Consider the following 109,535-nt stretch of genomic DNA (forward strand, 5'->3'; position numbering starts at 1 on the left):
ACACAGAAGTCTATTATTTATTATTCTGTGTGGTAAAGTGGTATTTTCTGTGGTACATTCAAAGCTCCAATATTCGCTTGCTGTGGCTAAGCTGTTGGCATGAATTTAAATATGTCTCTGATTAAGACCTTTCTCTGCTACAGGAAATCTAGAAAATTAAGTGCAATAGGGCAGTATACCACTGTGGAGTAAAAAACACGATGAAGTAGGTAGTAAAATATTTTAATTAAATATACAGTGGATCAGAAAGTACAAAATAGTTTGCCAGCTATGTGATTGGGAAAACTAATGGCACATGGTATCAAAAGCATCTCAAAGAAGTACAATTTGGAAACATAAAATACAAAACAGACAAACCGAGTGGGTATAATTGGCTCAGTAAGTGTAGTGTTTAAACCTAATAGTAAGGTCACTCAATATCCTTAAAAAAACTATGTAGTGTTACCAGCTCTGGTTTTACTACAGGTATGTACAAATACTTATTGTAATGACAAAAAGGCTGAAGATGGCCAGACAAAAGTGTACAATATTTACAACAAAGACTGCAAAAAAAAAAAAAAGAAAGAAAAGGAAAAGAAAGAAGAAAGATGCTATAACCTGGTAAACAGATTTCGAGAGCCCCAACAGCAGAAGTTGAACTTTGACCCCTCCACAGGGTTGGATGTGACACTCTTACACCGAGAGAGGTTCTTTAAGTGCTCCCGACAAACATTCTAATTATGGGGCCTAGAAACTCCCAGTGCTCATTACAGTTATAATGAACATTGTAAACTAGACCAGATGTGCCCAGGCTCAGGCCTTTGAACGTGCGGTCTAGTACAGTACTCAAAGCAGAGATCAGTCCTTCTCTACACAAGCGCACTGTACAGTAAAAAAAAAACATCAGGCCCAGTGACACAGGCCTCCCTCTTTGTGTTCATCAAGCCCAGTGTAACATATATTTTTGCTGAAAACATGTAATGCACGTTAATCACAAGGTTTTTTTTGAGATTAAAACAAACCTGAAATGTTTCTGCTTTAAATACAACTTGAAGGATCTTACTCTGCTTTTTTAAATACATCTAATCACCAAATGTACAAGGCACAAAACTTGCAAAATAGTAAATGGAACTCAACACGGTCTCCTATCTTCATATCTAATGGTTAATGGTTCATTTTGACTGAAGTATTCACATGAACTCCAAGAATAACAATGTTTTTTGAGTCATGTGCAACCACATCAAATGCAGTTCAAACCGGACAGACTGCAGCTTTGTTATGCTTATAAAACAGTTTATTACTCATTTAAAAAAATGTTACATAGCAACCTTGAGTGTTACTCCAAACATTTTTGGAGCGAATACATTTCTTCAACTCATATTTAGTCTTTACCACTGACACATTAAAAAAAAGACTGCTCCTGACTAGACTCTAGATTTCCATTCCTGTTGCCTTCCACAGTTGAACTTGCCACCCCCCCAACCCCAACCCTAACCCAAATCCTTTGTGCAAAAAATAATTACATAAGCCTTTATTTTTCACTGCTGTCTACTATTTTCCAAATTGCATTATACACCATTCCATCACAAACCCTTTTCATTGATTGCTGACATCGCTGCATCTTTTTTCCATTACAAACAAATTTTAGAGTAACCAGCCGTCTTTTGTCCTTGACAGTCAGAAAGGGGGGTCTGGTTTGTGTGCTTGACTACAGTTAAGTGCTCCCAAAAATAATCCTTGTCTTAACATTTTCCGGTGAAATCTTAAAACTGTGACATGGCTCCTGAATTTGTCTTCTGAGAAAAAGGATCAAAGGGGCATACATTTTGCAGAAAAAAAGCCACGTTCTCACTCCAGGAAGGTCCTGGGCATTGCACTTTTCTCACACAAGAACAAACCCCAACACTTTATCTGTAGTTCAGAGCGGTCAGAAATTACAGTAGCCAGTGAAATAGGATACAAAATGTTGTAATATTTTTTTTTTTAGTATGTACAAACTTCTTAGTTCTACATTTAACAAACGTAATTAACATCATCCTGGTAAACACAAAGTCAGCTACGTCATGTGACACAAGCTCGTAGGGAGCGCTGGGATGGGCGATTAAAAACAGCATGTGAATGCCACTTCACATTTTATCACTGAAGTTGAAGATTCCTTCAAGGAGACAGTTCTGCCTGTGTTTACATGAAAACGCTCTGTTGTACTGCAGTTTTCAGGTCCATGTTGGTTGCGTTCAACCTCATTTAGTCATTAATAATTACCCCTGTAGGCTTGAAATGAACTTGCAAACTACCACAGCACAGATCTACAATTAAATAAAAAAAGAAATGCACAATAAGGAATAAGATTAAAATGAAGACTGAACTTTTCCGCTAGTAAACCTTAATTAACGATTCCTTTAACAGTGTTCTGTAATGTTTCATCATAGTGTTTCAAAAGGAGAAAAACCCAGAATCTGTTGAAATTGCACCATGAATTGCATTGATTTGTCACACAACTTGTTTTATCCTTTGGATACCCAGCGGTACGATCGGAGCCCTCATCACACCCACCCCCCCACCCCACCCCCCCGGTGTTAATCTCCAGGGCCATGCTGCACATGTCACCTCCGTACTTTTTCGATCTAGACAGCAAGAGAAACGGTGATGTTTCCGAAATTGAGACGCAAGTCAGCCCAGTTGGCCCGTACTCAAAGAAATGTGCAAATTATAAACACGTTCAGTGGCAAAATCCGGTGCAGCAAAAAAGAAAAAAAAAATTTTTTTATTAAAAGACTGGATCGTTCCCAGATTCAAGCATCCTCTGTTGATCTTCTGCTATACGTATGGTCTATAGCTTTGCCATGCTTTGCTGGACCAGAAAACACTGTCTGTGGGAGAGGAACTGCTCTGCGCTGCTTTGCCAATGGGAATGTCAGGCTGGTTGGTCTATGAGAGTTTGGTGCTGGGGTGCACAGAGGGCAGCTGCGAGGGGCTGAAGGCAGGCTGCGGGTTCAGAGCAGACATGGGGTACAGGCCATGGTGCAGGAGGTCCCCGTAGGAGGCCCCCGCGGGGTGCCGGTAGAGGTGGGGTGGGCCCGCCGTGGAGGCCAGGAGCTGTCTCTGCATCATGAAGGAGTGGATGGCGAAGGGGGGCATGAGCGGGGAGATGACCGCTTGGTTTTTCAAGTACTGCAGGGGGTGGGTGTAGCCGGCTGGGAGGTGCGAGCCCAGGCTGTCGCACACGTCCTGCACCTGAGACACAAAGGCCCCCGGGTAGAGGCCCGGGAAGATGGGCGAGTGGAGCGGGAACTTGTGGCCCTCCGCGTAGCTGTTGATGTGCACGGCGTGCGCCGGCTCTGCCGGCTTCATCCCCTCGCCCTCGGCATCGGGCGTCCGGGCCCGCCCCGCCGCGTCCTTGGCGGAGTGCATGGGCGTCACCACCCGGACCTTCTTCTCCGGCGGCCCGCTCTCCAGCTCTTCCAGGTTCCTCTTGAGGGGCCGGGTGGCGCAGATGTTCTGAGGGCTGCTCTTGGCGCTGAGGATGGGCCGTGACATCTCCTCCACCTTGTACCCCATGATGTCCTCTCCGCGCCCGTTCTGGGCCTTGCCGCCGACTCTGGGCAGGGGGTCCATGGCTTTCTTCGGGTTTGTCATGGTCATGGGTGGGACGCGGCAGGCCCTGGGGTGGTAGTCCATGCTGGAGGTCTGGTTGTTGCCTGCCTGAAAGAGATGGGTAGCGTTCACGTCCTGCTGGAGCATGGAATGGGGCAGGCCGCACAGCGAGGGCTTGGAGCAGGGCAGTTTGTGAGGGGACGACTTTGGGAGGCTCAAGTCTGTCGGCTGGTCGTCCAGCGATCTTTCTCCCGGGGGCATCTTGTCTTTTTGACTCAGGTGAGTGCCGTAACTCAGAACGTGGTTCTCGGGATGTTTGCCGGGTGGGAAACCCTGAACGCTGTCGCAGTCTCTGGAAAACGGCACTTCTCTGCCTAAGTATTTGGTCAGCTGCTCTTTGCCCAGGTGGTGCTCCGTCTGCCGGTAGAGGCTGTGGAGGTGGGGGGAGGAGTAGAAGTCGCACAGGAAGCTAGGAGGTTGGGAAGGGCAAAGCTTCTTCTCCACTGCCTTCTCCATGGTGTCATGGGGGTCGGCCCTCAGCATGTAGGCGTCGCCGGCCGGGCTGGGCTGGGGCTGGGGGAGGTCGCACCCGAAATGCTCCGGCTTCACGCACACGTCGTTCAAGGTCTTCCTCTCCTCCGCGCTTCGGGGTTTGAAGCTCTGAGCGTGCTGGATCACAGACGGCCTGTTGACCACCATGGTGTCTGCGGCGGACGCCTGCGGCCCCTGCAAGCCGGCCAGCTCCTCTGCGCCGCTGCTCGTGCTTTTCTTATTGATTAACGGCGGAGGCGGACCGAATGAGTAATTGTTAGGCAAGGCGGTGCCGCTGACCTGGGACAACAGCTTCTTCTTGGCTAGGGGAGACATGATGCCTGGGTTGCCCCTGGGGTACAGCACTGGTGCATAGCTGAAACAGGACTCTTCCTTGCCAATGGCCTCTTCCTTTTCTGGAAGGACCTCTCGGGCCGAGAGGGCCGGCGGGGGTTTCTGTTTCAGAGTGGGCAGCACCATGCCCACCTGGTTCTGGGGGTCCTTGAGTGAGGGTGGCTCCGCCATTCCCGTGGCGCATGGCACGCCGTGTTCCACCTTACAGTCCCGCCTCTGGTCCTGGGCATGGCAGTGGCGGAGCGGTTTGGGGGCGGAGACTGGGAACCCGTTGGCGGCTTCCTCCTGGAGCTTGGTGGCAAGGTTGTCCAGGAGCTCGGGGGGCTCCGGGGGCGGCTGCAGCCGGGTGTCCCCAGCGACCCGCTCGGACTGGCCGTTCTCCCAGGGGAGGCCGCGGTGCAGTGCTTTCTCTTGGGCGCCGGCGCCCAGGGCCTCCTCTTTCACAGTGAGCTGCAGCTCCTCTTCCTCCTCCTCGCCGCCGCTCTTCCTCTCCTCCTTCGGGAGCAGCTGCTGGGCCGGCTGAGCTTCCTGCTTCGGCTCGACAGCCTCCCCGCTCATGTCCTTCTCATCGGACACCTGCAACCAGATGCAGAACAGTTACTGTTAAAGGCTGCCGCACGACCAAGTAGAGCATGCAGACTACATTATTGGCATTTAGCAGACACTCTTATCCAGAGCGACTTACATAGGTTACAGTTTTTTGGCATGTTATCTATTTATACAGCTGGGTACAGCAGCAGTGCTCGAACCAGCAACCTTTCGGTTACAAGCCTTGCTCCTTACCCACTATGCTACAATGCTGCTCACTGCCAAATAAAGCCAAAGCCACGCAAGGCAAATGATCCAATAATCAAACCATTCAAGATGACTGAAGCTAAGCTAAAACTCGACTACCTGAGCAGAACCCTCGGCTGAGAAATGGTACTGGGAGCCTTATTTACCAATGGCTGACATCAAATTGTCGAAGCGTGTAGACCCTTTCCGAAACACAAAGCGATTGATAAATGGACAGCTGGAGTGCTAAGTACACCAGCACTAAGCGGAGCGCTTGACCTTGCCCATACAGCAGTTGAAACACAAGCCCACAGTTTATTTCCTATAAGCAGAAAACAAGTGGTTGCGCAACTCCTGCTGGACCAGTTCTTGCATTGTGTGGCTGAACGAATCAATCACCGCGGAGTGCGTTCAGGTTGTTTTCTTCACACGGCAAACACAAAGACATACGCGAGATGGCACAGTGTACCATCTCCTCTGGCCTTTGAGATACTTAGCATTGTGTTACACTTTATGCTGAATTAAGACATCAGATGTCTGCAATGAAAACAAGACACTTCAAGGCATTTTATTCATGTTCAGAAGAAGGCAACCCCTTTTCATTTTCATTCATAATCACTGTCAGCGGGGACCTGCAGATGTTTAACAGTTCACCTCTTATGTAACACTGGCTCATTTTGTTAGTGCATTGTCACCTCCAGAGAGGATTTCTTGAAAGCGCCCCCCCCTTATTTTTTTTAAGGACCCACAAATACATTAATGCACATACAAGGGTCACGCATAGAGTTCCCTTTTCCCTTCTACATCTTCCACTTGTAAGTGTTAAAAATCGGTCTGTGCTGAACGCTCCGGTGCAGATTTCCTGCGACTCCTCCAATTGTGCAGCTGCCGACCCCTGACCCTGAGGTCACGGCTGAGCTTGGCTTACGGCACAGTGGAGTGACAGGCCCTTTCAGGTTTGTTGACACTCTCTTGCGTCTTGCAGGGCCACATTGTCTGGTGACTTTTGGTCCCCAGTCATTAGCAGTCCGTACTATACGGCCCTCATGGGGTGTGACTGGCTGCTGGCAATGTGGGCATAACTCAAGGGCCACAACTGTCCCGCGATCTCCACCTAATGAGTGAACTCACTTCACTTATGTGCTGTTGTTCTTCCCAGAAAACACACTCCCGAGGCTCGTGTGAACTGTGGAGACTGATTCATGATTTCTTGGAATTTCTGCTTTCATCTGAAGCACAGAATGCCGGTTCAGTGTTTTTTTTTCTTTACCTCCACTTAATACACTGCTCTCCTTTCTCAAACAGAAATCCATTTTCATTTTGCTCCTTACAATGTACAATCAATTATCTCGCGAGTCTTTCAAATTAGAACATACCAGACAGATGAGCTCCGGCGTGCCACTGGAAAACTCGTCAAACCCTTACAACAGGGCTCTTTGTTTCCACACCCAAGCCTGTTATTCATTTCATGCATTGCAGAAATTAATATATGCTATGTAGCTGTTCTTAAAATGTGTCTAAATTTGACACTTTGAGAGAACATTGAAAAGGCCTTTTCATCTCCTCTGTAATCATTTGGTTATTCATGGGAAAATAATAACTCAATTTTCATTCCCCTTCTAGTGCTGTGTTCTTTTTTTTCTATTTATGCTTAACTAGAGACATTTGCAAATCACCATGGATTTATTGGCTTTTGAGGATAAAAATAGCCTGTGATTTATGTAAGAGCAAAATATGGCATCGCTTTGGTTTCCGCATAATAGGCGATCGGATTTGATATGCAGCATTTCCACGGAAACCACAAGTTTGTCCTGTTCTGCAAAAAAACAAATATTGTTATTAATAATAAATCTGCCCCCATATTCTGGCCTGATTGGAGGGAAGGTTACTTGGAAGGCACCCCCAGAGCACAACTCTGGGTTTTAAGAGGAAGATGTAGCTAAAACAAACCAACAGTAAAAATCTCATGCAGTTGCCGAAGCGGAAAAAACAACATCATATTTACCATGCTTTAGCATAGTGGTTACGGCCTCTGTTCAAGCTAAAATAATTATGTTTAAACCAGCTGTTCTTGACAGCACTATTCGGGAAGAGACTTTGACAGCTTATTTGTTAAATAAAAAAGCAGGCCCTCTAAAGTAGGCTGTCATGTTTTTTTTTTCCTTGTCTGTGTGGGTTGGGGGTTGGGGGGGGGGGGGGGGGGGGTTGTATTTTCTTTGAGAGCAGAGGGTGTTTCTTGGCTGCACTGAGGTAAATGAGAGCATCAGCGACTGACCGGCGAGAGTTCCAGGCCTTTCACAGCGGCGTCCTTTTCATTCTTGGGCTTCTGGTTTTGTTCCTCTTTGGGGCGCTTCACCGCAGTCACCTTTGTCTTACTACCCCCCTCCTGGGAGCCGGCCTCCTGTTTTCGAGGTTTGAGAGGGGGAAGGGGTTTGTCCTCCTCTCCTTTAGTATATCTCTCATATGGGAGGATGAGCCTGAGGAAAGGAGGGAGAGAAACAGGTGAATTCTTTGGCCTCAGTTTCAATCCCCCACCAAACCCTACAACAGTCTTTATCTACCTCCAGGAAATACAGTCATTCCTGGGCAAGGCATCACAGACCACTTATTGTCTGGAGACATCTTAACTCAAACGGGTTTACATTATAGGGGTAGACGAAAATATTTTTTCTGTTTAGTTGGGCTCCCAAAATGTACACAGTCTGATTACAAGCAATAAAATAAACAATTTATAGGATTTCTCCATAAAAGGAGAGATGATAAGAGAATAATCTGGTGTGGGTTCACACACACACGCGCACACACACACACACACACACACACACACACACACACACACACACACACACACACACACGCACACACACACACACACACACACACACACACACACACATATACGCATGCCTCTTTAGCACTGAAGCATGCACAGATGGGCGATAGTGCACTTGATCCTAATTAAAAGCATTTCTGATCCTAGCAGCTGATCACGTAAGGCTGCTTCCCCCCTGTGTACCCCACACTAACAACATCTAAATCTATTCTCTCAGATATAAGTGTCTTCTGGGGACTGATCACTAAGTCACTGCAACTGAAGGACACTGGAAAAAGAGGGCAAGATACATTTCAAACATTATGTCATTTTGTGTTTTTTTTTTCTTTCTCAATTTGTTTGAACCTAGCTAAACACATGGAGATATTTCTGCTCTAATCTGTTTTGTTCCACATTCCTGATAGGGACCCCTGATACAAAGATGGTAATTGGAAGGGATATATTGGGCTGTAATCGCACTTTCTGCTCCAACGGTTTGAAGTTTTTATAATGTGTTTTGTGTGATTAATGAGTCACGGTGGGAATCATTTGAGGCATGCAGAATTATAAATATTAACTCTGCTATAGCAGACAGAGTCAAAACATTTCACAGATCACAATTTGGGAATGCAAGCAAAGCAGAAATAACAGAGGACGAGCTTTACACAGGGATACACAAAACAAGACAGCTGTATTTAATTACCCAGAATTTTCATTCGTCCGTCCACCCCCCCCCACACACACCCCCCAATAGCCGTCCCCTCCTTCCCCTCTCCCCTCTGTTTTCTTTCAAAGACGTCGGGGAATCTTGAGAGCAGCTAATTTCCTCTATTTTCAATATGTTTACTCGACAACGGAGATCACAACCCCTCTGCCTTGAACACAGCCAGAGCAAACAGCCCGCACTGAGCATGCTCGGGCAGGGTAATGTGCAGGGAAGCATGAGCAAAACTATGCCGGCCGGGCTCTGGCTGCCAGCCAACAGTGAAGCTAAGCAGCAGCCCAGAGGGAACATTCATCTTCAGATCCCATTACCAAAAGAGTTTAAACATGTTACAGCTGCTAAAACTGGAAAACGCTCGCTCTACGAAGTCAAATCAAAATAGCGTGCAGCTGCCAAATACCTGATTCCCACTGTAATGTTTCAGTTCATGTTTATATAATGAAAGCATAATAATGCACACAATAGCTTATCTTGTTGAGAACTAATCCTTTGCAATCTTAAAGTCTGGAGCTAAAGCGTGTGTTTTTCGAACCCCCTCACCTTGCCTCTTCGTGTTTACGCTGGTTTTACGATTGCCCTTGTTTAGTTATGTGGAATGGCAAACATAACTTTTCGACCTTCCATTTTCTTGTTTTGATGTTTTAGGCAGTAATTGACATCAGATGTAGTTTAATTTGTGCTTGTGTGTGTGTGTGTGTGTGTGTGTGTGTGTGTGTGTGTGTGTGTGTGTGTGTGCGCGTGTGTGTGTACGCCTTTATTTTACTGAGTGCCGAAATAAAAGTGGAAACAGGCTTTACAGCAAGGTGACAAGTCAGAGAACAGGCAAAAAGCCTACATCATTCTTTCCACATTCCCATGTATGGACATAACAAGTAACCTCTCCCTTTCCTCTTTAACTTAAAAAAAACCTTGGCAGATATAATTCATCTCTTTGCAAATTAAGTAGAGTGGCATATTTCCTTTCCGAGAAAAAATGCTTTTAAGAGTTCAAGAGGGTCTGCGAGATTTTAATTTTTGTTATTTTTCATTGAGCTCAGCAGCTGGCATATAGACAGCAGTATAACTACATTTCATACAGCTGGTTAGAGGCCCAGAGCCAAAAGCAGGAAATCTGCAATTAAATGTTCCTTTATGAGACAGAGAGAGGGAGAGAGAGAGAGAGAGAGACTGATCAAGAGAAAGAGAGAATGAGAGACAAAGAAACAACAAGAAAAGGAAAAGGGAGTGGGTGTGGGCAGAGAAGTGCAAGCCCATTAAACCATGTTCCACTTCATTTTCTTGAAATAAATAAATAAATACACAAATACATAAACGTGTTTCTTGATTTTTTCAGGAAAAGTGCACCTTTGGCACAAAGGATAGGATGTATTTCACCAGGAAATGGACCAAAGAAAACAAGATGATAGTCTTAATGTGAGCTCGCTCTGGGGTACAAAAAAAAAAAAACAACAAAAACTGTAAGTGCCCGCACTGTGCTACCATTTACTCTGTTTCTCCAAACCAAGGTTCAGTGCAGTTACCCACAGGAAGTGACTTTTTCCACCCATTCAACAGTTGACACCATCTCCGAAGTGACTGATTATATCTGTAAACGCAAGTGAAACCTAACGTTCACACAAAGCCATAAACTACGAGCCACGATGAGCTGACATGCCAAGTAACTGTGTCACATCAGACTATACTTGTCATTATGCAGCAGTCACAAAACTGCTCAGAAAAAAAAAGTCTCAATGATCGGTTACATTTCACCAGTCTCGCTTGAGCTATGGGGATGTGCTAAAATATTATGGCCTTGGCTTTTTTCTTTTTAAAGAAACTATGTTATTTATGTTCTCTTTCAAACAGAACAGGCAATAAAGCTCAACAAGGCAGCTAAAGAATTCTTGGTAAATTGAGCCCTTAATATGAAATTCCTGCTTTCCAAATAGCCAGGCCACAGCTGAGAAACTGTCTGTAATCAAAAACTTGGAAAGTTATTTAAAGTCCTCTATTTCAGCGCACTGACAACACGGGGTTCATTTTTAGGCCAGAAAAACACGTTGCTCGGCCCTGGCAGCAGGCTCGCATGTTTAAACACAGAACAGACCCACCACTGGTAGAGTACTCCGCAGCAGGATATGCACCGCTTATTTAAAGAAGTCCCTGTTTCTCTCAACGCTGTGTCTGCAAGCAAAGCTGCACCTGTGCGCTCAAACTACGCTGCTCTCAGCACCACCGAAACCAGAACAGGAACACACACACAAACGCCCCATACAGTAGCTGGATGATAAGCGCGGAAACTACCACGCGTGCACCGCGCAATCATCCGGCGAGTCGTGGCACCAGACGCGGGCGTAACTGAAAACAGACCCCCAGAAAGGGCAGAAGGAACGGACTGAGGGAACGTCAGTTCAGATGAAGTCAGCGCAACGCCTGCTTATGCGACATCCGCTGGGGCGCAGACGAAGGTCAGGGCGAGCAGGGCCCTTCGGTCAGAGATCATCACTGACCATCTGATCAGAACAAAGCATTACTTACACCCATTCACTTCTCTCCTCTGGGTGATAAATCTGCTTTTTATTTTTTTTAAGCGAGGCGCAATATTGTAATACATCTTTATTTTCAAAGTCATACATTTCATTTCAAGAAAAAAAAAATGCTCTGCCTAAAATTAATATATTACAAAGGAGAAAAAAAAGTATCAAAGCACAGGTGTGAAAAATGAAAGGCAACCCATCATTAATTCAGACTTGGAATGGCTGTGCGGGATGGAGCCATGAATAATGAACTGTTCTTAACAGATAGGGGCGTTACTACAGAGATGGCGGTACTGGAAAAAAAAAATGAAGGTGAAGCGAGTGCCTGTGTACAGTGCCTTTATCTGGGCGAAGGCTGCGGCTCACGTCTCCGCTGGGAGTGCCGCTGAGTGGGTAATAATATTCCGCTGCAGCTTCTGCTTCCTCGGAGCTTCTAATCCGCATCTTATATAACGTTCATTTCCATAATAAGCGCTCAGAACACAGGCTCTTTATATAATCTCACTTAAAGAACACAATAATTATACAAAGTGCAGCATTTATTCAGAGCCCAGGTACTGTTTATGGGGAAATGTTCTTGCCCAGGGAGAGGAAGAAAAAAAACCCCTCCAAACAGAAATGCCATGGCAACACAAAGACGGTTTCCTTGTAAAATGAGTAGGGAATAAATGCAGGTATATGTGTTGCCCACGGTTTATCACCTAATACATAAAGGGGGGGGGGGGGGGATAAGACTGCTGTAAAAAGCCATTTCCTGTACAAGGAGGTGTGCTCAGCAAAGGCTGATATAAAAGCTGCATTGAAGGAGTTGTTGATGAATGTAGCATTCTGCAACATCCTGTTAAACCTCCACTGCTACTGTATACAGGAATCTGACTCTTGCAAGGGTAGATGGGAGTTTCTGGGTACAAGGGCCACTTACTGGAGAAGAGGACTGACACACCTCTACTCTTTGTTTTTTTTTTTTTTTTTGCTCATCAGCATCTCTTGACCACAGCTGCACCTACCAAAACGAAATTGGAGACATTAAATGTGTGGCGGGGTGCAGCCAAAAGGCTGTCGGCTCACGAACACTGACCGTTTGCTTCTTGCCGAGAGAATCGTGGTGGAACAGTTACATTAGTGCAACAGAGCCGGGGCAGGGGGTAGGTGACTTTTTTTTTTCCCCCGTGTTTCTCCAGTCTGCTGCCAGATTTCCACAAGGTTCAGTGTCCTTTCAACGGATGACACACTAACTTTAAAAGGCGGGAAAGAATCGATGCCACTGTTAGCACAAGTCCTCTATCAGCGCGTTTCTGCTTGCACCCGTCCCTGAGAGGCTGCGCACAAACACCCATGCATATTTATATAACCCATTACATAATCTGATAAGCTTGCATTTGAGGAACACTGTTTGCACAGTTTAAAACATTCACCGTCTCACTACACTGAAAAACATACATCCTAACTACAGTAAGTCACACAAGCCAACAGCTGTGAGCAACAAACAAATTTAAGATCACTGATTTTGGAAGCATCCGCACAATGTAAACAATTGGTAAAAAAAATTTCCAGTACACAAACTGACAACTATATGTATATAAATAAGTAACATCGAAAGGATTATTATTTATATTATTAATTACTGCTGTTATTACTGTTATAATAATAATCATTGTTATTACTGCTACTACTGCTGCAATATTACTACTGATACTATTATATAAATGCTGTAATTCCCTTCTTTGGTCACAAGATGGCACACTGCCCACTAGCAGAAAAGTAAATAAATGAGGAAAATGCAGGTAAATACTGTAGTGATAATCTGTGGTGGGGACCATAAATAGTCTCCACACAATAAAACTGTTCTGAAGCATGTTAAGCTCTTTTCCTTCTTTGTACATGTAGAGAGGAAACAAACATTTTAACAGCTGCTAGTAAAAATGCGGTCTAACGCTGTACAAGAACACCATTTGTAGATCTCTCTCTCTCTCTCTGTAAAGTAATTACGTTTGTAGCATGTGTGTTTGTGTTGTTGCTATCATCATAACATTCTTACCTTAACACACATCTCCCTGAGTAAACCCTTCATCAAAGGAGATTCAAGCTTTATTCCATAAGATATGCGGGTATGGAACATAATTGCAAATGAAGTAAGTAATTTGACAGAGACAAAGTAGTTTTGGAATGGCTTTTCAGAGCTGCCTCTAATGACTGGTTGGTGAAACGCCGCTCTCTGACTGTAAATTACCGCCGAGCCACAGCAAAAGGGAGGCACGGCTAGATGGCAGTTGAGCAGGTTTCTGATGCTAAATGAATGTTAAACAAACAACTGGATCCCTGTTATTGAACATAATGGAGTCTGCAGCTGAGCACAGGCCCGGGGGCTACCTGCTCCGGCTCACGGAGAAAAACCAAAACAAGATCTTAATTATCACTTCTGGAACATTGTGATTTAACCTGGGTGGTTATAATTAAAATGATTCTGAGCACTTGAGAAGCAGGACTGTCTGTGGGTAAGGCAAATTCTGATCTAATAAAAGCAAAGAGAGAAAGAAAAAGAGAGAGAGAGAAAGGGAGGGGGGTTGAAAACAGACATTGTTCCTTCGGCTTTGGTGGTTGCCTCAAAGGTTCTGTCGAGAAGTCGACCCTTGAACTAATCCTGATTCACAGTTAAACAGGGCTGTAAGGGAATGCCAAGCTACGCCTTTTGTCATGCCTGGCTTTTAGACCTAAAATTACCTCATCCATTCCCAAAGGCTAAAACCCATTAACTTTGAACAGCAAACTTTAATTATTAAAAGTGTTGAATAATATGCGACGGGTGCTGTGTTCTTGTGTATATATTATGTCCTGTTTAATTCTCTGCTCACACTTTTATTGGAAGAATTCCCTTTCTGAATCTCCATTAGGCCCAATTTTTTTCAATGTTTGAAAGACATAAAATCAAAGGCTTCTACTTTCCCGCCAAGCTCCTTGGAACATTTTTTTTTCTTTCTGTGCAATACAAACACAGGCCCCTTTTTCTTCTCAGGTCACTCTAAAGCCATAAAGCACAAATAAGCCTTCTGTGAATATGAAACTACATCAATACTGTGGTTGCTAACAGCAGAAAAAGCTCTGTTCCAAAACCAGAGTCCTAGATTTACATTTACATTTACATGAGTGAGACAGGGGAAAAAAACCTGTTAATCTGCAAATTAGGAAAAGACAGGAATCTGAACATAAAGCATTTTGGAACCCTACCCAAGAAAGCAAAGTCTAACCTTTGTAAATGTTTAATACAGGTCAGTTACACATCATTGGTTGACGAATGAAAAATCTATTGCCACACTAGAGCAGGACTGATTTAACATATTGATGTAACCAAGGACTACGGCTACATGCGCTCTGCCTTTCAGAATGACTGACAAGGCGCTCTTGGGGGATACTGAGTGAACACACCTAAGAGCACTTTTATAATTGGGTAGCATCTACACCTCCACACAATTAATCATCTGCAGCCCAAGCTATCAGAGGAGTGCTTTTGTCTTGCCAAAGAACAAATGTGATGGCATCTTAACAGCACAAACGAGGCTGTGCATTTAAATGCAAATTAAGATGATAAACTAATTAGATCAATCAGAGACCGAATTAAGATTTTGTCATCTCTGAAAACACACGCAAAAATGGCAGCAGCTCTTCCGACTTCCATCTGACAATTTCACAATTAGTAGAATAATATCACTGTTAAATTATTAACATATACCGTACCAGCAGAATGCATGGCACCTATACAACAGAAACGTATGCAAAATGTAACAGCAGATAAGCCGAATGGGTTTTAACATGTCGTGTCTGCTAAACAAATAGCTTTTCACCTTCTATTTACTGCAGAGAGCAATCTCAAATAAAGCCCTAATCTCTCAGGGGGAAAAAACAGCTGATGTAATGCTCAGCGGAGAAGCATTGGTTCGGAGCTAGATCATTAAAATATACTTAAAAGCCCTGCATTTAAATCTGTCATACTCACTATAGGTTCAAGGATGTGTTCTCTGAAGCATGGCTTGTCTGAATTTAGAGCAAACATTAATTCCAAGGGGAATACAAAAATCAATAAAGCGCTGGGAGGAATTGATGTTTTTATTTATTTATTTATTTATTTATTTATATTTATTTATTTATTTGGTAGTTGCTCTCTATATAAATGCAACACTTGCATTTGTAACTCTCAGGCTTGACAGTCTTTTCAGCTGACATATTTCACATGTGGCTAAATACAGTAATTATATATTATGGGATATATTACAATACACACACTTCAAACTGAATTTTTCATTCCTGGCACCGGGGTGTGGGAGATTTATTGGCTGGTGTGACATTTTGTGGAACGATATGCGCAGCACTGAGAAAAAAAAAAAAAACCTTCCAAGACTCAAATAGTAAATTACTATAAATGACACTGTTGCCATGGATCCTTTTTATTTTATGGGATACAGATACATTTCTAAGACTGATACAAAGTACATGATGAGGTGTGGAAACTGCTGCTATCTGTACAGCAGCATTCAACCGAGCAAACAATTCTGAACCAGAAAGCTCTCTCTAGCAACTGGGAGACTAAATAAATAACAGGGTTCTGACTGATCAATGCCATTGACCTATATAATTAAAAAAGCAGCTTGAACAGAAAGGAAAGAATGTTGCCGTCTGTTTCAAGGTTATTAACGTAATTTTTCATGGCCTAATTTGTAATCCAAGTGTCGCACGGCTGATAGCTAATCTTAGGAGCCACTTAAATAAATATCATTAAATGTATTTGTGGAGTGAAGGTAGGACCTTAGTTGGAGGTTAAATATTGATTTTCATCCTCTGCGAGAGAAATAGTCACACAACATAAACTGAAGACTATTAATGATGTTAGCTCATACAACTTTCGCTTTAGCAATGTAGTTCTGTTCCCAAGAGCCATCTTTGTAAGATTAAGAATATTTTTCAATGGCCACTTTCTGAATTAATTTCATTATGCTGATAATTAACCATAGATGTTAGCAGAAATGTTCTTCTTTTGGGAAAACAGCAGGACCATATACTCTCTGCATAATACATCAAAAAAAGGGGAAGAGGGTGTCCTTACAAAATGAGTTTGTACTTTACAGAAACACAATGCTAAATGACTGGTTTAGAAGTAAAAAAAAACAAAACAAAATAAAAACACAATAAAAGAAGCACTCAGCTTGTCTCACTGGAACGAGAGCCTCATAAAAACCAGAAACGAGCACATTCCCACCCATCACTGGGCCTTCTTGGCAAGGCCAAGCAAATAGAGCCATGAAAGGCCACTACAGTTCAAATCCAAAACCTCTCAGCACTCTACTGAACAATAACACCACTGCACATCCTGGGAAGATGCGACTGGGATATATTATATTATATTATTATACTATATTATACACACTGTATTACCATAGGCAGACTCATCTTTCATCCGTGACCGAAGGAGGGAATAACTTCATTTACCTGAGCAAATTAATTCAATTAATTGCCCTCACAGCTGCACTCGGAGGGTGCATCAGCAAATCTCATCTTTTTGGTCAAGGATATTCCGCTCCCTTTTGGCAGTGTGTTATTCACCGTGCCAAGATATTATTGGTTTGTATCGATTCAGCACAAAGTATGGACCTGCTGTTGCTGCTGGAGCCCAGCCAACCAAAAGCCCACTTTCAGATACGCTCCCTCGCCCTCACCTACCCCCCCCCTCCAGCTCACCAGGGTGACCCTCTCATTCAACATTTGGGTAAAGTATCTGAGAAATCTTTAAAAATCACGCTGGACTGTTTTTTTTCAAATATAGAGTGGAACAAAGGCCTTTATTTGCACTATGAAGCTTATAAGTCACTTAACTTGACCCATGTGAGCACGAACCTCAAACACAGTACTGCGATACTGATGCATGTGCAATGCGCGCACACAAGCACACGCTCACCCATAAACAGAAATGAATGCTCTGGTTGTGCAACACACAAATATTTTCCAAATGACATGAATTCAAAATAACTATGTGGCTCAACCAGTAAAGCAAAAAACAAGCGCCCGGATAAGCCACTGTGTCACACATCAAGGACTAATGAGGCAATGCTTTCAGCACAGGGCTGTGACCTCAAATATATAATATATTTGCTCGCACCCAATCAGATGAAGGAATGAACTGGAAGAGTATGTTAAATACCTAAGATAATGTGAAGTGCTTTCATCTTAAACAAAGAGGCAACTGTCAGTTCAGGCAAACATGCCTTCAGGCCCTCTGTGAACACACAGTTAAGTTACTGCGGCAATCGGGGGACCCTCTCAGACGACCCTCACAAAGAACCACAGACAGCACTGCAAGTCTGGGCTTCCTTTCCTTCACCTGCCATCTGACTCACATGTATCAATGCCCTTCCTCTTCAATGATGTCACCCTCCTACAAGACGGCATTCCACTCCACAAGCACTCACCAGCACACTGGATCGGCTGGTAGCGTTCAGAACTAATAGTATTTTACAGTATGGTAAAGGGCATCTAGGGATCTCCTGCAAAATAATTACGTGTAGTTTACCTTACATCACCTTACTTTTTTTTTTATGGGGGGAAAAAACGGTCAGTAAGTATTTGAAAACAAACCCAGGGGAAAACGTTTAGTTGGATGTGCTGAACACACACACCAACTCAATGTCCCTAAAGCGCTCCAAAGGCTCGCTACATCCAGTCAAACACTTTCCCTGGGGTAAACTCTCCTCACAGAATCATACCATATGCCCATTAAAAAGAGAGGCCGATGAAGATATGCCTTTTATAGTAATTTACAAATTAAAATGGGGGCAATAAATGACACAGAAGGACACTGCACACTACAGGACTAAAATAAATGGAGATAGACAGTACCGGTCAAACGTTTTGACACACTTTTCTTTCTTCATTTTTACTATTTACATTTTAGAGTAATAGTAAAGACATCAAAACTATTAAATAACACAAACAGAATTACACAGTGACCAAAAAAGTGTTATAAACAAATCAAAACGATCTTATATGTCATATTCTTCAAACCGCCAAAAACTATTTGGAAAAAAAATTCATACACAGGCATCAACTTCACTATTTATTTATAATTTCAAGCATTTAAGCATAAGTCTTCAGATAAAAATGTCTTTGAATGCATGTTTCCCCATTATCTTAATCAGATGTGTCCAAACTTTTGACTGGTACTGTATCGTGACGTGTGCTGATTGGGCCTACTCTGAAAAAGCAGGAGAGGCAGAGAACAGCAGAGCGTGCTGGCAGTGAGACTCCCCAGGAGGGAACGCGCCGGGGCCTCACCTTTCGTAATGCCTGCGCGTGCATGTGGCGGCGCTAGTGCTCCCGGGATTGCCGCCCAGCTCATCGTATACATTTTTCCACTGACGGCGGGCTGTGATCTGTGAAGAGGAAGGGGAAATCTTTTGCTGGGTGTGAAGGGGCAAAAACGCATCACACAGCAGATCATTAAGAATTCCGGCCCTCTTTTTTTTTTTTCCGTGCAGAGCACGCATCTCGCATCTCACGGCGTGGTCACCGTCACTTCAACAGGCACACCTGGCTGTTTCCATGTCAGACATCATAATCAAGACACTGTGGCAGACCACAGAAGTAACAGGTTGTTCCTGAATACAACGGCAATGCTGAACAGCGCATTTCAGGTTCAACTGCTGAAAAAGTGCAAGGTTTGCAGCGGCTATGGTACACGATGAATCCAAAAACTGCCTTTCTTCTTTTTCCTGGCTGCAATTCATTTTGTTCAGCTGAGGGTTTTTGAAGCATTCAGCAAACATAGAGTTAAAGCTGTGTGAAATACACTCCTCCAGGCAATCACAATTAATTTGCTGATGGCTTCTGTTCATTACGTGAAGTCACCTCTAAAGCGCATACTAATGTAACATACCAGTCTCAGAACGAGCAGAATAATAATTATATACTTCCACAAATATAGATCTACATGCACCACATAATTAATTCAGAAAACAACAAATAATGTATGCCTGATGTACGTTTATTTGGCCTTGGAAGAATCCTTCAGAAATCAATATGCATCACTTGTTCTACCAAAACATTAATGTGAAGGCAGTAAAAAAAATCAAAGCAGCCTCTCTAGAGTACTTTTCATCAGGCAGTGATCAGAGCACCATGACAAACACCTCAAGATAATCTTGTGTAAAAAAGTCAATTTCAACTTTCACAAACAGTTGCTGGAAATTGCTTGATACCTTGTTTATACAGCAACATGTCACATCCTCACAGACGTTAAGGATGTGAGGCTGACAGCATGTGAACTATACATTTTCTCAGGCTTTTACAACGTGCTGTGAAATACCTCCGCTTTAATATTTCTTGACTGCCGTTTGTTTTCACATAGCTATTATCAGAGAGACGGGTTTTGAGTTCACTTTTGGCAAGAAAATAAAATTCTGCCTGACTGAGTACAACACTAGCTACAGAGCTTAATCTGATCATTGTGTGTAATGTAAATATTTCCAATGACATCATTTTCCTCTGCAAACTGATTTTTATTACAGATGTCAGCTGCTTCAGACTGATTCTGCAGTGGCTAGAGCCAGCCAGGAATAATTTCGATAGTAAAACGCAACTCATAACGGTATTGTGAATAATTTAATTACAGTACATATGCAAACCACTGTGCTTCCTGTACACGGAGCAGGCTAAACTACCGATAAACCAGAAGATAGAAGGCTTGAAAGAAACCTTTGAAATCACATGAATAACTTCCTGTTTGCTCAGAACATAAACAATTTGGCTGCCTCTCTCTTTTTCACTGCTGATAAACAAATACAGAGTCATTTACAGTATTTGAATAACCTTAACTGATTAAATTGAAAAGATTTAAATGTTTTTCCCATATTAGAACAGAACAGATGTCAGATTAGCTGCCAAGTGAAATCTCTTTATTGTACTGTTGGCTTGTTGCACAATAATGGTCCCTTCAGAGTCTCAACATGGGTACAGTACAGACGCTACCAATTTCCTTGACAGAAAAAGAGTTACATATGTTTTCCACTTGTACATTTTACAACAACTGCATCATTCAGCCAAATGTGGATCTAAGCAGGGCTTTCTTCCAAGCTCAGTCCGGTAAACACACATCATACAGCGGGCCTAAAATCGGAAAATGATTCTGCTTGTTTTTCAGCAAACTCAGAGCCTGAGGAAAAGTATGGAGCTACTCTGAGCGAGAGAGAGAGAGAGAGGCAGGGAATTTCAGTTGGAATTATGTAAACACTACTCACCAGCTCATATCCTCCTAGTTTCTGAGCAGCTTGAAACATAGTCCAAAGGTTTACTGTTAGAAGGATAATAAGCATTATAATCAATAACTCACTGTAAAAGTCACAGACACAAACACAAAAATACAATCCTTCCTTCATTTCATTTGATTCAGAATTTATGTATTTATATGCATATATGTGTATATCTGCTTGTATATCTGTTTGTATATCTGTATATATGTGTGTGTGTGTGTGTGTATGTTATGTATATGCATGTTATTTTCATTACTTCACTCCTGCTGTTTCATTTTGTGACTTGAATGTTAACACTGTCATTTAGAGATTATGTACCAAATAAATTACTGTCTATTTAATGATGTGTAAATGTTTTGTGTCTTTTCAAACGGCAGCAAATAAATTGCGGGACTTCACGAGGAGGAATCAATCAAAATTCAATCACCATGCACACAAAGCCTTGTATTTGTCAGAATGGTGTTTTCCTATCCCCAGATCTGGCGCTATTGATTTTTCTTCCCCCTCACGGCGGTTATAAATGCACAACAGGGATGACGAAAGGGAGTTCTTCTGTACCCGGGCGAAATGACATTGGCTTTTCAGTCGAAAGCCTCGTGATCCATCTCTAAGGTTGTTATGCATCAACAATAATTACTGTAGTAGTTGCAGTGACATTATAAAAACACACCTCCTCTGGTTTTTATGTCCCTGGCTCGGGTATTATCTCAGAGATGCACACATCTGATCCGCACATATCCAACGAGACCAATTAAACTTTTCTTGATAGGTGCCTCTGAGAAGCCGGCCTGGGAGAGTGGTTCTCCTATTCCCAAGGACACCACTGAAAATGTGCCACTGGCTATGGGAATTACTGTTTATCTAAGTGAATGAGAAATAATGAATCCCTTTCTTGTGTCATTTTTTTTTTACATTTATATTCTTTATTATATGGCATACAGCTGAGGTACAGACCTAATTAGACAGTGCCTAATGCTACTGCATTGGGGAGAAAGACAGTCCAGGTTCCCTAATAGGTGTCAGGATTCATGTCTCTCTTAGCCGTTTATCTAGATTTGGTTTGTGTGTCAGAGGCTGCGAGTCTATGCTGCAGCTTTTTCCACAGCTTGAGGCAGGAAATAAAATGTAACTGAATGGACACAGTGCCTGTCACAATAGCAGCGGAAAGCACTACCGGCTGAGCTGACAGCCATATTTGTCTGAGCGGTAATACGAAACCATGGATCACTTAATTATGGATCACGTATAAAAATATACAAGGGACGTATTCCACATTCCATTTGACGATTTTAGTTTTCGTTTTTCATATTCACAGATGCCTTTACAAGTGGAAATTAAGCACAAAGAGATATCTGGGACTGATCTTTAAAATATTTTACACGCTCTCCTTTTTTTGGTATTTGGCAGGAGAAGAACGGTTTGAAGTTGCTCCGATGAAGAGAATCATCCCGTGCTGCCTAATCTGTTATTCAAGCCATGCGCATAAAAGCAGTTGGCTACAGCAAATTAGTGCTATAGAGTTGACAGAGTGTAATTGTCTCTTTCATTTTCTTAAGTTACAATGACCTACTTTGCAACCCTGCAGCGGAGATTACGATCTTTTTTTAAAGAATACCCAAACCCTCAGTGGGGGTAAGGCTACAGCTCTCGCACTGTTTAAGTGTAACGTGAAATAACGATAATGGTTCTTTCCTTACTCAAAGGATCAAAATGGGAAATCTGATTTCGCTGAAAGCCGAAACCCCCCAAACCGCCGTGCTTTACAATTTGCTATCGATTGAACTTCCGACAAAAAAAAAAAAAAAAAAAATGCGGGCGCCCTGCGCGAGCTTGAATGCCGCGCCGGCCTGGGTTACCGAGCACCAGAGAGTCAACCACCCCGGGAACTGAAAAGACACCTGAAATCTCCACACAGTTGGCTGGTGTGTGATGCGGTGAAGTGTTGTGAGGGAGGCACTTCTACTTACTCTGCTTGAACCCAAGGTACGGGATCCTCTCAATGGGTGTTTTCCTTTCTTTCATGTATTTGTACAGAGCTACCAGGAAGGCCTGCTCATCAGCCGGGCACTCCTCACCCGCCCCCACCTTAGGCTTCTCCTCAGCGGACGCCTTTTTACAGCTACCGCTACTTTTGGGTTTGGTCACCACCGCCTTAGAGTCGGCTTTTACCTGGAACCAGAGGAACCGTTTCGGGGGGGTGAGAGCAGGACACAGGGAAAGGGGTGGCCAGACACAGCAGGTATAGTGAGTAAAACGGGCGCGTTGGAAGCAATGAGGTGCCGTCCGTACATGGGCCCCGCTGACAGTACATAGGCCCCCCGGAGCCGCGAGAAGAGCCGGAGCTCTGTTAGAGTGATGCTGTCACACAACAGTCATTGCTGGCCCACACACGTCTGTTTATCCATCTGTTACAGATAATCAAGCGCATTTATTTTCTGAAAAGGAGCTATCAAGGCCGGTAGGATATGCGAAGGCAAACAAAGAGAACGTTGGTTCTGATTTCAACCAAACTAAACAAATCCACTAACTTTTACCACATCCAGGCAATACTGTCATTTAAAATGTTTTTAATGCATGCACTTCCATTTTAATAGCCAGTACCAAATTTTTAACAGGACACAGTATAATTTGTTTAATACTGTGGAGTACATATAAAAACAAGATTTAACTATAAATTTTACTTGACGGCAGGATTTTTAATAGAACCAAGATTCCAGTTTCAGAATAACAGGAGAGGACTTCATTTTTCCCATACCTCAGCTCCAGTCACACCTCAACAACAAGGACAATCTCAGTTCCGCCTGACTACAGCTCAGTGGAAAACTGGCATGCACAAACTGCAAGGCTAAGAAAGTCTAAACTGTATAACTGGAAAGGAACCCAAAACATTATACACTTCCCCGAAGCTGGTAATGGATAGATAACACATTATGGGGGACAAAGGTCATTAAAATAAGAGGAAAAACAACTGCGAGCAAGGGCTATAAATACCTGATACCCCAACATTAATTAAACATTATTGGTGCCCAAGGAAAACTGGACCTCCATGCCAAAATGTGAAAGAGTATACGCCTGGAGAGCGGCCACTCCGAAATGGGTTTTGAAAAGGCGTGCAGGGGAAATGTAATGCTAATGAGAGGTACCTTGGCAGGGGCCTTGCCCTCAGAACTGCTGGCCTCCTTGGCTGAGCTCTGGCCCTGGGAGTCACGCCGCTGGGAGATGGAGGGCTTCTTCTTCCGGGGTCGGCCCTTCAGATTGGGCGCTGGGGAGACAAGAGTGCAGCGGCCAATCAGACGCGAGGCCTGGCAGGGGAAAGGTGGCCTCGGGATTTGATTCTCCCCAAAGGACCTGCCACATACACTATGCGATAGGCTATACACTGTGCTGATACATTAAATGTACAATTCACCCAAAGGCACCATGAAAAAACTGTTTTGTGCTGGTTTGAAGCCAATAACAACAAGGTGTAAGCTTAGCTGACACATGCGTACACACAAGAAATGCAATACCTGTTTCTTGGATGGAAAATTCAAGAACCATCCATTGTCAATAGTTTGTACGACAATACAAGCACACATTAGCACACGTAACCTCATGTCATAATGCCTTCTTGTCGTGTGTTGATACGATCTTAAAGTTACTTTTTATTAAAAATGATAAGCTTTGTTAACCAAGTGGAAACTTTTAGTCAAAGGAGAAAGGCAGGGCATCTTCCTCATGTCACTTATCGCATTTCTCACACAGTGTGGTAATCTCCCTGTGAAGTCCTTTTGTTCCCTGTGTATCTTTACAAATCAAGTCAAAAATGACAGTTGCTAACAACTGTTCAAACAGAATCGCCATTGAGAAAGTCAGACAGGCCTTTGACTCAGAAACAGTGGTGGCACTCAGATGAACTGAGTTCAATGGGGGTGACTCAAAGCAACATTCCATGTGTGATGATAATTAAATCATATCCAAGGTCACGGGGAGCCCAAGGCTAACACCTTTTTTGGCCAAATCATATTTCCATTGTAGTTTAAACTTTAAAGCAAAACAACAAAACATCTTAAAATAAAGCAACGTTACCCAAAAAGCAATTACTGGAGGTGAAATCTACTGTGACTGGATGACATTTTCCTTCACAGTCTTTCAGCCGGCAGCACAAAACAGCAAATGAAATTAAACCATTTTACCACAAAAACACTTATGTACTACATTTTTATCACCTAGGCAACAGCCAGGTTATTTCATACATCTCTCAGACAAACAGGCTTGTTCAGGCCTCAGAATGAGACAACAAAGTCATTTTAAAACAGGGACATTTTCGCAACAAAAAGCTTCTTTCTCAAATATAACTTGTCTTTGTGCAAAAGATTAATGCACTCTCTCTCTCTGTTTTTTTTCCTATACCGCAAGTCTTACAACAATCTGAATTCCAGGCCTATGAGTAATGAATTAGTCATGATTACTGAAATATATTAGCTCACATTCAATAAGATTGTTTTTATTAGTGTGCCGTCAGAGTGAGCACATTCCCACATTTTAAACATACAGCACATATTTCAAAGTAACCAGATGCATTTAGCTTCATATCAGCATTACAATAAAGCCGCAAACATCACAAATCATGCTTGAAAAAAAGAAAAGGGACATGCCTTTGTCAGGAAGAGCCACGCACCATGTGAAATTATACTTTGAAATGACAGAATAATAAAAAACATAGACAGAAAAAACTTATTAAAAAAAAAAGAGAAAACATTACCCATTATGTCCCTGCATGAGCTGCCCGGTTGCGTTTTCAAGGGCGAGCTCTCGCCACTCGGCATGTGATGCGCGTCCAGTGCTCCCAAAGCACCCAGCGATTCAAACGGAGTGAACATTTTGGCTTTTGGCTCTCAGGATTTCTATTGGCCCCATCTCCAGCACTCCATTACCCACACATAAACAGATTAGGGTCTGGCCAAGAAGCAGCGGGACGGAGGAGGGGGCATTGGACGGGAGGCAGCCGAAAGCGTCCAGAGGCGCAGCCAATGGAGCCGCTGCCCCACTTCTTCCCTCTATTGACTTTCCCCAGGACCCATATACATGCGCTCTCTCCAGATAAGAGGAAGGGGGGAGGGGGAGGGGGGGGGTTAAAGTTTGGCAAACACAACCGCACGGTGCAGAACTGTGTCACTGTACCGCAGCAAGAGCACCAAGAACAAAGGGCGAACTGCTGCTCTTACTGAGAAAAGAACTTTACTGTCGCTCCCAGGAATGCGGTGGCCTCACGCTAACGTTTCCAGGTAAAATAAGCAGCAATGTAACAATTCTTGTTCTGTATAGCCCCTGCCTAGCTGAGGAATGATTTAGTTTTTTTGTTTTTGTTTTTTGTTTTTTTTTTCTTCTCCCAGCCTCTCATCCTCCTCAGATCTTCTCGTTGTAATTCATTGCTTTGGCTTTCCAAAACCAGCATTTAAATGACTTCATTGGGCTTGAGGTCGGAATGATGCACCGCTTTGCTCATCAAAGCCCTCTATGACTTTACAGAGGAAAATTAGTGCATTGCCGAGGCCCTGAGCGCACATAATATCCTTCCAACTTCTTCTCCCGCTCCCTTTCACAAAACACGTTTACGGTAGATCTCAAGACACCCTGATGGAAGAATCTATAAAGCTAGAGGAAGTCTTTCAGGAAATCAAATTGAATGAACAAGCCTCACTTTGGACAGGCACAGTATGTGAAGAATGCCATAACTGTTATCTTGTACTTCGATGCTGCCGTCATATTTCTTGTGATTTAGACCTGTGGCCTTTTCCAGGGAGCACAAACAAACCATGATAGTGGAACGTGCCTATTTTGAGTGCAACCTGCAATCACAGCAATGACACATCTTAAACAACCAGCTATACAAATATAAATAAGAAAATATTCAGACAAATCTGGCAGAACAAACTGCTCCCACCCACTAACAGATACATAACATCAAAATGAAAGTATATTTTGGCATGTAAGAAGCTGGTACCATTCATTGCTTTGGTTATGCAAACATAAATATTAAAATGTTCAGACAATTCTGGTGGAACAGGTTGTTCCCACCCATTATCAAATACATGCATCAAGAATACTGTATATTTTTGTATGTAACAAGTTAGTACCATTTGTTACTTTAGCAATACAAACATAAAAAAGTAAATGTTCAGACAATTCTGGTGAAACTGCTCCCATCCACTATCAAATACATACATCAAGATATATTTTGGTATGTAAGAAGCTGGTGCCATCTCTTCTAATTGGCTCTCTGTCACTCTTCTACTGGAAGTGAGTTCCAGCTAATTGCATACAAGCCACAACAAATGCAGCCCACTTGTACAACTTCATTTATAATACAGTGGAACACTGCACTCCTGCCTGACAATGCTTTGTCTAATTTACCAATTTCATTATTACCAATTTGTCCACATTATTCAGCAGTCAAATTAATCAAAAGAAAGAAAACCAAATACCTCTTAGCAATTCTAAGATGTTTCATCTAAATAGCGTGGTCATGTCAAATTACAATTACAGCACTGATTACTCCGGGGGGGGGATGGGGGGGGGGGGGGGAGAGAAACTAATGCTGGAGGATGTAGGCCTTTTATCTTTAATGTATTGATTTCAGGAAGAAGAATACTCAAATGACCTGTCTCCACTCTAGGCCATACCACAAGCATAGCTGTTCTAAAACTCCTTTATTTAATTACCCACAGTGGCGAATACCACCCCCCACCCCCCAAAACCATGATCATTATCACTGCTGTTGTGTTTAATTTCACAAATGCAAAATATAGATCTTTCAATAAAAAAAGGCAAATGAGAGCACTGACAGAAATATTCATATCAGTTTACTAGAGTAGGGAAAAAAATGTTCTGTCACTTCAGATCTGTCTACACAGAATACAGCCTACCGTCTGTAAGAAAAAGGGAAAAATCAATCCCCCTGAACTCACTCTCTCTCTCTCGCTCTCCCTCTCTCTCTGTCTCTCTGATTTAATACCACTCTATACAGCAGATGGCACTGCCAAGCACAGAAGGAGAAAAACACACATGATGAATAAATGATACCTTCCTCGCTAAATAATGCTGTGTGCTCCCCCAATTCCCATCTGAAACAGGAATTGATCTATTTTTTAATCATATGTAGTTAGGAGCCCTGCTCAATACAACAATCCGAGACCTTTACTGTAAGTCGTTTTCATTTTCTTTTTTTCCCTAATTTGAATATGAGGCCCAGACATTGTTCCACTCCTCTGAATTTACTGTCTTTAAAAAAAAAAAAAAAACTGGTTAAACACAATCTGATGCCGCTGGTGTGTCCCCACTGCAGGAATGTGACACAGTGCATGCAAAGAGATGAGGAGGGGACAAGAAATGCAGCCACTGTACTGCTCGCGCACACACACACACACACACACACACACACACACACACACACACACACACACACACGCACACACACCTAAGTGAATCTGTGACCGCCTCATCAGCGCCTGTGCTTGGGCAGTGCTGTTGTACAGCACGTGTAACTGCACCGTCACTCCCCCCCCGCCATTTATTTCTGTGTTCGCTGCATCAGCTGAAAACCTGCGTGCTAAATATTTCATTTACGAATTTCCTTAAATCATTCACAGCTCATACCTTGTTATTCCATGGTTATGGAACTGTGGCACCCCTGCCTTTTGTAATATTCATCCAGACTTGTCTGCCCAACATCCCTTTGTTGTCCCTTGTTGGACACACACGCACCGCAGATAGGAACTTTTCTGAGCGCAGGGCTGTCTCTCTGGAATATTGATTATGAAGATAAAATGCATTGTCTGCCATGCACAGTGCGGTTTCAGTTATACTGCCCCGTGTCATCCGGTATCACCTGCAAAAAATAACTGAAAGGAACTTAAAAGCGAACCGCAGTAAAGGGGGGGAAATGGCAGCTGAACAAACTGCAATTTTTTGCATAAATGGAGAGCAAATCTGACTCCTCTAATTATACATGTGTTTTAATCCAAGCTATGTTTTTTTTCCACGGAAGTGTTCTGTACCACATGGTGAACAGCATTTTTGATTCCATCAGCCAGCTCTATAAACTCATGACCAACTGTTATTTGATCATTATCTAATGTAAAACATTCTCTCGCTCTCTCCCTCTCTGTCTGTTTCTCTCTCTCTCTCTCCTCTCCCCCCTTTAAAGCAGACACTCTCTCTCTGGCTTGGAAGCTCACCATTTCAGGCTACTTGCATGAAAATATTGTTCTAATTTCACTAGCCTGGGGCTATAGCTATTATTATAAGAAATAGAAAATATGACAAGAAAATGAATACTGGCTAGCCAGAGAACTACTTTGAATTATTTATATCCCTCATGTTAGCGAGCTGCACATTGACAAGTAGTTGCCCTCTAGTGTCACTGTGAGGTATTACTCTGCATTTAAGCAATAATGACCTCACATAACCAAGGCACATTTATAAAGACAGAATCATACATGGATGATTAAAAAACATGAAAGAATCATTTAACCACTTCAGTGCTGGACTAAATAGTATCCCCACAGCTTTAAATCCATACTTAAGAGGAATTTATTTAAAATCTTCAGCACAGGAAATCGGTATCCACAACTTTCTTTAAAATATTCCTACATTGTGACATCCTTTGTACTTTTATTGTGCATTTCTAGCACATTTGAAGTATCCATAATAACAGCAGCGAGAGTGTCCACCTTACTCTTCTCGTACTGACCACAGAAATATATTAGCACAAAACATTCTTCTTCACTGCCATTACCTTACAACTCAAACGCCATTTGCTGTTGATAATAAAAAGCAGACAGAGCAAGAAATGGGACAAAGGCACAGCACAATTACAAAGAGGAATACTCCCGGCAACATGTTGCCACCAGCTTTTAACATCACCACAAAGAGCAACAACTGCCCCCCCCCCCCCCAAAAAAAAAAAAAAGTACCCTAGAAAACTAATGGGACTAAACCTCCTCTAAAGACTCTATTAATCCCTCTGTTTCAGCTTACGGCACAGACACTTTCGCAGGCACCAGGCATGCACGTTCTGAAAGGGGCTTGGCAAAGGGTCAGCCTTGGCTGGAGCAAGGTCCAGTAACCCTGGAACAGGACACTACAAGCAGGGATTTATAGACATACAAATTAACAGGCCCCCGCTGAACAACAGATGCGCTGTAACACAATCCCGGCGCTCAGCGTTTACTTAGTATATCTTCCATACGCTGCATTTCACCCTCATTTAGAAACGTCACACAGTGGGGATGACAGAGGAGGCCCCGGCTGCAAGTTTATCTGCTCCTACCCTCTCTGGCATGCGCAACACCCGGCCGTCCCATTTCCCATAAATCCCGTTTTACAGCCTTTTTTTTTTCCTTCCCCCTCTCCCGGTCTTCCTCTGCCCTTCCGAATGAAGACACCCGTACGCACTGCGGTTTCACAGGGATCCTGCCATCCGTATTGACATTTAACGGATGGGGCAATTAACGCTTGCATTCTGACTTACAGACAGCTATTTTTTTTTTTTACGACCAGGTTTTTTCTGACCAGGGAGAGAGTCTATGTAGAGTGTGCAGGCATTTTTATTTTCTAAAATATTTGCGTTAAATTATACATTTGATCATAAATAAGAAAATGCAAGCGCACATTCAGATCTATGCAAACATAATATGAGGATATGTATAATTCATAATACATACTGATAAATGCAACATTACACTCCCTCACAATAAATATTTCATATCGAGGGGGAGAGGGAAAAAAAAAGATCAGTGGTTTCCAATTTTAAAACTACTAGCAATAATCTAGAAGAGGGTAATCATACAGACCGTGGTACATTTTTCAATATAAATTGCCCGATATTCACTGGGCGAAGACATACACTGGAAAATTAGCATCAGAATAGCTGATGCAACTGCATTACTGCCAGCGCGGCGCAAGTGCAATTAGGCTGACAGATGCAATGTTAAGAGGCAAAGCATGCGCTGCAGACAGCTATCAAAACTATGTGCTTGTATCCCTCCTAATGCATGTGCTCCACGGGATTATATAACAGCTCGCTGTGCATCTCTCCGGCCCTCTCTTCCATCTTAACTGCACGGCTCTGACAAACTTGCTTAAGGACAAGTCTAGGGCAGTCAGGCGGAGCAGAGATTTTAGAGATGACACCACACTTGATACCGCGGTATCACTTGTACCTTATTTACTTATTTATTTAGGCGCAAACACAAATGGCACAAATAACCAATTAGAAAACCTCCCCCTGTCTGAGCTCGCCTGCCGTTATTGCCTTTTAAATGGGAGGGACACAAAAGAATTAAATAAAAGCGCTGTAACAAAATAAAAGTGTTGTAACAATGGCAGTCGCTGTGGAAGCCATGTTCAATATGCAGTTGTTGAGTAAACATTTCTGAATTTAGGATATGTTGCATTATTTAGGGATTGTATTTGCTTTCTGTGTAGAAAAACAAGAGTGCCCTTCATTATTCTTTCCTCCTTCAGGAAAAGCTAGACTAACTGAGGGGGGGGGGAGAGCGAGGGAAAGATGGATAACATCTTGAAAAAGTCTCATATAAATACAAGAATTGCAGTTTATTAAGCTGAAGGCAGTTGCAATAGATGGAAAAAACTCAAGCCTAGAAAATTCTAGTATGATGGCACCTGAACCACTGATATACAATGACTTTCCCTTTGAAGATATTAACAGTTCTCTTAGAATGCCTTAAATTTGAGTTGTCGTTTTGAAATGAAATGTCAGAGGAGAAACGCATGTATTCTTTTCGCCCAGCAATTAGGAGGAATTTTGGCTGTCTAGCCATTATAACCGTACGTAGATGTGCATCTGCGATGATGCGAATTCCATAGTGGATGACTTTACCATGGGAGATGTGGCAGCTGATAACAGAGTTTCAGACTGGCTCCCAAACTTTGATTTTTAGTGCATATAATTACCTGGAGAGACATGTACCTTTAATCACACTCAGGGCAAGCCCATATCATGTCCTCTTTATAATTTCACCACTAATTATATTCAGGATAGGGAAAGGTTGAAGGGCTGCACAGATACATATGTGTATTTAAGCGTTTATGCTCCAACTAGAATTGGCATGTGTGCGACACACACACTGACATGGCCTACAGACAATGAATGGTGAACTTTAAAACCTATTATAACTTCAAAGAATTTGTGAGCTGAATGGTGGAAGGTCTGTAATAGGATGAAGCCGTTGTTATCTGCATGTATGATTTCTCAAGCGGTGGCCCAAGGCCAGGCACTAATCATCATTACACAGCAAACAGCGGGGCTTGTAACACGGGGTCCCCATGACAACGGGCAACCGGGGCCACATGTATATTTACAAGAAACTTAATATAACTTTGAAGTTGGTGTTCCACCCCCCCAAGGTGGGCTGGATGCATTGACTTGACGGATTTATTCCACACTTTACAGACACACACACACACTGACATCAAGGGGACATTCACACCTCCTATTATTTTTAGTGGTGTTAAAACTACAAAGATAAAACTGGGGCCTACAGGCCTAAGATAAAACAACCCTCCCAAAGCTAGTCTCAGAATTGATGACATCATCTAGCCATCTGATTACACTCTGATATCAGTGTCTTGCTGCATTGACGGTTAAGATTTAGAAAAAAAAGGAGAAGGGCCCTGCTTTCCTCATCTGTCTTTTAAATGCTCCTCTTTCTTCTCTCATTTGACAGGCCTCTCAGGGGAAAAATGGAAGTGTTTGCAAGTTTTTACCATGCCGAGCATTCACAAGATAGACCGGAGTCCCTTGTTATCAACCATTCTAGATATATTGAAATATTATCAAGGTGGTTTGTGATGCACATTTGCTCAAAAAATGCAGTATGAAAGTAAACTTTTTCCCCCTTCAATCATCAAGCAACATCTGTATCTAAATTTGATTTCTTGAGACTGGAAACTTTCCCATGTTTATCTGAAATTGTCTAGAGTTTAGTGAGGTGCTCGGGGCCCCTGTGGCTAGTGGTGTCTGCTTTGTCTGTCAGGGGAGCCCACCTTAGCTGACACCAGTATAGAGGGACAAATGCCCACAAATGACACGCCAGTTCCCATCTCAAACCCATCTCCCGGGAAATCTGATAACAACCAAGCTGTTCTACTTGCCAGCTCCCCCACCCCACCCCGCCTCCTCCCACATGATTCAAGGATCCCCCCCCCCACCACCACCACCCTCCCCCTCCCAAATCCTTCAGCCTCACAGCTTCCACCACTCACAATAAACACATTTGCATATCATTGGTAAAACCTGAATCTGCAAGTTCTCCTCTCCTGGCAAGATGGGTCAACAAAGTTAACCTGCAGGGACCCCGCTGTTTGGAATGGCCTTCCACGATGAACGCAAATGACAGCCTCCATTTGTCTTTCAGGCAGAGCGTACAGAAATGAACCTGCCTCTCTGGCTGCTATCTGGGAGTGTTTGCATATCTTCAAATAAAACAAGGCAATGGGTCGTCCATACCCCTGGCATGATAATGGGTCAGAATATTTCTTTTCTTTAAACCCCTCCTTTGCTCTGAGTATATTATGAATAATAATTACAATTAATGAAATATTGAGAGAAATTAGTAATAAAACCTTTTTTTACTCATTAATCCTCCTCTTAATGCAATTGTATTTATGAAATGTGCAGGCTTAAAAAACAAAAAAAAAACAACACTCAGTGATTCCAGGAACAGGCAATTATACTGTTCGAAGAACTTAATTGTTGGCATTTTGAATTCAGTTGTGCCAGAGAGGAAAAGCTTTTAACGCCCAGAAAAACAGGTTCCAATGAGCCCTGTTAAACTGCTTTGTTATTAAACTGATGATATATATATGCTAATATGCTCTCGCTGGGTTTTCAGTATCACACAGTCCTCAATGAGCACACAGAGAGCCGTGAACTAGTTTCTCATCATGGCACAGTCATTCGTGACCACGCTTACAGTATGTGGTGACAGAAGTGGGATGAACTCAGAGCTCTGCACTTATAAGGTCTGAAGACAGGGCTGAACTGTCCACAAGAATTTTCACTGTGGAATTTCTGAATGGACAGTGCATTCAGAATCTGAATTCAAGCAGGCTGAGTGAAATCATTTGTTTTTGATAAATGTAATGCACTGAACTGTAATGCAGTTAAACTGCTGTAATAAACCTCCTGGCCCCCTGTGTAAAATGTATTCTCGCAGAACCTCTAGTGCTGAGTGAAAATGTCACAAGGCCTTCCAGATGACCTTTAAAATGAGCAAAGTATGCTGAGCTGTAGCAAAAAAAAAAAAAAGAAAAAGAAAAAAATCGTTTGTTACGCAGACATAACACATTGGTTTTCACGGTGTGCAAGCACTGCGAAAGAGTTAAGTCACTGCCTGAGCAAATGGGCAGAGCCACAACAGTACTGTCACCAACTGGAACTATGCTGGTGGAAAAAGGAATGAGAAAGCTTTACTGGGGGAAATACAAGTAAGTACCAATGAAAGCTAGCCAGCATATTACTATGTAACACAAGGGCAATTAGCTATTGGAGTTACTCAGCATTTGTGTGTGTGTGTGTGTGTGTGTGTGTGTGTGTGTGTGTGTGTGTGTGTGCCTGTGAATGTGTGTGCGTGTGCCTGTGCAAGTGTGTGCATGTATATGTATACGGATTTTGATCTGAAACCTTTGAAGTAAATTATTATATTTAAGTAAATTTACAATATACTCCAACATGTTTCCTCTGCAGATTGCAAAAAGTGATTTCTGAAGAAAAAAAAAACAGAGTGTCAGCTCAAAAAAGGAAAGAGAAGAAACAGCTCAAACATGAACCATTAGTCACAGCAACACCATCGTCTAATTTGGAGCACTAGGCTTTTGAAAGACACAGCCCATGTTGTAATTACTCCTTATCGCACGCTTTCAAATGGCCTTGTTGATATAGTGTGTCTCGTACACTCGCGTTCGCATTCCCATAATGATACATGATTTGGCTTAGTATTTCAGTGCTTACAATGACTGGGGGAAAGCAAAGGCACCAACTAATTGTTAAACTGAACTGGAGGGCTATTAAGACCCCAATTGTACAGCTCTTCAAAATGGTAGTCTATTATTTCTGCATGAATGGCCCTGCGCTATGCAAACTTATAACAGACTGCAACTCCCCAGTCAAATGAAAGCCTTTCGCTAAAATTGTTTTTATAGTAAATATGAAACATATACAATAAAATAAATATTTACAGATTTTTTTAGCCAAACAGCGGTCACCGTGTTATTTGGGGCTGATTCCTTTTTTGTTTCTGATGCAGTCCAAACCACTCAACCTAATGACAGTTAATTACAGTGAAACGTAAAATGAAGCAAATTCAACCTCTGTATCATTGCTGCCGGTATGGTATGCAAAACATAACGTATTCACACCATAAAACCTCAAAGGGAAGAAAAGAAATAAAGGCTTGCGCAACCAAAACTTAACATTCAAATGACATAACCAAAGCGTTGTCTGTAATAACCGTTTCACTGTTTATCATTTTGCTTCTGGGAATGTTGCTGACTCCTGTGTTCTGTGCTATAGACATGAAAGTGCCTTCTTGGTGTACTTTAGTCTTTTTGGCCTGATTTGTTTTGAGCAAGGTTTTGCTTAAAAATTCACTTCAAAATGATGCCATCTCACGCCTGACGTTATGTCACAAGTCACCTTCGGCACACTATTTTTCACACGCATTACATCACCGACTCTCACTTGAAGTTGCAAAAATATGCCACGCAAGTTTGAAAATTACAACCTTGCCCTATTTAAATGGCCTCCATTCCTCACACGGTACATTAACGTCATTCAGACGCGGGGATGAGCTGTCCTCTGTTGTGCTGGCACCGCGCATGAAATGAATAGGAATGGGAGAGTACGTGTGCAGTGTCCATCTGCAGGGAGTCTGCAGCGCTACCTGGAAATGGCTCAGTGGGTGGTGTTTTGAAGGGGGGGGGGGGTTGCTCAGCCATTACAATAAAACTCTCAGATCCACATATATAACTCCTTGTGTGAGGCGGTTTGGGAATCATTTGCGCTGCATTCAAAGGCCGAAATATGAATCATCTGCATCTGAGCTGGGAAAACAAATAAACAGATCTAAAGGAAAGGATTCTGCACTGTGTTTAGTCATCTATCAGCGTGACAGATGGCGTGGTCAGTGACACTCACAGGAAATAAAATCTGAGGTCAAAACGATAGAGGCGGTGGATAAGGGTGTTTGTTCCCCCGGCCCCAGGATTGCACTGATCTCAGGTCAGCTCATGTCCCCCTCCACAGATCCACACATCGCCACTGCTATTTTCACATTTCACTATACAGCAGTTTCCAAATAATATCAAACGACAATGAAAAAATTCTCCAAATCCCAGATAAGCCTTTTCAAAACCTACATTCACTTAAACATGTTTTCGCAGTGACTGTCATTGTTAGGTTGTCTAATTTTAAGTACACACCAGTCTGGAATAATAAAGGCTTTGCTCTGGCCTTGTGACCTACTTTTCTAGCAACACAAAAAAAATGAAAGAAAAAGAAAAAAGTAGTAAAAACAAGTCAATTTCAAAATCAGAACCATTTAACTTAATGACCATATTAACATGAACATAAACGACTTGGGAGACTACGAAATCATTTTGATGATTGTGCGTTTGGGAACACTAATGCCTTTTTGTTGGTTAAGATGCATGGCTGCCCATGTGATGCACTCATGATCCCTCTTATGTGTCACAACTACTCATTAATGCACATCACAGTCGCAGAGTCAATGCTGGGAGCTTTGAACCACTGCCAGAACGAGAAGTTCTGCTAATAGAACTTTGACCTCTAAACTTATAACTTCAACCTTCATTTAAATCTAGAATCCCATTGTGTGTATGTGTGTGTGTGTGTGTGTTTTAACATGCCTTCCCCCTGCCCCCACCCCCTGTGCTAAATGCTGCACAACGCCACTGTTGAAAGGGAAGAGAAAAAAAAGATTAATCAGTATCTTGCTCTAAAAATACCCAACTGAGCAGTTCACATGCTGTTGAAGTTCCTCTTAAAGCAGATTTGCTATAGCTGCTGTGCTTATTGGCTATTGTTTAGACTGAAAAAAAATCCCCTTTCAAGGATTATTAATAATGTGATGTTAAAAGCACAAGGCTGCGCTAAATACAGTACTCCGTGTGCCATTTAAGAACATTACGTAATACAGGAACTCAAATATGCTAACCTTCAAACATTCATATTTAATTTTACAGACAGCATTAAATGAAACTAAATGGGCCGGGCTTTCAAATGCAAACAATCTGCTTAGCATAAGAACCAAGTGGAAGAACACTGAGCCGTACGTTATTAATTACTGGAAAAATACCGCGCGCTGTCTTCACCTCACCGCCACGTCTGTAAACTGGAATAAACGTCTTTTGCGCAAAACGTTCTCCAAATGTCCTCCTAAAATCTGAAACGTATTTTGCTGGGGAACAAGGACCGGAGTGGGGACAGTACGCGGCCCTCTGTTCAATAACAGTGACCTCCGTGTACTTTCACATTCGGGTCCGCGACTATGGGCTACAAGAAAAATGACTTATAGCTCCAGTTACGGAAACAGCATGCGGACCTTAAACAAATAACAGCGCGAAAGAGATTCGGACAGAACCGTGTGCCAAATGAGGAGGAAGAACGAACGGTTTACAAAAGGTTAGATTAAATTGCAATTCCAAGCCGTGTCACGCGGCCAGCGACGGGGGGGCCCCCGGTATAATAACATCTTTAAACGTGACACCGTCTATCAACATCCATCTCAATATTCCGTTCAGGCAAGAAGCTTCTTCTGGGGGCCAGCATGGAGGGCCTGTGCCCCACTCCACCACTCTCACATTCCTAAAAGCCTCGCTGAGACGGAATAATGACTAACTGTGTACTAAGGAGGGGAGGGGGGGGGGGACACACATAAATAAATAAATAATGAAAACAAAGGAATTCAGCCTGTAATAGGGAAGTAATGTTTTCCCGATGGCGCACAAAGAAGTCCTTGAAACACTATTTGCTTTAAACCTATTATCAGATATTTTTGTGTGTTCTTTCAGATCCATGTACTCAGACTCATTAAATGTTTATGGGGAAAGGCGCACGGACGTCAGCCTGGTAATAAATCATCGACGCTCCAAAGTCGCTCGCATGCGGCAAACAACCCCGGCAAATCAGCCGGCATGTAACCTTACAAAGAGTTAGATGAGAATCGAAAATAATAATTAAATGCTGCATCAGGCTTTAAGTGACATTTTATTTCAGACTCAAGTATATGAAGCGGATTTTTTATTGCTGGTAAAAAAAAAATAAAAAATAAAAAAGAGATTCTGAGCCCTGAAAGGAAGGTTCCATTTTTTTGGCATGAATTATTTATTTTCCTTGTAAGTAGTCTACTGGGGATACAGGAGACTAAAAATCAAGCTCAATATTTTCTTTCTGGGTGCAGTATTCCAAATCAATGCACATCATAGGAGCATTTCTTAAGTTACTTAATAACAACAGAAAAAAAGCTATTCAAGTGTTGACATGTAGTGTTCTTTCTTGAAAGCAAAGCAATACTTTTGAACAAGAAGCGTCGGCTCTCCATCTCCCGAGGATTTATTGCCAAGAATGAGCTCTTTGACTAAAGAGAGCCAGGAGCATAATTAGTCCAAATCACAGAGGAGCACACTAAAAATAACAGCACAACCTCAAATGTCAAACCTAACAGATAATCCATTCCTGCAAAGCAAATGTGAGTTATTGTTATTTCATAAAAAGACATAAGCACACATGCATTCACATGCATACTCTCTCTCTCTCTCTCTCACACACACACACAGACACACAAATATGGCTTAGTGTGACATTATAAAAACAGTGACATTATATGATATCCTTACGTATCTGACAGGATCAACAGAGAGGCTCCAGAGAGTTCCCATGTTCACACAGAGGTTGAATTCAATTAAGTTTCGCAATCCAAGAGAGATTGCTTTCACCGCTGCTTCGTTCACAGACAATTGTTGGGTTATGCTGATTACATCATCCCTTACTCTGAACTTAACAATGCTCGGTCTCCTACACAGCAGGTTCTGAGCACTTTAATAATGTATTTCATATAACTCATAGCTGTCAGAGGGCTCAACGGCAGAGGCCCCAAGCAGCATTAGGGGAAATAATAGCAATTTGGTTTTAATTTGACAGAATGCATTACAAACAGTTACTGGAAATTTTACACAGCCACCTCCTCTCAGAAGTCCTCTCAGCTGGGAAATTGTCAGCCTGAATTTCACACACAGCACATATTCATAGCAACGGCATGACACAAATAAAAGAACACCTAGGGGATTGTGGGAAGGTCAATGTTCAACAATGATGGATTTTTAAACTCCTTTCAAGGAAAAAAACCTGGTGCCGGTTGTCCAAAATGACTCAGAAATCAGAAAAACTTTAATTGAAACGTAAAAGGCTCCCGTAAATCAGATCGCTGTGTAGACAAATAACTGTATTTTTTCAGTCTCTTGCTACACGGATTGTCCTTCATGCAGGGACCTGGAAAACAATGCTTTGAATGTCACCCCTGTTGGCCTTCAGAACGTACTCCCAACAACTGGAAATCATCACACAGGGGGAACGAGTACCTTGAAATGATTTGGCATTTAAGAAATTTAAGCTAAGCGTTGTAGAATTAATTTGAAGTGATAAAAACACACCCTGCAGACATATTGGACTAGCCACAAATAACATGTGCACACTTTTATTTGAAACCTCTCTACACTCACTGAGAGCTGTTTCTCATGGCTGCCCGCAGACGGGGGACTGTAATAACATGCATCTGGATGCTCTGCATGTTATTCATTAATAAATAAGGGATTAGTACACCTCTCTGTCGTAATCATACAAATACCACTCAGGAGGAACACATTTGCGGATTTTAAAATGTTTCGCCTTGAGAAAAATAGTTAACTGTATGGAAGAGCTGTGCCCTTAAAAAAATAAATAAATAAATAAATATTTCACCTTCAATATATTCAGCATATATTTCAGCTTTGCGATTTCTCTTTGAATTCTTAATCTGCTGCATGGATGAGGCATCTGGCTATCAGAATACAAAGAAAAAACTCTGTAGTAGTAGTAGTAATGCGATCCAGACTGAGAGATGAGTGAAAAAGTGAGTATCACAAATCATTAGATGTAACATAGCAAAGGGTAAATGAAAAGATACAGCATGAGCTAAATCTTGGGCAAGCGTTTCACAAAGACAGCAGCAAAAGCCAAGATTTAATGCCATGTCTCATTTTCGGAATACTGCAAATGATCAGAACACGCAATTTCTTAGCAGCTCTAATTATGTGGTGCACACACAGAAAACAGTGTTTATTATATATTCGGTTTTCTTAAGTGTTCATACAATCTCTGCTAGAGTATATTAGATGATTATACTGTATCATTTATATTCAGGAATGTCCATCCTTCCACAGCACTGCAGAAATAGATCTGTTTGGAACATCTGGATATCATTAATAACCTGCATTAAATCCACCCAAGCCAAATACAAGAAAGGTCTCTAGTGGAATTCTGAAAATGTTCCCACTTTAGCAAATGCTTATGTTTTGTGAAATGCAAACAGCACCATTTCAAACAAACAAACCACCAGCATTTAATTTTTTTTCCAAGGGGAAACTAGGACAATTTCATATCCTATGCGGTCAACAGAAACACATGCTATAAATAGAAAAAAAGGATTTGCTGCAAACGTGTAGCAACTCCAAAATTATTAAATCAGATTTTAAAATACTTTGTTTATTTCAGTGACAATGCTTGGCAAACGTACAAACCTGCAAGCGCAACTGGAGAAAAGGTAATTCTCTCTCACGTTGCTTAATTCACTGTGAGGGAATAATAGCTTACAGAGTACTGCCTGATGTTTCCCAATATTCTAAATGCTAACCTTCCACACACCAAATGATAAATCTTTTCCCAGTATCTAATTATTCAACTGTTCCATGAGACACATGTTCTCACCAGAGAGGCTCGCCCACTTCCTTGTAGGTTCCCAGAGCCTTGCTGTTCTCTAGAAGGCACTGCATATTTTTGACGTTGCCTGGAAATACCAATATTATGCTGAATAATTCCCTTCAGACGAGAGCTCGATCCTCAGAATATTTTAATAAGCATACACCGTTCCTTTCTGCCTCTTAAAACACAGCCTCTGCAATTACGGCAGAGGCACACAGATAGAATTGCTGAGATCCGCAACAGAAATAACAGAGTGTTGCTTTTCATGGGGAAAGAAATGACCCATTTTCATTGCAATGTTTGTGGTAAACATACCTACAGAACAGAATGAGACAAGAAATAAAATCAGAATGTGGGCCGCACTCTGAAAGCTAAGGCCGGTCGGGGCACGAGAGTAAATGTAATATTGCAATAATGTGATTTATGGAGGGGCAAATTATCAGCACTCCTCAGAATAAAAGCTTGAACAGAAGGCCTCTTGATAGTTAATAACAAAGCCTTCCTTTGTCTTGTGGATCTTTTCCATTAGCCAACCGGACAACATTAATTCACCCTCCATTGTTATGCACAAATCACACTAAGATAAAACACAACACCATTCTCATCGTGGGAGCCTGCTCTGGAGAGAGTCTTAACTGTTTAAGTTACCAAGTAAACAAGCTGTGCTAATCAAATAAGTTTGTTCCTAATCATTTCTGTGTACATTAAACTCACACGCAGACATTTCTTCAAATATGGAGCGAACTCAAGATGAAGTGTGAGAAAACATCACAAATAACACTGACTACTGAAAACAAGGCTCAGGAATACTTGAACTGACTGCCCCCAGTATACAACTTGATTACTGTAATTATAAATGATAAGCAACAGCTTAATAACAAACTACTTTTCTCACTCAAAGTAATGAGACATGTCAGTAGTTTACTTTCATCTAATTTTACAGATTACATGAAAATCTGAATGTAAAAAAATGAAAAGCCTTGGCTTTGAATTCTGTCCTTAAATGGAAAAGAAACAGGAAATGATTCAGGGATTGAAAAATGGCAGAGCAATTACATGCATCAGCTTGGAAATTCTGTTCAATAATTCACCAGTCCCTCCATTACACTTATAAACAGTTTCTTCATTCCCTGGAATTGACTCATCATCCTACAGTATAGCTGGACTCTGTCAGACTCAGAGCGGGAAGTTACTGCTGTCTGGAGCGGGAACCCAACTCTCACCAGTGTTTCTTCCCTGCTAGGTGTAAATATGGAGAGGATGTACTTGAAATTTGTGGAGGCTGACGATGAGGAATGCACCGCCAATAGTGTCGAAAAGCTGTTGTAAGGAGCTCTGTGAATTCCAAAGGTCAGGGTCAGCTCCTCCAAACAGCGTAAACACAGGGCTCTCCTGCCAGTTATTGAGCGAGATTACCGCTCCTCACCCACCTGGCACGGTGCCCAATAAAGCATGGATTAGGCTTCAGTGAATTTACAACCCGCTCATTTCCTTAAGAGAAAAATGGAAGGGGGTGGGGAGAAAAAAGCACATGTGTTCAAAGAGGCTACAACTGTACTCTCCCCATGGCACTTCCCTTTAGAAAAGTGATGGGAGTGAAAAAGAAAACCTGCTTGACTCTGAGGAGCAGTCCTTGGATTACAAGAAACATGTAAGAATGCAAGGCTGCAAGCTGCTATTCATACCATACTTCCTTAGTACAAGGCAATGGCGCTCTTTCTTGTCTTTCTAAAATTCTATAATGTGCTGGCTCGCTCTCTCTCAAAATCTTTGGACTTCATTTCGCCATTGCTATGTTATACGGTTCAAAAAGCAGGATGTTGGAGCTCTCTAAAAGCAGGGGATTTTTTCCGCCAAGTAACCGTCATTCCAAGCATAAAAAAGAGCTTCAAGTATTTTTTTTTTTTTTTTTTTGGTCTCGGTTGTGTTTCACATCCAAAATAAAATCAGTCCCTATGTAATAAATACAACATATGGTAACTCTTGCAAGAACGGTGACTTCATACCTTGAGACCAAGCCCTAATAAATAATCCAGTCTACTGTAGTAACTGAAGTACTGTTATTGTACTGGAATCCCTTTTCACTTGTTGGAGCACTTTATAAAACTCGGTTGAGGCATAAAAGCTGAAATGCATCTATATCAATCAATGTAACTGGCTCACATCCAGTGAGTCCTAGCATTTTGCTACATTTTAATTTGCATATCAAAGGCTTCCCTGTATTGGTAGAACATTTGAAGATAATTAACAATTTCAGCAATGGTGTTGCAATGACTAAGCCCTGCTGTTCACCTCAGTTTCCTTCCTGTCCATATTTGGGTTTGTCAGACATTCTCTGTTTGCCGCTTAAAACTGCTGTTCCCTGTCCACTGAGTGTGCCTGCTTGTCTAAGCTGGTTCTCCTCTAGTGGTCATTCACTGCTCACATTAGGGGGGGGGTGATATTCCTTTAACACAGTAAAACCCAGCTAGTAAAACCAACATTAATTAGATGTTTGTTGTAATCCTTCTAAGAGAACCCTGAGCTAAAGCACAGAATCCTCCTGTTGTGTGTCAGCGGCACTCCTTTTTTTCCAAGTGTTTGAGGGGTCAAAGATCACTGGCTACAAGATGTAATTATACCAGTGATGTGATGTTCTCTAATGAACAAGCCTCCACGTAGATAGCGGTGTCCTCTTTTAAAAAGTTATGAAGATACCCCATGGGATTCCTGCGGTCAGCACCATCATGACTTGATGCCAGTGAGCGACTTTTTTCCCCCTGATCTGCTGACCGCAGTGACGTGGCCAAAAACGCTTTCATCGGCCAAATTTCCGTTACTCCTAAGAAATTACGGCTCAGAGCTAACAGTCTTGTACGTGATTCCCAAACACACACACTGACATCCGCTTCAATGATCCAACCTTTGGCTCTTCCTCAAACACCACTGTACTCTAGGGCTTCCATCAAGACCGAGTTCCCCTGCCGTTGGTCTAATTCAACAATTCCCACAGTCGGGGTGTCTTTCAACAGTCCTGCCTGTAACATTTCAACTTTTAATTTAATGGGATGCCAACCCCACTACTGGGGTCCTGGGTTCCCAAGTAGCATTCTAGGGCTCTTACCGAATTCATCACAGATGCTCTCGTTCTCGATGAGGGTAGGATGGTCGAAGGTGTCCCGGCAATACAGGATCTGGGTGTTGTTGCTGAGAGCGGCGATGCCGCCCAGTGCCAGCACCACGTGGTCCGTGAGCAGGGAGGAGGGCCGTTCCCGCAGCCGGGCGATGACGGAACGGTACCGACAGTACTGTGGGTAGCTAAGAACCAGCACTTTCCGTTCCTCACCGTCGTCTCCTGCAGGGGGGGGGGGGACACAGGGACGGCAGTTAAAAAAAAATCGTTTCTCATGGAACAGGGCCATCTCGTCGCTTTCAAACTGCCAATTTGCCGTATGTTTTAAACAAACGATCAACTGAGGGCCGAGCCGTGTACAATATGCAGCGTGGACCTGGGGGATATTACCTATTACCTGCCACCAGACAGCTGTTTGGACATGATGGCTCTCCGCAAGGACTGGCAGTGTAAAAATATCTGGGAAGCAAGCCATGTCATTCAGCGCAGACAGATCAGAGCATAGCACATGGGTCCTTCTGTCCTGCACTGAGTCACAAAAATCCTTCTGCTTAACCACGATCATCACACCCAAACCTAAATTAAGTCAGCTAATAAATCATCATACACGATCACATGACACACTGCGCAGTTTTAGATGTCCTAGTGCTGTTCCCTCTACATTTTTTTAACTGCCATTCCTCTGCAATTGTTTGGCCGCTTCAGCCTGTATAAAGCCAGAGCCGAGAAATCATAAAACACAATCCACTCCACACAGTCAAAAGTGAGTTCACATCTGTCACTGCGGTCAGAATCTATCCTTGTCAAGAGCTGTCGGCCAGAGAGCTATGTAAAAGCTGACAAACAGCATGCCACTCAGGGAAACAGAATGCTGAAAATTGCCTTGTTTCGGGGGGAAGGGAACATCAAATCACTGAAGACTTTGTAACACCAAGGCACTTGTCACTGGTGATCTCCATCGTGCTCCCCGGCCTACCAAACTCAGAGGTGCAGAGGGCGATTTTCAAAATCTTCCTCAAATTACCTTCATTACATTTTCTGCGAGGCAAGACATAAAACACCCGGGTTGCATAACACAGGCCATTATGTATTTTGGTGTATGGCTGTTGCAACATAGATCATTTTCAAATGAACTTCCTGCACTCCATTCAGACTGACAGGCCAATAAAATGCCAGAGATGAACAAACAGGGCTTAAACCTCATATAGAGCTTTTACAGCATATATCATAACTGCATCAATGCCACACATCTGTGCGTGCACACTCGCAGACAAACGCACACACCGTTATATGAGGCGCCTGGCTCATCTCAGACTTTGTCAATGTTATGACTCTATTCTAATATTCTTTTCAGAAATGATAACCAGCGGTGTCTGTATCATGCCGAATAAACTCCCAGTTAATGCCCAGTGGATTCACAGCTCCTGTGCTTCCCATATGTGGAAAGGAATGCAGCATCACATTGTTTTCCACTGTAGGTCTTACAGCCGCATTAGTAAGGACTAATCTTGTATGGTCTGTCTTGCCGGCCTTGTTGAAACGCCAGTGTTAAATATACCATCTGTCCAAATGCGGAGGATGCATCATTTCGCTTTCACATGATAAAATGAAATATTTTAGCAAAGACCAAGTTTGGTACTGTCCTATATACACAGATTGTGAGGGCCATGTGCTGTGTGTGTGTGTGTTTATGTGTATACTCCCTTTTTCTTTCTATATTTATATATACACAAAATAAATATACTATTTATATATATATATATATATATATATATATATATATATATATATACATATACTATATGCATATATACTATACTATAAAATATACTATACGCACACACACACACACACACACACACACACACACACACACACAAATGCAGATAAAAGTCCATCCCATTTTGTCATGCCATTGATCAACTTTTCAGTTTTTCAACATTTGCCTATTCATTTAAGATTCCTCGGGGCGCTGTGGTTTCCAATGGCACAATTTCTCCTTCACGTTTCACTGACTCATTCTTCAACGAAATGGAACCTCTCTGGGCTCCTCTGAAAAAAATCCCTGACAACAAACACACCTTCTCCCCTCACAGGCGATTGGTGCATCTGAAGTCGGTTTCAGAATGCCCGGGATTTTATGAGCTACAATAGTCCTGCTAATCTTACCAGGAGCCTTCATCCATTATACTGATTGCATTTGCTTTGGGCAAAGATGAGACCAGAGAGGAGGGCAGTAACCAAAGCCCGCTCTGCTTCATAGCCATTTTGTTAATAAAATCTACCCTTTTTAAATAAAGGAATCCTTATCTCAGCAATTTAATTGGTTGGGGCCGCACTATCATTAGAGAGCAGAGAAAATCACATTAGGCAATTTTCCTTTAATACTCTTGACAAGCGGCCTTTGTCGAGAAAACAGGTATGCACTGATTGGTTGCAAAATCAACCTTTCAAATCTGCTTGACTAAGCTTCACGATGTCTTATCAGATCAGGATGAATGAACTCCCCAATTCAGAACCATGTCAATATTCTCCTGGTTTAAGGTTCAGACCTTCCAGCAGAATGTCTAGACAACTGTGGGAATATTTATACAGTGAATTTCAGCCAGCACCTGGTTTTATCAGGCAGCATGATCCAATAATAAAAAAACAAGACATCATAAGACAATCATCAATCATCATTTTACAGTTTAAAAATAAAATGTGAAAATATTACATCACTTTACTCCATATACCAATGACAGACTTGCATCAGTAACGCAAAGGTTAAAACAAGGACAAAGATATTGTTGTTGATTTTCAAGTATTCAAAATGAGAGTAAAAAGGCATATTGATCCCTATCTCTCCCTGTGGCATTGAATGTCATGTTACATCATGGGAGCTGGGGGGGCGGAAGGGGGAAGGGCGTTAAGCGGGGAAAACAAACACAAATCTACTAATTGCCCAACTCTGTATCAGGAACCTTCACACACTACAGATATAATGTGCAAAAAACACTGCTGGGCCTAAACTGTTACATACTGTAATAACACTGAAACACAAAGGAACACACCTCCCCAAACAAAACCAAAAAATAATTGTGATTTATGACTGTAAGGCACACTGCTTCTAAGTACCAGCAGTGGTTACCAGGAAGACCTTATCACTATGCTCACAGTTGAAAACAAAAATGGAAAAATATAAACACAGATGCAACCCTGTTCTTTTTGTGGCACTCGGTACAGTTGGCAACTACAAGTTTTGACCATAAGGACTTCTCCAGGCAAATAATGGCATCAGCTTTGATACAGGAGATTTAAAGGAGCTACACCACTCACAATCCTCCAACTCAAGTTATTTCTCTTGTTTTGTTTTCAAAATTATTATCACTTCCTGTCATAAACGCAACCTCACCTAAAGGAGCACGAAAGTGACTCATGGCAGGTTTGGTTAGCACACAAGTAAATGAATTCACACACAATCTCAACAATCCAGATAACGTTCGATTACATCAAAAGATCCTTTGATTATCTTACTTGTTCCATATCAGCCCTGAAACATTTTTCAGATGCCAGAGCAGAGTGACTGCGCTCCTACACAAACAATTGGTCGTGTGTTCTCTCTTAATGTTACTGCGGATTTTGCATAACTTTTGAAAGTCTCACCAAATCATACACACAGGTTCCCATGAAAGACAAACACTACTGAAGGCTACTGAAATGCATTCCTCTGCCCCACCCCAACACATGGGCACTACTCAATCTCTTTTGCTTTCAGTGACTCAGTCTCAACAAACAGCATTTAATAACAACACTTTTTCCTTAAATCCTAATGGGCACATACATATTTAAGCATGTGGGCCAAAAAAAAAACTATCTTAGAAACCTGAAACATGCAAATGGAACCCACCATTTGCTACAACCTCTCGAATTACAATGAGGCATTATGTTTATGTAGAAATATATGGCCTTCAAATTAATAGTATAGTCCTCCTAATGGGCATGTTCTTTTCACTGTTGCCCTTTTAATATGATCTTAAATATCCCAGCATATTCCTATACCTGATATGGCAATATAATGCTTTACATTTGAATGTACATTGTAAAACAGACCTCAACCTCTTTTCCTCTCTCTTTGGGGGGTGGAACACTCAGCAGAACCGTGATAAAAGGGGATAAAAAAACCAACCACTATTCATGCTTTGTGAAACACAAGGAACCTTGAGATCTGAGCAGATTATGTTCAAACAAGCACAACATTTTTTCAACATGTGTAACCCAAGCTTGTGATGACTAAAGGCACGACCATTTTATTTTTGACACTGGTTTAAAAAAAGGATTTTTTTTCCCCAAAGTGATCTCTCTTTTACCCACTATCATGGATGTTAACAAGCATGAATGCACACAGGATTACTTAAGTCACAGTGATTCTAGCTTTGGTACAGTGAAATAAACATGCAACATAAAATGTACAAAGTAAAAAGAAAATTAACCAGACGAGTGCTGTTTTGAATTCAGCGAGTGGTTCTATTTGCTGTTCTGCTGTTATTGATTTCAGGGTTGCACTGTTTTCATTTCAGCAGACCCCGTTCATGCGTATAACACAGCTCCTAATAACACAAATGCATCACCCTCTTTCTGCAACATCGACAGTTTTTAACAAAAGATGTGACACAGTTAGCAGCAGGCCAACAGCTTCTCAAGCTGTTTGTCTTTATTGCACAAAAAATAGGAGCTGTCAGTAAAATATGTGAGAAGAATGTAAGGACATGCAATCTTCAGCATGTTTTGCATGGCCACTAAGGACATAAAAAATCTTTTCATATTTAAATGAATATAATAAGCTTCCACAGCTTGCATTCTTCATGCACGATGTCTGGAGCCTTGCACTTGCCCTATATTAAGACCACAAGAAAGTTCTTCTTCTGTTCAGATCTGTTCATTAGAAACCATTACGACTCCAACTAGCTTCTCTTTCACAGCATGTCTGAAACTCTTCAAAGCGTATCACATTTTTTTGCAAAGGTTACAAGAAGCCAGAGGAAACCTTCTATTGAAACTATGCGCCTGAAAACCTACTGCTCAGGTTTGTTCCTGCATTTAATTACCCAAACAGTCAAATGTGCCATTCTTCGCCCGCCTGTTACATTTGTGTGACCGCTTATTTAGAATGCCAAAAGAAACATTTTCAGGATTTAAGCGTAATGTGCTACAATTTACTGAAAACAGACGTGGGCAGAATGGCATACTCTGTTTCTCCCCAGACCACAATAACTTTACTCTTTATTTGAATCAATTTTTGTTGAAATCTAAATTGCCTTTAGCCACATTTTCCAAAATACAACCCAAATGTCAATGTAAAACACTCCCTTGATGATTTATTTTACCTCATGTTATTTTATTGCATTAGACATTCCATTCTCTAAGCCCTGTGCTTTCAGTGGGCTCCCTAGCAACCAGCCAAAGCACTGATTTTTGTATAGCTGGCACCGTTCCAGTCTTAACTGTCTGTGTTATTGATTGCTAGATTGCAAAGTTTGCGATTAATAGCTTCTGTACAACATGACAGAATTATGCAAAATTTGTCATGCCAAATTGTTCCTTTGCCTGAAGAGATTGCTGTTCAAAACAAAAATAATATATCAGACTCTGGTAGACTAAGCATATTTAGCTTGAAATACAAGAAAACCCCCCACCATACAACCACCACCACCGAATGAGCTGATAAATATCTGTAACACAAAACTGCTATTGTTTCAAACAAATGCAACGGCCAGTAAAACTGGGAGAAAAATTAGTTAATGAAGTGCTGTCAAGGTCAGCTAAGATGTGTTTTCTGTATGTATGTGTATATATAAACAGAGTTTCCATACCATGGCTTTCTACTATCTGAGCTAAAACAAATAGCATTGTTTCTCTTTTACAAATGGAAAAGGACAAAGTGCTACTCAATAATCACCACTAGAATGTACTGAGAAATGGGCTTGCCTAAAGGTGCATACTGCCAGGATAGTTGGTCAAAGAGCAGTTTTAGAACAGGATTATCCAGTTAATCTTTAACAATAAAACTTGAGCTCACTACTTCAAACACAATTCACTGAAAAAATATTTTGCACCAGCCTGTCTTAGCAAATACTGTATAGCTATAGTCTACAATAACGGCATGACACTGATAATATTGTAGGGCTCCCGTTAAGGACAGGAATAAGGAAGCAAACATAAATTTTATCTTTTGGAAGTTTTATTACTTCCATCTTATTCAAATCTAAGGCCTCATTCACGCTTTCATTTTTATTGGACTGAACACAGCATTTCACACCACTTTAGATCTTAATATACCACTACACACACTCACTGCAATATCTCAACCAGCAGAAGTCACTCTTGTTTAAACAAAGTATCAAATATGGATGGCTCTGAATACACCTCAGTTTTTTACCTAGTTTAGACTGTATACAGGTATACAAGTATTCATTGCTGAATATGTACAATTCAGGAAATAGCTAAGCTTATATTCACTAGCTCAGCTTATATTATGTTTTTCTTCATATCAGCACTAATGGAAGACCTAAGTGACATTTGATCACAAGTTTACTTTTGAAAGTAGCACATTTTATGCTGATCCAGATTGGGATTGTTTTGCTTTAGAGTGGTACGTGTTAGAGAAAATATATACACTATTGCTGACAACTACTTGTAAGGAGATGGTCCCTTTATCCAACGGCCCAATCCCCAACCATTCACCAACTCTGCCCAGTCTGTCTCTAAAAACTAAAAGGTGAACCTGAATTGAAACGCTTGCAGTGTTATCCTTGGGATTGACTTGAATTTTATCTTGCTAACCTGAAAACCAAAATATATATGCTTCTATCATCGGAAAACTGTGTATTATTCCTGAAACTATTAGCCGCAACTAGTTACACGGTCATTGACAGTTAACTATATATCCATATATTTGTAACACAAGGAGTCAATCTTTCTTTCTGAACGTCCTGAGCTAGTTCTCTCTCTGATTGCTTAAAATACACCAAAACGGTGACAATGTTCTATCACATTATCACACTCTCCATATTTTATCAGAGAGCTTTGTCTGGAGAAAGAACAAGTTGTTCAGGTTTCAAACAGAAAGAGCAATAGATCTGGATCAGTGATGTCACTTGGCTGCAAGCCGCTGTTACAGCTGTTGAATACACTCTGTTTTTCTGGCAACCAAGGAATGACTTCATATATATCCACATATATCATTAATCACATCAAAGTACAGATTTTGACCGGAGCTCCTCTTTAAGCTTGAATGTTGGAGTCTTAAAATTGTTGCAGCATTCTCATGAAGGAATCCTATTCAGCACAAGCTCAGTTTAGTCACTATGATCAGAATGTTGTTAGTCTGCTGCATTTTAGACACTGTCAGAAACGAGTGACTTCCCTATAGATTTATTTTTCATGAGACACTAAATGCATATTTTAGCTGAGCCCCACTGCAGGATGAGACAATAACAGTTCAGAGAATACAGTCCTCAGTATTTCTGATTAACCTTGCCCACAGAAATCTGCAACAAACCCTTAAAAATGGTTAACAACATCATGCGCAACATAATTTAATACTCCCGTTATGCGCCTACACAAAGCAAAGGGAGAAAATGTTATTTGAGAGGAATCAATTTCCCGCAGGCAGTAAAAATGTAAATTATAATAAGAAGTTATCATTCAGTGGGTTCCATTGTCCATTCTTGTCCACCATCACCTGATCTGCTGAAAAGCTTAAAATAAACAACAATGCAATATTCAATTTTATATGATGTACGTCAAAACAGGGGAAAAAAAAAACTATATTCATAGGCCACATTAAGGCTGAAAATACACACTTGCTGTCATTACAGATGGAAAAAAAAACACAACCAAGATGAAAGACATTTTGTGTAAGTAGAACATATGTCTCTGTGTTTTATCTCTACTCCATAGTAGATATATACTGTTTTAATGCTTGAGGTATTATTATATGCCATGGAAGGTTCTCATTATTCCAAATGTGTACTCTTGTACTATGCATATCATATAGTTCAGACACAAAAGAGCACAGCCACAGACTTCACTGATAAGACACTGAGGGGAGGCAGAACTCGCATGCAAATTGGCAGTTCTGCCAACTACTATTTAAACTCCTTATGTGCAACAAACAATTTTTTTTCTCTCCCTTCTTGTAATAAGCAATTTAAATATGCATTAACTTGGATGCAGGTGTCAAACAGATGACGAACAAATGCCAATGTCAAAGCGATTAACTTCAGCTTGTTTTGTAAAATGAAAATGAAATTCTAACAAGCCATTCTAAACAATGGATACTCTCTTTTTTTAGCATATGAGTGGGTGAAATGATTACAATTTCCAGAGAACAGGAAGAATGGCAGAGAATAATGGCATTACTCAATGAAACCAATTAAAGAGCATTTAGAATCTGACACAAAGGAGGGATTAGATGACGGCCGGGATAACAAGATGGTATATTATCAAGGCACTATTGTGCTGATTTCTTTATTTGTAGTCACTTCAAGAAGGGCCTTTTCAATTACTGTCCAAAGAATAAATCATTCATAATTCTATGGCCTGTCTAAAAGAGCATGCATATTAAACAATTTTATCAATTTTACAAGCAAGCTGGATCTTTCTTATTGTGTACAAAAATCGGTAATAAAAATCTCCAGCTGTAGATTTCATTTATCCTGTTTAGGATGGATTAAAGCAATGAGAAAATGATCTTCATGCATTTAAATGTAAACCGCTAAATGAAAATTTTGCTCACAGGCACGTACTACATGGGACAAGAATGACAGAGAGAGAGAGAGAGAGAGAGAGGGAGAAAGAGAGAGACATAGTGTGACTATGGCCCTCACCTGCATAATTAACACACCATATGTTTGATGAAGCTCTGGCATCATATCATAACTACAGTAATGAAGCTAGTGTCAATACAAAAATGGCTGAAGTAACTAATGTTGATCAGCAGTGGCTCTCCTTCACTGTGGTTCATCACTCAGGTGTAGAGGTCACAATGACAACAGCTCACAGGAGCACGGGATGAGCTGTTCGTCCCGATTGGCTGAAGGACGTCAGGGGCTGCACTCTCCTGCCACTGCCTAGGAAGAGGCGGAGCTCCAGGAAACACAGGGGCTGGGGACTAACTTACCGCCGACATGAAAATACAAGGGCTGTTAAGATGATGTCACGTCAGGTGACAAGGAGCAGAGCAGAAAATTTGTAGCAGCTCCACAGCGCACCTCCGCGCTGCCATGTTTGCAAGATCTGCAAAAACCTGCCTAATGTCTAACGGACAGACTCATCTTTATCAATGCAGCTTCAACAGAATACCACATCCTCTTAAAGACTTTTGAAGAAATATGTAGTTATGCTATCCAAAAAAAGAAGAAAAAACATCACGGCCAGCTCCTTCCCCAAGCAGTCAACTGAATAATGTAAAACCACTTCTTTTGGATATTGAGATAAGACTGCAGCTGAGATGAATCTGATTAGTGAATAATTAAATACTCATGCACACAATATTCTTCCAGCAAGCAGTTTCCTATGACTAAATAAAATGGATTAGCACACAGAATGTCATTAAAGTGCTGGTGCCAAATAAGAGATTAATTAGCCCCAGAGATGGTACTATGTTTAAGTTCCAAGATGTTTAATATTTAAGGAAGGCCTCTCAGTTTTGCAACAACCCCCCAATCTTGATGCAAAATGATTGGCTGGTGATAATAGCAGATTAGTCATCCTGACTAGATGAGGCCTGGCACAACAAACCATAAAAAGCCACATTGTATTTTTCCAAACAGGGAGAGTGCCCTCAGGTTAAAATTAACAATGCTAGTATGGCTGCCTGGAGGGGGCGGGTTACTCCATGAAGGACACTACACAACATTAACATTTAATTGAATTTCCCTTTCAAAAAAGATCTGTTTAAAAAACTGGGGAAAATCTAATAAAGCAAATAGATAAATGGAAATATTTCAGTGGAAAACTCGAGTCTTTTTTTTTCACTTTGCTGTTGGCTGTTTGGGGTCTTTTATGTTATAGGAGAAGTCACGTTAATAACTTCTCTGTTGTTTCAGACCCAGTAATGGACAGACAATAAAACTATTCATTTCCTCAAAGGTCACCCCTTGGAGACATGCACATTGTTTAACTGTCTACCAGCCCGGTTATTATTCCACAACACATTGTGCAGGGAAGAAATGCAAGCAGCTGGAAATTGCAGAAACAAAATGTAACAAAAACAAAATAAAAGTTTGCATTTGGAATCAAAAGATGATTACAACATACGTTTTCTTTTTCCTCTTTTTTTCTTCTTCGCTAAAAAGCATTCCAACATTCTTAGCAGCTAACAGAGACTTTTCCACTCCAGCTCATAATACACACACATTTAGAATTCTTGGCAGCTGTTCAGGCTTCAGTCATAAGGGAACTAATGATATGAGCAGATCAGCATGTTATAATGGACAAAAAGTCCACGTGAATGTCCAACGGGTCTGCAAATAATCATGACATGATGACTGTAAAAAAGGCGGTCTAAAAACTTGCAGCGAACACTACACCACCATACTGGTGGAGGGAGTGTAATGTGGACAAGGCAGTCGTTTAATTACTTCAGAATGTTTAGGCTTCTAGATGAGCTTAAAGGAAGTGCATTCCAGAAATACATAGTTTCTCTTTCTCTCGTATATTTTGAACAGCCGTGATAACCACAATACAGACAACTTCTGCAATCTATTATAGAAACCAGAACAAGTAACTATTTCCATCAGATCATCAATGGAAGTGTGTGTATAGACACACAAATATATATATCTACATATATATATCCATATGTGTGCGTGTGTGGGTGTGTTTGTATTTTCTTTAAGAATCTGTATTACAATATCAGACATTTCCTACACAAAATCATGCTACTGCAAAATAAAATCATCCATACTTAGAGCAGAATGTACTACCTGAGCTGCGGGTCCTACTATGTCATCTGTTTTTACTTTCCTATTACCCTACGTGCCTGTGTCAGCACAAAACACTTGGTGGAAGCCACATTCGGGCCACAGGAAAAAGCCAACACGCCAGTGAAATCCCATTGATCTCAGTTCCAAATCTGCAATATCAATGGCATTTCTGTAGCATGATGTCATCCGATCAGAGGGGTCAGCAAGCGCAGCCGGTACACATAAACGCAGTTCCTTTTGGAATGCAGAGATGCATAAGTGCTCAGTGCCAAAGACAGTTATAACTGATAAATCGCTGTTCCTTTTTTTTTTTTTTGCTTGACAGCAAGCTTGCTCGCAAATGGGACAGCCGCGACAAATCGCATCAGTCACATGGAACGGGACGGGAGAAAACACCAGTATTGCGAGATGAGCTAACACCACAGCATAAACAGCCTAAAGATGGGTCCAATATGGTTAGGAATGCGAGCACCCGGCCAAGCAAGGCTACCAACAGCCCTGCCAACGGCCGTGACTCGTGTCCACTATTTAGTAACATTATGCCGCCACTTTAGCTAACCATCATTGCTCTTCTCCTGTGGTGAGCACCGAGGCGTACGAGAGCCGGTTAAAAGCATGTTGTTTTACACCTGTTGTATTTTGCATAGGCATACTTTTGCCATGGCTACTGAGAAAAAACAGACTTCCTTTTATATTTTCGGTTTTGTTGAGCAAAATGTTTCCTCATGCGCTTAATGCACTATACACAGAAGCATTAAAAGATCCTTCTTGCTCTTCCATCTTTTTTGTTCTCTTTGGATTTACTGATGGGATTGCTAAGTGAGCATGTTATATGGAGAAAATACATTGGCAACAGCACATTCCCCAAACCTTTCATTCTCACTGCAAAACAAAATAAGTGAATGCTATCATAAACAAACAACAGAGATTGTAGACTAGCTAGAATAAGCCTTGACTGCTTCCTGGATCCTGCCTTTGCATTCTAGAGACGATGTTGTTTTCTTTTTCCCACAGTACACATGAGTATTAAAGCTGTCATGACATGCTGGTTACAAACCCATTGTGTAGATTCAGATGCTGTTATTGTGCATGTACCAAACACTCTCTGACCATGGAGGCACAGTAACTGTTGTGATTACATTACTGTCCTCCTGTTGATGTAGAACAGGGGGCTGCTCAGTTGCACGGTGGTGCAATACATTTGCTTTGGGTTGTTTTGCGCAATGTTTTTTAGTTAATTTCAGTGACCACCAAGCCTGTGATGTGCAAAAACAGCAACAACAAAAATGTCACACTTGCTTAAATTTTTAACTCAAAGTCAAGGGAAGGTGCCATGGTGGTTAGAATGAATGCCCCTGGGGTGGAATTCAGTCCCTCTGTTTTGCACAAGCTGATGGAGAGCACAGTCGGCTCTTTTGCATACAGTACAAAAAGCTTTGCAGAAAGAATTAATAGGGCCCTTAATTTTGTTTAATCACCTCAGTGCATCAATTTGAGGCAACAAATGTTTGCCTTTGGGACACGATAAGAACGGCCATTTTCATTGAACACATTGTACTGCATTTTAACTTGCTCATTTTTATCAATCACAATTTAATAAGACTTCTCTTGTGAAAAAAGTAGGACACAACTGTCCTCCTCACCTTTCAGGAAAAGCTGAGCACCTCATATGAAAGGGGATATTACCTCCAAGGTTCTACCAGGAGTACCTATGTCTCTCTTGCGATAAGCAATATTTTAGGAAATGCATGAAACATCTTGTTCCAACATGCAATTCAGCTCTCTGACCAATTATTATTTTAATTTGTATCATTTTTCGTTTGCCGAGAATAAAAGCAGAACCGCATACAAGAACTCTTACTAATTGCATACAGATTGATTTCACATTTCTCAAAATAAGGTTTTGGAATTCACATCTCAGAGCTGTAGAACATTCACAGGGATACTGGTTTTCACATAACACCATGCTTTTCTTATATTTCCCTGGGTTCAGCAACATGTTATTTAGTTTCACAGATCCAGAACAACACCAAACTTCTACTGCAAGGATCAGAACAGCTTGCTATTCACAATGGGGAGGTATTATAAACCTTCCAACAGCACTTGCTGAATTGGCATTACTTCAAATGACAGCCCAGATAAGTGTAATATTACTATTAGCCCTCCCTCTCCATGGTGACCTGAGTCTTCTGGGGGAGAATCTTTATAGCAGCACTGTCTCCCCTGAGATGGGGCTTAAATTATAACACCATTTCTTTGCTTTGCAGTAAAACCCACAATCGTACAGTGCTAGGTAGGCCAATCTCAAACACATTACTGTACCAAGGCCCACTATTAGAATAAGAACACCCAAGGACGGTGTTCGGATTTCAGGAAAACCAACAGATGAGTGCACAGAAACATCAAGTCAAGTTGTGCACCCCTGGTATTTGCCATCATCTATACTGTGACACAAGGCCACTGCTCTAGTCCCCTTCTGAGCTAGATTGCTCTTAGTGTTCACTGCTCTACAGGGTACTTAATTAGTCTCAAGCTTTATTTTAATTAAGAATAATGTTATGGTCAATGGGCAATCTCACCAACCTGGAGAAAACATTTTTATGGTCATCAAAGCTAGCCACTGCATTTTGCTTCTCTTTGTCTTTTTCTGGTTATTCATCGAAAACCTTTCCCTTAAACAACTAAACTACACTTTGATCAGGTGAGCAACTGCTGTTTCATAAACTGCTTTAATTATACCAGCATGTGTTTTACATCAAAATGAGAATTCTGATACTTCAATTAAGACTGAACCAATTTCTCCAAGCAAGCCTGGATGGCCCATTTTTATTTCAAAGTAAAATAGTACATTTTATGTGTTGAGACAAGAAATCTGGAAAAGATTCACTTGTTCCCATAAATATCGAAAACTCATTTTATGGTTTAAGATGTCACATTAAGGAACAAATTAGTTTATTCTGCATCACTGGAAAATATTATAATTTATTACATCTCTTAATAATGAATTGAATTTTACAGAAATACAAGCAGACCAACCTCAGGAAAAAAAATAGTGAGCGTGGCTATTTCATGTGGCCGTTCAATTAATGATTTATTTCCATCAGCAAAGCTGCTTTTTAAAGTCTGCTTTCTGCTGAATGATCCTTTTCTTTCTCTGGGTAACAAAGAAGAGCAAATTTAAGCTAGAGACGGCCTCTGGTACTCTGCCAGAATATTTAGCTTACCAAGCGAATTCAGAGGCGTTTTGAGTAACTGCATTTAGTGTCCTGACAACACAAACAGGCTAACATAGTCATTAAAGCACAACTTATTAACATTACAAAAACCTATACACACAAATAATAAGGTTACAAGTGGGACAGCAAATAAATCCATTAACACATTTTTCTGCCCACTATTGATTCGCATACGCAGCTGTAGCTCTATGCGCGCCTAAGTGACAAAGCATCCATTATTGATTCTTCCGTCTAATCTCTATAAGAATCTAATACAACAGCCGATTCAAGGGCAATTTAACATTTGGTTCCATGGACTGAAACAAAGCAGTATGCAAATTCCAGTAACTGGCTGAGTCAAATAAAAGCTCCATCTATTACTGTGCAGTAATAAAAGCATAAAAGCACCCACTAGATATCATGTGATGCATGCATCTAATGAGCTTGGGTTTCACTTCTAACGTGTGTGTGTGTGTGTGTGTGTGTGTGTGTGTGCGGTATATGTATGTATGTGTGTGTGTATGTGTGGCAGTACAAACCATTACAGAGACAATAAAAGAATGCAGATATTGCAGTGCTGCATGCTGGCGCAACAACAAAGCTGATTTTGTTTTGCTGACAGAATTTGCAGGATGCCAGTTCAAAGACACTAAGTATACATGCATGGAGGACAAGCTTCCCTGGCTTCAACCAGGTATCTGCTATACAGAAATGCAGCCAAAAATGACATATTTATAAGCCCATAAAGCTTACACTGCAGCTTTTACACCAAGCTGCAAAGGACTCTGCAAGAACTGAGGCATGTTAGAGATGTATAAATACATATTATATAGCTTTAAACAGCACCCTCAACTGCAGTAAAATAAATATAACCATAACCTTTCACAGTGAAATGTATTTTTGGCCTCTTCGTAACTAATCTGAGTTAAAAACCAGGATCTTCATTTTGCTGGATGTCTTCCGTCCTCTACAATATGAGCACCGTGTTGCTGAAATAGAATCTGGAAGTAACAATGAGGGTAAAAATAAAAAAGGCGGGGGCATTACTCACACTGTCTTAAGCATCTGCTGAGGTTTCAGCTTGTTTTATCTATCATTAATAAGTGTTCGTTCACTGTGTAAAATGCCCTGCTCACTCTGGCATGCATTCTGGTTCCATCTAGATCCACACACACAAAGTAAGGTACGCATTTCTGCGCGAGATTAAGGCACTATAATGGTCAGTTTGTGGTCTTGGAAAATTAATTTAGGGAGCTTTTTCCAGATGTCCACCGAGCACAAATGTCCATGCAGGGCTCAGATAATGTTTTCCGTGACACACTAACAACACAGGAGGTAAGCAGTAAGATAAAAAGAAAAGACAGTTACCCAGTTCCGCCTTCTCCTTTAAGACATCCTTGAAGTTGAGACCGCTGTTGAGAGTTGACTCCCTGTACTTCTGGAGGGCCTCCCTCTGCCCATTCTTCCCCAGATCCCTGAGCGCGGCGGGCTTGAGGGGAACGGCTCTCAGGCCACACTTCCACTGGGAGAAATCCGACACTGTCCATTTCACAAGGTCTTCTAATTTCACTATGACTTTCTCTGAGACAGCGATGAGCTCGTCCTGAAAAAAATAAAAGAGACATAATGTTAGACAGGTGGCAGGTGGCAGGTTGGCGGGGGGTGGGGGGGGGGGGTGTTGTGGTGAGACTAATGAAGCTGCCATACACACTAAGTTCCATGGCCTTGGTTTCCTGGCCAGTGGTGTATAACGATGTCAAGTGCTAGCATGATGACGCAACTGCACCAGAACTTAGGGTCGGCATTGTCGTTTTTCAGAATATTCTTATGAGCACACGCTCATCTATGGTTGGCCAAACTCAACCTAAAAACAACTCCAGTCACATTTTTCCTCACCATATCCTCTGTTTGATATGCAAACGAGGTGCGCTAAATTGTCTGAGGTGCAGAGAACTCTGGCGATTTCTACTGGCGAAACGTGCGCAATGACACATCCCCTCTCCATAAAATGAGAAGGAAGTGAATCCATGGTTTCAGACTCCCTGCAGCAAAGTCAGCATTTTTTATGATCCCAATGAGCACTCAAGGCATGTTTAGCTACCTAACGTGAACCAATTAATCCGTTTACGTTTCTTATGGGGATGTTGTTATTTCATAAGATTTCAGATGAAACAGACAGTAATCCCTTCAACACGACTGCTCTCTGCCTCCAGTCCCCAGCAGGCATAGCGAGGTAGCACCTCTTCTCTCTGCTGGAATGCAAAATGCATTGTGGGGTCTGTAAGAGACTTTCATTACCACAGAGCTAGTCATGAAACCACAAAGAGAATTTAAATTTAGCTTGTTTTATTGCTTCATCAAAAAAAGGCCCATGGGTCTGGATTCCTACTATTGTAGAGGTGAGGAACATGACACACATCTATAAAATTGTGGTTGAATTCTGCTCTAAGAACGTCCAAACAGAGAGAAATGGGAGATGGTTATCGTCTTGCATTGCTCTATTGAATTTCAGTTGCTCTGCGAAAAAAAGGTCGTTATTTCAAAATGTACTCCCATTTTATAGAACAATCATAAAGATCTGCTTGTTATCTGGAGAAGAATGGCAGGAGGGTCTTGGGTAGCTTAGGAATCTGGAGAACAGATGTGTTGGTATGCGAGAGTCCTTTTACCATACGTTTTCCAGTTTTTTTAACTGCCTTCCCAATGCTGCAGCAAACCCGCTCCCCAGACGGATGCTATCACCTTGTTTGGGCCTGGTACCTGAGGATGACCTAATATAGAGCAAAGTCTGATTGCAGGGAATACCTGCTCCACAAGAATTTGCTCACAGATGCTTCAGACGCTCTAGGCTATGTTTCTGTGTATTGCAGGCTGGAGCTTGTGCTGATTGTACTGGTTTTATATCATTTTAATGAGCCTTCTTTGGTGTTGAAGGCTACTCCAAAGAGCACACAGTTGAAATAACTGCTGTGTTAACTATGTATCTACATACCGTAGACCAGTTTTTTTTGATCTTTGAAAAATGCATGCTTCCTGTTTTGCAAATCAACATCAAACCAGCAGTAATTTGAAACCTCATTAACTGTGCTCATATTCTGCAGTACAATAGCCTTTAAATGAAAGATGAACATTAGAAACGAAACAGCACTCTCATTATGATGAACAGAAATCTGAATTTTGCACAAATATATGGCCAAATCAAACTTACATTACACTTTTTTCAGTGTTACCATAATGTGATTTACTTTTATGATACACTGTTAAAAAAGCATAAAACTACCATTTCTGAAAGGCCTTAGATAAATTGGTGCAAACAGTCTTCAAGGCAGATCCCTTCTCCCTCCAGTCTTAAAATGACAGAAGCACTATAAGGACACATCTATGAGAGCTATAACATCTGCTATCAGTTTCGTCAAAAAAAAAACACAACTGTTTCACGCCTCCATCTATTGACGGAAAATGACATCACTGCTACTGTCAAAAAAATTACAGTGCAGTTAAAAACTAAGTTTCATTATCATTCTCAATATTCAGCAAAACTATTCAAAATAAATGCATCCCACAAGGCTTAAAACTGGAAGAATGCAACTCAATGAAAATACTGTTTACTTTGCAGTCTAAACAATATTGTTTTTTTTTTTCTTAGTGAGGACAATGCATGCACAGATATACTCTCATCAGTTCTCTCTAAGTCCCTGGAGATTTTAGGCCTTAAAGTATAGCTGCATAGCTACCAGTCTAGGCCTCTGCATAATAACCAGTGCAGCAGAGAGGCATCTGTTTTCATGTTCCTATAAAACTAAGTGGGTCAAATGCTGTAAATCCTAATGGCGACACAGCAAACTTTACCAAGAGATCACGTGCTATCACCCTCCGCTTTGAAGACTTGACACGTGGTTGATTGAAATATCACTCAGACGTCTTCTTTAATTAGTTTGTTAATTTGGTTGGAAAAAAAATATAATATATATAAAATATAAATACAGTAACCACTGGTTTTTTTGTTTACCTTCAGGTGTAACTGGCATCCTCAAAAGAACTGATTCCATTCACCGAAGGTTTCCATGTTTTGAATTTGAGTGGTAAGCAACAATCAGGTCCTTGTTATTACACATTAGGGGGAACGGAGCCATTAGCTGCCCAAAGCTGTGCAGTAAAGGAAAGCAGTGAGCCCACTAAGAGTGTCACGCTGAGACTGTCTCACCCCACTGATTCCGGGGGTCAGGGCAAGAATTCCCCAGGTCAGAGCAGATTTGTACACCTGCTTGCATGCCTATTGAATTATTGACCTAGTAACATGAACAACGTGCCAAGCAGATCCCGGGAAAGTCTGTGGGTAAAGTTTTACAGCCAGATAAGTCCATTTCTTCTTCCAATAACTGACCTCTCCCATGGTCTGAGTTAATTACTTATTCATATTGGGTGCATAAACATTCACCAAGTTAAAAATAAACCCAATACACTAGAGAGCAATCATGTTTGAATGTGAAGCAGATCTGCACTATCTAGGTGTATTTGAGCTCAAGCCATTACTACTGTCTTTAACATTGTCTCTAGAGTATGATGAAAGGATAGAATGTCTCTGCATTTTTATCTAATTTAGCACAAGGCCTTCAGTAAAGTTGGCTACATTGTCATTGAGCTTAATTGCAGTCATGGGAGAATGATTGCAACAAAATGATAACACCAGCACTACCATTTATTATTACACGTTACACAACAACATTCAAGTGTTGTCTATAAAGTCTAAAAGAAACACCCAGTTTTAACCTATCTAATTTGCTGCTATAGTACTGATTAATAAACAAGTACAGAGACGTCTGAAATGTTCACAACGCAATAAACAAACACAAGAACATGCAGATACTTTGCATTCATTCAAACAACCCAGTCAGTTGTTCAGGGTAATCTTCACACTAATTTGTTTATTTGAGGAACAGTTAGGTCTGCCCTGCCCCCACAAATTCCTGCATTGTTTGAGTCATGTAGCATATGTGTAACACATATGAAACAGATAAGGCCACATGTGTCACTTGAGTGCCAACTTTAGGAACAGTGTTTTTCAAGAAGCATGTTCCAGCTCAACCCATAAATATCACATTAAAGAATGTTACCTTTGAGAAAAAAAAACAGATGATCTAATTTAAACTATAAATATATTCTGGGCATTCAAACACAAACATGGACTTTTGCCAGGCAGCAAAGATGTCTCTGGACTCACGCCACACACTTCCTCTGCAATAGACACAAATCTCAGGCAATACTGCTTTGTAATTCCCAACAATAGCGGAGTGAGAGAAAACTAATTAAACACAGGCCTAACTACTGTATTTTTTGTTCTCGGCCCACCTTGTGTTGGGATTAGAGGACAGTGAATAGACAATCTACAGTTCTATTCAGTCCTTCTAGGGCCTTAGTGGGTGTCAGATACTGATGTTATTGGCAGCTATGCAATCTAAAAAAATAAACTACAGTAAGAAGCTACACTGTGGTTGACGGAATCTGACACAGAATCTATTTATAATACAACAACCTGCTTTAGTTCTCACCTTGTGACACTTGAGCATTATTCAAGACAACTACCTAGCCCTACACAGTTGTACTAAAGCCTGTATGGTAGTACACAAACAGTACAGCAACGTTTTACAACCGGGTCTCAGAGATAGCACATTTTCATATGATGTGTAAAGGGTTTACAATCCTTGATGACAGTTTAGGTCAATTCAATGCCTACATGAATCATGTTATTGTTGTTAATAATAATAAAGAGGAAGGGGGAAAGATCAAATACCATAAAATAACAACATAAAGAGGTGCAAATAAAACTGTGTACGTGTGTGTGTGTGTGTGTGTGTGTGTGTGGGGGGGGGGGGGGGGGGGGGGCATGTGTAATAGGCTACTTTCCTAGTAAGTAGTTTAGTGCCTGAGCACTCTTGGCAGCCCTGACCTGTTAAGAAGAAGACACAGTCATTTCAACAAAGTAAAAACAGCACATGGCTGAACAGGAGCGTAATGTTGCCCTCTCTAGGTTCAAGCTCTAAGTGTTAAATTCTATAGGCTGGCTGCCAGGGCAAGATCACTGCAAGCTTGTTGCTGTTTCTGCCACTGCTATTCTGCTAATGAATGACTAACTCGAGCCAGAGGGGAAATTACATCACCTGGTTGTACATACAAAAGGCATCTGGAAATATACTACCAGCTTTTATCACAGCGACCCTGCCTATGTGTTGCAAACACTAAATATCAGCACATGGCCATAATAACCAATTCAATGCCTGTTAGGTTTGCTTGACTTACTAACTCTGTGTGCAGATAGGGTTTCAATAAAATACAGGGACATTCAGTCTCTAGACAAGGACCAGTGGGATTGAGTGGACTCAGCAGTAATAATAACAGATTGTTACCTTTCAAGACACGTTCACAAATGTTTTCAAAAAACCTTGATATAGATTTCTTTAGCTCCAGATGACAGCATGACAACATGACCCACACAAAGATATTAATCACAGAACAGAAGACAAACAAACCATTTGGAAATAAACATTTTACACAAACATCATGGCTGCTTTTTCATTGCCCACATTTAAGCAATTGTATCCATTTTGATTATTCAGTGCAAAATGGAAATGTCATTTAATTGGTGAATTTGCTGACTGCATTTTCCATGAAGTGGCGGTCACATTCTGGGTTTTGGATTACCGCAGGTGGCAGGTTGAGACACAATCACATTGTTATTCAGATTTCACATATGTCATTCATTTCCCAACATCAGCTCATTTAAGCTCTGACCAACACGGCTCAGGTCAACAAACTGACCCTGAGCCAAACAATATGAAAAATATCTGAAAAGTAACCAAGCACTAAATCCTGCATATATTGTTATGCTTCCTTGTAAGAGACCATAAACCATTCACAGTGGGCAAAAAATAAAAATATGATTCATTGTAACCACTTGCAAGTGATCAATAAAAAAAAATCCTGTACCAATTTCCATCCCTCTGTTATGTTTAGCATATATATAGGCAGGCATTGTCCTTGGAGAAGTAATTCTATCTCTCCTCCAGTTTCCAGATCACCAATCATGTAACGTAATAAATTTGAAAAGCAAATAATTCGCATTGCTGGTGCGCGGGGGGAGGGAGGGGCGGGGGTGGAAGATGACGAGTTAGAGAATGAACAGGGTCGGATCAACTGTGTAAGTATGGGGTTAAGTCGAATGTTTTCCCCAATTCCACCCCGTTACATTGTGTACATACCGATGCGCACAAGGTCGATTTAACAGACCGATAATATGCACTCAATACTCAAACTTATTTTTGCAGTGAAACCTTGACATTTCAATAAGGCAGGCCAACCATAAAACCTGTTGCTTATTATGAAAAGGAAATTTGATACCCAAACTCCTCAGGGGAAAAGTACAATAAAAGTTCAGCAGAGAAGAGCTGTTTTCTTTGTAATCTGCCAGAGTGATTACGCTGGCTAGTACAAGATAAAACAGGTTTACCTCCCTCATTACATTACCCATGTGTAACCAGCAGCTGCGTTTCTGTGTAATCGCCATATTCAATATTGCAACACGGAATTATAAATAATGTAGCTAAATAATAGGCAAACAACTGATTAATGTTGGCACTCTGCGAGTTAAACCCTCACGGAAAACACGCATCTCTTTTTTTTCTTTTGAGAGAAATTACACGAGCATACGTATCCGTAATAAAAATGAAACTGCAGCACTTTGACATAATAACCTTCATAAATGTCACTCGCTCCCTTTAAGGCATCGCATCTGCCTGCCTTATCAGCTTGCCATTATTAATCAATTGCTACTGACCGAAAGCATTTGAACGCGTATGGGAGAAAATGTCCGCTTATAATACCTCTTGTCTGAGCCTACGTAGCTAGCTAATATCTGTCCTAATGCACAGGAAGGCATTCGGGACAGTAAATTAAACCTGACAGATGATATTTTATGGAGAAAGCGCGATTGTTTCGTTCGCCGCGTTAACATGTTTGCGATAGCTAGCCCAGAAGTCTATTTAAATATACGGCGCTGAAAATCAAGCATTTCAATTTATTATTGTAATACTATCTGTCATTAATCACCTTATTCAACACAATCCTGCCAGCACGAGGCTTTTGATCTCTCTCTTTATCTCCATATCGTAATTTCCGCCCTATTTTACACAGCCGAGATACGGACCATGAAAAAGACAAACACAATAACTTTACAGTACACCAAGTCATGTCGGTAAACCAATCAAGGGGCTATTCTCAATGTTTCGCTTAAAACAAACTCATATGACAGACCAAACGTACTCGTCGTTTCAATCAAGGAAATAAATAATGAAATGAAAGTACGCTGGAATTCAAATGACCTAATCCACCTTAGGTTTTAAGACGTATATATTAACCGATCACAGCTCTTAAATGAGGGGAAAATATGCTACGTGCTATCAGGCTTTGCGTCATTGCAAATAGACAGCAGAATGGATACATATAGCTACTGTAGCTAGCTAGGTCATATTTCACCAATGCTTCGGTTAAAATTGGATGAAATGCTGTTCTAAGCAATATGTAAAACACGCATTAGGGGAAGAAATGGAAATATTTGTAATTACCTCTCCGTGACTGACAGTTCTTCCCTGGGGAGTATCTTCTGGGAGAAAATAAAGTTTGGAGCTGGATAAAAGTTGCTTGGTCGTCCTTTCTTCCCACAACAGCTGGAGTTCTGCTATGCAAATCGGATCCTCTGGCTTACATCTTACAAAGAAAAAGTCGCCAAGGGACAGAATTCTTGGTTTGCCTTCAAGATGAAATCTAAATGCCTTGTAGAAAATGTAAGGTCCGTGCAAACCACAAGGTGAGCCTACCCACTGCGGAAATAGTAATGAGCAATTAGTACACGGTCTTTAAATTCAATAAATGAACAACACAAAGAGACATACAGATCAATTGAATTAATACATGTATACGAGACGACAACAGAATAGTCGACTGACACCACTGCTATTAACGTCAATTTTTGGAAGCAAATTAGCTAGCTAGCGATATAATTTAATGCTTGTTAACATATAAAGTTGTTTTAAAAGTTTATAGTGTCGATTTTGACGCTACGCGAATCGCATATATGTATCCGTAAACACGGGCTTAACAACTATGCCATACAAATAATTCTAAAATGAAACATAAGCACAGTAGATAATACCTTGAGTGAGTTGGGCTCCATCTCGACGTTCTGAATTGATTTAACTCAACATTCTCTCCAAACTTGTTGGCTTGAATGGATTGTTAACGGTCCTGGAAGGGCACAATATTTTCACGTACAATATCCTTCCAGCTGTCAATATGAAACCCGCACAGAACAAATGCAACGTATAAAAAATGTTTGAAATTGCGATCCAATATTTATCTAGGGCATAAAATTTTAAGTACCATGATTTTCGCCTAATTTATGTGACAAAATACTCATATTGAATTCAAAATGGCGAAGCGACATACGTGTCTAGCGGTTATTTACTCCAAGCTATACGGTTTTTAAAATATAAGATGTATTTGTTTTCACATTATTAAAGATAAGTATAAATGTACCTAACTTTTGATGTTGTTATGGGCAAGTGCCTATTAATTGGCATTATTTTCGTCCTCTATTGTTCAAATTTGTGTGATTAACGGAATATGCTTCTAACAGGACCTGCGGCGAGGACGTATGTGTAATAGAAAGAACATTTCCTGCAGACCTGCAGAGATTCAGGGGCGCTCTTCTTATTTCTCGAGTGCGTGTACAGTATTTGATTGGAGTCAGACTTTTGTAACATTTTTAAATCTACAACGCGTCTTGTAAAAGAGTCTGCTTGTGGTGACATAAAATTCACGAACTGCAACATTGTTTTATAAACGACAACTTACTAGCTCGGCAATATAAATATTGTTAGCCGGATTTATAGTGCTAGCTACAGCGGTTCGGGCGGGGGAGACTGCAATAAATATACAGGCAGGCATCACGAGATATGGAAACAACTGACAACGCTGAATTGCTGCCATTGTTTTTTTTCTTGAACAGGAACATTTAACAACCGTAACTGACCAACGAGTCTCCATATAGGTTTAACTGTCTTTGCGATATATACATCGCACTGTAGCCTACTTCCGTAAAATTTAGTTTTAAAAACGATTACATTTATCGTCGCCACAAGGGTAGCAACGCAAAACTGCTGCTGCTTTCTAATGTTTTCTGTTTGATCGTTATCCTTGAAAGAACGCGCGTGTTCTTTTTGGCTATAGCTAGCTACAATACACGTATAACTTGCTCAACCAAAGTGAAGTTTATTAAAATACAGAGATAATAACGCAATCTAAATGCAGGTTTATTGTTCCTACGCCGTGAGCATTTTACGGTTTGGCAGGCAAAATTATGCAAACATCTAGAAACTGAACCACAGGAGAATAAGGAAGCAAGCAGCAAACCGCTATGAAACAGAAATCTAGATTAAAGAGGTAAACAATATCCAGACGGGTTACGAATAAATACGTGATAAAAGTCGGTATGAGATGGTGTATTTTACGACTCTGTAACTTTAGCCGACGTCCTGCGGCTGTTTTTTTCCTCTATACATAATTGAATGGGGCTGTAATGATGTTTTTACAATATGAAAGTTGGAACATGCTTATTAAATGACAGGATGCAGCGTTTACGCCGGCTATTTTTATACCTTATGCAATGTTTTATCTGAAGTCACGAGGGGTGCTGTATAATGATCTCAATTAAATAAGTGCATTTCGTTTGAAATTGATGAAAGGGGAAATGATTTTGCACAGCGGTGCTATTCCTTTCTAGCATAAAATCGGCGATACAGCCATATGATATCTGAAAAATGTCTTGCGCTCAAAAGAGAATTCCATTAATTATATGTAGATTAAGGGGATTTCAGATGGGGGTGGGGGCCCGACAAGACGAAGCATGCTCGGCATAGAATGTGACTAAAATGTTATAATTAAGTTGACTAGGCGTAACGAGGAAATGAAAGCGTTTAGACAAAGAAATAACTGAGCTCTTAGTCTTCCGAAAATATGAAGTCATATCGATTCAAAACATCAGATGACCATTATGTTGCGTCTTCTGCTAATGCATTACATAAAACGGGGTTGAATTTCTGTTACATTATTCAAGTGGATAGGAAGTGGCATAGCTTTGCTGTTAGACTCATTATGGGGATTGGTGTAATTAAAACAGTTTCTAAAAAGAATAAATTAATATTTTATTGTTTGTTTATTAACCCCTTTTATGAGTAATACTGGAAAAGAGCGGTGGAAGCTCGCATCCAGCGAAACTAGTTCCTTGTGGTTTCGTGTTCGCCATTGCAGCCTCGACCTAAATTTTGATCTACATCAAATCACGTCTTCTTACCAAAGGTACAAAACCGGAGCACGGTGTTGTCACGTGTTACAGTTTTGTCTTGCTTGTCAATTTTCCACACTGACACATGTGTCTGAGCACATGCAAACATTGAAAGGTTCAATGAAATGGCCCCCAGACACTCGTATAGACAGTTAAGTTTAGCCTCATCATAACTTCTTCCTTATGAGTGTACGCGAATAGATTTATACTAATATTTATCTATAATAAAATATTGTAATATTTATGTCACGGCAGATCCTACCACCACAGAACTGTCAACTAATTCACAAATCATTGACTAAAACGATACGGCTAAAACAAATTTGAGAACTGTTGATACTGTTTGTGGCGGGGTTGCGCGATGGGGGCATTAATTATTTTTCCTTTCATTCTGTGGCAGTAAATATACTTCAGAGCACCTAAGTAATGCAGTGATTAAGCTGCTTTATTTCTGACAGCACGAGGGAAATGGCAAGTGTATTCAAGGCACCATCAATCACCCAGCTGATGTAAGACATCAAACAATGACACGCTGACACTGTGGGGATGAAAAGGCAGCCCCTGCAGTGCCACATAACTGGTATTATCAAATAAATACTTTACATCCAAAATGTGTGTGAGAATAAAGACATTGGTTTATTTAATCATCCAATAAACAATGTGTGACTTAATATGTCTTAATTGTTTTTTCCCTCTTCCCAGTAATATATTACATATACCTACAGTCTCTCTCTCTCCCTCTCTCTCTGTCCCCCCCCCCACACACACACACACACCCCACCCCCCAACACACACACACAGGCATGTGTATTAAAAGAATGTTGTCTTGACAAAACAACAGAAAGGATAGCTCTACACGCATTGCTCAGATATCGCTACACCTCCTGACTGGAGAAAATGTCCGAGTAAAAATAAATGATGATAACATTGCTGAGAATAATTTAGTTTACAGATTGTATGTTTCAGTATCTACTGTGCAGCATGGATTTCTCGTTGTTGGTGACAATACGAGTATAGCAGATTGATAGCCTAATCTTTCTCTCTTTCTGAGCTGCTGGCAACATTTGCAGTTGGAAGGCTTGTGAAAAAATTGAATTCTGTGTGTGTGTGTTGGTGGTGGTGGTGGTTGGGGCGGGGGGGGGGGGGGGTTGAATTCTCTGTGGGCATATGTGTGTGCTCACATCTGTGTGATTACTCAGTGCATATCCATACAATTGTATACATGCTATTGCAGTGAACAAGAGAATGATGATTTGATGTGCATTGTAAAATACTATCTGATTAATTCAAATCTGAATTCTTTCCATTTAAGTAATGTGGCTCATAAACACTTTTTATTTTTAATTTGGATCAGATAAATCTGAACATGAATGATAGATTTGGTAATTTGCATCTTTGCCCTGCAATTCTATTAGTATTCAACATATGTAGAAATTGCACATAGTCTTGCGAGGTTTAAGAACCTGTTTTGAATTCAAATAGTGCTGTTTTAAATGATTGCTCCTAGGGATTCAGATGCTATTCATCATAGTGTAAGTAATTCATAGAGCAGGAGCACAAAAACAGTGTCAGCATTTTTCTCCCTTTGGAGATGATATATAAATTAATGACAAGCCATTATGAACTCTACACTGCTGCTGGTGGAGGGAAATGTGTATTACACACCTAGACATTCAAATGATTTTACACTTGTGGGTACACCTTCAGTTGCCTGTCAAGTACAAAGGCAAACAGAGATAACGCTGAATGTATTCTTAGAAAATGGTGCCTTTTCCTGGAAAATGAAGTGGTTTGCAACAAGGTGCTTCTGTGTTGTGCTGCTGAAACTGCCGTTTATTTTGACTACTGCACAGGGTAGTGCACGTGTGGTTATGCTTGCAGAGAGTGCAGTAGAAAGAAGATCAGTGGAGATTGTCCTTGCATGGTCATATATCTAAACTGGTGCCAGAAAACTTTTGTTTGTCAGTAAGTCTGATTGTACAGACATAAAGACATCTGAGTCACATGGCTTCAATGGATTGTCAAAGTGAGGATAGTAATGGTGTGTAAGTAATGGTATATAATATGGTACACACATACACACACACACACACACATATATTCCCTGGCTGTCTTAATCATTGTATGTAGCCTGTAGACTTTTGTCAATGACATGTGAAAACTGGCTGAAGTAGAGCAAAGTACAAAGTAATTTCTCCAGAGTAATAAAATAAAACATTTACTCTGGAGCCCTTTGTCCTCAAAAGAATATTCACATTCTATATTGGAAGCGGGCATTATATAGGGCATGTAGAACAAAATTGTTCTGCCACATTTCATGAAGGCTAGTTGAAATATGGCCCCAACACAGGCAAGACAAATCACCTTTGACACCATAAAATCCTTAAATGAAAAAAGTATTGTGGGCGAAAGACTGAAAGGAGAACAGCAGGCGAGTCCCAGTCCTCCCAGAAAAATTCCTGAAAGACATGGGAAATTCAGGGTATGTGATAATAAGTACCAATGACATTAGCAAAACAAAACAAGCACACATTGAATGACATGTGGTCTGTGCACACTTGTTAAAAAAAAAAAAAAACAACCATTTGCTGATGGAAAACCACTGTTACAGTTCTATGGAATTATAATTGCAATGCCCGAGGCCTAAGAATAATAATTCGGTATTTGTAAGTAGTTCTTTTTTGTAATTGAAAAACGAAGCACATGCACGCAGAGTCTCAACTACCTTTGTAAAAACTGAATTTGTCAGCAATTACATTATGCTTTATGATTCAATATATAACTGAATGTTCCTTCAGCCCAAGAGTACTTAGTTGGTTTCATTATATTTCACGTCATCTGAAATAGTCATATTAGTTCCAATAATTAGTTATCGATCCACCACTTGTTCAATTATTTGCTTCCCTGATATCTGACATCATTTTTTTTTCAGAGACAGTTTTTTCATAAACACAACAAGAGGTGCAATGTGATGACTGTAGAGGGGTGGTTTTCACCCCCATGTACCCCTGCACAAGGAATTCTAACAACGAACTGCTCTTCTCATCTTCTGGTAATAAGTGGGCGAATTCAAGAGTTGAAATACCGGTCCTGCTTGGCCGCCTATTTTGAAGCGCATTTGCCTTCTCTGACCACCTTACTCTCTTCCACCATGCTTTGTTTGCTTGTCTGACTTGTAAAATTAGAAATAAAGTTTACTCACCCTATTGCCAGGCGTAAGTTATCAATAATTTATGATAAAATGCTTCTGCCAAGGGACTGAGCAGGTGGCTTAAATGGGGGTTGGGGATGCCAGCCATATCTGTAAAACAATCTACTTGTACGTGTAAACAAAACAGCGAGGAAGGAATAGCTTTTCTTCTCTCAAAGGGCCTTCTCCGCAAGCATGGTAAATTACCACACGGCCTGCAAAACCTAAACACGCGGGGTTGTATAAAATTCGCTGAGGTGTGGCCTCCATCATTACCATCTGTAGTCAGTATAGAAAGAACATAGATTTGTTAAAATAACATTCTTTTAGGGTGATTGATAATGACTGGAGTTACTTATTCAGGCACACAATCATGTTAATTTCTGGGGCATCGCATGATTTATGCTATCAAAGCATACACAACACAAGGAAAATTACAAAAAGTGACACAGATGCATACCCTTCTGATGTTGACATGACCGGTGGTGATCACAACGAGAGCGGGCGGGAGTAATCTTGTCTTGCTGTTTATATGCATGGTTCAAAAGACCATCAAATGAATTTTGCAATATAATCCTCCTGTGTGTCAATTCACAGAAAGTAAGTAATGCGAGTACAAAGTGTTTCATCAATCAGGCATGTAGGTGCCATCTGTTTATATGTTGTTGGACGTGCATATAATGATGGAATTGCATATGAAATGCTGTATGATAATAAAAATATCCAAGGTACCTTTTAAACCCTTGAAAAGAAGATTTGTTACTCAAACAAAAGCAACACCTCATTAAGTTCCGCTGAAATTGTGAACTATCAACCCACCATAAACATAATTTATTGCAAATGGGTTGTGTTTTTGGATATAAATATGATCACGGAACCGCAGTAACCTTTCTCATGGTGCTTAAGTTAATTAACTAGCCATGAATCCTTCATAAAGGCACAATGTACATTTAGTCGGTCGGGATGTATTCTGCTGTTGTTTCAAAGGGGTATATGCTGGAATGATCCAACACTTACTGAAATGGTTTCTTCATTGAGAAGTAACTCAGTTTCAAGCCATACAAAAAAATAATCAATTGCAAAACTACACAGTTTGAGAAAACTGCATTATTTCACACCTAGAAAACATAACTACAGAAGATCTTTTATGCAGCACATTCCTACTCAATTCAACATTCTCTCAACTGCAGTTCTGCAAAGCTCACTGGAGACTGCTTCCTGGATTTCAAATGATTCAGTATTAATGTTCTTAAAATTACTGCTGGCTGAACAGTTCCCCCTTTCCCCCTTTTAAATGGCTAAAACACTAGTCACTAATATAAATGCATAATTACATTACAAGTGCTGGTGGTAATGGCTTCTATCGCCTGTGCTTTTAGCAATAGACAATGGTGAAACCAGAACCTGAGCAATAATGACTATTAACACCTAAATGACAGTAGTAAATGATAGGTTAAATAGGACAATCCCATCAACGTAAAAAGGAAAATATTCCCAACAGGGTTTAATCTATAAAAACAAAAGTGTGGGGGGGAGGAGCCTCTGCACTGACCAGCCTCTGAAGTTATAGATTTTTGTTTGGTTATTTCTAAAAACAGACATTGATGTTGTGTTTCCTGCCAGCACTCCACTCCCTATTATTTTTCAGTTGCTATTGTTTCAGTCCATATTACAGTGTATTCTAGAGTATGCTGACACCAGCCTGGGGGTTGGCACACACAAATTGCAACAATTCAACAGGCGATGGATTGTAATTATATAATAATAGCATCTCTACATGACCCATTGGGCAAGTGTGCATTTGTAGTATACATTGTTCAAAACAGAAAAAAAGCACAATTCTTCAGACCTGATAATGTCGTCGCAAAAAATACACAGAGCGATTTGACAATGTATTGTCAATATTCACTGACAATGAATACACAGGTGTATTGTTTGTCAGATGTGTCTGTATACATAACAATACAAATGATCGAAGGACATTGATTCCCCCGGGGAAAAAAACCCATAGATCTTGTCTTACTACAAATCCCAGCAGAAGTCATTTTATTTTTGCTTAAAGAAGAGCAGATAATTGGAGACATGGCTTGACACAACAGACCTGTGATTGAGTCCTCTTGTAATCCACGGACTTTGAAATATTGGCTGCACGTTAACAGTGCACCTATTAGGTAAAAACCCATTACAATATCTCTAACACTACTGCTGTTGCATTATTTAAACCTCCTGCTCACACAAAAAAAAATGCAATTCATTACAGTAGAAGCCTGCTTTAAGGATTGTTATTAAAAATGCATCATTCACGTTGTTATACAACATAAGTTTCAGCTGTCACCTAGGCACATAACTGCTTTTAAATTATGTAAGCATTAACATTATTATACACAATAAGGGGTTAAGCAGAACATGGAACAAGAAAAAAAAAAGACCAAAGGCAGAGCACCCACTGTAACGTCAGAGCTTGTTACTCAAGGTGGTTTAAAATTTCGGATTCAATTATATTACACAGCTATCATGTGTCCAGCCATTCCTTTTGAAGTCCAGGCCTTCTGAGATGTTGCCATTGCCACATTGAATTGAAAGCAAATATTTCTTGTCACAACAGAGCCTTGCTTTGTAACATGAACCAACACACACACACACACACACACACACACACACACACGTATGTACATATACAAAGTTTAATGAAGCCGTGCAACATATTTTGTTGTGATGTAATGTGCTTGTGTGTTGTATGTTGACTGCTGGCTTACAGGGCCTCTTGTCTCCCAGTGCTTTAGTCACATGCTTCCACCCAAGTGTAATGCCTTAAACAAAGTCACCAGCTGAAGCTTATACGCAAGGGACAGGTTCAGCACACTTTCCACACGTCTGACCAGATGACATTCGATTCAGTTGTCAAGACAACTACCTAAATATATGAAACTGAAACTAAATAAATCTCATAAATGCACGACTGTTCCTTAAACACTTCCCAGGTCCTGGTTACCTGGCACAGTCTTTTTAAAACATTTTTTCTTGGTGCCAAGTCAAACCAAGAACCCACGTCTACAAAACTACAACAATACTCCCTCTTCAAGCTACAGTTTGAATTTAAACCCAGCCTAATATAAGGAAACCTATATCCAACCGTTTGGTGGCTGCAGACCATGTGCCAACCTCAAAAGGATTGTCTGAACTAATGTTAGCCTACTGCCTATTAATACATGGACTAAAAATAGTACAGTAATCACTACCCCTCTCAATTTAACCTTAGCACAAAATATGAGAACAATGGGGCTCCTTTTTCAGTTTCTCTTTACTATACCCAACTAGATAACACCCCTTTCAGATGTTACGAGGGCAAACGTGCATTTGTAGTAATCATCCGTCAGTTGATCAATAATTCTCACTCATTTTATCTACTGAGTATATTTACACCATTGAATATATGTGTATGTTACGCAAGGCCATTGTGTCACAACAGACTCTCATGACTAAGTTCTGGTCCTGCCCCAGACCTTGAAAACCTGTGACCTAGAAAGGCAAGCATCAATTAACGCGTCGCATTATGAGGCCAGTGCTGTTAATTTGCACAAGATAAACTCCCTCGTAAAATGATTTCACATTTCAAGTACAGTCCATGCCAAAATATCACAGCATACATTGCATAGCTTTATTCTTGTGAAGCTTTATCTTCTGCAAAGTGCTGGTATGTCAATAAAATTGAACTTTGCCACTGCTTTTAGTTTTACAACACTGGAGAAGTAAATTCAAGAGCATATCTCTTCAGATAAGATAGGCTTTAAAACATTTAGGCCCAGGGAAATTATTGTAATGAAAAAAACATGGAAGGTGTATCGAGAAGTGGATTTACTGCAGCTTGTACAGCAAGGAATTAATGATTTATACAACAAACCCTTAAGACTCAATGAATACCATTATATAAGTGACATTAATGGCTTCTACCAGGAATTGAAATGAATATAAACACTAGTGGATAGTAATGGGTTCAACCATGGGCTGTCTTTTTACTGAACTCAGCTAAAACATGTTTTTGTTGAAAAGGTGTCCAGTTTCAATGTCTGAGCAATGTCTGAGTCAATGTGACTTTAGAAAGCGGCTAAAATTGCCTGAGCACGACGTAAACAAGATGAGGTGATCTTTGTCATTCTGCCTAAATCTGAGGGAAAAAAAAACTATGTCCTGTTTGAGTAAGTTATCACAAGTTTAAAACAACAAAGGGTTATGACAAAGCTGTTTTTCTTTTCTTTTTTACCTCTTTCATCATTTCTTTTTTGGAATGATTAGGTTTTATTAAACAATGCAAACATTATTTTTGTGTTCTATAATATGACTGTAACCACACCGAACAGAACGGGGCATTCCAGTATTTTGCAATGAAAACAAGGTTTTAAATTACATGGTAATTTAGGAATGTGTGGAAAGCCAAGAGGCTGTTATAACAGTCAAGAGTTTTGGATAACCCTCATAACTTTCCTGCTTAAAAGAAAAGTCAAACATCTGGCTTTATGACTAGGCCAAACCAAGTGTTTATATCCTTAAATAATTTTAAACATAAATTATACTTTTCAGATGACATAGGATTTTTTCCCCTTGTTTTTTAAAGTGTAACATGAGCTTATCTTCCATCAGACTGTGATAACATTGTTTAATATTTAATGTTAAGTTATATTCGGCTTGTATATTGATTCACAGTGGTATGTACATGACTAATCAAAGCCAGGTGGCTCTAGTATTTGCTTCATTTTCCATGTATGAAATCCGGCAGGCTTTGTTCAGTTCTCTGGCCCTCGTGAATTTATTGAGTCAATAATAAAATAAGAAAAAGACAAATACCGACTGTGCCATTCAGGAATTTGTTTGTTTGAAATTGCCACATGTCTGTAGTTAGCTCGTGATGGTTATTTTCCACTGATATGCATTGTGCTAGCTTAGATTGGCTGAGGACATCAGAGAGGGTGTTACAACTTTCCTCCAAATGAAGTCAATGCAGTAAAATAAATAAGTCTGTTTATGCAGAACATGCAATAATAATAAGTTCTACTCAGTGAAATTGTGTTTGACTAACTATTACGCATTGTCAAAGGCAGGAGATTTTGGCCAAGTTTCTGAGCATTTGTGTCAAACACTGAACTGATCTAGAACTGACTATAAGTCCCAGGTTGGCTCTGAGGGTCTGGTAATGTTAATCATACGAAAAATTAAAACAGTAATAATAAAAATAACGTTTCACAGAGCACAATTCACCTCTACAAAGCTACATTACTACACAGAAAATGTAAGCAGCAGCATTTGATTTTAATTAAATATCACCCCCTAAGAAAAAAAAAAACAATGATAGAGGATTACAGTCCAAACATGGAGGTTAAAACCTCTCTCATTCAATTTAAAAAGCAGAGCGTTACATAAACTAAGAAAGGGCATTCAATGTAACCTCGGTGGTGCTTTGTCTTTAATTTTGAGTAAGGACTTTAGCAGCAGTTAAATCAAATGCCCCCCTACATAACTAAATACCAGTAGGTTCTAAGCACAATAGAAACTGAGTTCGTAATTTTCTATGCACTTGAAACTAAGGACCTAGGCAGGGCATGCTAGTACTTGTATTGGGAACAATAAGGCCTCAGGTCTTGTTTAAAAAAATTGAAGACAAGGGTAGTCATTGACAAAACAAGTATTTCAATGGTTTAGAAAATGTTTAATATTAACATCTATACTGAGAACAACCTTTCACAATAACCCCAGGAAATAAAATGCGACTTCCTTTTAAAGGTGTGATGGATGGTGTGATAGACATAGAGTACATTTCAAATGGTGCGCAAGATTAAGGTGTTACGAAATGCAAAGGAAACTAGAACAATGATAAGAACTAAAAGAAATTAACTTCACTTTATTTAAGTTGACAAAGCAGACCAATGCTTACCTTACACAATACTAATATATTGTGTGAAATCATGCTGCAATTAGGTGATTATAGGAGTTACGAGATTAAGAGTTTAATATGCTGTCCTGTGACATGTTTTTGTAGTCATGGGTTCTACAGAGAGGATGGAAAACAAATGAATAATGGCACCATATCAACATTATTGTCAAAAAATGCATGTTTTGTACAGTCCAAATATTAAAGATGGGTTTTTTTAACATTCTAAATTCTCTGATGTTCCTGATAAAGGCCAAGATTCAATCTAAGTACAGTTTTCTTCACTCTTCAAGTGACAAACTACAGCAAGGAGAGATTGGTGGACTCCATAATAAACCAAAAACATTAACACCTAATTTACTGTGCAGTGTAATTAGAATTAACCTGGGCCAGCACATATCTCATGTTTCTTATTATTCATGTGCTGTTTGTCTGGATGAGTTCACCCATCTGTGAAGTGATGACACATTTCAAGTGCACCAGTCTGTCCAGCAGAGGGAGCTATAGAACACAGAAGAGGGACTTCCCAGAGCTCCTCCCTCCCAGCCAAACACCAAACCAGGTCAGTCCACACTTGGCTCTGGCGTAACACTATCAATCAGTTTTGGGGGAAGAAAAAAAACCTTCCAAGTAACAAGTTGTGCGTACATGTTCTCAAGGAATCTGGGCAAAGTTTCTCAGCCTACCTCCTGGGGCTGTGTTCTTATTATAAAATCTGAGATAAGTATGGCATAAATGTAGGAATAAAACACAACAGACTACAGCAATTTCAAGCAATGAGGAAAAATGTACCATCATTTGCGGTTGCGTTTACTGGAATGTAATTAAAAGCTGTATGATTAATAGGAACTCATATAAACAAACGCTAAATGATATATATTTATATATAGTCCCCTTGGGAGCACAAAGGGAATGAGGCGTCGACTAACTTTTTTTAATATCCTATTCTCACAATGCAAATGAACTGCTGGGGCCTACAAGACAAAAGAGAAGACAGTAGCATTTTATCAGTTTCTTTCTTATCTGCCCTGGAGTGCATTTGCAGTGTTTGCAGTCCTTTTAAGTGGCATTGTTCAAATACTGAGCTAAAGCAACTATTCAGCTTTAATAATACACCACTTCATGTGGCGACTCAGCTATTTAGCCTTGTGAGTTGCACTAGGTTGCCATAGTGCTGGAGTATTTCAGGACAGTTAATGACTTATGAGAAACGCTCCCTGCAAAACATTACACAAGCATCTTAATTGGATGTGTGGTTTGCTTACTGACTGGAAAGACTTGCTTTGCTTTAGTATGTCACTTATTTAGATTGATAAATTAATAAATATCCAGCTGTATAAATGGATAACATTGTAAAAAAGAACTGTAACCTATGTAAGTCGCTTTGGATAAAAGCGTCTGCTAAATGAATAAATGTAAATGTAAATGTAAATAAAGATGCAAAACATTTGCAAACCATTTGTAGCATGTGATCAAATATCTTCTTCCTTGAAAAGATGGCAATTTTAAATAAAAAATTATAATCTCTTGATAAACATGTTTATAGCTCATTTTATTATACTTCATCTTCCTGCCATAGTGGGTTTTCCTACCTCCAGTATTCAAACCAAATACTAAATCACAAAATCACAAAGGCACATTTAGTGGTTTAGTACAGTTTTCCCTTTTGCCATCCAAAAAGCAGGACTGCTAAAGGTATTGGATTTGTCCTTTTTTTAATGGCCAGTGATTCACTGTTTGGTTTGAATACTTGGGATCACCATAAATCTTCATTTCTTTTAAACAACAGCAATAACGTAATTTACATTCAGAAATTTAGCGATAAGGAATATGGTTCCTTTTAAAAGTGACAACAACAAAATGGCTGTTAAATAGGTCATGATTTTGTAACAGCTCAGAAAGTTTACAGATGCATTCTGACCCTGAATTTAAGAGGTGCTACTCAGATTGAGTGTTGTTTTAACTCAGTCTGTTCCAGCAGAGGCCGCCTGCTCCTGGACTCCCGACTCCTCACTGATGTCCGCCTGTGGAAACACAGAGAGACACAAGCACAGGGATGTACCTCTTAATAGATGCTACAAGGAGTGGAGCTGCTGTCTCGATCGACTAACAAGAGTCAGGAGTCAGCACCCTTTCCAGTCTGAACGACCCCTGATGGTCTGCTGGCATAATGGCTGGCTTCTGTGTTTGAGGTCAGTGTAAAAGCAGCGCTGGTGAAAAGCAGGAATGTTAACTGCCACACCAAAGCCTTGCGTTTCCAAGCACAGGGATGGACTGCTTTCAGACAAATGCTTTTCAAAACAAACAGTATGACACACCACAGAGGAAATCACCAAAACTTACCTTATTGGTCTTGCTGATCTTATCTTTGACCAATGTCTTTCACAACTGAAGTTCTAACTTACATTTATTTAAATAACAGTCAAACACATAATACATGTTTAAGTGTAAGGAATGTTCGGTTTGATTTCCTCCTGCATCTTGAAGTTATCCTCTCTGACAGAAGACTGAAGTTATATTAAAATGTTGTCATTTTTCACCATAGCCAAACAAGCTCTTCTCATTTCAAAACGTTACATCTGCAACCACTAAAGATGCTACCCCCCTGCCCCCCCCCCCCCCCCCCCCCCCCCGCCCCCCCTTTGCCAACACATTTCCTACAGTACAAATACCACCCTTAACTTTGTTTAAAGTTTGATACCCTGAGCTAATTTAGTTTGAAACACTACATTTTTGGCAAAATGTCACAACTAATGTCAAAATACTTGCCAAATAACAGTTTTCATTCATCACGCCAAAGTTCTTATTAAAACCCTGTGTAGCGCTTGCGCGTACCTGCATGTGAGGGACCTTTTTGGATTCCGTGTTTGATAGCTTTTCGCCGCCCAAATCCACTTAACGAAAGTCAACAACACGGCAGGAAATACAAGAAATTTAAGCAAAGCCACTGCTTGATTTGTCTTGATCTAAGAACTTGCCATATAAGGAAGCAGCTGATGAGCTCCACATGAGTTATTACACCTCTGGGAACATTTCGAACCAAAATATCCTTCAGAAAAATGGATGTCGTTATTGAATACTGCTCTTATGGGAGAAAAACAGCTTGGACTGGCACAACTGGTCCACATCAAATTTACATAAAGACAGAAAAACCTTCACAGTGAAAGGCAAGATTGAGGTCTAAAACACTAATGTTAAAAGCATGCAAATACAGGTTTGTTCCCTGTACTGGGCTTTGCACTGAGATTATCAAGAACAAAAAAACAGTTTCATGCATGATCTACTTTAGGTTCTGAATACTTTTTTTAAATGAACATGGTACCCTTGCAGGGGAGTCTAATTTTAAACTTAGTAAAAAAGTAATTGACCTTGCACAAACATTAAAATGTGAAGTAAAACCCTTGTGAATTCATGGAAATAGCTTCAGTCATACAGTGGGCAGAGCAAAAGTGGAATGTACATACAGTATCTATACACTAGGTCTCAAATTACAGTGTGCACACCTAATAAATTAACGGGTCGACACTGCAGCTGTTCAGCTATTCATCAAGCAGACGGTGAAACTACAAATGACTGAGGAAAATTATTTAATCCAATTACAACTACAGTGCCCATGCAATCTGTACAGTGTAATCTGAAGAGACTGTTTTTTTCATGATGCTTGTCAGAACAGCCCGAACCAGCTTTTTTTTTAAATGAGAAAACTTGCAGAAGATGGAGAAACGGAATACAACAGCACTTTCTAAAGCAGAAAACAGGGTCGTTTTCTGCAACCACAGCAATCGCACATAATTGCATTCAGTTTACAACCCCACAAGAAAATTGAATTGAATAATATCTGCTGAGAACTGCCTCATGTACTTAATGTTATACTGGAAATATTAATTATATTAAGCTTGCGTGACATTACTGCAGGTTTTAATATTGTTCAGAAATGATAATCAAGTCACACAGAGGCAATAGCATCATTATACTGTATAAGAAGGCTTGCAGTAAATACCAGCAGTTTTGCAAAACAAGGAGGCGTATTGAGTAAATTGATTCAAGTGAATGGTCTTGTGCTTTCGATTTGGATTTCTCTAGGACTCCCATTGTTCCAGTCCAAACTCTCTTTGATCAAGGGCACTGACATCTCTAAAGTTTGCACTGAAATGTCAAATGTCCAAAAAAGACAGCACTTCCTAATTTAATCTGTCCATTAGTGTATTTAATGCTGACCTTTCTGTGGGCTGGTCACTAATGCAGTAACACTTCAGCTAACAAATAAAACTCTTTAACACAGAGCTGTTGTGCCTTTCAACTTGGCATCTTAGTGTTCTTAAAATGATCTACAGTACTTCTGTGAGAAAATAAAACCAAGGGAAAGTGCTTGGTTGGACCACATCCTGTCACTACTTGTCTGTCTCCTCTGCCTGTCTATCCTTGTGTTTTCACCTCGTTTACCTCTGTTTTCTACTTTCCTTGACTTATTTAGCTGAGTTTAGTTGTTTAAGTTGCTCTTAAAGCTTATTCCAAGGTCTCCTACACTACCGTAACTTGCTTGCTGTTCCTCACTTGTAAGTCGCTTTGGATAAAAGCGTCTGCCAAATGGCCTAAATGTAAATGTAAATGGATTAAATAAGCATTTTAAGGGTCATTTCAGCATGTGTGCATGGTCTGTCCACATGGAACAGTTTCTTTGGGGTTCATGTTCAAATACAAATAATAATGTTACTCTATGGAAATGGTCCTCAGCATAATGTATCCATGGGCATATATTTGATGTCATTAGAGCACAGTAGGTAATGAACTGCTGCTTATTAAAAGTCTAATTCTAATTGGTGGACCTCCTCTGTACACTTTCACTTCAAACTTTCAAACTCTCATTCCTGCATATGTTCTGTGACTGTCTGACCAACACGTTCACAAAATGTTAAAATATTACAGTAATGTAGGTTAAAAGAGAAGTTTATCAGCTATCACATCTCATTGCGCAACTCTAGCATAGCACTCTGTTTTAGAATATGTTTCACAGGCACAACAGACACCTCTCACAGGCACAAAAACATCCACAGGCATGTCTTTAAGGACCATTACTCAAGGGTAATAATGGTCAGAGAATATGTCTCAGGAGTTAAATGGTATAGGTAAGGTCTGCACAGATTTTGGGTCAGTAGTGCCTTGGAAACATTCATGAAGATTTTAAATCATGTCTCTGGTCAACTGGCCCAGAACCCCTCATGCATTTTTATGGCGTACCTGTGGCAGAGCTGAAGTGACTAGCTCGTGTGAGCCCTGCGTAAAAGCCTTAGGTAGGGGGTAGCAGGTAGCCGAGCGGTTGTAGCGGTTACGTCACTCCCTGAGACCTGGTTAACTAGCGTTGTTACCGACAGGCTAGGGGAAATTTGCCTTTAGCTCAACTGGCAACGACGCTGGCCGTAAGGGTTTGGCAATGAGCAGTGAGAACCCTGGTCTGAAACTCGCTTGCTCGCTGACCCACACTCGTTACATATCCTTCAAATGGGTCCTTGTGAGTCAGTTTTACACTATTCCTCTCCATATTCCTCCCGATGTTCTTTAATCAGTTGGGCAATTCAAATAAATGATAACCAGAGCAATCTTTTTCCAAAATATGTGGCCACAATTGTGCCTATTTATATTAAAAAGAAGATCCTGTCACAATGGAATGCTCGGAACTCTGTGTTAGCAGAGCTGTCCTAGACAGAAACTGGAGCTCAAGGTGAATGGGAGAGCTATGGTTTTACAGCCCAGCTGCCTTCAGTCTGGTTACTAAAGAAACTGAAACTCAAGCTCTTCAATTAGGGGGCTACAACACAGCCAGAGCACAGAGCCAGCTATTTATACCAGAACACGATTCTTTACAAGGTTTTGCGTGACGCTTTATTGACCGTGTTTTATAAACTTTCACAATGACAGGGAGAAAATATGACACTGTGAGGACTAATTTACTAACTGCACAAAAGGAAGTGGCTCAGGGACAGGTCTTTGTTTGCTGCAGGTTGTGTGCTACAGATGGAGGAGTAAAGATAATAATTACTCTGCCGTAATATATTTTAGGGGCTGACAGGCATGTTCGGGCTTTCGGGCACGAGTGAGAGAGAAGCTAGAGGCTAAAGCTCAGTGTGTAATGACAATAACACATTGTTAGAAACGCCTGCAGAAATGAGCCAGTCTCTTGTCACAGGAACACCCAGATGAAGTGCACAGCTGCACCGCACAGCAGCGGGACAGCACCTGCCTGTGGCCGTCTGAGGAAGAGCAGCACAAGGACAGTGCTGCTGACGGCAGAGCTCCACCTGGTGGCGTGGGCATGTATTGCAACTCCACTGCACTGCATGGTGGATGACGGAGTGGTCTGGACCTGCACAAAGCGGTCACCTTTCACTGACATTGTAGATGTCTTGTGTTTTGTGCCTGTACCCTTCCTGGAAGCCACAATGTTAGAAAGTTACCAGTATTTCAGTATGTCTTAGCTTCAAAGGGGACTATTTTTGTCCTTTGTTAATCAGTGAAAAACAGTTTTTTTCTTAGATGAAAAAAGATCATCACTTTATATTCTTCTTACAGATTCCAGATTTATTTCTGTTCATGAAAACAAAGCTATCAAATTCATACCACATACGTTTTGGATAGAATTTATGTAAATACAATCTATCTCGGGGAAAAAAAGCAAGCTGTTTAAAAAATGATTAGCATAACTAGAATGGACTACATCTTCCCCTTACATCACAGCAGATGATATGAATTATTATTTAGCTGTCGTGGTTCCTTTGAAGTACAAAAATATTTATTCTTGGTTCATTGCCAGATGAATGAGTATGTTTCTTCTTAAAGTGAAGTTAATATGAAACAAACCACACTGTGGGAAAGCTCTCAGCTTAACATTTCCTTGTAAGTGTTTCACTTCTGACTGTGTCTGCCACGGTCCCTATTACTGACTTACAAATGCATGCATTTTCCTTCAATTAACACAGTGGTGGTTTCAGATATTAGCCACAGTTACTCTACCCTAAAAGGCGGTAAATAAAAACCCAAGCTGGTGGTTGTATGGTACCTCTCCAGGCTGTTCTACAGGGGCAGGGGCCATGTATCGGAAGAAGACATCAGTCGGCATTCCCTCCTCCAGCGGTGCAGCGAAATCCCCAGGGCTGATCACCTCAATAGTTTCCTGAAACAACAAGGCAATTATTGGCCATCACTGTCACCCATTGCTTGCGACTCACAGACAATCTTACGTGAAAAAGCTGAAAGCGGTCCATCTATTTGCCGCATCTGTTTATCTGTCTTTTCCAAGGACCATTTGCTTCTAATAATGCGATCACAGCATGTTTTCTCTGAATGAACAGATTTCATCGCTATTGGTTGAACTGAAGTCCTGCACTTTTTTTAGGCCGTCTTACTATTTTGTGGTAGACAGACGTTTTTTTTTTTCTTCAAAAAAAAAAAAAAAAAAAAACCACATAGTACTGTCTATTGTGTGTATACGTAAGTGTGTGTGTGCGTACTTGCGTACTTCTGTAAACAACTCATGGATCAGCTAGGTAAACATTGCCCTCTTATGTTTGGAAGGAACATAGCTTGCTTACAAAACTGAGTTAAATTTCCGTTGAATTTTTCTGGAAAGTCTTAAAGTTTAGTTGGCAGCGGAGTCCTAACCCAGATCCACAAGCAACCCAAAAGGCCACAGAGACGCCACTGTTTATGTATAGAAGATAATTAAGATGTCAAATAGACCATAAAAGAAAAATAACACCATTTCACCTTTGCAGGCAACATTAATTAATGAGCATAACATTTTTTCTGTTCCTTGCATTCCTTTTACCAACATACTGGGAAAAGAATACTTCTTATGTTAACATTTAACGTTGTTATGTTCATTACCTTTTCTAAAAATAAAATGCCATGTGATATTATTCAGTATTTTTCTTTTGCATGGTTTGCATATCATCCCGGCTTTCTGTCGGAAATATTTTTCAATTTAGGGAATATACGCATTGATATTCAAAAGATGCTTAAAGCCCTTCATCAAAACAAATGAAAAATGTGTCTTTTTATATAATCTGACATTCGGGACCCATTATAACTGTGGCGCAGCGCTTGACCTAGATACTGTTTCTGATCTATGGTACACTGCAGCACACTCCAAAGCAAATATCATTATCAGTTCACAACCATTTCCAGCTCCCTACAAAATAATACAGAATAATTCAAAGCTGGCTGTCAGGCCACATTTGGATGTAATCATTATTTTAAATCAGAGAGCATCTGCATACATGTATGTAAAATCAGAACAGTTAATATGCATTGATTTTAAAACCACTGACAACAATATTTCTCTCTTGCCTCTAAAGCAACTCATTACGAGACAAATATAGCATATGCAGTATTTAGATGCCGGCAATGAATATGAAACAGCCTGAGTGGTAGCTCTTTGAGGGATGTTTTAACAGCTGAATTATTCTGCCTGTGTTTTGTTTTCTCTGACATGGAAGATGAAAATCCTCATTAGCGTTATTTAACACATCTGAAATGGAGCAAAGACACGTCTCTGTTATCGCTGGCTTCAGTGCCGCAGTCAGGAGATCTATCACTGTTTACACACGGCAGACCTAATTCCAGACAGAGATCTTGGTTCCGCCTCAGACAGCGCTGTCTAACTGAGCTGTCAGGGGCTGCTTCAGACATGATATCAAAGCCTCATTAGCAGATGTGCCCACATTTGTTCTCCCGCATTTTTTCCCTTGGCATCCACACCGCATTATCTCACTCAAAATCTTTTAAGAGTTGACTATAATTTCCTTTTTATAGTCCATTTTATCTTATTGATTATTTCTGCCGAGTGAGTCATGTTACAATTTTCTGGGAATAATTAGTTTACATCCACGGACGTGCCAACTCATTCCAGCCCTCAGTGATTAGAGAATAACAAAACATGTGTTACACAAATGTTACATCAACATTGGTCCGTTTTCTGACAAAATTTAAGACACATTTCAACTGTTCACTGGAGGCTCTTGTCTCTACTTTCGGATCATTTTATTTTTGCTTTGCAGCACCTGAATGTTTAGGTGCCTTGTCTAATTTTGTGTAGGTTTGATGTGACAGACTATTTGGAACAAAGACAGGAAAAGTCTGTCCCTCTTCAAAGGTCACCGCCCTTCCTATACCAGCTTAATCTGGTTTCCTCCCCAGAGGGATGCTTCCCTAAACTCAGTTTAAATTAAATACCAGATTACACAGTGAGATAAAACACTACCAATTGTTTGGGAACAAACAGATACTTGTTCTGCAGAATTTATCATGGGCTAATTATAATCCAGTACAGAGTATTAGAATTAGCACTGCTACTGGCACGGGTCAGGATGGAACGTAAACTGCACCACACTACAGCTGCTCTACTAAATAAATAACAATGAATACAACAATACTGCTGCTCATATTCTGTTTTCAAACTGGGAAATACAATGCAGCAACGTATCTACAGTATTCACTGCAATCAAAATAATTACAGTATTTGTTTACATCTCTAAATGTAATCTTCCCATTACCATCCAATAAAGTACGTGAATTTTTCAGTTACCTAGCTAATACTATTCAGAGCATTAGGTAACCGGTGAGAAAACATGTACACATCACAGAACACATTATAAATGAGAACAGAAGTGTTTTGTATTGTGCTCATTCATGTCACCTGGACTCATGTTCTATAGGTTACAACAGTTTTTTTTGGTTGAGCATTGTATCATAAGCTAGTGACCAGGGGGTTTAAAGCAACATTAAATTAATTCATCAAAGATGTTGGGATATCAAGAGAGAGGAAATTAATCAGGTTTGAGTTCATGTCTCATCATTATCCTGAAGCAGCATGCACCAATATAAGGCTTATGAGGCCTGAAACAGAAGAAATTACTTACTTCCATTTTAAATACACGCTCCTCTCTGGGCTGAGTGAAGAGAAACTCATACATCTTGTAGTGCTGGAAAAGACTACAAAGAACAGGAAAACCAAGGTTAGACACACAGTGCCCTCATAGAGAATGTGCGCCAGACACTTTCGATGGTAACAGACCTTTGTGAATCTCACTAGCATTGCAGGTCTGAAGAGGGGAGACCTTCTGGGCCACATTCTTCAAAAACACCACAGCGCAGTCAGATGCCGTGTGTTCACAGACAAAACTGTTCTGTATCCTTGACTCCACCATCTGACACTGCTGCTGTGAAATCTATACTATTACCACATAAAATAGCATAAAATAAAGAATAAAAAACCACAAAGCAAATTTAAATTTCTTTTCTTTAAGTCAAATCCTGACCACTCAAAGTGCAAGGCCAAACAAGTCATTCCTCGTTGCATTATTCAACTGTGTTTCTATTTTAGATTTCATGAATGCTTAATTGTAAACAGTTTTGTACATTTCTTTTCTCATGTATGAAACACAAATGGTTGTTTCAGTACACACAGCACTTTCCTCTGTCTGTCACTGTTGAACTTAATCCAGAGTGTCACTGACACAAAAGAGTAAATTGTGTTGATTACACAACATTACACGTCAAACCAGCCCAGAGAGAAACATCTGTTGCTGATAGATAATACATAGCATACGTTATTTCCAATTCTTTTTTTCAAATCGTGGCCTCTTGATTGACTACATTCTGCCTGGAGTATGATACAGTTAACACATATGCATGTACTGACTAAACAGAGGAAGGCCAGAAAGGCTGTTTGAAGTGGTCATTAACTGAATACATGCCAAATACTGTCAGCCTGGCCAGTTATCTGATTTCCTTGGGTTGTTACAGTCATTTAGACCAAGGAGGTTTACAGAGGGACAGAGCAAAACTCCACCCCAGTTTTCACATATGAACTCCGGACAAAGTGCGAAGAATCAGGTCCACAACTTGGCCGGAATTGGCCTTTCACACATGTAGCACACAACAGGAGATTGTCCGTGTCAGACGCGTTCTCACCTACAGGAAATACTCCGGTGTGGTTTAGGTGAGGGGCGGCGCCTGGGTAGAGTGTGCAGGAGGCAGGACATGACGCAAAAAGTACGCTGCAGAAATCGCAGTGGCTGTATTCGAAAACGCCTACTGCACACTGTGTACTGCGTACTACACAAGTATATACTGTATACTGCATGCAATTTTTCAGTGTAGTACCCAGTATGCGACCATTAATAATTACATTTGTAGTATGTTACATTGTCGCTTGAAATCATTGTGAGTTTAGAAATGTCCAGATTTCCTTGTGGTATTTTCCAGTTAGACGCCACTTGCATTCTCACGAGTGAAAAGTATTTACGAGATCACCTTAAGTATTCGCGAGTTGAAGTATTTTCAGTTTTTTTCTTTTCAATGTCTTACCTTTCGGTGGTACGGGTACATAATGTGGCATGGAGGAGGAGGAGGCGAACATAGCTATTGTACTTTTGGGTAGCCTATAAAAAAAATCACACATAGACATCCAAATGGTGCTACCGGTACAAATAATCTATTATTAATTATACATTTATTATAACAATAAGGTAAGTCTTTGTTGTTCGCTATGTAATGTTAGGTCACCAGTTCACCTATCTCACTATACCTATCACTATTACTTAGCTACAGCTTAGCTAGCTACTAACCAGATAATAAACTACTAACCAACGTTATTAATCATCGTAAGAGACAAGTTTTGGCAGTATAGCTAACTATCTCTTTAATGATCATTGGACTCAAAATAGCATGTATTTGGACGTATCCTCAATGTCAAATGTGAATTTCAGCGAAACAATGAAAATCTATGTACAGGCACGCAGAAAAGAGTACGAGGCAGATGTTTGTATTCTTCCGGTTTCGCGCCAGTCGCATGACAGAAACGTCATCAACACGCCCACTCGCTCGCGGTGGATTCTCCGGAACGTTGCTTGCTTTATTCACATGGGCTCACTCGGACATGAGGCGGACTTTGTACTATGGAGCTGGCAGAACGAAGTCCGTCACATTTCCAGTCCGACTGATTCGAACATTTGCGTTCTCACATACAGCTCCCCCGGCTAAGGGCTGGATACGTTCCGGCGTCCAGTACATGTGTGAAAGGGGCTTTAGATGTGCATGCTGAATACAGACCTTCTTGTAAAGAGGTACAATAACAGTCAAAAGTTTGGACACACCTACTCAGAGAAGGGTTTTTCTTCATTTTTACTATTTTCCACATTTTAGAATAATAGTAAAGGCATCAAAACTATGAAATAACACAAATGGAATTATTCAATGACCAAAAAGTGTTAAATAAATCAAAACTATCTTATATTTTAGATTCTTCAAAGTAACCAAAAAATATTTTTAGTTAAAGTTTTTTTTTGGAAAGAAATTCATTACATAGCCATCAAACCTCACAATTTATATTTGTCTAAGAAACAAATTTCAAGCATTTAAGCATAAACCTTTGGATCAAAATGTCTTAGAGTGCACATTGCCAATCGTCTTAATCAGGTGTGCCCAAACCTTTGATTGGTACTGTATGTCCATATAGTCAATGCTTCCCCTGTTCAGTCCTACTCAGGATATTCTGAGATCTTCAGAGACATTCTCACAACTTCCTAGACCTCTGCATCAACTGATGAGAATGAGCAATTCACACCTGCATGGGAAATGAGGGTGAGGGAGACAAACAGTTTCACATTGGGGGAAAAGGCCTGGGCTGCCTGCTGTCTCCTTCAATAAAATTACCCACTATACAGCAGTTCCAATACCTGCCAGGGCTTTATTCCAAATTGACAACTACAATCTCCAAAAAAATAGAAATTGAACACAATGTGAACATTTTCATGCAAAATAAATTAATGACACCCCTGCCAATAAAACTCACTAAAAAACAAGGGAATAGTCCAAATCTATGTCACAGTGAGTTGTAGTCTCAAAATGAGTCTTTTTTTTCCAAATAATCTTTGACCACAGTAAAGAACCCATTTTAAGAATACAATGACATCATTTTTAGAGGGCACACACAGGAATTGTATGAGAACAAAAGAGCAGCGCACAGCATAAAGCAATATATTGTTTAAGCTTTCAAGCTAGATGAATGCAGGGCTTCATTTAGATCATGTGGCTGGTCTACATGTTGTATCCTCATTTGCAGGAATCTTGGAATGCAACTGATTATTTACAACAGCATTTTTATTGTGGGTGGAAAACGTTTTATTTTAAATCACCCTTGAGACTGAAAAATATCCTGGCTGCTAATGATTGCAATATGTGTCCATAACCTTTTAGCTTATAAATTGCACACTGCTGAAAGTTGGATCTGCGGTTATTTTAAAGTAGCCTATGTAATATGAACCACTGATTAAGGGGAGCACTGGGCAGTATGAACTCATATGACTGACTACATTGTTGCTGGGAAGAATGTGACTTTATTCAGCTAGGAAAGGACAGGATCAACAAAACCTTAGTTTACAATATACAAACAAGTAACTGTATCAAAGCCTCCAGCAAAACAATGACTCATATTTCAGTGGGTCATTCCATATGAAGTAAAAAGCCATTCTGCAAGCACCTCTCACTTATTCTAAACTAAAGTATAATGTACACCTGCAGGATTCCCTTGATGCTCTGTATTCAAGTCTGTGCTGTGTAATTGATGGAAAACAAAAGGAAGTTTTGCCAAAAACAGACATGAGTCAAGGCTACAATACATATGTCAAATGTCAAATTCAAGGCATTCTGAGATAGTTCAAGTCAAAAGTTAAAAGTACACCATTTGTAGAGTCTCCTTTTTTCAATCAAAATCATAACTTGAACTGGCAATCTTTTTCATTCATTTGAAAACTTTCAACATTTTGTTCCAAACACTAACAATAAAGAACTGTTTGGTTAGGAGGGAGGGGACGCCTGCATGATTCAGCTTTAACAATCTGTAGTTCCTGGACCAGCTTCTCTTTGAGGTTAGAGTTTACACTATAATCGCTTATGAGCAAACTCCAGAGAGGATTTTTGTTAAAACTAAGAGGTGTAAGGTCAAGTGCTGACAATTATTTTATGGACTTCCCAGTATTACTGTCAACACCTTTACTCAAGTGGAAGAAAGTTTCAGGAGTATTCTTCCTTTGCTTGGACAGGTCTGCTCTACTAAACACATAAGAATGTCAGGAATAATTCAGAAATACAGTCACTGTTCATCACTGCTAGAGAAGCAAATCTAAGATCATTGTGGCATTTGAAATAACTTGAACATGAGTTTCTCTTTTAGGTTACAGGGATTCCTTTGAAGAGCATTCTGGGAGAACAGCTTATGTTGAAATATGGAGAGATAAGAATCTAAAAGACACTAAAAAACGAAATAGATACAGTACCCGAACCTGAAGTAGTCAGTGATGGCAATGGCTTGATCTACATCGAACAAAGGACTGGCATCATCTTCTGATGACAGAGACTTTCGGGTTCCAGCAATTGCCTTGGCAAACTCCTTGTAATTATCAACAAATGGCATTTGTTTTTCTGCAAGAAGGTAAGACAGCAGTGATTACATTCTTTTTGTTGTATGTATTTTGGTAGACTGATCTGAAACATAAACATACTGAACATGCACAATCTTGCTTCCATGGTTCAAGTGAAAATTGTCCTTTCTATTTGAGACTGACAGCTAGGCCCGGTGCTATGGGGGCGCTTAGGCGTGCACTGCACCCCCAGATGGACCTCAGTGCACCCCCAATTGTCTCCTTGTATACCGATGTCGACATAGGATTTATGACTTTTTGTGCACCCCTGTGGATTGCCATTGCACCCCTCGGTACTTTTTCTTGGCACCAAGCCTGGTGAGAACTATCACTGAGGCCTGAGCAAGCCTTCATTGTGATTGCCAAAGCACTCTTTAGTACCAAAAACAGCCAAAACATTCTCAACTTACCTCTTATATTGTCCAGTAACAGTTGCAACAGAGCCATGAAACATGATACTTGCTGACATGTAAAATTCATTTCCTTGGCCCACCAGAACCCTGAGACAAAGTAGTCCAACAGGGCTGCTTCCTTCAGGCATGTTTGGTAATTTTTAAAGTTCAGTATTTCTTTCAGTTGTCTGTTGAAAATAAAAAGGCAGTCATCTAACACAAATTTCCATGTGGATGTTTAAGTTTATGCTTTTAAATTATGTGACCCGGAATATATTTTGTGGCCTGTGTTGAATGTTTAGCACAGTTAATGTATTCTAATACTATACTATACAGTTAATGTATTGTATTCTTTCTCTTAAGTAGCTATGTATGATAAATCAGTACAAGTTTGTTACATATCAAATTATGCATCTTTCCAAACCCATGGACAGCGTTTATAATAATATATACAAATAATGTCAACTATTTATTTGATATAGGTAATTAGCCACTATCATAATATTTCCCCCCTCTCGAAGCAATATATATTCTCCACACCACTGCAATCTGCACAGCTAACAGTAAAAAACTGTAATATTTACGTGCTCACATCTTACAAGAACAACGATTTTCAAGATGCGCAGCTTCAAGGCAAACTATAACAACTGTGTTTCTTTAAATATCAGCATTAACCAATAACACCGTCTCTTAGGTTGCCACAAACTTGTCCAGACTTTTCCAAATAGCTCCCCATGAGTAGAGCTGGCAAGATTAAACTTACACTTCCAGTTCTTCGACAGTTAGGTTTAATAGCAGGTTTATTTGTTCAAGGGACACAATGTTCCACTCAAGGAGATGTCCTTTTTCACTGGAATCATTTCCCTTGTAGGAAAATCAAAACAACGAATACACAACAACAAATACAGGATTTTAAAAAACCGCTAGATAGATACACTCAGCAGTATTTTTTCTTTGTATCTCATAAAATAAAATCACAAAATCAAAGTCATTGCCAGAGTCATTTGCAAGCTAGTTAGCTGTAGCATTACATTATTAATTGGCAGCTAACTAGCCAAATCCATCGTGAACGGGAACGTTTTCTAGATAGTTACTTCCGAAATTACAAGAATTCATTCTTTGTTAACACCCATACGTACATCTGAGACAATTTCTTCTGCATTTATTCCAGTATTGTCTGATATTTGAGAATTAGTAAGCCTGTTCTGTTTTACTTTTTCTCTTCCAGACATGTTGAGAACTATAAACTTCCGCGCGTTACCGGGGTAACGGCAAGCTCACTAAGGTCTGTCCACCGGTGGGCGTAACCTTACGAAACGCGTTGAGTGAAGTTCAGCAAACGGTGCGGATGATGCCAAGGTTAACTCCTAAAACCTTACTATCAATCATTAATACCTCTGCGAAACGTAATAATATAGTCAATCGCAACCACTAATCTAGAATGAAGGACTTATCTTTCGTGTTACAGTCACGTGGAGCCTTATTTGCATTACAGTTATCTCGTGACTTCATATTCACCTTTCCAACTTTTTTTTTTTATTCTGAAGAATTATCTGTATGTAATACCCACATTTTAAACAAAGAGCTAATGGTGTGGACACACTGAACACGTAGGATTAAGGACCGTAACAAAGACCCTCAAAATATGGCGCCCCGTGGCGTATAGCGCTATAGCCGCTGGCGAATAGGTTTTCTGGTCACTGTCTACCGCACGTTTCTGATGCCTTCTGAATGATATCGGAACCAATCGGTGCGCTCAGCAAAGGACAGTGGTCAAATGCTGATGCATTTAGGACATCACTTTTTCCATACCTAACATAAGGAACAATAAGGTCTAATTCGACCTCAAGAAAAAAGAACAACGTTTATTGTGTGTTTTTTAAATTTTTTCAGGAACACTCTATGAATTTGTGGAATATGTCATTTATATGTTATAGCCTATATAATTGTTTATTGTTATTAAAATAAGTAAAGGTCTATTTTAGACCGTTGGTACATCTGAGGGTTCTCAGTAGGCTGTGTACACAAGCGCTATCATACAAATTTATTGTAGTATTTTAAAATTGGAACGTCGAAGTTAGCAAGTATTAAAAAGTATTCTTAAGAAAATAACCTTATAGCCTAACCTTGGTGACCCTACACCTCAACCACTTAAAAGGTTTGCACAAAACAACACTTGGATAATATGACAGGTATGGAGCCTCCACGTTAATGAGTTTCACTAGAAAATGTTAATAATGAAAGCACTTACTGGAAAAAGGTTATTTAAGTCAAAATATCAATTTATGAGACCCTGTAACTAAGATTAATCAAATGGTATGTGAAAAGGACACTTTTCATGGTAGGGTCATACGGTTTTACTGTGGAAATATCTTATAATTTCCCATTTATAGGGAAAATGTACTCCAATATTTCAACTTTTGACACCCTGTGACTCATACCCTTCAAAAAAGTCTGTGGAAAAATGACAATTTAATTCGTATTAGTTTTATGTTCAAGCGTTTGTGACCTCAAAATCCTATACAGTGGAAATGCTTGAAAATGTTGCAGCATTTCCTGCAACATTTTCAAGCATTATTTGTTTTTGTTCAATACATGGCAAGCTGCCATGTATTGAACAAAAACACCAGGTAATCAATGAGGTGACTTTTGAGGTCCTGTTACTCAAAGTACCAGTAGGTCAGTTTAAAATACTGATGAAATGCCATGAGGCGTTTCCAGTGATATCTCTGTGGCCAAGCAAGACTTTATCTATGGGTCCCAGCAGACTTTCTGGCTGCTGAAGCCTAGATAGCTATAGCCATCACGTGCCTCATACAGAGTCACTCAAGAACATTTTTACAGATGTTCTTACGCTAGTTGGCTAAGTCTTTGCGATGTTACAACAAAATGTTTGGCAAAAGTGAAGTGTGGTCCAACGATATCCACGAGATATTATACTTACATTCTGTGCCCTCAGGACCGGTTTACCTGGCACCACATCTCATATACTGATCTTATTTTTGTCAGACTCAGAATGCAGAAAGGAAACAGAAAAGCAACAAGTTTTACTTACCTGCCTTTTTTTTAATCAGCAAATTGAGCAACAATGTAATGGCCAGACAAACACAGAAGAGCCCCAAAAGAGAAAGCACCAGTGTAACAGATTGATATCTTGAAAAAACCTTTGAATGGTCTTGTGCCTGTCGATTTACAAATCTCCTAATCCCTTGCAATCTCCTATGACTGCTGCATACACAAGGGGCTGCCTTTTTGGTTCTTCCAAGAACACAGAAAAAAAATATCTGTTGGTAGGGGGACTCATACCCAGAGTAGTACAGCCTACTACATTTTGTCTGACTACTATAAAGTCATTGTTATTGCTATTATTCTCAGACACAATATAAAATGTATATTAAAAATATATATTTTTGGTACGTTCTATAGTCAGACTAGTAGCTGAGCTGCAGGAAATCATGGTGCTAGGAAATGTCCTGGCTGAAGCCTTAGGATTCGGGTTCACTCATGTTTTTGAATCAGCCAGCTTCTCTCTCACTCTCTCACTTTTGCCCTTCGAGCACCAAGTGCATGTGTATCTCAGCCCTCTGCTGTGAAGGGGTCGCAATGATGAGCATTAATGTAGCTTGATTGTACCATCGTGCATCACTGGGTAGAATCCAGGACCATCACTGGACTGTAAAGGTCCCGGCGGTGCAGCTGGGCTACACCCTTGTTTTCATAATACGTACAACCTATAATGTATACAGTTTATTAATGTTATCAGTAACACTGTTTCACTGTTTAACTTAAAAGATGCCTTTATAACTAAAATGGTACGCCATGTTATCATTGCTAGCTCGTTACTGACAGAGGTGGACATCCTGGCTTCGGAAAGTAAAAGTCCTACCATGTATTTGTTCTAGCCATTCACTAAACAAGGTGATTTCACTAATTAGCTCCTCTACCTGGCCTTAGAGTTGTGCTAATTAAATTCAGCTGGTGCAGTGCATGTGTGGAACAAATATGTGGCAGGACTTTTACTTTCAGAAGCCGGGGTGTCCACCTCTGGTTACTGAAATGTATGATAGGGTATATTAATGCCGAATTAAAATACCAATCTTTAAAAGGTAGCTTTTCTTCGACCATGTGACTTCTAACCTCGTTCTACTATTTACCGATTCGTATAAATGTTTACAACCAATAACGTTCTTGCTGTCAGGATACGGCAAGATAATTGTCTTACTCTTGCCAAATTTCATTTGATCTGTCGTTGGATAAATTCGTCAACAATGACTGGATCCCGCATTTAGGGTTAATCCTCAGATTTTTAGTGAGGTAAGACCTCCGGAAACCTCGCCTTTTGAAAACGGGACCTCTTGTTTAGAGGGCGGCGCTTGTGTTTCTTTTTTTCTGGAGGTTGACAGATATGTCCCCGTTCACCACTAGCAGGAACGGGACGTGGTGCGTGCATGTGAAGCGGATGGCAGCCTGTTTATCATACTTCACACCATGATACTGATCAAGTTTATATGCGCAGTTATTACCAGATCGTTATTCATCTTAGTTTCACTCATTGGAGTCTGGAGGGTGACATGGGTCAAACGAGATTGGAGATACTGGTTTCTGACAATTCTGTACTTACCTCTCGTGGTGGAAATGGTTATCACTTTAAGAAGAAAAAAAGGGATGGATTACAAGTGGTAAGATGAAAATGTTTTATTTCTGTGCAAATTTTCAGTAGTTTATGCACTAGTGCCTACAGCTTTTTTGTCCGCGCAAGATGTTTCCTTTGTTCATAAAACGCAACCTACTCACAAAACACATGAGACTGTGCAATGAATTAACCCTTAATTAATCTTGGCACGAGAAGTGGGGTATTTGTATGGGTTTGTACATATTAATTTCCAGTATACTAAGTTTAACAATTATGGCTATATTTAAACATCATTGTTCTCTACACGGATATGTCCTCTAAACTCCACTGTTTCAATGAAATCACTCCAAGTGGACGGGGGTGCATGGGGGAAGTTTCTCTCACGAACTCTGCTTGTCTCATCCTGAAAGTGCCGGCGGCTCTCCCTGATTATACAAAGATAACGGAGTTTGTTGTATAACCGGACTGCATTGATGCGTTTTGTCTGTAACAACCTATCAAGTGACTCAGTACCTATCAGTGTTTTTTTCACATCCCATCCAACAGGTTTTCACCTGCAATTTTGATGTTTCTAATCAGTATTATACCATCCATATGGATTTTAGAGCTGCATCATCAACTTGACAAATCAAGTGATCTTCAGAAGGTATGTTTTTAATCAAGATAAACAAAGTGGAACAGCATTAGTTTCCTTGTTTCCCGCTATTACTACAAAAAAGTGTGTGTATTGGTCTGTTCCATGCAATGAAGAGTGTTCTCACTTTCTCTTCCAGAAAAAAAAAAAAAAAACACCAGAGGCAATAAAGGGGGAAAGGCCTCCAGAGAGCCTGCTGTATCCAGCATGCTGATCTGTGATTCATACAGTACCCACGGTGGCCTCGATTAGGACATTTCAAGCTCACACACGCATACACACCTACGTGCACACACACGTACATGCATACGCATCCACACATGCTAATACATGTTAGATCAGTCTGATTATTTGTTGATTCATTTAAATTAATCATTTCTTTGCATTTCCATTGCAGTGCAGGAAACTGGATTCATTGGAGAACCTAAAAAGCATGATAAATACATGGAGAAATAACACTATGACAAATGAAACCTTCATGGTAGGTTTATTTTTCTCACCTTTACGCCTCTTTTCCAAAACGTTTTTTTTTTTCCTCAAGTTGCTAGACAAGCCACTTCCCCAGTAGTTGGTTTGGGAAAATTGCTAGACCACCAGGAGTCATTTACGAACAGAAGAAAGAAACCCTTTTTACTTTTTTTGCATTCACTTAAAAACATGTCAACAGACTTTTGCTGAAATTAAAGGGAAAAAATGACCCACCCTTTAACAATAATACAAAAAACACTGACCAAGTGTACACACAGTTTTCATTAATAATGAATGGTCAGTTTGTTCTGCCTAGCACTATACCCACTGTGTGCCGTGGAGTTGTGATGTGGAATTATTTGTGGGTTTTAGGGGAAGTTATTATTACGTCTGGTCCCTGGGTGGATCCAGTAGTCTTTCACAGAATCAAGCGGCTTTTAAATTTCTTTTTTTTTTTGGTAGGGTGATGGAGTTGTTGGCTTATGTTTTTCTGAAGGCCTCCTTTAACGTGCTGTCCTCCGTGTGCTCCAACGACTGGATTCTCGCGCTGCACCAAATCCTCCTCATCCTTGTGATCGTGGGGAAATGGCTGTTGCCCCTCGGCGGAGGGGTGACCCGGGACGAGCTCTCTCAGCTCCTCCTCATCTTTGTGGGCACAGCCGCCGACATACTGGAGTTCACCAGCGAGACGCTCTCGGACATCAAGTGAGTGCCATTGCTCAGAAGAGTGTATATGCGGGCAATTAAAGTGAGCGTCCTCTCATGGAAGCAAGCCACAGACCCTGCATTAAGAGTTCATTGGTGGTGCTGTCAAAGTAGGTGGCTTTGCTGTTAAGAGGGCTCAGAACATCTCAGCACTGAAGTGTCCATGCAATGATTCATAAACTAAAGGCCAACAGAGACCTGAATCTTGTTTGCTGCACGTTTCATATCATACGTTCCAATCATATTGTCAACTCAGTATTTCTGTAACCACAAATGTAACATAGTAAACACTATTGCATGTCCTCCCAACAAGGAGGGTGTTACGGAAATCACATTTTCACCACTGAGTGTTATAAGATAGTAAGCTTATTCGGACTGCATGTATGCAAAATGTAAAATATGAAAATATATCAGGTGTTTTCCCTATTGCACACTGCAATACACTCTTTTATCCTGTGTGCCGCTGTCTCTCTCTCCTCTGACCTAACCACATTGCCCATAAACACTTGCTGTATCTATGTTTTTAACAGGGAAAACAGTCCTACAATTGTGTATATCATTCTAGCAGTGTGGACATGGAGCATGTTACAGTTTCCTCTCCATCTGTCAGGTCAGTCACCATTTTGCTTGGTTCCTGGCTATCAATCATTTAGTATCATTTAGAAATGTAAAACTTTTTAAAATTCAGAGAAGATGAAGACTCCGTGAAGAACAGCTTCATATAATCCTATGCATTCTTTATAATCTGTATTTGTTTCTGCCCATTCTGTACGCTGGACTATATACCTGAACCACACACACACGTGTTAATTAAAACTACCATAAGCAAAGTCATACCAAACAATGCAGAGTTTTGTTGTCTGAGTTAGTCAGAGTCTACACATTCAATTACATTTGTGCTGAACATGATGCAGTCTGTATCAGAAATACTGTTAGCTTTGTGCTGACTTTTACGTCTGAAAGGTTCAAGCATATGGGTTTTTTTCAAGCCTGTTCCATTGTGAACATTATATTGTGCTTTACCATCTTCCGAGCAAGTAAATTATTAAAGGATAGTTCATCCTCAGAGCTTTTAGTCATCTAAGGAATCCGGTTGATAGTTTGGAAAACAGGCAGGCAGCCAACACAGGGCTGCTTTAGTCCATTACTGCCCGCCAGTTCCTAACCACACAGTCCTGTTCCAGATCAAATCTCAGAAACTGTGTTAGACTACTGGGCGGTTTTGAATAAGAAGTTACTACAAGATGCCTTTAAATAATGTTGGTTTCTGTCAGAGATTGCAGCGGTAGAAGCTGCCTTCCTTAAAGGATTCCTAAAGCCATATGCTGTCAATGCACCATGATTTTCCGGTGAAGACTGGCTTATTGCTGCTACGTTGGTGACAAGAGCAATAGATTAACATGGAAAATATTTACTCAAAGGAGAACAAAAAAGTACACAGAAGAAGAAGGCACTTTTTATGTGGCTTCGCAGGGTCATATGTGTCCTTTATCATTTTTATCATTGATGTTATCAATGATGCAAGCTGGAAGCATGCTGCCATTTTGGGGTTGTTCATTGTTCACACTGCATGTTTGTCTTCCTCAGTGTTGAATTCAAGAAGAGAGGAATCCGACGATGGTCAGAGTGACTCTTTCCTGAAGAGCCACAGAACAGACATCTGGAACATCGTGGAGAGCCTCTTCATTCAGGATGGTCCCTTCCTTCTGGTCCGACTCACAGTTATGACCTACTTTGAAGTCTTCCATCAAATGTTGGTTTTCTTCACCATCAAGAACTTGCTGGTGGTAATACTGAATCTATATCGCCTGGTTGTCATATGCCAGGACTACAGATCCTCTGCTACAGGGCTTCCATGAGGGTCTCTTTTGGGGTGATTGATGGCCCCCATGGCCTTACCCAGGAAGTAAGGAGTCAAGCTGAACCAGAGTTCAGGGCCCAAACACAATCTGCAAAATGTTCAGATAACATCCTGTTTATTTACAGCTAATAACTATGCGGTTGCATGTAAGTCAGCTGCAACGGAATTTGAAAGTAGCCCAAACAGTGCAAAAGTGATAGTTAAAAGCGGAAATAGTCACTTGAGGGGAATTGTTGCTAAAAGTGCTCTAATGTGTGCTCCTTTTTTTAGAATGGGAAGCACACTCAGGTCTCTCCAGGAAAGCCCTGTCACTTCGGACAAAACCATAACTCCATTTTCTTCGTTTCAGTTGTAGTTTATGCTCCCAGGTAAATTGAGAGACTGTCATGCATAGTTCAACAAAGACAATATGTATATTTAGGGTTTAGTGTTTAAATGTTTTTAATTCAAAGAGAGTATGTTGACATGAAAAAGGGTTTATAATCCCTCCTAAGCAGTAAGAAGGCAGCTTTATTACTTTCCTGGTCTTGTGATGTCACGTCAAATACAATGAACAGCACTTTTGAAAAAGAGCAAGATCATCAGGACAGAGGGTATATAAGTGCAGAGTCCTAGGATGTATAAGCTCTTTCTGTGGAAAGAAAGGAATTAATTTCACAGAATGCTCTCTGGTACTAGGAAGCTGTTCTTGCATTTAACATGACCACAAGGTCCGAAATTAAAATTTCGGTCAACCAACCAGGGTGGCTGACAGACGAAAAAATTCACCAGCCGGTTGGATTTTACACCAATAATATTTTTAAGCCAAAATAATTTATTGCATTTTTTAAATGCAAGAATTGTACAGAACTATTGCTGTTGCTGCCCCATGCCTGTCTTAGTTCATGTCTTTGCTAGAGTGTATCACAGTAATGTGTAATACAGTTTACAGCGTAGGCATCATTTATGCTGGGGACGCTAATGACATGTCCCCACCAGTTTTTGTCGTGGCCCATTTCATCCCCACCACTTTTTGAAAGCCGTTAACATTATAGCATCATTGTCCCCAGCACTTTTCAAAATAAACTGATGCCCATGGTTTACAGTAACACAAACCATGGGTTGTACACATGCTTACTAATGCAGTTATTTTAAATTTACAGAACAGCTGTGGATTTTGGTGGATCTGACTCATTTTTCCAATGCGTTTTCTCTAGCTCCCATAAAGGCAAATTCCCATGGACGGTAGAAGCCAACCACAGACATCACAGTACACAGATTTACTGAAAGCAGGCAGGGAGTTACTGTCTATTTCACTTTTTTCTCTAATTTAGGATTTCACTATTATTTCACTAATTTAAGATGGATTTCACATCAAGTGAAATCCATCTTACAATTAAAATTCTCTCATTTTTCAGTCAACACCAAGCCATTCAAATACACATGGTTCATTCTTGTTAAAACAAATTGTATCATCGTATATATATACATATATATATATATATATTAATTTATATATGAGAGAGAGAGAGAGAGCAGAATGTAACCAGTGTTTCCTTCTTCTTCTTCCTCCTTCTTTTTCTTCTTCGTCTTATCTTTAGAGATGGCTTTCTTCTCTGTCTTTTGGCCAGCTTTTTGGCATGGCAGGTTGTCAAGTAAACAAGTGATGAGGTAAAAAAAAGATGGAAAAAAAACTTGAAATCTTGAAAAACGTCAGCCAAAAGTCTTTTAAAATTAGTTTGCGTCATGCGAAGAAAAAGCATATAATTATCATAGATTTCATATTTCCATTTATCCTGCAGAAGGATTGTTCTGCCATATTACGTCAGCCTACGGATTGTTAAATGTGTTCAAGTGCCATTGTCATGGATGGGGTTGGAAAGTTTTGAACTGGATAACCATGTGTGTGCCTGTGTAGGGCGCCAGGTTCTTTATAACTTCTGATGCTTGCAATGTGTTTCAAATCACCATCGAGTGCCTCAGATGATCATTGTAAACACAAAAGTCCATGTTTTATGGTTAGTGTTACTGCTAAAGATCAGCTAAGTAAACCGATCGCTGAGGAGACTGTCTGCATGAGACTACCCCATTATGCACTGCTGACACATCTGAAAGGATGCATTCATATTTCTGGGAAAACTTCATGTTTAATTGAAATGTCCACAAATGAATAGAAAAAGTGACTTTCCCTCTGTTTCTCATAATGGCTTGCTGTCTTTTTTATTAGAGAGGGGGCAGGGTGGGGGTGGAATTCAGATCACAAAAGTTCAAGACTGTTCAAAGAGAGATCCTGTTTTGTTTTTTTGGCTTTATTTTCTTTTGAATGGAAAAATGAATCATTAGAGTTCATTAGAGTTCTTCAGTATTTCGGTGATCTTTGCTGGGGTTTTCCAGGCATATTTGCTGGTCAGATGATATTTCACACAGCAGGCAGTCTCAAATTTGGTTTACTTCAAGTGTCACTAAGACCAGTGAGCCCTCACAGAAATTTTCAATGCTCATTTTACAGCTTGAGTAGATACTGTCTTAGTAAATTGCACAAATTAAGCAAATCAGAATTATCTGTGTGTAACCCAGTGCTTTCCTTGTTGCAGTAGGACAGTTTATAGGAATACCATGCTGGATAGTCAAGATATGCTATCCTCATGGAGGTTCGGGTAAGACTACTTAATGAGCGTAGCTCGAAGGGCCATACCAAATGCATTTGTGGCCTTTCATTTATTTACTTGGCAGATGGTCTTATCCAGGCTGTCTTTAAGGCATGAAATATTAAATGCACATTACAGTGACTGAGAATGAAGGTGAAAAACAATACTACAACAGAGGCCAATAACAGCATTAGCTGATATTTTGACCTACCCGTAGTGCCTACCAATTATGCTTAAGAGTGATGCACCTACATCACAGTAATGTACATAAGCAGCGTAATAATAATTGGTAAGAGTAATGTTACCGTGCATCATGCTAACACATAATGCCTAAAAGTGACCTGTAAGAGTAATGGTCTACCACAATCTACCAGATTGTACTCAAATAATTATCAAACACCGGGGGCTAGGCATGCATATATTAATAACATATATTTTTATATAATATGGCAACTACCAGCAGAATCTGTCAGAGATCTGGGAAGCAAAGTTAAGTATGAATTAATGTTCTCAGGTGTTCAGTTGTGTACTTCTGATGGTTGCAGGTACCTCATTCTACCACTAGGGGTAGTACCACAGGGTGGGGTGGTCAAAAGTTGAGCTTGGGATGTATAGCTACAGAGCTGAAGAGCTGCCAGATGACCAGGGGTTGCAGAGAGGAGAACACACCTGCAGGGATGTAAAACCTGAGCCACCCCCCCTCCCCCAACTCCCCGGTAGGCAAACAGGGTCTTGGATTTGATTCGTCTGGTTTAGCATATGCATTTTCCAACAGCTGGATGTAGAATCATGTCAGCAAAGGTTTTTATCAACCACTAGTTCACTAGTTCCTAACTAGTTGTAACTAGTTTTTTACATTTTGAATTGGTTTCTAATTGTTATATAATGCCTTTTTTTTCTTTACAAGATGACCAAATTACATGTAGACCGGTCAGATTAATGGTAACATTAAAATTTTACTTTGCATTTGCAGTAGCAACTCACAGTGTAGCCACCACTTACTGTAGTATAACATTTAAAACTGTGACTAAAATTACTTACTGTATCCATCTCCAAAGATATTCGTTCAAATCAAGAGAGAGGAAAACAAGGCAAGAGATAAAGATATGATTAGAAAGGGCAATACTGTTCCTGTTAATATTTTGTCACCCTGTTTTACAAAGCTTGCCTGTCACCCTGATGATTACACTGCCAGAATAACATTTCAATTATCTCACGCAGACATGACATGAAAAAAGTAGATACTCCCCACCCCCAGTCTAACCAACTGAACCATTTAACCAACGTAACACACATAAAACAAACAGACAGTGCAGAAGTACCAAAAACCCATTCATTGTATGCCCAGAACCACAGGAACCGATAATGCAGAGATCCCTCAACCAAACCAATTGCTCCACCACTGCTCTCCATCCATAAACCTGTGTTTAATATGCCTTCAGTCAGGTAGTTGGGCCTCATTAGCCAATGGCTGGCTACCAGACATTCACACAGACACTGGAGATGAACCGGTTTGGAAGCGAAGCTGGTGGAACTAGATAAGTTATTGGCAGGATGGTTAACGGAATTGAACACAGGATCCAATTAACACATTTATGTAGACATTTAACACAATTTTTCATTTAATTCAAATAGCACATACCCAATTAGGGGCGGCCATCCGCCACAGTGGTAACGAGCAGGGCTTGCAACCGAACGGCTTCTGGTTCAATTCTCTGCTGGGTCACTGCTGTTGTAGTCTTGGGCAAGGTACCCAGAACTGCCTCAGTAAATATCCAGCTGTATAAATCTGTAAAAACTGTAACCTTTGTAAGCTGCTCTGGATAAGAGCATCTTCTAAATGACAGTCATGTAATTATAATTAAAGCAATGAATTTCAGGGGGAGGCAGTTCAATTCCAGTGAAGGCTCTTCCTTCACACCTTTTGCAGGAGGTTTTGTGCACAGAGGGGGTTAGTTGCAATACTCTAACGTCGTTGTGATGATCAGTCTGACCTTTTGTTCAACAATACCAAATAAATAAATAAATTTCTTGACATTTGAACCACTCTGTTTCATTTGTCACCATGTGGTAAGAGTAAACATTTCATACTCCCGAATCTCTCCGATCTGAAATGCCCACGGCGTTTAACAGGATTTAGTTCAATTTGAATTTGCATGCTTGTTTCACACAGCATCTCAGGGGGACAAAAGTAATTGATTCTAGACCATATTTATATGTCCTCCATCTTATCAGAAGCTATGGTATTTTTTGTCAAAAGGTATTTTACAACAGAAGCAGCTATTTCCTGTTTTTGCGTGGAACAAGATCCGGACTCATTTAATGCATTGCGTGGATACATGGAATTTCCCTTTTGGCTTTTATCTAATCCCTTACAGTTGACTCAGTGGAGGGGTAATGCGATTCTGGGGAATTTGGTGTTTCATGGAGTTCATTTCCCCCCTCCCCACATTACTTCAATTAGTCACTGACTGACCTTCAGCCATTGGTTTCCTCTGGGCAGGAAATTTAAGGTTGTTTGGATATTGGCAAAAGTCATGAAGGATCCCAGAGTTGTTTTTTGTTTCACTCTGATGGTCTTGAATGCCCAGAGATTATTCCTATCCATTAGAAAATTTGTAATTCATTTTTATATAGTCTCTGTTGTACCCTCTCTGTTCCTCTGTCAGTCCATTGCTCTCTCTCACTCTCTCTCTCTCTTTCTCTCTCTCTCTCTCTCTCTCTCTCTCTCTCTCTCTCTCTCTCTCTCTATTGGACTCACTTGACAGCCTGACGTCAATAGGAGCAGTCTTTGCTGCTGAGATCTGCAGTCCCCCGCAGCACACACAGACACAGTCACCAATCACGCTTTCAGCTTACTCACATTCCCTGGAGAAGTGGGCTTCTGTAAATTTAAGTGTAAATGCAGTGGCAAAACTGATCGTTTCCTGTGTGCTCATCTAAAGTAACAAAACAGTGTGATTAATCAAAACTCTCTTTCTTTTGAACTCATTGCTGCTGGAATTTACCACAAAATATGGTTTTCATAATAGCTGTGAATTGAAGCTTATCTAAAGTGGTTGAATTAGTGAAATTACTGATAAAATCACTTATCCCCTCATCTTCAAACTTCAGGCTTTTTTATACTGCACACTTTATCATAGGTTTCCACGATTTCCCAGACTATACAAATCCAAAGTTTCCAGGAAGGAAAATAAATTAGGTGATAAGTTACAATAAAGGTCTGCTGTATGTAGGCATTTGTAAGTATTTATGACTCTGTCCTTCCAGTTAGTTTCAGAGCTCACGTTTGCACTGACTTGGCAATGATCCTCTCCCATGGAGTGCAAAGAGTAATAACACATTGTTTCCACTGGGAGGCCTCATGCTACACCAGGAAACAACCAGATACATCCTAATCTTTGGTGAGGAATGGGAAAGGTATACAATAACACAAAAAGCACATTATATTATATTAAGCCTGAAATGTTGTATATTACTTGTATCAACACTGCTTGGATTCTAAGGTTTTGTAAATGGGAATGAGCTTTTCACATCACTGATGCAAATTCAGTACCACAGAATAGCCTGTCTGAGGACATCCAGGACATTTTTTTTTTTTTTTGCATCAGTATTATGTCATACTAAGGTGGCGCATATGACATACATTACGAAATGACATATTATGAGAAGCAAAAATGTAATTCAAGTATAAAATGCACAAAAACAAGATGTAAAACTGACAAAAACAGTTCAACATATTTGCAAACTATTTTTATATCCATTCACATTCTGTGGATACCAAACCTCCTCAGTATTCTGACTAAGCTCTGTAGCCATGCTCTATATGCTAACATGCAGCTGACACCAATCTTTCAGTGTTTGAGTAAGCCGTATATACCTTTTGCAAAGGTAATTGGACATCATGGATAAGATTTTTTTAACAAAATGGTATGAAATTAAGGCTACCACAGGATTTTGCCTCTAGACTTAACTATGCCCTCTGTTAACACTGTTATTAGTGCCCACATATTAAAAACAACGGCAATGACTGTGGTCTCATCACTAATTGTACATGAACCCAGATTTAGGATGATTTGTCATGTGAATACACAAGATTTTCCAATGTACATCTAGGAGTTATGTAAGCAATAGATAATCCATACTTATGCAATGTTGTCATGGAAACTATTTAGGGTTGTGCTGACAGTGCTTCCAATTCAGGTGTGGTCCACACAGGGGATTAAGTGAACAACAACAAGTTTATGGGATAATAATGTAAACATCCAAAACACAAAAAATGGAAACTTTGGACAAATAGGTCAGCTGGTCTCATATCACACTTTACAGAGCTAAAGTGGAATTCAGTTCAGAGATGACAGCAGTATGACTGATGAATTTCCTAGTGCAAGAGTGATCATACTACTATTTAAAATACACAGACCACTTACTAATTAAATTACCAATGCGTTAATCTTAAAATGCAAGAATGCAAAAAATAGACAAGTTTAGTGCCACAAAACCATTTGTGAGGAGTCTGATGATGGATGTTGAAGTCCAGAGCTAGTTAAGTTAGGTTGTAGTATGTACTTTATGACATCTGGACTTCATCGCCCCTCAGCCACCCCTCAATACATTTTGTGGTGCTCTGCCAGTAGGCTACTGCAGTGTCTGGAAAAGTCTGTTCTTAAGAGATTTCATAAATCATCAATACATCTGTAATGGACTTCCTGAGCAACACAGGATGTTAATGATGGCTTACAATATTGATAGTGTATTAAATGTGCCTTTCCTCCATAAGGAGCACATATATTGATCCTACACACCGCTACACAGTGTCTACAAAGTCTAGTTTCATTTCTGTCCTCAAAAGCAACAACCTGAAGCAGGCTGGTTGGAGGCTAGAAGGATCTGGATTACTCCAGGGGACAATTTTTTTAAAATTTTTGAAAATCCAGTTATTTGACTGGGATCTGTATGTTGCATCAGCCATTCAACCACTTGTAAAAACACTCTGCAATGTCAAATTCATTTCTGTAGTACTTTGTCCATATCCAACTCTAGGTCTACCCAAAAGTTTTAAAAAGAGAAATGTTGTACATTTACAGTTATGATAATTGTCCCTGTTTTTCATTCTCTGTTGAGGGAGAAAATCTGTTTCAGATTAATCAGTTATGCTACGGCTTCAACAGCAGTTTGGAGCACCGGTGGGAGTGCAGCATTAAGCTTAATATAACACAGCTGTGATAAAGCGAATTTCATATCAACTGTGTGACCTTTTCAAGCATATCCAATAAATGCTACATTTCCCATACAAACATCTTGAGTGTGCTGGAGTG

The 109,535-nt window shown here is 40.3% G+C and overlaps 3 protein-coding genes across 4 annotated transcripts; 1 reads left to right on the top strand and 2 right to left on the bottom strand.

The window, feature by feature from the left end:
- Nucleotides 1-2,554: 2,554 nt before the first annotated feature.
- arid5b (AT-rich interaction domain 5B) lies at nt 2,555-67,142 on the bottom strand. Of its 2 annotated transcripts, XM_036548934.1 has the most exons (10): nt 67,118-67,142; nt 66,531-66,785; nt 59,281-59,515; nt 43,719-43,949; nt 23,718-23,836; nt 22,542-22,743; nt 20,563-20,615; nt 18,602-18,699; nt 7,508-7,709; nt 2,555-5,034 (listed from the first exon to the last, which is right to left on the bottom strand). In XM_036548934.1, the coding sequence occupies exons 1-10, from the start codon at nt 67,136-67,138 to the stop codon at nt 2,908-2,910; spliced, it is 3,543 nt and encodes a 1,180-aa protein (XP_036404827.1). In that variant the 5' UTR covers nt 67,139-67,142; the 3' UTR covers nt 2,555-2,907. The 2 variants fall into 2 exon arrangements, with proteins under 2 accessions (XP_036404827.1, XP_036404835.1); XM_036548942.1 differs by lacking the exons at nt 43,719-43,949; nt 59,281-59,515; nt 66,531-66,785; nt 67,118-67,142 and adding an exon at nt 25,319-25,474.
- A 13,185-nt stretch (nt 67,143-80,327) lies between these two features.
- Nucleotides 80,328-94,521, bottom strand: cabcoco1 (ciliary associated calcium binding coiled-coil 1). The gene is made up of 7 exons (XM_036549128.1): nt 94,504-94,521; nt 94,053-94,153; nt 93,308-93,477; nt 92,754-92,898; nt 88,335-88,407; nt 85,475-85,588; nt 80,328-80,444 (listed from the first exon to the last, which is right to left on the bottom strand). Exons 1-7 carry the CDS (start codon nt 94,519-94,521, stop codon nt 80,385-80,387), a joined length of 681 nt encoding a protein of 226 aa, XP_036405021.1. The 3' UTR covers nt 80,328-80,384.
- Nucleotides 94,522-97,722: 3,201 nt separating this feature from the next.
- tmem26b (transmembrane protein 26b) lies at nt 97,723-102,415 on the top strand. Its single transcript, XM_036541360.1, has 6 exons — nt 97,723-97,968; nt 98,469-98,568; nt 98,954-99,037; nt 99,521-99,729; nt 100,260-100,339; nt 101,317-102,415. Exons 1-6 carry the CDS (start codon nt 97,778-97,780, stop codon nt 101,586-101,588), a joined length of 936 nt encoding a protein of 311 aa, XP_036397253.1. The 5' UTR covers nt 97,723-97,777; the 3' UTR covers nt 101,589-102,415.
- Nucleotides 102,416-109,535: the final 7,120 nt, after the last annotated feature.

This window comes from Megalops cyprinoides, chromosome 1 (assembly GCF_013368585.1).
Source record: "Megalops cyprinoides isolate fMegCyp1 chromosome 1, fMegCyp1.pri, whole genome shotgun sequence".
Classification (NCBI taxonomy): domain Eukaryota; kingdom Metazoa; phylum Chordata; class Actinopteri; order Elopiformes; family Megalopidae; genus Megalops; species Megalops cyprinoides.

Excerpts from the sequence above, each read along its gene's own strand:
- tmem26b (XM_036541360.1), top strand. The coding sequence starts at position 97,778 with ATGATACTGATCAAGTTTATATGCGCAGTTATTACCAGATCGTTATTC. Across the intron at positions 99,038-99,520 it reads TGACAAATGAAACCTTCATG|GCCTCCTTTAACGTGCTGTC; the intron begins GTAGGTTTATTT and ends GTTTTTCTGAAG. Across the intron at positions 100,340-101,316 it reads GTTTCCTCTCCATCTGTCAG|TGTTGAATTCAAGAAGAGAG; the intron begins GTCAGTCACCAT and ends TGTCTTCCTCAG.
- cabcoco1 (XM_036549128.1), bottom strand. Across the intron at positions 93,478-94,052 it reads ACTGTCGAAGAACTGGAAGT|ACAACTGAAAGAAATACTGA; the intron begins GTAAGTTTAATC and ends TATTTTCAACAG. Across the intron at positions 88,408-92,753 it reads ACTGACTACTTCAGGTTCGG|TCTTTTCCAGCACTACAAGA; the intron begins GTACTGTATCTA and ends TGTTCTTTGTAG.
- arid5b (XM_036548934.1), bottom strand. The coding sequence starts at position 67,138 with ATGGAGCCCAACTCACTCAAG. Across the intron at positions 66,786-67,117 it reads TGGAGCCCAACTCACTCAAG|TGGGTAGGCTCACCTTGTGG; the intron begins GTATTATCTACT and ends CTATTTCCGCAG. Across the intron at positions 22,744-23,717 it reads AGGGCAAGGCCCCTGCCAAG|GTAAAAGCCGACTCTAAGGC; the intron begins GTACCTCTCATT and ends CTCTGGTTCCAG.